The 137,399-nt window shown below is 39.8% G+C and overlaps 2 protein-coding genes, 1 long non-coding RNA gene and 1 pseudogene across 3 annotated transcripts; 2 read left to right on the top strand and 2 right to left on the bottom strand.

The window, feature by feature from the left end:
* Nucleotides 1-41,166: 41,166 nt before the first annotated feature.
* On the bottom strand, nucleotides 41,167-42,141 carry LOC110919778. The gene has a single exon (XM_022164035.1). The coding sequence runs from the start codon at nucleotides 42,139-42,141 to the stop codon at nucleotides 41,167-41,169; it is 975 nt and encodes a 324-aa protein (XP_022019727.1).
* A 7,907-nt stretch (nucleotides 42,142-50,048) lies between these two features.
* On the top strand, nucleotides 50,049-108,969 carry LOC118488258 (annotated as a pseudogene).
* Nucleotides 108,970-129,704: 20,735 nt separating this feature from the next.
* Nucleotides 129,705-130,619, bottom strand: LOC110937661. Its single transcript, XR_002590942.2, has 2 exons — nucleotides 130,225-130,619; nucleotides 129,705-130,073 (listed from the first exon to the last, which is right to left on the bottom strand). It is a non-coding gene; the product is annotated as an uncharacterized LOC110937661 (long non-coding RNA).
* A 3,566-nt stretch (nucleotides 130,620-134,185) lies between these two features.
* LOC110870975 (uncharacterized protein At4g28440) lies at nucleotides 134,186-136,916 on the top strand. The gene is made up of 2 exons (XM_022120003.2): nucleotides 134,186-134,592; nucleotides 136,427-136,916. The coding sequence occupies exons 1-2, from the start codon at nucleotides 134,298-134,300 to the stop codon at nucleotides 136,612-136,614; spliced, it is 483 nt and encodes a 160-aa protein (XP_021975695.1). The 5' UTR covers nucleotides 134,186-134,297; the 3' UTR covers nucleotides 136,615-136,916.
* The last annotated feature ends 483 nt before the right edge of the window (nucleotides 136,917-137,399 follow it).

Raw genomic sequence — 137,399 nt, forward strand, 5'->3', positions numbered from 1 at the left:
TGTTTAAACAGGTTACACACCATCTACATTAATGATTACACATTAAATCGCAAAATAGCATTTCTGTTGACTTTTTCTAAGTACGTTTGACTCGACATTCGGACTAGTTAGAGTGGGAATCAGAGGGTGCCCTTTTAGGGGTTTAAAGCCCACATGATTAACAACATATAACTATCTTTGATTCGACAACCCACTGGACCATTTGTGATTTATCGCAAAGTCAATCGTTAATTACGACGGATTGACTTTTAAGCTAAACTATGCATAAACTAAGCCACAAAAGGGTAGACACACTTACAGAAGCTTGGTGCACGACTAGGGACTATAGAAGAATGGTTGAGAGCTCTAGAAATGATCAGAAGTCAGGTTTAAGGTGTGTTTCACAATGGAACACTACCATGCCTTTTATAGTGAAAAACTTGGCTCAAGATCATTACAACTCACTCTAGGATTGCTCATGGATGATCAGCAGGTGTCCTAAGGTGCTAGGGGACATGTAGAGGGCGCCCATGCTTCAATAAATGCTTCAATGATCGTTTACAAGCTTAAACATTGAATCTGTCCAAAGTTTCTGGATCTGGGACTCGTACGCAGCCCACATTAGGATTCAGCAACTCGGACGCGGGCCGCATGAATCCTAATGTCAGAAAACGAATCAGCAGCTGGCTCGCGGCCCGCATTAAATCACCCATAACCTTAACGCGGCCCGCATTAGACCTGATTTCCAAGATTTTCAAATCTTTTGTAATGATTAACCTGACCTTTCGGTTTCGAAGGGGTAACTTTGCGATTTGGCCCTCGATTATTTACCACTAAGGGCCTCGTGCCTTTTACCCGCATTGTTAAGTCCCCGATTAGTTTAATTACTATCCGAAAAGCCTTAACTTTTATTGTTGACGCTTTTAACCCCTCTCATACGAATTTGATCATAACTTTCTCGTTTTAAAACGGAACTTCGCGAAATTTATATCGTATATTCTAGTCAGCGTATTTTACTGTTACAAAGCCTCGGGTTCATCAAAGGGTCACTCAGAGGTATAAATTTACATGTTGACACAATTAACCCCTGTAGCTTGTAATCTCTCATTTCCTTCCGCGTTTCGCTCCGTACGATCCATGATTTATTCGTTTGAAGGTACGAGCATCGTTTAGGGTTACTATACAGTATATTTACCCTTCGTTGACATTTATAACCCTCGAATTTACATGCTTTCAAGGTTTGTCAACTTTAGTCCTTTATTTATTATTTAATGTCACGTGTAAACTCATGACACGTGTTAACACATTATTGGACACAAAATTTCGAGGTGTTACATCCTCACCCCCTTAAAATAAATCTCGACCCGAGATTTACTGAAATAAATAAGGGTATTTTTCTTTCATCGTGGATTCAACCTCCCACGTGAATTCGGGACCTCTACGGGCATCCCACTTGACCTTTACAATCGGTACATGCTTCCTTCGAAGCTTCTTTACCTGTCGATCTTCAATTGACAAAGGTTTTTCCACGAATTTTAAGCTCTCATCTATATGCGCATCTGTGTGTGGTATCACCAGTGATTCATCAGCGAAGCACTTCTTTAGATTGCAGATGTGGAACACATTGTGAATTCCATTGAGCTCCTCCGGTAAGTTTAACTTATAGGCAACTGACCCGACACGTTCGATAACATCGAAAGGTCCTATGTATCTCGGGCTTAGTTTGCCTTTCTTACCGAAACGCATCACCCCCTTCCAGGGTGATACTTTAAGTAACACTTTTTCACCTACTTCGAAGTGAAAATCTTTACGCTTTGGATCTGCGTAACTCTTCTGCCTATCTCGGGCAGCTTTGAGACGGTCTCGAATCTGGACAATCTTGTCCGTCGTTTCGAAGACTATCTCCGGTCCTGATAATTGGACATCTCCAACTTCCGCCCAACAAACAGGCGATCTACACTTTCTACCGTATAATGCCTCGAAGGGCGCAGCCTTAATGCTGGTATGGTAGCTATTGTTGTAGGAGAATTCGATTAGTGGTAGGTTCTTATCCCAACTACCACCCAAATCGATAGCACATGCACGTAGCATGTCTTCCAACGTTTGAATAGTACGCTCACTCTGACCGTCTGTCTGAGGATGGTAAGCCGTACTAAAATTCAAACGTGTGCCCAAAGATTGCTGGAAGCTTTTCCAGAAATGAGACGATCTAGTATCTCTGTCGGAGATAATAGACACAGGTATGCCATGTAAGGCTACAATCTTATCAACGTATAACTGGGCTAACATGTCGGAGCTATAAGTCTCCTTGATGGGTAAGAAATGAGCTGACTTGGTCAGTCTATCAACTATAACCCATATTGTGTCATTTCCTTTCCTCGTCTTGGGTAACTTGGTAATAAAATCCATAGTTACACATTCCCACTTCCATTTGGGAAGTTTAGGCTGTTGTAGCAAGCCTGATGGCTTTTGATGTTCAGCTTTTACTCGCGCACAAGTTAAGCATTTGGCTACATAAGCGGCTACAGACTTTTTCAAGCCTATCCACCAATAATTTGCCTTTAGATCCTGATACATCTTATCAGCTCCTGGGTGAACAGAATATTTGGAACTATGGGCTTCCTAGAGGATAACATCTCGTAGTCCTCCATAAATCGGAACCCATATTCGTCCATTTAATCGTAAAATTCCGTCCTTGCTAAGAGTTAACTATTCCTCAGTTACTCCTAGCTTTTCTTTAGGATAGTTAGCTTCCAACGCAGCTTCTCTCTGTGCAGCTAACAACCTTTCAATCAAATTATTCTTCACTTCAATGCTCTTGGCATTGATTCGGATGGGTTTCACCCTTTCCTTTCTACTCAGGGCATTAGCGACTACATTCGCCTTGCCGGGATGATATCTGATTTCACAATCATAATCATTTAAAGTCTCCATCCAACGGCGTTGCCTCATGTTTAATTCCTTCTGATTAAACAGATGTTGAAGGCTCTTATGATCAGAATAGATCACAAACTTGATACCATACAGATAATGCCTCCACAGTTTTAGTGCGAACACAACGGCACCCAGCTCCAAGTCATGGGTGGTGTAATTCTTCTCATGCACCTTTAACTGTCTCGAAGCATAGGCAATAACCTTGCCTTTCTGCATGAGCACACATCCCATGCCAGTGTGTGATGCATCGCAGTAAACTACGTACTCTTCGGTACCTTCAGGTAATGTCAGCATAGGAGCGTTGCTCAACTTTTGCTTCAGAATATCAAAGGACTCTTGCTGCTTAGGGCCCCAAACAAACTTTACTTTCTTCTTGGTCAGGGAAGTTAAGGGCGCAGCAATCCTTGAAAAATTTTCAATGAAACGCCTGTAATATCCTGCTAACCCCAGGAAACTACGAATCTCTGTAGGCGTCTTTGGCTCTTGCCAATTCATGACAGCTTCTACTTTAGCGGGATCAACTTGGATACCACGTTCGCTGACAACGTGTCCTAGAAATTGGACTTCTCGTAGCCAGAATTTGCACTTGGAGAATTTGGCATAGAGTTTCTCATTATGCAGGAGTTTGAGAATACAACGAAGGTGTTTCTCATGGTCAGCTCGGTTCTTCGAGTATATAAGAATATCGTCGATGAAGACGATGACGAATTTGTCTAAGTACGGCTTGCAGACGCGATTCATGAGATCCATGAACGCAGCCGGTGCATTAGTGAGCCCAAAAGGCATCACTAGGAACTCATAGTGACCATAACGAGTCCTAAATGCGGTTTTATGTACGTCTTCATCTCTGACTTTCAGTTGATGGTAGCCTGACCTCAAATCGACCTTCAAGAAATAACTTGCCCCTTGTAACTGATCGAACAAATCGTCGATCCTCGGCAAGGGATATCTATTCTTTATCGTGACCTTATTAAGCTCGCGATAATCGATGCACAGACGCATCGATCCGTCCTTCTTCTTGACAAACAGGACAGGTGCTCCCCAGGGAGACGAACTAGGTTTGATGAAACCTTTAGCTAGCAGTTCATCCAGCTGGGTCCTCAACTCCTTCATTTCGGTTGGTGCTAACCTATAAGGTGCTCGAGAAACAGGTGCTGTTCCAGGGATGATATCGATCCTGAATTCCACTTGCCTATCTGGCGGCAAACCAGGTAGATCTTCAGGGAAAACTTCTGGATATTCTGAAATGACGGGAATGTCTTCGATCTTCGGTATAGGCTCTTCAATAATCACCTGTGCCATGTAGATGACACAACCCTTCTTTAGACATTTTGAAGCCTTGAGCATAGTCACTTGCTCAGGCAATCCATACTAGGTATCTCCCCGAATGGTAAGCAATTCACCAGACGGAGTCTTTATCACCACTTGCTTTCTGTTGCAGACGATTTGGGCCTGGTTGTGAGATAACCAGTCCATACCCAGAACTATGTCAAAACCAGCCAATTTAAAGGGAAGTAGAGATAGAGGAAAAGAGTGGTTCTTAATGGATATCACACATCCATCTAACATAGTGGAGACGGTTTCTATGGTGCCATCTGCTAGCTCTACCTCATAATTCACATTTAAGGTTTTGACAGGCATATTTAGCAATTTGCAAAATTTATGATCTACGAAAGACTTATCAGCGCCCGAATCAAAAAGTACTCTTGCAAAGATATCATTTACGAGAAAAGTACCTGTGATCACGTTATCGTCTAGCACTACTTCTTTCGCATCCATCCTGAAGACTCTCGCATTAGTCTTTTTGGCCTTTTCAGGCTTCTTGGCATTTTTAGGGCAGTTGGTTCTAATGTGCCCCTTCTCATTACAACTGTAGCAAGTTGCATCCTTTATCTTCTTGCAATCCACGGTCTTGTGGTCCTTGGATTTGCATAACCCGCAAGCAAATGACTTCGACTGAGTCTGCGAGTTTGATTCGAGTCTACACTTTCCAAAGTGATGTCTCTTGCAATTCTTGCACTTGGGCTTCTCACCAGACTGTTGCCCATCCCTCCTTGACTCCGACCCTCTCTTGTTATCACCGTTTCCACGGTGCTTCTTGCCCGACCTTCGTGAAGTATCGTCTTCACGTTTTCTCTTCTCAGCTTCTTTGTTCCTCAGCGATCTTTGTCGGACTGCATCCAGAGTGAGGGACAAAGATATGTCGGCTACAGATCTAAAGGTCGCTGGCCGATAAAACGAGCTATCCTATTTGGCTCCGGGGTTACCAGATACGGAACTAACTGGGACATTGTGTTGAAGCTCGTGAGGTAAGCTTGACAGTCAAGGTTCGTCATAACCAACGATAGAAAGTCGGTCTCGATCTTTTCAACCTCATGTTGAGGGCAGTAATTTTCTTTGATGAGAAGAAATGAATTCCTCCCATGTCATGCTGTATAGAACAGCCTTTCCCGAGGCCTGAACCAACGACCTCCACTGTAACACCTCGAATTTTTGCGTCCAATAATGTGTTAACACGTGTCATTTGATTACACGTGGCATTGATATTAAATAAAGGACTAATTTTGACAAACCTTGAAAGTATGTAAATTCGAGGGTTATAAATGTCAACAAGGGTAAATATACTGTATAGTAACCCTAAATAATGCTTGAACCTTCAAACGAATGAATCATAGATCGTACGGAAGCGAAACGCAGAAGAAAGTGAGAGATTACGAGCTACAGGGGTTAACTGTGTCAACATGTTTAATTATACCTCTGAGTGACCCTTTGACGTTCCCAAGGCTTGTAACGGTATTATACACTCACTAAAATATAATATATAAATTTTCGCGAAGTTTCGTTATGAAACGAGAAAGTTACGATCGAATTCGTAGAAGAAAGGTTAAAAGCGTCAATAATGAAAGTTAAGTCTTTCTGAATAATTAATAAACTAACCGGGGATTTAATAACGCGGGTAAATAACACGAGGTCCTTAGTTGTAATTAACCGAGGGCCAAACCGCAAAGTTACCCCTTCAAACCCGAAAGGTCAGGTAAATCATTACGAAAGATTTCGTTATTAATTACCGGATTCTGATAATCATTACAAAAGATTTTAAAAATCTGAAAAACAGGCCCCTCGCGACCCGCGTAATGTTTTGGTGTAAGTTGAGGCGGGCCGCGAGCCTCCTCTTTTACGCATCTGTTATTTAAATCCCAGGCGACCCGCATTAAACCAGCATGGAACTTCCATGCGGGCCGCGTAAAACGCCCAGATGCAGAATACTTGTAACTACATGCCTTTTGGAGCCTTTGAACGACCAACAACCAATTAATGGAGCATGGGCGCCCCCTACTCGACCCATATCACTTAGGGGCACCTGCCCATCATCCATTATCAGTTATAGGCTGTTGTGTAATGATCTTGAAGGCTTTTGAACACTATAAATAGCCACATTGGCTCATAAGTTCACCACACTTCAAACACACTCATCTCTGATCATTCTAAGGCTCCCAAGCATCCATCTCTGCTCTATAAGCAAGAAGTAACTTCTGTAAGTCGTTCACAATCAATATGGTCTTGCATTTTCATAGTTATAGCTTATAAACACAACCGTCGTAACTAACGATTGTCATTACAATAACTTGCAAATGGTTCAGTCTTATGACGAATCAAAAGTGGTTTTGAGTTGGTATTTATGTGGGTAATAAACCTCTAAAAGGGTTCCCCCTGATCGCCACTCTAACTATGTCAAATATCGAGTCAAACGCGCACTTAAAAAGTCAACAGAAAGCTATTTTAGCGATTTATGCATAATCTGTAATGTACATACTAAGAAACCTGTTTTGACACTCATAAAATATGATATTAAGTATATAAACTTGTTTGCGCTCGTTTGAATCGACCGTTTGCTATATTGACCCGGTTCGGAGCCGAATGTCGCAAAAGTTTGACTTTTGCTTTGACTTCAGTTCTGACCCGTTTTAGTGAGGTATAGATATACCTTAGGACTCTCTTAGGACCAGGTTACATGATGGTATAAACCTCTGTGATCGGTTCATGAGTTATCCGAGTCTTTTACGCATTTCCGTTAATCGCCTAAAAGTTGACCGTAACGCCAATTTGAAAATAAAACGAGTATTTCGGGCACGTGAACGGACCAGAACCTTGCTTATTAAATTATAAGCATGTCCTTAAAGTTTCACGTCAATCCGAGGTCTAGAATGAGAGTTATGCTAAATGGCGCATTTAAAGTAAACTTTAGTAATTAACGGCGCAATTAGCATAACACCTATCTAAACCAAGATTTCGTCACCAAAACTTTTACTCACTGTATTAAAATAATATTTTGGGAATTTTAAAGATTTTTAATAATTTTTACCTCGCTCATAACCTGCGGTTATGGCTACGGTTCGGTAAATACCGAATATGCCCTTTTCGGCCAAAACATGAGTTCTACAAGGTCTTTTGACCCGATTCCAGTTGCTACTGGTTCCAAATAATAAATAAAGTATTTTAAGCTTTATAAGCTGTTCGGGAAACTCAGATTTCCTGTAGAACTCGAAAAGCCCTTTAAAAGTCTTTAAAATGACCGAAAAGCCCCTACGGGGCGTAATATTAACTTAAACTCGTTACGGGCATCACGGAAGGTATCCTACTGATACCACAACCTCTTTAAGGCATATTGACTTAGGAAATAAGCGTACGACTCTCATGGTTAACCGTTTCGCCTATTGCGCGCACGGTTCGGCTTATGAAACTAGTTTTCATAAATTAGCCGATACGGGTCAAATTATATTATTTGGACCCTAAAATCCAGAGTGTGAACCATAAACCCATATAAAACAAGTCTCTGAACTTGTTGGGTCAGAATCGCACTCCATTTTCGGTTTTCGCCTTTTCACGCGATTAAACCGTATTCACATATCGGAACCAACCGGTCTAGGCTATGGCCATTATAACGACTCGTTAGGATTCTAAGAGGTTAATTAAAACCTTCGTTCCAGATTAGGAGCCCCAGTAAAAGCTATCGGTGATTTAATCCAAATTAAGGAAATATACTTGCAAAGGTAAATACTTTAACTTATTTCCCCTATATGGGCTTGGGTTACGGTATATTAATACCGCTTGATTGAGCATTATATTCTTCCATCGCTTAGGTGGATAATTAAATAATATGATTGGCTCATTTAAACAGTTTTGTTTCTTAAAAGCCTTTGGGGGGTTTAATGACCGTTGTCCCGGATATCCTTGGCATCATTTTACGAAATGGCCACGACCATCGACAGCCCGGTGTAGGCGTACACCCGGTATATATTGTCGACATTAAATTAAAAGACGTAGCCGTTGGTTTTTATACTACAGTTTTACGCAATGTGGTGTGTCTATAAATCTTTAACCCGGCACGACCCGGGCTACTGAACGCATAAAAGAACATGTAAAACGTTCACAAGATTTTAATAATTTTCCCAAGTTATAAAAGAGTTTGTGCCTTATGCATTCAAATCAATTTTAATAAACATTTTCAAATGTGTCAGTTGAATGTATTTACCAGTGTAAACTGACGTATTTTCCCCAAAAAGATTAAGTGCAGTACTATACGAAATGGGCTGGTATAGGCGTCCTAAGCATCGTACATAGTCTCGCAAACTCGATGCTGCATCTGAATGAACAATATTTATTATTTTTGATCCACTGTGGATATATTCAACTTCTGTAATACATTTGATATTACAACCAGAGGTTGAAGTTTATATATTTATCTTAAGCTTCCGCTGTGCATTATATAATTGTGTGGTTTGACTATATTGTTGCCAACATCGTCACGGTAATCCCCCACCGGGCCCACCGGTGAGACACGTGGAAATCGGGGTGTGACATCCACCAAGCCAGGGCCTCGCCCTTGAATGATTGTGAAACAAACTTTACCACGTCTCTCTCCGCACAGCCACTGATGTCCACCACGGTGTCCATCTCGTCTAGCCACGTCATGCAATCTACCGCGCCCTTCTCCCCAGTAAAGTCTCGGGGTTTGCATGATACGAAATACTTGTAGGTGCAGCCTCTGGCGCGAGATGCATCAGTATACACCTTTTCTGGACGGACACTGTTTTCATTGGATGAGTGATTATCATCGTCCTTTTTCGGCTTGGACAGGGGTTTGCTGTGAGATTTTGAGTGGGTTTTCGGCTTTGAGTGTGGTTTAGATATGGTTCTGCTCCGGGATTCAGTATACTCCTCGTATTGTCGATCCAGGGCTGCCTTAACAGCACCGTCGACCAGAGCTTTCAATTCTGCGCCCGTCAAATGAACCTGGGCGTTATCTTATTCGTCTTCTTTCGAGTGACTATTCTCCCCATTTGGATCAGCCATCGTAACTTGAATCTGCTACAGAAGATAACGAAAAGTTTTATTTAGGAGTTTATTATGGAATTGTCTTTTATGGCAATTCATTAACCATGGTAAGCAGAGACCATATCTGGTTAATTTGTTACTCACTTTTATTTAGGATTTAAACATACTTATCCTAATTACAAACAATATTGTTAGTGGCATAACAGCCTAGTCACGAGGACGTTTTTATAATATTAGCCGAGATTACAGAGAATCAAGGTATGAAGGTTTGAACCATAGTCCTTTTACCCTTTCTGACAGGGAGTCATAGACCACCACTGTCCTTTGTCTTATAAGACAATAATTATGGCCCGCAGGCACTACATCACTAATGGATGTTTAATAAGTTTGGCCCGTAGGCACTACATCACTAATGGATGTTTAATAAGTTTGGCCTGTAGGCATTACATCACTAATGGATGTTTAACAAAGGATCATCTTTATTGACGATTTAACCCATGATTTACAAATCATTAATTTGGGCTTTGGAATCCTTAAAAGGATTCTTATATAAGAATGACGCGTGCGATTTTTAACGAATCACATCTGCCATGAACGTTAACATAATTACAGAGGTTAACAGGAAATCTGAATCTTTTAATCAGGTCTTACCATCTTGGCCGGATCTTATAATGACACCTGGCTAGGTTTCACTCTTAAGATTCTTTATTTAGGCAGATTTAAATTTAAAAGGAATGATTTTTGATTTATTTCATATATAATAATAACAAAAATGAAATTTATAACATAACATTCCACAAATTTCAAATATGATTACACGCTGCCCTAAACGGGACTTTTAAATAAGTAAATACCTACACAGAGGTTTATAGAAAAACAAGCCCACGCAGGGACTAAATACAAGATAGATGTCCGCGCAGGGACTAAATGATAAGTCCACGTAGGGACTGAAATACGATAAATGTCCACACAGGGACTAAATTGTAAATAAAACAATATATAAGGAGACTAATGGTCTCGTTTCTTCCTCCCTTTTAGTAGGTTTGCTAGGCCCTTAAGAAATCCACGATTACTCTTACGTTCTTGTTCGAAGTCTCGTTCCACACGGTTTAGACGGTGGAGTATTTCTTCTTGCTCCGGTGGAGAAAAACGCGGCTGTTGTGACGATTGTTGAACCGGAGGTCTAGGAGGTATTGGATACCCATGAGCTGAGTAATCTGGTCTCCAAGATGTTCCATGGAGGGCATTGTAATTTGCCGCTACCACGTATTGATCGGCATCATAGTTATAGTTGTAGTGCGTGTGAGTCGGCTGCTCAAACGGGGTGGAGCCGCCATATGCTGGTATCGGATTGTCATATCCGAAAGGTGGCGGAGGTGGTGCAACTGGTGCAGAATTCACCTCTGCAGGGTGACCAGAAGGTTCCCCTAGTTGTGGTTCTTCTTCAGGCACTGACAGAAAGTGACTCGCACTCGAGTGGCGAGGGGTGCTGAAATGGAATTCCCCTCCTCGGGTAGACATCCGTGCGCCTGATCTTCTACGCCTTGGCGGATCTGGAATTACTGGTTGAACTGGTGGCGGTGGTGGTGGCGTAACTGCCACGAACCGCGAATCCTCAGAAGGATCCTGTTGTTGCTGTTGGTCGTGAGGCGAGAATTGATGTGAAGGTGTAAAGTACCAATTACATTGGTCAAACCTCGCCTGGTAGCTGTCAGGACCTTGATAGGGTGTTCCATGGAAGGATGACCCATCAGAGATCTCGATTGGATGATTGGGAGTACCCCTTGCAGGCTCGACGGTATCTGTATCCTCGTCCATATCCACGGCATTATCTTCAGAAAAGTGATCCTCTGGTCCTAAAGGGTTATACCCTATTGGTTCTTGAACATAATCTGCCGGGTTAAACTGTCCTACGAAGAAAGGTGAAGGATCTCCATAAGAACGGTGCAAAGCAGATCGCTGGAGAGGTATAAAGGATGGTTGAGGGTTATTGGGATTGTTTTCCGAATCTGGTCCAAAAGAATGACGGTAAGAGGGTGTCGAACTGTGCGAGGTAGAATGTCTCGCAGGTTCAAAGAGGTTTCTTCTTCGTCTCTGTGGTTCCTCACTTCTTATATTGGAAGGAGCTCGCATGTTCGAAGGTCCAGCCTCCTGATCATTGTGAGTAATGATCGTCCCTTTGCCTCTTCCTCCTCTTCCTCGTCTGATTGCTGGCGGCATATTTCCTGCTTTCAAAACTTTAAATAACAATAAACAGTAAAAAGACAAACTGGAATAACAATTCGAATTTGTCCTATGTTCTTATCTAGACTCAAGTATGTGCAATTGTGTCATTGAGATTAAACACATAAGGGATAGTGTTTAATTCACTCAATGTTGGCTCTGATACCAACCTGTCACACCCCGATTTCCACGTATCTCACCGGTGGGGCCGGTGGGGGATTACCGTGACGTAGTTGGCAACAATATAGTCAAACCACACAATATATGAATGCACAGCGGAAGCATAAAGATAATTATATTTCAACCATTGTTTGTAATATCAAATGTATTACGAATAGTCGAAAATGTATCCACAGGGGATCAAATAAATATATAAGTTTTGTTCAACAGACGAAGGCATCGTAAGGTTGCGAGACTCTTTATGATGCTAAGGAGAATATCCAGCCAATTACGCATAGTACCTGCATTTAGTCTTTTTGGGAAAATACGTCAGTTTACACTGGTAAATACATTCAACCGACACTTTTGAAAAATGTTTATTAAAATTGATTTGAATGCACACGGCACAAACTCTTTTATAACTTGGGAGAATTATTTAAATATATCATCTTGTGAACGAATTACATGTTCCTTATGCGTTCAGTAGCCCGGATCAAGTCCGGGTTAAAGATCAATAGACACACCATATCGACTATTTATGCACTGACGAGTGTACGCCTACACTCCGTGCTTAGGTCATGGCCATTTCGTAAAATGATGCCAGGGATATCCGGGACATGGTCATTAACCCCCCAAAGGCTTTTAAGTAACAAGACTGTTTAAACGAGCCGATCAAATTTATTCAATTACCCACTCAATCGCTGGAGAATTTGATGCTCGATCAAGCGGTATACTATGTACCGTAACCCAAGCCCGTATAACGGAAAATAAGTTAAAAGTATTTACCTTTACAAGTATTAATCCTTAATCGAAATAAATTGCAGATAGCTTTTACTGGTCTCCTAATCTGGAACGAAGGTTTAAATTAACCTATTAGAATTCTAACGGGTCTTTAATTTAGCCGTAGCTTAGACCGGTCAGTTTCAACGGATAGTTACGGTTTAATTACGTGAAAGGCGAAAACCGAGAATGGAATGTGATTTTTGACCCAACAAGTTTGAATACTTGTTTTATATGGGTATAATAATCACACTCTGGATTTTGGGGTCAAAACATTATGGTTTGACCCGTTTCGGCTAGTTTATGTAAACTAGTTACATAAGCCGAACCGTGCGCGCAAAAGGCGCAACGGGTAACCGTAAGAGTCCTACACTGGTTTCCTAAGTCAATATGCTTTAAAGAGGTTGTGGTATCAGTAGGATACCTTCCATAATGCCCGTAACGAGTTTAAGTTCATATTATGACCCGTAGGGGTATTTCGGTCTTTTTAAAGATTATAAAAGAGGTTTATGAGTTCTACAGGAAATCTGAGTTTCCTGAACAGTTTATAAAGTCTAAAATACTTTATTTATTATTTAAAATCAGTAGCAACTGGAATCGGGTCAAAAGACCTTGTAGAACTCAAGTTATGGCCGAAAAGGGTATATTCGGTATTTACCGAACCGTTGCCATAACCGCAGGTTATGAGCAGGTTAAAAATAATTAAAAATCTTTAAAAATCCCAAAATATTATTTTACATCAGTGGGTAAAAGGCTTGGTGTCGAAATCTGGGTTTAGATAGGCGTTATGCTAATTGCGCTATTAAATTACTAAAGTTTCCGTAATTTGCGCTATTTAGCATAACTCCTATTCTGGACCTCGGATTGACGTGAAATTTTTGGGACATGCTTAGAAATCAGTAACTAAGGTCATAGTTCTTTCACATGTCCGAAATTCTCGTTTTAAATTAAAAAGGGCGTTTCGGTCAACTTTTAAGCATTTAACGGAAATGTGTAAAAGACTCGGACAAACAACGAACCGGTCACAGAGGGTTATACCATCATGTAACCTGGTCCTAAGAGAGTCCTAAGGCATATCTAAATCAATCTTTAACGGGTCAGAACTGAAGTCAATGCAAAAGTCAAAGCTTTGCGACTTTAGGCTCCGAACCGGGTCAAAACAGTAAATGGTCGGATCAAACAAGCTTAGACTAGTTAATATACTTATTATCATGTTTTATGAGTGTTTAAACAGGTTACACACCATCCACATTACTGATTATGCATTAAATCGCAAAATAGCATTTCTGTTGACTTTTTCTAAGTACGTTTGACTCGACATTCGGACTAGTTAGAGTGGGAATCAGAGGGTTCCCTTTTAGGGGTTTAAAGCCCACATGATTTACAACATATAACTATCTTTGATTCGACAAACCACTGGACCATTTGTGATTTATCGCAAAGTCAATCGTTAATTACGACGGATTGACTTTTAAGCTAAACTATGCATAAACTAAGCCACAAAAGGGTAGACACACTTACAGAAGCTTGGTGCACGACTAGGGATGATAGAAGAATGGTTGAGAGCTCCAGAAATGATTAGAAGGCAGGTTTGAGGTGTGTTTCAGAATGGAACAATACCATGCCTTTTATAGTGAAAAACTTGCTCAAGATCATTACAACTCACTCTAGGATTGCTCATGGATGATCAGCAGGTGTCCTAAGGTGCTAGGGGACATGTAGAGGGCGCCCATGCTTCAATAAATGCTTCAATGATCGTTTACAAGCTTAAACATTGAATCTGTCCAAAGTTTCTGGATCTGGGACTCGTACGCGGCCCGCATTAGGATTCAGCAACTTGGACGCGGGCCGCATGAATCCTAATGTCAGAAAACGAATCAGCAGCTGGCTCGCGGCCCGCATTAAATCACCCATAACCTTAACGCGGCCCTCATTAGACCTGATTTCCAAGATTTTCAAATCTTTTGTAATGATTAACCTGACCTTTCGGTTTCGAAGGGGTAACTTTGCGATTTGGCCCTCGATTATTTACCACTAAGGGCCTCGTGCCTTTTACCCGCATTGTTAAGTCCCCGGTTAGTTTAATTACTATCCGAAAAGCCTTACTTTTATTGTTGACGCTTTTAACCCCTCTCATACGAATTTCATCATAACTTTCTCGTTTTAAAACGGAACTTCGCGAAATTTATATCGTATATTCTAGTGAGCGTATTTTACTGTTACAAAGCCTCGGGTTCGTCAAAGGGTCACTCAGAGGTATAAATTTACATGTTGACACAATTAGCCCCTGTAGCTTGTAATCTCTCACTTCCTTCCGCGTTTCGCTCCGTACGATCCATGATTTATTCGTTTGAAGGTACGAGCATCGTTTAGGGTTACTATACAGTATATTTACCCTTCGTTGACATTTATAACCCTCGAATTTACATGCTTTCAAGGTTTGTCAACTTTAGTCCTTTATTTATTATTTAATGTCACGTGTAAACTCATGACACGTGTCAACACATTATTGGACACAAAATTTCGAGGTGTTACACATCATCAAATGGACATCTAACTGTCATCAAATGGACATCTAACTGTCATCAAATGGACATCTAACCTGCTGCACATAAATGGTCAAAATCATCTAACCTGCTGCACATTTTGATCCTAACTGCAGTGTAATCAAACATGGTCAAAATCATCTAACATTTTGATCCATTCAATAGACATTCAAACATACATGCTGAGGGGGAAATTCAAACATACCTGCTAATCAATCTGTTGTTCTTATAACTAGGCACATTATAGGCACATCAATCTGCTGATCAAGCATATATTAATATTTGGCAAAGCACATCAATCTGCTGATCAACCTACTAACAACATTGACCTAGATCAGCTAAGTACTTGGTAACCAAGCTAACAACATACCCAAAAATCATCATTTTACACAAAGTGCATAAAGGATTCCAACAACACTAACATAAGGAACATTCTTCATTTTAGACAAAATGCATGTTTAACCTACATATACATAAAGGCTTCGATTAAGTTAAGTTAACCTACATATTACACAAAAGCTAAATAACTACTAGTCTAAACATCCGCTCAACTCTCTGGTGGATAATGGAAGTTGAGGACAGGCCTACCAAACATGGAGACCACCTGGTGGACCACCAGTGATGAGCATGATAGGCTCATCGTCATGTCAACTGTAAAAAAAACACCAAACATCACAAAATTAACATGGAAATCAGATTCAATCAAACTAATTGTTAATACCCTGTTTAACATGAGACTCAAACAGACACAAATCCGACCCTAACCCTCTTTATAACTTGATAATAACTAAAAGTGACACAAATATGACCCTGATTAACTAACATTGCGCGATTGTACCTGCCGTATGGCGGATGACATAGCGGATCAGCCAACAAAGAAGCGGCATTGTAGCGGAAGGTCTGAAGGTGGTGTCGCCGGAGGAGGTGGTGTCGCCGGAGAAGGTGTGTCGCTGGAGGTTAATCAATTGTAGGAGGAGTGGAGGATCGGTGGGAAGGTGGGGGGTAAATGTGCTTTCATATCTTACTTATAGGTGTTATATTGAATAAGCTACACAATGGTTTGGCAAAATTACCTTTTTACCCTTTTACCTTTACATTGTTATGTTGACTGTTAAGCATAATTGACGCCAGGGGGTAAATGTGCGACATAACATCAACGTTGGGGGGTAAAATATTTCGTTAGAGGGGGTCAGAGTGCCAATTGGCCTAAACCCCAGGGGGTAAAATTGCAGTTTACTCTTTTTAAAATATATTCTATGTAATCTTTTATTTTAATTAATGTGTTATTTTTATTAAATGAAATTTTAAATAGTTTAAATTCAAAAAAAAAAATTTCCACATGGTTAGCCACGTCAAGCTAAGCGACGCCCCACCACACCCCTTGTTTTTTAGTATTAGCTTGTGAATCTTATCCTCACCACGTGTCGAGCAATGTCCCCAACCCAAATCCTTCCACATCCCATAGTCTTAGAAAGCATGTTTCTCTATGAGATTAAGAAATTGATAATGAAAACAGAACATGAAAAGAAAGAGAACATCAAAGTTATATATCAAGTAATAGAAAGAGAACATCAAAGTCATATATCAAGTAATGGCTGACTAGACGTTACATACTTTAGATATAACCTTTTTTCTTCAAAGTAAACTTCATTAGAAAACACCAAACCACGAAACAAGACAGTCAAATGAGTACATTACATAATTACAAAGTTACACCACCCATTCCAAGATAAGGACCTAGCTTTGAATCTACTACTACACCACAAAAACCCAATCGATTTAATTTTATTAATGATGTCTTCCACCCGTATTTGACTATTAGAGAATTTAACACCGTTTCTAACTCGCCATATGCTTCAACAACTAATAATAACAATCTTGTGAAAGATATAACCTCAATTACGTTTCTGTTGGGAATTTGGATTAATGTGAAATTGTGAATGGATATTCATTTAGTTAAATTATAATTAGAATAAACTTCTGTTTTGCTTCCTGTGGTTTGGTCGTTTTAACAGTTTTGCCCTAATCATTTAAAAAGGGGCATTTCCCTCCTTGATCTTTTGGTTTGTTACCAGTTTGCTCCACAACTCTAACTCAGTTAAAACATTCAGTTGAAAGTAGAGGTATTTTAGTAATTTTACATATGAGTATTTAATTACTTATTACTAATTCGTAAAATCAATTTTTTATTGATAATAAAAATAAAAAAAATAAAAACATTACTATTATTAATATATGAGTAAATTACAAAAATCGTCATTTATATTGACACCAGATTGCAAACTATGTTATTTATCTTCAAGAAGTACAAAACACGTACTCGATGTTTGCAAACCCTTATACGTTATGTCATTTAACCCTAACTCCGTTGGTTTTTATGGTTAAATCTGACTAATTGGACCCCACATGAGGGTATTTTGTTCTTTTACCATAAGTACTAAAATAAATACTCACTCAATCTGCCTCAACGTTCTCTCTCTCCCTATATATATATATATATATATATATACATATATATATATATATATATATATATATATGTCTCTATGTCTCTCTCCTTCTCTCTCTCCAACCTGCCTCAACTCTCTTTTTCTACAAACTCTCTATCTCTCTACAACCTAGGGCAACACCTTTAGCGCATCACTACCACCATAGCAGCACCACCGCCATCGCACCACCACCCCCATCGTTGCACCTCCGCCATAGCACCACCACCACTATCGCATCACCTACTTCATCGCAGATCTTTAGAGAGGGTGTGTGTATTTTTAGAGAGAGAAATGGTAGGTGGGTGAGTTTTATTTATGTGTATTTATTTTAGTAATTAGGGTAAATGACCAAAATACCCTTATGCTGGGTCCACCTAGTCAGATTTAACCATGAAAACTAACTGAGATAGGGCTAAAGGACATAACGTGCAAGGGTTTGCAAACATCGAGTAGTGTAAACATAAAGGACGTTTTTTTGTAATTTACTCTTTATATATATATATACACACACACACACACAACATTATCAAACATCAGCCATATCATAAAGCATCAGCTCTCACCCTCAACCATCAACATCAGATATTGCCATCGCCACCATAATTCGCCACCGCCGCCACCACCACAACTCTCTATTTCCCTCTCTCTCTTTCTCAACGTCTCTACGGTCGCCAAAGGTTTCAGATCTGGCCACCGGAATTTATACACTAATGGGTTTTCTTTATTCTGATGAAGAAGGTGCTAGGATTTGCTCAGATCTGATTTCGTGTGAACAAGTCTTGGTTGGGTTTCGTTGAGCTCTGATTTGGTGGCTAGGTTTTGCTTAGATCTGATGAAGACGATGCTGATGAACACGAGTAGGGTTTCGTATGATGAAGATGATGTTGATGATGGTTGTAGTTTAAAGATAAAGAGAGAGAGAGAGACTATAGTTTTGTATGAAGAAGATGATGTTGATGATGGTTGTAGTTTAAAGATAGAGAGAGAGAGAGAGAGAGAGAGAGAGAGACTATTTTTTGTATGAAGAAGATGATGTTAATGGTGGTTGCAGTTTAAAGAGAGAGAGAGAGAGAGAGAGTGTGTGTGACTAGGGTTTCGTATGATGAAGATAATGTTGATGGTGGTTGCAGTTTAAAGAGAGAGAGAGAGAGAGTTAGAGAGAGACAGAGGCGGTGGTTGGTATTGGTGGTGGTGTTAGTGTTGGTGACGACGGTAGTTGTTTGTTGAAAGAAGTTGGTGGTTGGGGTTGGCGATGATAGTAGTTGGCGATGTTGGTGGTGGTGTTGTGGTGACAGAGGTGGTGGAAGCTGGTGGTGGTGAGTGTGGGTGTTTCTGTTTGAGAGAGTATGTGTGTATAAAATAAAGAAAATTGATATTTATTTTTTGTTTATGTATAATAAACAAGTTCATTGTTTATTTACGTGAAAAGACTCAAATGCTCATACTGTTATTTATTAAATTACCAAAATACCCACAAAACTAATAGACATTTTGAATGGAGTTAGAGGCGGGGAGCAAAATGGTGATAAGATAGAAAGATTAGGGAGGAAAATGCCTGTTTTTAAAATTATTGGGGCAAACCGTTAAAACGAACAAACCACGGGGAGTAAAACGGAATTTAACTCGTATAATTATTTACAAGACTTTTCATATAAGTGATAAACTCTTAGGCTATGGGGTGTGGTTCCCTCTTCCTCCAAGTTCACCTCAGCGCCAGATCACCATCCCTTCCACCTCACCATCCTCCCCCAAACATGGGGTGTGGTTCACCTTCTTCCCCCTTCTATTTTTTATATATTTTTATTTAATGTATTTTATTTATCAATAACTATTTTTTATTCGTTTAATGTATTTTAGTTATAATAAATATAATTTTTTAAGAAAATTAAAAATTGCATAAAAATTCTAGAAAATTACAAATAAAAAAATAAACACAAACTATCATCTAAAATTACACACTAAAATCATAAAATAAATATTGCCTAAACCTACTAATACCGCTACTTGTTATCAACAGGATCGACAAATGAAGTAGAAGAATATATAAAAGACATAGTGTGGTGAGATTTTTGGTATAAAAATGAGGGTTATATAGTTTTTAAAATAAAAACTATTTGATACTTTTTAATAAAAAGTAGTTGAATAACAGCTATAATTTTCAAAGATCATTAAACAATCTAATAGGGGAAGACGGGGGTGAGTCCTCGAGCTAACCGAAGAACCATCGGGGGGGAGGGGGTGTTCCCTGACGGGGTTAGCCCACACGAAAGCTCCCAGCTGACTACCCCGAGACCACACCCCATGCTCTTAAGTAGAGTTCTTATGTCAATTTATTAGTATTTATTAGAGTTTATGTCTCTAATAAAATCTTTAATTAAGTTAAACTCTTCTCCACCTCATGTCTTTTGTATGCAAAGTAGCCTATGTGTGTATGTGTCTAACTTGACGAGGCTAGCTAATTACAAGAGGAATTTTATAAAAAAAAAATAAGAAGAGTTCTTGAAGATACTTAAAGTCCCATGTGTACTTAGAGAGATAAGTTTCTCTACTCGATTCCATCACCTTCGTATCCTTGTTTTCCAGAAGTCCTAACACTGTAATTTTATCTAGTGTAACCTCGGGTGCATGACCATTTCTGGCAGTACAGGCTGCTTCGGATGTTGTACCTTGGAAGACAGCACGTCGTCTTCGGTAGAGGTGCAAAATTTGTTTTAAGGGAAACGTGTTGAACACATGCCTTAGCCATAACCGTCAACACTCGTTTGTTCTTTGTTGCAGCAAGAGAGACTACACAAAGATCTTATTGAAGACTATGCATAGGATCGTACAAGAAGATGTGATTCATACTTTTGTGGAATACTACGGTTTGAATCGCTTTGTTTACATATGTTGTATTATATATTTTATTGTGTTTAGATTTGTTCATGGTACGTGTAATATAATTTCTCAAGATGTATAAAGAGAGTATCTTTATTATTTTTATTTATATAATTTTATTACTATTGTGACACATGTCCGACAATCTTAAAACATATTTTACGTGAGATTGTTGCTACAATCCTAAAACCCTTATACTAGGGCTTATTTGGTTTATAGAATCCGCCGAAACCCGGTGGAATTGGAATTTAAATTCCAATAGTTGGCATGTATGGTTAGGTAATAGAATGACTTAGAATTAGAATTAATTCTAACTAAATCCCCATTTAGTGCAATTCAAGAATCCCTCCAACATCCAAAGGAAAGCTTAGAAATCCAATGAAATGTTGACATTTTATCAAAATACCCTCATCCTTCTCAACATTGCATCTTTCATCGTCTTCAATAAAATTCCTCTATCGTGCTTTATGGAATATTGAAGATCGAGAACCAAAATTTCTCAACCACCATGGATCTTCCATTATTCTTCTTCAAAAACTTAAAAAACAAAACTCCAAAACCAACGCTGAGCCAGGGCGGTGTAACCAGCGTTTGGAAATATGATGAAAATTTAGTAAACGAAGGGAATAGAATTCGATAGAGAGAAGATAAGTTAGTTTGGAAATATGATGAGAATGAAATGCAGTACTGGATGAATAATACCTAGATATATGCATAATTTTGTATTTTGATAAAAAAAAACTAAAATAAATAGATTAAAATAGATATAGATGCATAACTATTAGTGTGTTTAGTTTCCAGTTGTAGTTTGTAATCGACGCATATATATATATAGATATGTATGAAAAAAAGTAAAAGTCGCAATGTTCGACGTTTTTGATCAATCTGTAGATGTGATTGTTTGTATTAGATCTTATTCTGTGATTATTAATACCTGATAAATGTTTACAATTCAGATGGACAACGAAGTTAATTAGGAAAACCCAAATAATGAGAATAATGGAAACCAAATAGATAACAGTGTCATCCAACATATAGTAGCACAAGTAATTATAGATGCTATGTCTTATATTATTAAGACTGTTAAAGAAGCAGAAAATAATAAATATGCAAATGGAAGTAAACGCCAACACACCGAACCCAGCCACAGTGTGAACGATAATAACGGACCAATAATCCAAGCTCCAATTCCTAAAAGAAGAAGAACCATCAAATATGGTTGTTCTTATAAAGAATTCTTGGCCTGCAAACCAATCGAAATCTCAGGCAATGAAGGAGCCATTTCAGCCTTGCGCTGGATAGAAAAGACAGAAGCAGTCATATGAATAAGTAAATGTGCAGATGAAGATAAGATTATGTTTGCTTCTAATCTTTTCAAAAATGCAGCCTTAGAATGGTGGAATACTATTCTCTAGTCTAGGAGGAGTGACAGAGTTTATAGAATGGAATGGACTAAATTTTAAAGAAATAGTCGAAAGAAATTCTATCCTCCTCATGAAAAGGAACTAATCGCCAATAAGTTCCTAGCTCATAAAATGACTAGAATAGACTGCAAAAGTTAAACTACCATATTCTTTGAATATGCTAGAATAGTGCCAACCTTAGCCTCACCTGAGCCAGTGTTGATCTCCCGTTACATTTGGGGATTAATTAGTGAGATTAGACACGTAGTCAAGGCAACTAGGCCGCAAACCATAGAAGAAGCAGTAGAACTAGCCAACACCCTGACTGATGAATTGGTACGTACACAAGAAGAAAACCAGAGAAAGAACTTAGCTCAAAAACTTACCCAGGAATTCCGTTACGGTAATTCCAACAATGGGAAAGGAACAGGTTCTTCCTCTGCACCTTACTGCAAGACTTGTAAAAAGAAGCATTATGGAAGGTGTGCAAGGTTTTGCAATTTTTGCAAGAAGCCCGAACATAAGGAAGAAGAATGTCGATCGAAACCTAGCAATAGGATATGCTTTAATTGTGGAGAAGCTGGGCACATCAAACCAAACTGTCCGAAACTAGCTCTAGCAGCAACCAACAAAGCTAAAACAACTGAAGGACCTAAGAAGAATGCCAGAGCGTTTGTTCTAACAGCTGAAGAAGCTAAGATGATTCCAGATGTGATTGCCGATACGTTTTTAGTTAACGACATTTTTGCCAAAGTATTATTTGACTCTGGTGCAAACCAAAGTTTTATCAATACTTCTTTCTACAAACTTTTCGATCAACCTTTAACCAAACTTCGACAAGACTGTCTGGTGGAAACGGCAAACGGAGAATCCATTAAGATTAGTGAAATCTTGCAGGGAGCAAGAATAGAAATTCTGAGTCATCATTTCTTTGCTAACCTTTACCCAATGAATCTAGCCGGATTCGATGTTGTGTTAGCAATAGATTAGTTGGTAGCCAATCGTGCCAGTATTTTATGTGATCAAAAGTCAGTGCAAGTAAGTACACCAAGTGGTGAAAAGATCACAATCAAAGGAGATAAGCCAACTAGGTCGACAAAATTCATCTCTGTGACGAAAGTTGCAAGTTATGCAAGGAAATGAGGAATAGTGTATATGATTTCTATAATCATTAACACTAAAGGAAAAGAATTACAAGATATTCCTATAGTATCTAAATTCTTAGACGTTTTTCCAGAAGAGTTGCCTGGATTACCGCATGATAGAGAGGTTGAATTTAGAATTCACCTAATACCAGGGACGGCACCGATTGCCAAGGCACCATATCGATTAGCACTAACGGAGATGCAGGAACTGAAGAAACAATTGGACGAACTTCTTGACAAAGGTTTTATACAACCTAGTTCATCGCCATGGGGAGCACCAGTTTTGTTTGTTAAGAAGAAGGACGGATCGATGCGTATGTGCATTGATTACCGAGAATTGAACAAAGTCACGATTAAGAATCGGTACCCACTACCGAGAATCGATGATCTGTTCGATCAACTTCAAGGAGCTCGATTCTTTTCAAAGATCGATTTATGCTCAGGATATCATCAATTGAAAGTACAGGAAGAGGACGTTCCTTTAACTGCTTTCAGAACAAGGTACGGTCATTATGAATTTACCGTCATGCCATTTGGTTTAACCAATGCCCCAGCCGCGTTTATGGACATGATGAACAGGATATGCAAACCATACCTAGATAAATTCATAATTGTCTTTAAAGATGATATTCTAATTTACTCTAAGAGTAAATAGGAACATGTAATGCATCTGCATACACTTTTGACATTGTTGAGAAAAGAAAAGCTTTATCCTAATTTCTCAAAATGTGAATTCTGGTTACAAGAAGTGCAATTCCTTGTACATTTTGTTAATCATAAAGGAATTCATGTAGATCCTACAAAGATCGAGGCGATTACCCAATGGAAAGTCCCTTAGTCACTAACGGAAGTAAGAAGTTTTCTTGGACTGGCAGTATATTATAGACGATGTATCCAAGATTTCTCTAGGATAGCCATTCCATTAACCAAACTGACATGCAAATCAGTTGAGTTTGAATGGGAACCAAAACAGGAAGAAGCCTTTAGGATTCTTAAGCAAAGATTGACCCACGCACCCATACTCGCATTACTAGAAGGCACTGAAGACTTTATAGTCTATTGTGATGCGTCTAAGTTAGGATATGGATGTGGGGGGGGGGGGGGGTTATTGCACGGACCTCCCAGCCGCTGGAGTGATCCCACTCCACAAGCTAGCAACGTCCCAATGCTGCCTGGCGGTGAATACCCCATCCCGAACTGAGTTCGTTTCCCTCTGGGAAGAAGGTGGCAGAATACCCCCTGCCTGGACTCGAACCCGGGTCTCTATGAAGAGTAGAGGTGGGACTGGCCAACTGGCAACGTCAAAAGGTTATAGCTTATGCCTCTAGACAACTTAAGAAACATGAAGAGAATTACACAACCCATGATCTAGAATTAGGAGCCATAGTTTTTGCCCTTAAGATTTGGAGACACTATCTTTACGGAAGTAAATTTGTTGTCTTCACGGATCATAAGAGTTTAAGATATGTTTTTAGGCAAAAGGAATTAAATATGAGACAGAGACGCTGGATGGAAATTCTTAGTGATTACGATTGTGATATCCAGTATCATGCTGTAAGAGCTAATGTAGTAGCTGATGCTTTAAGTCGAAAGTATCATGAAAAGCCAAAATGAGTATGCTCTCTCAAACTAAATCTGCAGATAGATTTAAATGAGCAAATTAGAGAGGTATAGGAAACAGCATTCAAGGACGATGCTGAAGCTTTAAAATGAATGATTAAGGAATTAGAACAAGGAACAGATGGAATTTGGAAGTTCCATAAGAAAAAGGATGTGGATACCTAAACAAGGAAACCTACGCCACAGAATTCTAGAAGAAGCTCATAAGTCTAAGTATACGATACATCCAGGAAGTGATAAGATGTATCAAGATCTAAGAAAGAATTTTTGGTGGATAGGAATGAAAAAGGATATAGCAAACTATGCTGCTAAATGTCTGACATGTTCACAGGTTAAAGCTGAACATCAGAAACCCTCATGGTTATTACAGCAACTAGAAATGCCAATATGGAAATGGGAATTAATAAAAATGGACTTTGTTACCAAATTACCCAAGACACGAAAAGGTAATGATACAATCTGGGTGATTGTTGACAGATTAACCAAATCCGCTCATTTCTTACCAATGAAGGAAACTTTCAGTATGGAACAATTACCCAAGCTATCTGTAAATGAAATAGTTTCATTACATGGAATTCCTTTATCTATTGTATCTGATAGAGATAGCCGTTTTACTTCTCATTGTTGGACAAGTTTCCAAAAAGCAATGGGAACCATGTTAAACCTAAGAAAAACTTATCATCCACAAACGGACGGACCTACTAATACCGCTACTTGTTATCAACGGGATCGACAAATGAAGTAGAAGAATATATAAAAGACAGAGAGTGTGATGAGGTTTTTGGTATAAAAATGAGGGTTATATAGTTTTTAAAATAAAAAATATTTGATACTTTTTAATAAAAAGTAGTTGAATAACAACAATAATTTTCAAAGATCATTAAACAATCTAATCGGGGAAGACGGGGGTGAGTCCTCGAGCTAACCGAAGAACCATCGGCGGGGGGGGGGGGGGGGGGGGGGGGGGTGTTCCCTGACGGGGTAAGCTCACACGTCAGCTCCCAGCTGACTTCCCCGAGACCACACCCCATGGTCTTAAGTAGATTTCTTATGTCAATTTATTAGTATTTATTAGAGTTTATGTCTCTAATAAAATCATTAATTAAGTTAAACTCTTCTCCCTATAAACATATTGTAATAGAAACTTGGGTTTTATCCCATTTGTTTATTATCAAAAGTTTGGTGTTTTAACTCTTATAAAACATTTCCTAACTACGGCCCTGATGAAAGTTTTCCGCTGCCATATTAATAAACACCGATACCACTCGCTCTGCTTGCTCGCGGCACCCGCCTCCCAGAGCAGGGGGTTGGGGGCTGTGACAATTTGGGTGGAATTAAGCACATATAAGAGTAAGGGTATGTGTTTTTATTCTTCTAACATTTTATCTATATAAAGAAAATAACAAATCAAACACCTTAAATATTTATGATGGAAATAATTCTAATTCCTTCAAAATACTATTCCTTTGTAAGATTCCAATTCCTTCAAAACATTCTATGAAAAAACGCCCCCGAAGGATTTTGGGTTCACGGAAATATTTAAATTGTTTTAGAGATTGTTGCAACAATCTTGTATATATTGGGAAATTATGTGTATGGTACAACTTATGGTATTTGGATTTTAGAGATTGTGGTACAATGTGACACAAGAGGAATGTCTTACGGTTCAAACGTTTAGTTTTGAAACGATTTTGGAATCATGAAATTTTCTAATCTGTGTGTTAGATCGGATTTATAAGCACAAACTGCTATTAATATTCTGATTTGATTTTTAGAAAAGGTAGTGTATAGTTTTGCTGCAGAAAGCATTTTCATACACTCAATTTTTTAAACATATTCGAATCAGTAGGTTAACTGATTTTCATTTGTGTGTGCAACTGACTTTTCTAGACATCAGGTTGGCACGGGTGTGCCTAGACATGCATGATCGTGCCTTAGTGTGTTCTCGAAAGACATTTCGATTCATCAGAAGACTTTTGGAACATTTTCAAATTGTGTTGATTTTAAGCCATGCACGACCGTGCCTGTATATGAGCGCGAACGTGCCTCGTTACTGTACTAGGTCAACAATAACGGTTCAATTTGTCAGTTTTCCCCACGAAATCGATTGCAAAACTTTTCAAGTTTTCTTTATCCATTTTGTTTCTACTAGTACCCTAATCACTTCCATACAAGTTTTATCATGAAATCATGATGATTTATGGTCGAGATCATAGGTTTTAGTATGAACTGCGTGTGAACTATAACATGAGAAATCTGACAATTTTAGCCACTAACCATAAGCATATTATGTAAAAGACAAGTAGTGCATACCTGGAGATGAAGATTCTTGAAGAATAATAGAAGAAAATGGTGGTGTATGGTGTCAGGCCACAGACCACGAGAAAATGCAAATGGGTTCTGATTTTGACCTAGGTCAAAACAACTTTTATACCCTGCTTTCTGAGATCCGAACAGGCGCGGACGTGCTCATTATTTTTCAAAAATTGTTTTTTATTTTTAATTAATTTTCTAAAATATGTTTTTATTAATTTTATAATTGTTGTGCACGGTCGTGCCTTGGGGGTGAAGCACAGGGGTGCTTATCTGACAGTGTTTTGAATAATTTATTTTGACGAAGTTTTTGAAAATTTGAACCACCACTTCCATAATCCACGGGTTTAGTGAACTTACCTTCCTCATTTCTACACATGGTATAAGCTACTTAAAGGTGATAAATAGATTTTTGTGGATAAAAAGATTTGGAGAAATAGACTTCCCAAAAAAAAGCTAGCATTCGGTTTCGCCTTTGTTATGTTGATGATGTTATCGCGGTGGCCATCCTTTAAAGAAATCTGCAAAATAACTAAGGAACGAGCACGAGTGCTGAAAATAAAAGTGAAAATAAAAATAGATAGAAAGAAAAGGGATAGAAAATAAGACTGTTCAACAGGGCCGGCCCGAAGGGTGTGCGGGATGGGTGACGGCTCAGGGCCCAAACCTATCAGGGGCCCATTTTTTTGTTTTTGTATTAGTTTTACACTGTAAAGTTAGAATATATATGTAATGAATCGGAAAAATACCATCGTGAAGGACTTGGTTTGGTGGTTTGAAAATCACTTTAATAATAAGGAGACACGGGTTTTATTCTCGGCGTCCTCAGTTTTGCTTTTCTTTTTGTTTCTTATCTATTTATTAAATGCAAATGATATTAATTGTCTAATTTTGTCAAAGTACATCAAATGATTGGTGTTGATTCAAACGACATTAATTTATTTTCATATATTAAATTCTTTTATATATATTATTTTTAAAAATTTATATTTAAGGGGACCGTATTTTCTGTTCGCACAGGGCCTAAAGATTTTCGAACATTTTCGGAGACGACCCTGCTGTTCAATATAACAATTTAGGTTTTTCTATGGGATAAACCATATCCATTGGCAACGGCGCCAAAAACTTGATGTCGTGTGAATTAGGTATATTATTTTAGTAAAATTGAGCACACTTAAGTGCTATAATTTAATAACTTGAAAGGGCAATTATCTAGTTTTAAATTTATAAAAATGATTTTTATTTAAACTAAATACACACAATGGATAGAGAACCCATCGAGTATTGTATAGGTTTAGATAAGAACCAAGTAACATCCAAAGATATGTTTTCTTTACTCAACTATTTATTATTCTTTTGACCATCCTTATTCGTAGTTGGTCTGGTACTAAAATAGTAATATATGACTCTTAGAATAACATTTCGTAACGAATATAGCTTAATTTATAAAATGAGGAAAATGATTAAGTCTTCAATTTTATCTTTTATGAAAATTGGAAGCTGCTCCTAATATGGTTACCGACATTCCTTTAACCTTGTCACAACATATCGATAGACTGGTCTAGAAATATGTCCATAATGAACCATCTCTAGCCTTTTGACCGGTAAATGATATGCCACAACAAGATTGGTTAGTAGACCTTGCAAAACAAGCCCATCCATTCCATTTTGGATTGATATGGGTATTTTAAATTTTAAGATGGGTTAAGATGGGCCAAACAAAATTAGTCACTAGGTTATGAAGTGGTGGATAAAAAAAAAGAGTAGGTTGGGATGGGTATGAGATAAAACCCAAGCGGGTCAGGATGGGTATAAGATAAAATCACTAAACTAATTACTACTCGTAGTATCTATTCACAACTGCGATTTCACCAATCGCCGCCGAAGTACTCTTCCGTCATTCTTCGTTTAAAAATAATAAAAATAATAAAAAATAATTAAATATAAAAAATTCTAAACAATCAAAAAAATTCTAAAAAATCTGAAAAATTCTAAAAAATCAAAAAATTCTAAAAAAATTAAAATTTTCAAAAAAATAAAAAATCCAAAAGTTCTAAAAAATCCAAAATATTCTAAAAAATTCAAGAATTATAAAAATCCAAAAAACTCTAAAACTCCAAAAAATTATAAAAAACCCAAAAAATTATAAAAATTCAAAAAATTCTAAAAATAAAAAAATTCAAAAAATTAAAAAAATAATAATAAAAAATCCAAAAAATTCTAAAAAAGCCAAAAAATTCGAAAACCTCCAAAAAAATTCTAAATATCCAAAAAATTCTAAAAAATCAAAACAAAATCTAAAAAAAATTCTAAAAAATAAATAAATAAATAAAAATCTAAAAACTCAAAAAATATAAAAAAAATCCAAAAAATTCTAAAAAATAAAAAAAATAAAAAGTCAAAAAATTCTAAAAAATCCCAAAAAATCCAAAAAATTCTAAAGATTTTTTAGGATTTTTTAGAATTTTTTTATTTTTAGAGTTTTTTTTTATTTTTTAAATTTTTTTTTATTTTTAGAATATGATTTTTTTTAGTTTTTTAATTTTTTAATTTTTGGAATTTTTGTGATTTTTTTATTTTTAAGAGTTTTTTGGATTTTAAAATTTTTTTTAGATTTTTTATTTTTTTAGAATTTTTTTGACTTTTTAGAATTTTTAGAATTTTTTACAATTTTTTATTTGTTTTATTTTTTGGATTTTTTTAGAATTCTTAAGATTTTTTAGATTTTTTTTTTATTTTCTAGATTTTTTTATGATTTTTTTGACTTATTTTATTTTTTGCAATTTTTTTAATTTGTTTTATTTTAGGATTTTTTTTTAGAATTTTTATTTTATTTTATATTTTTTTTTAGAATTTCTAAGATTTTTTAGATTTTTTTTAGGAATTTTATATTTTTTAGGTAAATTGGATTTAAATAATCACAGCTTTCTCAATTTAGCTGATAATAATCCCAACTTAGTTATTGGCCGATGATAATCCGAACTGGTTAATTTTTGGCCGATAATAGTCTGCCCTTAAAAATAGCGGAGTTAAGCTTTTTTACCGAATTACAAACTGATGTTTTATGGATTTTGATCAGAACGGGGATACGAGTCGATTTAAGTAAAACTTACCTTGAAACGATGCTTCAAGCGACTTATTTTTGTTAATTAGAAATTTAAACACCCGAATTGAAGCATCGTTTTCGTCGTTTGGGGCAGTATTTCGAGGTAAATTTTACATCAATCAACTCGTATCCTCGTTCTAATCAAAAGCCCTAAACATCAATTTGTAATTCGGAAAAAAAAAACTTAACTCCGTTAAGCTATATTTAACGCAGACTATTGTCGGCCAAAAGTGGACCAGTTTGGATTATTATCGGCCAATAACTGAGTTGAGATTATTATCGGCCAAATTAAGAAAGCTGGGATTATTTAAATCCAATTTGCCTATTTTTTATTATTTTTTTTGTATTTTTGTATTTTATGTTTTTTAATTTTTTAATTAATTTTTCATTTCATCTTTACCCAAACTTATATTAACCTAAACCCATCCTAACCCAAACCCATCTTGACCCATTACCTATTCAACTTTTTTTTTTTAAATATCCATCCTGACCTATACCCATCCTAACCCAAACCTATCTTGACCTATTACCCAAACCCATCCAACTTGCCCACTTTGCCACCACTAGTTTAAAGACATCTTGGTTTTATTATCTTTGTATAACTTAATTAATTAGCGTTTTGTAATTCAAGCTTGCAATAGGGAATCAAATTAGACATCAAATTAGTTAAGTTACCAAAATAAGTAAACTAGGTCTCATTTCATTAATTGTCTTCTATTTTACCGAATTACCCTATCTCCTCATTAATTTACCTTCTTAAATTTTACCCTTCAATCGGATCTGGTGCATTACAAGAATCATTCCCAAAGGATCTTGATGCAATATTAGAAGTCTTTTATTACCTCAAGATCCGGTTCAACACTAGAAGCTTGTTACCCGAATCTGGTTTAATACCAGAAAACTCTAGTAAGATCTAGTTCAATACCAGAAGCTTACACTGGATCTGATTAAGGGTACCAGAAACCATACGTACACCTTAGTCAAGTTAATTTAAGTTAAATTAATATAGTTAAATTAAGTGGTTAAGTTAGTTTATTTTCAAAGAGGTAATGAAATCCTATCACAAAAGATAATAACTAATAATTAGTAAAAGATAAACACATTAAATAAGATAAAAAAAAAAAATACTATATTAGTAAGATTAACTAATCCAAGAGTGTGAGAACACACAGGGATTACAACCATAGAAAACACTTTTACCAATGGCGATTACCACACTTCCTGATCTTCAAGCTCTAGCACAAGTGCAAGTACGTGTGCAACAAAGTGTCTCTCAACTCTCATCTATTACATATATTTAGTGAACTAGTCTAATGATGTCTTATTCTTAATATGGATGATCAAAGGTAAGATGTTAGAATCCTAGTTTTGGAAAGGTTTCGTTCTACATAAAGGTCTTCCTTAAGGATCAATATCTCACTTCCAAGCAAAGAAGACTTATGAAGCATCATGATCATGGCATACTTGACTATTGATTAGCCAAACTCCATGGATTATCCCCACTTTCTCTTGGGGCCGTAACAAACCAGGGAACAAGAGAGCAAAGAAGGGCATGCCTCGAATGGGTGAATGAGGCCTCTATTTATCGGCTGGTCAAAGGCAGGTGAGCACGGGTGTGCCAGGGGTGGCACGGCTGTGCCTGTCCTTTTATTCATTAGAAGCTTCAAGATCTTGTTCTCTCTGTCTCCCGGTGGTACATGGGCATGCCTACTCATGCACAGTCGTGCATGGTGAGGTGTCCCGACAAGGCCAATAGCAAGTGTACTTTTGGTCTCTTGTTTTTGTGTTATTTTATTTGTCCTTGATAATGCACGGAGGCACGGGCATGCACGTCACATTTTCTTTCTTGCCCACCACACATATCTAATCTTTGCTAATTTTCCAAAAGGCGAGCTGAGGCGGTAGGCATGGTCATGCACCAAAGTGTGCATGGGGGTGCTCCCCGGAAACTTCATATTTTCCGACCGGTTTCATTGTTTTTTTGCTTATTTTTTAATCTTAGACCTTCAAATCCTACAAAAACTGAAAAGGAATGATTTATGTAGTGTTTCCTTCACAAATTGCCTCAAAAGTACTTATAAATGGGTGTGAATTAGTATTATAAATATGTATAATTGATGGTACATCAGTTTGCAAATTAACAACGGTGGTGATGGGTGACAGTGGTGGTTTGGTGATGGTGGTGATAGTGGTGGTTTGGTGATAGTGGTGTGGCGTGGTGGTGACAGTGGTTGTTTAGTGATAGTGGTAGTTTGGTGATGGAGATAGTGGTAGTTTGGTGATGGAGGTGTGGTGGTTATACAATGGTGGAGGTGGAGAATAGAGAAGAAAAAAAAGAGAGGGTGTGTGTGTATATATAAAAATGTGTATATGTATACATATTATAATTTATAATTTTATTGTTTCTTATTTGAAGGTATAAAAGAAAATTTAAAATTTAAAAACAGAAAAATAGACGAGTTAACGATACATTTTAAATGGGTTTATGATTTGGATGGTATGGCAACAAAATCGAAACATTAGATGTCCAGATACAAAAAAAAAAAAAAAAAGTTATATTGGATGTAATAGGCAAATTTGCCCTGACTTTAGGGATGATTTTGGCAATTTACACTATAATGTATTACAACAATGTATCAATATGGGGATGGGTGGGGAGGGGGGGGGGGGGGGGTTATGCTTGTCGAACTCGCAATCCAGACAAGAAGGACCTAATTAAGAGCATATAGTGCAATCATTGATCTTAGTCTTCCTACTCATTTTGGTCTTTAACAGAACATGAAGGTCCCCACATTGACCGACTTAACGATGTGAATGCATTTGTTGTCATAAAACCACATATTACTTTGTTATATCTTGATTCCTTTCAAAAAAAAAATTTTGTTATATCTTGATAGTGGTAAATTTGCACATGCTGATTGAGCAACTTACACTTCAAGAATCATACCTGGCTCATTTCATATTTGATTTTTGATTAAAATAAATCACAAGCTTGCTCTACAGCCTTCCCCCCATACATAATGCAGGGCTAAAATCTACAATTCACCTAGTAGTTGCTTTGTGAGACTCGAACGTGTACCACTTTGATAAGGATAACACACGTTCACTTGGCAAAGAGGCGATCGGTTGGCAAAAGCTAGTAACAATTGAATTCTAAGAATTTGAATTGTTAGGTCTCTTTGCTTTAGAGAGAACGCAAAGAGCAAATAAAAATGTTGAGTAGTGACAAAAGTTAAGGGAATTGAATACACAAAGTAAAGGTTGAACACATATATATTTTTCAATATTCAAAAATTCTTTTTTTAATTGAAAGACTATTACAAATGGGTCATTTGTAGCGAGAATACACATAAATAAGTGATGTGGGCTAAACAGACTATAAAAACTAACTAAATTAGACTCTCTAAGCTAGACACTAAAAAGCTTTAAACCTAGACTCGACCTAAACCACACAATCGGCAAGTGTACCGATCACTGTAGTATGACCAAGGAAGTCCGGATATCGAACCACGAGACTCTATAAATCACGTTAATTATACTCTGACAGACACGACTAGAACTTGTTTAATTATTTATTTATTTTTTTTGGGGGGGGGGGGTTATTGAAAATCTAAGGAAATCTATTTAAACTAATTATTAAACTAATTATTAAACTAATTAAACTAGAACGAACTAAGCTAATACGAAATAAGGCGAAGACTTTTTCTTATATGATGAACGAGACCACCTAGACTAGAATCCTGGATTGATTTTAAAGAATTATCGTTTAAGTTAACTGCATGATTTATGGAACCGGGATCTTATGATACTAAACCTATTAAGACACCAACTAAGCCCCTCAACCCTTCTCGAGGTTAATCCTACCGGTTATTAGATTTCCTTCCAGATGTCTAATTATTGTGTAAGTACCCTAATATTGACCTACTCTTTTCCAATTATAGATCTAGGGTAGTTTAGGTTTCTTAACTTGACTTGATAGACTAATAAACCGACGGGGCAACTAAGGCACGACTTTTTCCAAAGACTGTCTAAAGCAATTCGCCGGATAAGACCTATCAATAGCCCCGCACCTTCCAGCTATAAGGACTAGTAGAATACTAAAATCTAGCAAATCATTAACAATTACTTCTAGGGGTTATTGGCAATTCTCCCTAAAGGTCAAAAACACACAGTCAAAGACCTAGCATGAACCTATCCCGTAGCAGACAACCACCAAGATTCATACGAAGCAATTTATAATAATAAACCAAATTAAAGTACGCATGCACATCAAATCAATAGACCAAACCTTTTACTATACACAATCAACCCATAATATACACGCAATTAACGAAAAAGATTAAAACTTTAAATCAATCCATTCATCATAGTCTAGGTGGCTTAAAAGTTTAGCTGAGCATGTTAAACAAAGAAAACAAATCAAAGATGTTCAAGTAAGAATTCATGACAACGAGTTTCAAGAAAGAAATCAACAAAACAAGGAATTGGAAAACTCGAGCAAGTCTTCAATTCTTCGTCCCGAACTCGTACCGATGATTCCTATGCTTCAAAACCTTCAAAATTGCTCAAAGTATGCTCCCAAGATCGCCTTTGATTGCCTCAATTCGTCGTTAGGGTTTTGATAATGATTTCTTGGTTTTTATACTTAACCCTAGCTGCTTAACGAAGAATTGCCGTAATTTAACCCCGTCACATCGCGCGACGGGTATGCTGCATTGAGGTCGCGTAGCGCGACGGCATAAACTTCCAGAAATTATTATTTTAGTGGTGGCGGCACGCGACGAGAATGACATGTAGCCGTGGCGTAGCGCGACAACGCATTTTTCACAGAATGGTGCGTAATTTTCCCAGCTTCATCATCCCAAAACTTCAGAATTTTTTTTCTAACTCTTTTAAACTTGTTTCCTAGCCTTTAACACTTCAGTTTTTCAACGTTTTTAGCACAAACGACCTGGAAACACAAGATTTCATCAAAGTATGCACATTCTAACGAAAACAGAACTAAATATAACGGAAAACTATACAAACTGTACACGAATAAGAGATGTATTTTGCAATACATCTAATATCCCCACACTTACCCTTTTTTCGTCCTCGAAAAAGAATTATGCAACGGAATCAGAGATGAATAGTCACTAGGGTCAAAAGCATATTTATGTCTTATTAAAACCAAAGCTTGCGTTAGCCGCGATTGCGAATATATTTGTCCCTTTAAACCCAAATCCGGTCTTAAGCCCTTATCATGTGAATTTAGTTTAAGTGCGGTCAATCTACCTAGGGTCTCACGGTAGAATCTATGGTCCACCTAATCTCGCCTCAAGCTTATAGAACTAAAGGAACGATCACTGGACCAATTTCCAACCGTCTTATATCAAAACCAAGAGAATTTAAAATCACACTTTTTTCATTTTTTTTCAGAAATTTTCTTTCTTTCTTTTTTTGTTTTTTCCTTTTAATTAGCGTAGACGTTGCTTTCCTAACCAAGAGGCATTCCGGCTGTAGAGTTACTATCCCCAACTCGGATTACTTAGGCTTCGGTACTTTTTCTTTTGTTTGCAAGTTCGATTTCACACACCCTAGAGGTAATCCGGTTGTAAAGTCACTATCCCAACCCAGACTACATAGAACTGCGCTACTTTCATTCAGTTTCTAGCTCATTTTTTTTCTATTTTTTCATGATAAAAAATTCTAACAGTTTTAACTTATAACGGTGTTCCTTATACTCTTATTGGCGGTTTCAGTTTCCCATATCTCCCAGATGAAAACCCACTAGTAGACCGACAATTAAGGTATATTAACTCAAAGGGACTTAAAACCAAACTCGGGCCTATCCACATATCCCTAACTAGACACAAGCTCGATTTATTTTAAATCTCTTATTATTATTATTTGAACCCGAACAAAAATTCATCTTTTCTATCATTTTCCGCTTTTTATTTGCAAACTTCTTTATTCGAAAGACATTTTTCTAAGTTTTCAATTTTTTTTTGAATTTTTTTTTTCAATTTTAATTTTTTTTTTTGTATTTTTCATATTTATGACTCGATTATTTACATGTATCCCATCCCCACACTTAAAGATTGCATTGTTCCTAATGCAAGAACGGAAATACGACTCAACAAACTACCTAAAAACTAATAAAAACTGAAACTAAAAGCGAAAAAAATAAATAAATACAAAAATACAAGGGAAACGACTTAGCTGAATATGTGAGACTGTCAAAGTGCCAGTCGTTTCCACATAAGCCCTCCAATTCGAAACGCGCTCAGCAAACAACTCCTATTCTCGGACACGCGAACGAAAGCGGCTACTAACATCAACCTATCAGTCAACATCATAAACAAATTACCAAAACATCATAGTATATATATCATCAAGAGTACCAGTTCAAACACAACCCAAACCATCCTGCCCAACCAACCTGTTTAACGTGTATCAGTATAAGTACAAACCAACAAATGAGGATCAAAAACAACATAAAAGAAAAAATCAAACAAAAGATATAGTCGTCAGCTGCTGCTACTGCATCTTCATCTCCCCACACTAGTCTTCACCATGCTCGCTGGCACTCTCCTCACTACCCTCCTGTCGCCCACCTGCACCAGAGCTACCCTCACCAAATACACGGAATGGAGGATCCGGATCAAACCTCTCTCCAGCACCAGCCGAGCCACCCTGCTGTCTCGGCTGAAAGAAGTCTGGAATCCCCATGCTGTGCGTGCTCATCATGTACCTGAGAGCATCATCCTGCCTCTCCTGACCCAACTGAATCGACTGAATAAGATGCTCTAACCTGTCGAATCTCTGCTCCACATAGCCAGAGAGCGACTGCAAGGTGAGAGGCTCTGGTGGTGGCTGCCTGCGGGGGTACTGTTGTGCCGACAACTCATGTCGTTGTGGTGGCCGCTGTCAGTGAGTAGGGTCAATCTGAATCATCACATCCTCAGCTGGATGTCCCTCTGGCGGCTGCACCTACGGGCCCTGCCTAATCGGCTCCCAGCCGTAGAGCTCTGTATACGACACTATCCCACCTTGCTGCAACTCTTTAATCCCAAATGTCATCGTCTTGGGCCCCTCATGTAGAAATTGGGGGACATACTTGTCAAACACCCCCAAATTTTGTGCAATACGAGAAATTTAGGGGCCCATAGCCAACCCAGCCCGATGACCACCTCGACGTCCCCTGCTAAAAGAATCCGCTAACATCGTAGCTAAGTTTATCTCCCTGTTCTCTACCCGACACATGAGAATGAACAACTCGATCCAATTCGCCTTATTCTCCCCTGATTTCCGCCCCACCAATGTAGTCGACAGAATCTTCAAAACATACCTATAAACTGGGTTACGAACCGAGGTAATCAGGTTTGTAACTGTGAATGGGTGGTCGGAAATCGTCTTCCAAAAATTACGCAGCTCAGCCCCTCCAACACTGTGATCCCTATCAATCGAATATGCACCCCGTAGACTAGTCACAAATCCCGACTGCTTCACTTCCTCCTCAGTATAAAATCCCGACACAATGGCAAACCTCGCCATATTCATCTCAAAGACCTGCCTACCCAGACTAAAGGACACAGCTGTGTCATTATCAAATTTCCCTTCTTTGTGTCTCCATGTGCTGTGAAACTCCAGCACCAACTCCTCATACTGAGTCTGCGTATACTCTAATGCGTCGGTCAACTTTGGACCCAGGAGGTGCAAGACTACCTGCCTTGAACCTATTTCCTCCAACCAGGTCTAGTCTATCACCCTGTGCTGAAGCAAATCCGTATTCCTCAACTTATCATATTTCTTCCACTCAGATGTATTCGGCTCGAACTGCAGTATCGGGTGGTCGAGTCGATTAACTTTTTGTGTTGGGATGAACTCATGAGACCTTTGGTACCTAATTTTTATCAGCTTTGGATCATCAGCACCTATCTGAAGAATCGGGGTCTCCTGTGGAATCGGATCTTGCTGGGGTGTTGTCTGATCTGCACCCCTTTTTCGGGCCCTACCACTGCATGAACTGCTAGCCATGTCTGCAAAGCAGATATTTAACAAGACAAAACAAGCAAACAATCAATAATCTCAAACTATTTTTGGTATTTTTCATTTTTTTATTTTTTTGAATTTTTTGAAATTTTTTATATTTTTTTAATTTTTATAATTTTTTTCAAAAAAATTAGAATAGCCGTATAGCATTTCATTCGCGTCTAATTCTGAAAAAATAAAGTTGAAATAAAAACAAACGGGTTACCTTTTACAAATGCTAAGTGATAATTAAACTCGCCCGAATGGAGATTGAGTACGGGCGAGCCTAAATCACTTGTACGTGCAAGTAAACCCAAGACCTACTAAATACGACTCAATCTAGACTAAAAACAACTAAAAAGACCCTAACTGGGACTTACTTGGAATGTCATTTTCTTCGCAATTTCAGCTCTTCAATGGTACGATTCCTGCAAAATTACTCAAACACACGAACAAAGACACAAAAAATTACGAAAATTAACGGAAATACAAACGGTACAAACTCTACACTTGGGATTTCATCCCAAAGCGCTAAGTGGCGGCTTTTTATGGAATTTCGAGAGGAGCTTCCTCCATCTCGTTCTTGCCTATCGCTCCTCCAATGTAGTGTTTCAACCGGTGGCCATTCACCTTCCAACTTCGGCCATCCGACTCATCCATAATCTCCACCGCTCCGTACGGAAACACGTAATGAACCATATACGGTCCCGACCACTTCGACTTCAACTTCCCCGTAAACAACTTCAATCTTGAATTGTAGAGAAGTACTCTATCACCCTTGCTAAACTCTTTAACCTTTCTTAACTTCCTATCATGTGAAGCTTTCGTCTTCTCCTTAATTCCCAACGATCGAGCATAAGCCGCATCACCAAGCTCCTCAAGCTCATGGATTTGAAAGAAACGCTTCCTAGCGGCTTCGGTCATGTCAGCGTTAACGATTTTCAATGCTCAAAGTGCTCGGTGCTCTAGCTCTATGGGAAGGTGACAAGCTTTTCCATAGACGATCATAAATGGTGTAGTTCCTAAAGGCGTTTTGTAGGCGGTTCGAAACGCCCACAATGCATCGTCAAGCTTATCGGACCAATCCTTCCTATTCTTACCAACGGTTTTCTCTAGAATACATTTGATACCACAATTTGCATTCTCCACTTGACCACTCGTCTGTGGATGGTATGCGGTACACAAACGATGAGTGACTCCGTAGCGTGCAAGAAATTTTTCCATCAATGCATTGCAAAAGTGAGTGCCACGGTCACTAATTAAAGCTTTAGATGTACTGAAACGGGAAAAGAGTTTCTTAAGGAATTTCAAGACTACTCGGGCTTCATTTGTAGGGAGAGCTTGAGCCTCTACCCACTTAGACACGTAGTCAATTGCCACAAGTATATACCGGTTCCCTTTGGAGATGGGAAAGGGTCCCATGAAATCAATGCCCCAAACATCAAAAACCTACAATACTTGGATTGGGTTTTGACGCATCTCATCTTTGGCTGAGATGTTGCCGGTTCGTTGACAAGCATCACATGTTTTCACAAACTCAACGGCATCACGAAGTACGCTAGGCCAATAAAATCTACAATCAAACACCTTTTGAGCGGTGGCATATGCACCACGGTGTCCTCCCGTGAGGCCTTCATGCACATGCTTAAGGATATTCCAACCCTCCTCTCTCGACACGCACCGCCTAAGTATCCTATCTCCCCCTATTCTAAAGAGGAACGGATCATCCCACACATACTTTCTCGATTCACTAAGGAACTTCCTCCTTTGCTGTGTGGTCATTCCCCTCACAATATTGCCACTTGAAAGATAATTTGCTAAGTCACAAAACCAAGGTAATCCCTCTTTCTCGGCCTCTACAAACTCAATAGACTCGTGAGGCAATGTGTCTCTTATCTCCTCCTCACGAATCTCCTCTCTCCTAGGGTCCTCTAAACGTGATAGATGATCGGCTGTTACGTTTTCGGCCCTTTTCTTGTCTCTAATCTCGATATCAAACTCGCTAAGCAATAGAATCCACCTAATACGTCGGGGTTTGGCGTCTTTCTTTTGAAAAAGAAAACGCAACGCAGAATGGTCGGTGAAAACTATGGTCTTGGATAGCACGAGGTACGACCGGAATTTGTCGAAAGCAAAAACTACGGCTAAGAGTTCTTTCTCCGTGGTGGTGTAGTTCTCTTGAGCATCTTTCAACGTTTTGCTCGTATAGTATATGGGGTGGAAGTGCTTATCCTTTCTTTGTCCTAATACCGCTCCGACGGCATAGTCACTCGCATCGCACATGAGCTCAAATGGTAAGCTCCAGTCGGGCGAGATAAGAATAGGTGCACTCACAAGCTGTTCCTTCAAAAAGTTGAAGGCCTTAAGACACTCCTCGTCAAAGATGAAAGGAACATCTTTCTCTAGAAGATGGGTCATGGGGCGAGTGATTTTAGAGAAATCCCTAATGAAACGTCTATAAAAGCCCGCATGACCTAAAAAACTCTGAATTGACTTCACACTCGTGGGTGGAGGTAACCTACTAATGGTATCTATTTTCGCACGATCTACTTCAATACCATCCCTCGAAATCTTGTGTCCCAACACAATATCTTCCGTCACCATGAAGTGACACTTCTCCCAATTTAACATAAGCTTCGTCTCAAGCACCTCTTCAACATCCTCTCGAGATTCTTCAAACACTCATCAAAGGAGTTACCATATACCGAAAAATCATCCATGAAAACCTCCATGGAACTCTCAATCATATCCTGAAATATGGAAACCATGCACCGCTGAAAGGTAGCTGGAGTGTTACATAGCCCAAATGGCATGCGTCGGTACGCAAACGTGCCATAGGGGCATGTGAAGGTGGTCTTATCCTGATCCTCCGGGGCGATGGGGATCTGGAAGTACCCGGAAAACTCATTGAGAAAACAATAAAATTATTGACCTGCGAGATGCTCCAACATTTGATCGATGAAGGGCAATGGGAAATGGTCTTTTCGGGTGGCATCATTCAACTTTCGGTAGTCGATGCACATGCGCCAACCCGTGACCGTACGAGAAGGGATAAGCTCATTCTTCGAATTCATGACAACGGTCATCCCTCCCTTCTTAGGGACAACCTGAGTAGGACTCACCCACGGTGAATCTGAGATGGGATATATCATCCCGGCATCTAGGAGTTTTGGAACCTCCTTCTTCACAACATCTTGCATATTGGGGTTGAGCCGCCTTTGGGGTTGCACCACCGATTTGTAATCATCCTCCATGAGTATCCGGTGGGTGCAATAAGAAGGGCTTATGCCTTTGATGTCGGACAACCTCCATGCAATGGCCTCCTTGTTGGCCTTCAACACCTCCAACAACCTCAACTTCTCTTCTTCCTCCAAACTTGAACCTTGAGGAGATGATAACGGGTAGCTCAGAACCCTCCCCTAGAAAAGCATACTCTAAATGAGATGGAAGTACCTTAAGCTCTAATGGTGGGGGTTGGGTGGTGACATCACTAACGGCTAATACTTCGGGAATCAAAGCAATCCCCTCATCTTCAACTTCATCCACCAACTTCGACTCCTCTTCTACTCTCTCTCCTCCTACTAAGTCGGTACCAGTAATATACTCTAAACAATGGTCAACGCATGAGATGAACGAGTTCAAGAAATATACGGAATGACAAGGACCACTATAGTCATCGGAACCACTCGAGTGGTTCATGGAACGATCTATCTCAAAGGTGACTCTCTCCTCACCGACCCTAAGTGTTATTTTACCATCGTAAACATCTATAAGTGCTTTAGCGGTACGCAAGAATGGACGACCAGGTATGATAGGAACTCTCTCATCCGCTTCCATATCAAGAATGACGAAATCGGCGGGAAAAACAAACTTGTTGACCTTAACAAGCAAATTCTCAACTATACCCCTCGGGTATTTCACGGACCGATCGGCTAAGGATAATGTCATACGGGTAGGTAAAAGCTCGCCTAAGTCTAGCTTCTCGTAGAGAGAAAAGGGCATCAAATTGATGCTAGCACCTAGGTCGGCTAAGGCTCGAGTATTGGTATTACTACCGAATACACATGGAATAGTAAAAATACCGGGATCGGTAAGCTTCTCCGGAAGCTTATTTAGAACAACTGCTGAACACCCTCCATTTAACGGGACATTCGACAACTCCCCTAACTTCTCCTTGTTCCTAAGAAGGTCCTTTAAGAATTTCGTGTATTTAGGCATGGATTGAAGTGCCACGATGAAAGGTAAATTAATCTTCAATTGCTTGAAGATACCTAAGAACTGCCCCTATTCCTTGGAGTACTTTTGGTTCCTAAGACGTGTAGGAAAAGGGACACGCGAATGGTCTATGATTGGGGAAGGTCTAACGTATACGGGTGGTTTCTCTATTTTCTTCTCACCTTGGACTCACCGGGCTGTGCGGTACTTGCTGGGCTTAGCCTCGATTGCACTTTTCCAGGAGCCTCCATATCGATTTCTTCATCTATAATATCCTCATCTTCCTCTACTACCCTCTCTTCAACTCTCGGGTTCCCTACGGTTTTGCCACTACGAGTGGTAATGGCTTTAGCATGGGCGTTAGGGTTTGGTTGGGTGTTGCCCGCAAACTGACTAGGTAATCTCTCCTCTAGTTTCCTAGACATGTCACCTACGACCCTTTGAAGGTCTTGGAAAGAGGCTTGGTGGTTCTTAAGCATAAGGTCGTGTTCGGTAAGGATCTTTTGGGTGGTTTGTTCCTTAGCACTTAATTGGCTCATCATTGCCTCCATTCTCTCAAGGCTACCCCCTAGATCATAACTTGGACCCTGAACTGGTTGAACCTGACTACTTGACCCCCACTCCTTGACCTGCCCATTGAACCCCTTATTGAACTGCCCATTTGAACCCTCACCCAAGAATGAACCTTGACCCCTATTTGGATTTTGAGATATTTGAAAACTAGGAGGGCCATTTGAGCGAAAATTATAATTATTATTAAAATTGTTATTATTACTTCACCACCCGAATTAAAATTACTATTACCAAACCCACTAGGTAGACCTCTACCTAAACCCCCTCCCACGAAATCAACTAGCTCCTCACCAACTAACAATGGACACGCATTCGGATCGTAACCCCCTCGGCAAAACTCACACTTATCTACCGTTGCCTTAATCTCCTTGAGCTCTCTAGTCACGTTTTCCAATACAACGGCAATACTAGGATCCATAGTGATATGGTTCACCCCTCGGGCGGGTGCACTAGTAGTGGTATTTGAATTGCCACTTTGATACCGGTGATCGGCTCGCGACTGAGATTGAGATTGGGCAAATGCCTTGAAACGCTCTAAACACTCGGCAATAGTAAGAATACCTATCATATGACCCCCCGCATTCACAAAGGGCCCAATCGGAAAGACCATGTTGGGAGCAGCGAGCACAAAGGTTTTGGAATCGCTCCCAAGCAAGGTAATAAGGCTCGTCGGGCTCCATGCGGAAGGAATGAATTTGGTCACGAAGACGTGAGGCTTTAGCGGGCGGGAAATAATTGTTCAAAAAGGCTTGACGAAGGCCTGCCCAAGTGGTAAAAGTACTGGTTGGTTGAGAGTCCAACCAAGTAGCCGCACGGCCGGCTAGTGAAAAGGGAAAAAGCTGCAAGTAGGTAGCATCTTTTGGGGCTCCGTGAAGGCTAAAAGTAGCAAGTATACGAGAGAAACGGTTTATGTGAGCTGGGGCGTCCTCGTCCTCGCGGCCGTGGAACTGGATGCTATTGGTGATGGCTTGCATGGTATAAGATGGAATCTGCCATGAGTTTTCGCTAACTATTGGTGGAACGGTGATGGGTGAAGCAAGACCGGTGAAATTTTGGGTGGCTTGTTGATGGACAGTCTGTCTTGCGTTGGCCATGTGTTCTAAGTTTATGTTTTCTGTGGCGCTAGAGGTGCTAGAAGTGGGACTATCGGGTGGGGAAACCTTAGGTGATGTTTTAGGTGATTGAGGTGGGGTGGGTAACGGAGTGGAATCGAAATTAGGAAATTGAGAAGAGGATGAAATACTAACCTGCGGGCCTTGACCCAATCGAGATGATGACTCTGTGACTGGCGGCTTCGGCGGTCCGTGCGAGCGCAGATGTGGCATCCACTACAAGCAAAAACCTAAATATGAGAATAGCAAGCACTAGTCACTAAGACTCAAAATAAAAATAAAAATAAAAATAAAAATAAAAGACTCAAAACAAAACAAAACACGTAGCACGTATATGTCAATAAAGTCTATCAAATATGAACGCGATTGCCAAGAGTCCCCGGCAACGGCGCCAAAAACTTGATGTGTGCTAAACAGACTATAAAAACTAACTAAATTTGACTCTCTAAGCTAGACACTAAAAAGCTTTAAATCTAGACTCGACCTAAACCACACAATCGGCAAGTGTACCGATCACTGTAGTATAACCTAAGGAAGTCCGGATATCGAACCACGAGACTCTATAAATCAGGTTATTTAGACTCTAACAGACACTGACAGACACGTCTAGAACTTGTTTAATTTTTTTTTTTTGGGGGGGGGGGTTACTGAAATCTAAGGAAATCTATTTAAACTAATTATTAAACTAATTAAACTAGAACGAACTAAGCTAATACGAAATAAGGCGAAGACTTTTTCTTATATAATGAACGAGACCACCTAGACTAGAATCCTGGATTGATTTTAAAGAATTACCGATTAAGTTAACTGCATGATTTATGGAACCGGGATCTTATGATACTAAACCTATTAAGACACCAACTAAGCCCCTCAACCCTTCTCGAGGTGAAACTTATGGCGCTACCTAGGCTGTTAATCCTACCGGTTGTTAGACTTCCTTCTAGATGTCTAATTATTGTGTAAGTACCCTAATATTGACCTACTCTTTTCTAATTATAGATCTAGGGTAGTTTAGGTTTCTTAACTTGACTTGATAGACTAATAAACCGACGAGGCAACTAAGGCACGACTTTTTTCAAAGATTGTCTAAAGCAATTCACCGGGTAAGACCTATCAATAGCCCCACACCTTCCAGCTATAAGGACTAGTAGAATACTAAAATCTAGCAAATCACTAACAATTACTTCTAGGGGTTATTGGCCAATTCTCCCTAAAGGTCAAAAACACACAGTCAAAGACCTAGCATGAACCTATCCCGTAGCAGACAACCACCAAGATTCATACGAAGCAATTTATAATAATAAACCAAATTAAAGTACGCATGCACATCAAATCAATAGACCAAACCTTTTACTATACACAATCAACCCATAATATACACGCAATTAACGAAAAAGGTTAAAACTTTATATCAATCCATTCATCATAGTCTAGGTGGCTTAAAAATTTAGCCGAGCATGTTAAAAAAGAAAACAAATCAAAGATGTTCAAGTAAGAATTTATGACAACGAGTTTCAAGAAAGAAATCAACAAAACAAGGAATTGGAAAACCCGAGCAAGTCTTCAATTCTTCGTCCCGAACTCGTACCGATGATTCCTATGCTTCAAAACCTTAAAAATTGCTCAAAGTATGCTCCCAAAATCGCCTTTGATTGCCTTAATTCGCCGTTAGGGTTTTGATAATGATATCTTGGTTTTTATACTTAACCCTAGCTGCTTAACGAAGAATTACCGTAATTTAACCCCGTCGCGTTGCGCGACGGGTATGCTGCATTGAGGTCGCGTAGCGCGACGGCATAAACTTCCAGAAATTATTATTTTAGTGGTGGCGGCACGCGATGAGAATGACATGTAGCCGTGGCGTAGCGCGACGGCGCATTTTTCATAGAATGGTGCGTATATTTCCCAGATTCATAGTCCCAAAACTTCAGAATTTTTTTCTAACTCTTTTAAACTTGTTTCCCAGCCTCTAACACTTCAGTTTTTCAACGTTTTTAGCACAAACGACCTGGAAACACAAGATTTCATCAAAGTATGCACATTCTAACGAAAACAGAACTAAATATAACGGAAAACTATACAAACTATACACAAATAAGAGATGTATTTTGCAATACATCAATAAGTCTCTAAAAACTCACTAAGAGATAAATATCTTAATCGTTAATCAGCGCTCACGCAAATTACAATAGAAAATTCTTTCACACGTTTCACACAGATACAAGACCTAAACTATATACTACAATTTAGCAAAGGGGTTAAAACAAAACTGCAACTTTGATCCGTTGATTAGATATATTTGATAACCGACTATTCATATATGAGCTTTGAATGTACGCTGAATGAAATCCAAATGAGTATAGAATATAGATTGATACAGACATGCACACTAAGAAACCCATTTCAGTGTTTGAGATATTTATCATCAAGTTTGATGCATGTGTCTTCAGCCTTTTATTTTCTAAGTAAATCAAGTTTGATTTTGTCAAATTTGGTATATCACGGATGATCACAAAGTTTTACTCAACACAAATGTTCAGAATCAAAATACACATAAGAAACTGAAGAATCTACCACTCAAATGCTCACAAATTGATCAACTCAATGATCTGTATAACTCTCAAGACTCACACTAATCTAACAGACTCAAACAAAACAAAGTGATCAACATTATCAAAGAGCCCCAAAATCGTTTCAAAGTGAAACCCTAAGAGAGAGAATGAGACGTTTGTGTGTGTGTGTGTGAAACTTACTGAATGATACATAAACACACAAAATATCTTTTATATAGACAACCTGCGTGACCCGGATGATTCCACAAACCCTGATGGGCATTCTCTTCGCAGCTACTTAAGCGAATTCACAGCTCTGGTCCAACTTTGCTTGACCACGAGCCTATCTAATCACTTGTCAATGAGCCAACTGATCAACACCTAGGGGAGGGCCTGCCACAACGTGAACTTAGTCCATGGATGCGTTGGTTTGGCCCACCATCCCTAGGCCCACCTACATAAAACACAAAAAAACAAATAAAAGTAAAATATACAAAAGAAATTGTAACAAACTTTATATTGTTTTTTCCTATTGAATTGAAATGAGATTGTAACATTTTAACGCCCCCCACAATTCAATAGCCAAATACATCATACATGCTAAGTTTTTTACACAATTCAACATGTTGTGTTATTAACAATCCCTTTGTAAAAATGTGAGCTAGCTGACCATGTGATTTAACACCAACAGCTTATTTAACCTCATCCAGTATTTTCTCTTAAGAAAAACAAGTCCAACTCAAAATGCTTTGTTCTTTTATGGAAAGCTGGGCTTGTTGCTATAGCCAAGACAACATATTACCACAACACAAAGGTACAGGTAATTTCACTTTTACTTGTAATTCTTTAAGAACATATATAAGCCATATAGTTTCACAAGTAGCAGCAGACATTGCCATGTACTTAGCTAAATCTGAGGATCTGGAAATAGTGATATGTTTCTTGCTTTTCCAAGAAACCATAGTCTTCCCCAGAAAAACACAAAAGTCTGTAATAGATTTTATAAAATCAAGGCACTTGCCCCAAACAAGATCAGCAAAGACTTTTAATTCAAATGAATTACTCTTGTTAATCAATAATCCTTTTCCAGAAGTCTGCATTAAATACCTAAGTAGTATTAGGGCAATTTTTAAGTGACCAGAATTTGGCTTGTGCATATACTGACTTAGATAGTACACTAAGTATGATATATCAGGTTTGGTATGTGTTAAATAAACCAGTGAACATAATAAATCAGTTTACCTAATAATTTTTTATACCCAGTTTACCTAATAATATTTTGACTATATAACAAGGTGACAACATGATGTTTTTCTATAGGATTACTAACAGGTTTGCATGCAGTCAAGCCATACTCTGCTATTAATTCTAAACAATACTTTCTTTGAGACATACACATCCCATCATCACATTTAATTACCTCAATGCCTAGAAAATGCTTTAATGTTCTTAAGTCTTACATTAAAAACTTATTTTTTAAGAACTCTTTGACATTATTAATCTCAATAACACTATTGCGTGTTACAACAATATCATCAACATATACAAGTAACACAACAAATATGTCATTTTGAGTCTTAAGAAATATGGAATAATCACATTACTTTGATTAAAACCTGATGTATAAGAATTTATACATCTTTTAAACGTCAAATACGCCCCGTTTATGCGAAAACTCTTTGTATTTTCATTGATTTTGGTACTTATTTGAGTTGTTTGTGAAAATACAGGTCCGGGCTTCGGCCCGGTGATGAAACGGAAGCTTTTGGAGCAAAATAGAGCTAAAATGGTGCATTCCAGCAAACTGCCAGATATGGCACTACCGTGCCAAACAGTGGCACGACCGTGCCAAGCCTCCCGACGTCGGCACTCTCGATCAGCACTAGCACCCAGCAGCCAAATCTTCAAAATCAAGGGAAGCACGACCGTGCCAACCAGTGGCACGACCGTGCCAAGTCAATCTTAGCCTCTGATCAGCTTGTTTCCGAGAACGAGATGACTGTTACCGAGCACTGCCGGCTCGCACGTCCAGAGGATCTCCGAGCACGGTCGTGCGACCTCGGGAACATTTGAGCGCGATTTTTCCGAAAATGGTAGCTTGCTTGGTCAACACTCAAGAAAGTGGCTCTGACACTTGCCAAGCACGACCGTGCCAAAAGGTGGCATGGTAGTGCCAAACGCCCATCAGTTTAAATACGAGTTTCTAGCTCATTTGCAAGGGAGTTGGAGCATTTTGGTGACTTTTTCTCTCAAGAATCTGGTCTTGGAAGCTTGTTGGAGCCAAGAAGGAGCCTTGAAGAGGATTAAACCACTTGAAGATCTACTCAAACACCATTTAATTCTTGTCTTTAACTTGGTTAGCTTACTACATTATGAACAATTTATGTTTATTTATGCTTGATTTGGTAGTTATGAGCCTTGTAGGCTAAACATTTGCGTTGTCTAAACTATGTTGAAGCTTATGAACATGTGATAATATGGAAGTAGATGTGATGATCGTTCTTGTTAATCTTCATGTTGTCATTTGATTTTGTTCTTGGAGTTCATATGCATGCTTAAAGTTCTTGTTCTTGAATGTTTGCTCATAAGTATTTACATGTTGTGTTGGAAAGCCCATGTAGAGATTATGATTATTGAATCTTGTTAACTTGTTAGTATGATTCATAGCATGAAACTAGGAATGGTGAGTGCTAATATGATATGAACAATGATTTGAGCTTGTGTGTGAATTCTTGCATCTAGATTTGGAAAGATCAAAAGTATGTTTATATGAATTCTATAGTTTGTGTTCATGTTTGGTTGATGATTTAGGCCAAGGTTGTTAGCTAGCATGACCATGCTTGTGGTTCATATCAAGAACATAGTGATAGTGCCAACTACTTAAAACCAAGTTAGGGTGATTAGTGTGTTTCTCATATTAGTTTTCCCTAATTTGTAGAGTTAGGAGTTTTGACAAATGAATAACTCATCATCAAAGATTAACATCAACTTAGCAAGTGAGCTTAAAGGAATAATTTTTAGGTGATTAGAATGTTAATTCATTTTTAATTTTCCTAAGAATTATAAACTAGGAAGCCTTGATTGGGGACTTAGTTAAAATTGGAGCTTGCATCATCATAATCCCTTCCTCTTTGTTGTCACATGTGAATAAGTGGATACTTAGTTTAGCAACCTTTCTTAGTTATTGTTATTTGTTAGAAATTTTAGTAGTCTATTTATTTTGCATGATAAGTTAGAAAAACCAATCCAATCATTTGAAAAGGCTTTGAAGTAACAAAGGTTTAGTATCGAGACACCGCATCCACGGATTGATATCCGGTTCTTACCGATTAGCTATATTACCACCCGACGGGTACACTTGCCCTTTGTGTGTGTAGTTAGTTTCTAGGTGAAAAACCATTTTAAAACTAAATTTGTGTGAAGAAAAACTCAATTAAAAATATATATAATTCACGCACATCAAGTTTTTGGCGCCGTTGCCGGGGATGCGGTCTTCTTGAAAACGATTCGAGTTACTTATTTAGCCATTGTGAAAAGTGTACAAAGTTTTTGTCTACTTGTTTTATTTGCCTTTGCTTGATTATTTGAAAAAAAAAATGATTATTTGCTAGTTGTTTTTATTTTTTGGTATATATTTTTGTGCATTGTGCTCCTTATTCCCTACAGGTCGTGCATGTCCTCAACCCCTGCTACTGATATCGTTGAGCCTTCAGCGGAGCCGGAGCGTGATCTTCACCGGAGACTGCGGGAGCGGTTTCGCGTGGTAGCCGAGGCGATTGATACAGACGCAGCGGACGACGACACCTTCTACGAGGTTCGGGTAGACATGGCGGACGCGGAAGAGAATAGGATCTTGAATGAAATTGGAAAACCGTCACTCGATGGTTTGCCTGCGAGCATCAATGCACCGACAATCGACAATAATAATTTCGAGATCAAGGCTGGCACCATATCGATGTTGCAGAATGCGGTGCAGTTTTATGGCAAGGATCACGAGGATCCTAGTGTTCACATCGCGGGGTTTCTAGAGGTTTGTGCCACATTTAGGATTCGTGATGCATCAACGGATGCTATCCGCCTTCGGCTCTTTCCGTTTTCCTTACGGGATGGAGCCAAGGAGTGGCTTCTTTCACTTCCAGCTGGATCTATCACTACGTGGAATCAATTAGCTGAGAAGTTCCTTCAGAAATATTTCCCTCCAGAGAAAACTGTTCGGTTGAGAACCAAGATTCTGAACTTTCGTCAGGACGAGGACGAGTCCCTATACGAGGCATGGGAGCGTTTCAAAGAGCTTATGAGAAAGGTCCCACATCACGGGTTGCCCAAGTGGCAACAGTGTCAGATCTTCTACCATGGTTTGGACAGTCAGGGACAGATGATGATTGATACATACTCGGGTGGTGATATCGGCACGAAAAATGCCACCGAGGCATTTGAGATTCTTGAAAAGTGTGCCGCGAAAAACCGGACGCAACAGCCCCCGAGGGGAAAGAGTTCTCGGCAGGGAGTTCATCATGTGGACGACTACACAGCCATGACAGCACGTATGGATGCCTTGTCTTCGAAATTTGATCGAGTGATGGAAATGCACTCGAGAGGTTCTTCGAGTGGGGGAGCATATCAGGTAGGTGATTTTCCGACGGGAGAGATGTCACACGAGCATGTTGATTTCATGGGAAACCAATACCGTCCTCAAAACAATCCCTACAGCAATACTTATAATCCGGGGTGGAAGAATCATCCAAACTTTAGTTGGAAGCCCGATGCTTCTAACCAGCATCCACCCGGATTCGCTCCACGTCCCACAGCTCCGACCCATGGAGCATATGGTCCACCTCGTCCTCAGCAGCCGCCTCCTTCTAGTGATCCTAGTGTACATGATATGCTTAGTCAAATCTTAGCTGGTCAAAACACTCAAAAAGCGGAGAATGAGAAGCGTTTTAGGGAGTATGACGGTCGTTTCACGAGGCACGAGGGTGAGTTGAGAAGCCAAAAGGCTTCCATGCAGGCCATTGAGAACCAAGTTGGCCAGATTGCCAAGATGTTGTCTGAGAGACAACAGGGGGGCCTTCCGAGCAACACAGAGCCAAATCCAAATGCTACAGCAAAGGCCATCACGTTGAGAAGCGGCAAGACCGCTCAAGCCATCCCTCCGGCTGTTTCAGAAAAGCCAGTTGATGACGAGGAGGTTGATGAGGAGATTGAGGCTGAGTCTCCGGGTGAGGTGCAACAGAGGCGAGTCCCAGCAAGTACCGCACGACCCAAGGAGCCAGTGAGAGAGTATGTCCCTCCCGTTCCATATCCGGGGAGGTTGAAAAAGCAGAAAATGGAAGAACACTATGGTAAATTCCTCGAGCTTTTTAAGCAACTTCATATTAATTTACCATTTGTCGAGGCACTTGCTCAAATGCCTAAGTATGCCAAGTTTCTGAAGGATATCCTATCCAACAAAAAGAAACTTGAGGAGCTTTCGCAGGTGACCTTGAATGAGGAGTGTTCAGCGGTTCTTCAGAACAAACTACCGAAGAAGATGAATGATCCTGGGAGTTTCACTATCCCGTGTTTGATCGGTAGTTTGTCGGTCAGCAATGCGTTGGCTGATCTTGGAGCTAGCATAAACCTCATGCCATATGCGGTTTTTGCTAAGCTAGACTTGGGAGAGCCCAAGCCGACTCGTATGAGCATTCAGCTAGCCGACCGTTCAGTGAAGTACCCTCGAGGCATAGTTGAGAATATGCTGGTGAAAATCGACAAGTTTGTCTTTCCTGTCGATTTCGTGATTCTGGACATGGATGAGGATAAAAACGTTCCCCTTATCTTAGGTCGCCCATTCCTAGCCACTGCGAGAGCCTTGATTGATGTCTGCACTGGTAGACTTACTCTCAGAGTTGATGATGAGGAGGTTACCTTTGATATAGGGAAATCCATGCAACACTCACAGAGTCAGGATGATACACTCTACTTCATTGAGACTATCGATACTTATGTGAGTGATCATCTTCATGCTACATTCGAGGAGGATGTTATGGACACACAGCTGCTTGGAGGGGAGACTTTTGGTTCACCTAGTGTGGACCGAATGGTTGAGGAGGTGACCTGTCTGATAGGTCACGCATCTCCCCCGTGTCCCGAGGTATTTGAGGTTGTGGATCGCGTGACTGAGCCTAAAGCACGCCCTTCTATTGAGGATCCACCTTCGGTTGAGCTTAAGGAGCTCCCAGATCATTTGGAGTATGCTTTCTTGGAGGGTGAGACTCATCTGCCCGTTATCATTTCTGCTGGGTTGTCGAAGGAAGAAAAGGATCGATTGCTTGAAGTCCTGAAGCAGCACAAGAAGGCGATTGCTTGGAAGATTATGGATATAAAAGGGATCAATCCATCCTTTTGTACCCATAAGATCTTGATGGAGGAGGACTTTAGACCTGTAGTACAGCATCAGAGGCGTTTGAACCCCAACATGCAGGAGGTTGTGAAGAAAGAGGTCATCAAACTACTTGATGCAGGTTTGATATACCCGATCTCTGATTCACCGTGGGTTAGCCCTGTACATGTAGTCCCGAAGAAAGGAGGCATGACAGTGGTGACCAATGAGAAAAACGAGTTGATTCCTACTCGTACTGTCACCGGATGGAGAGTTTGCATTGACTACCGCAAACTCAATGATGCCACAAGGAAGGATCATTTCCCACTCCCTTTCATTGATCAGATGTTGGAGAGGTTGTCGGGAAGGATGTACTACTGCTTCCTTGATGGTTTTTCAGGATATTTTCAGATTCCCATCTCTCCTGAGGATCAGGAGAAGACGACATTCACATGTCCCTATGGCACATTCGCCTACCGGCGGATGCCCTTTGGACTGTGCAATGCCCCGGCCACATTTCAGAGATGTATGGTGGCCATTTTTCACGACATGATCGAGGACTCCATGGAGGTTTTCATGGATGATTTTTCTGTGTTTGGAAGTTCTTTTGATCAGTGTCTCGGGAATCTGAAAAGGATGTTGGCTAGATGTGAAGAAGCCAACCTTGTATTAAACTGGGAGAAATGCCACTTCATGGTAAAGGAGGGCATTGTGCTTGGGCACAAGATTTCACAGGCGGGGCTCGAGGTTGACCGAGCCAAAGTCGAGACTATTTCAAAGCTCCCGCCTCCCACATCCGTGAAATCTATTAGGAGTTTTCTGGGTCATGCAGGTTTCTACCGGCGATTCATAAAGGATTTTTCCCAAATCGCCCGTCCCATGACTCAGCTCCTCGAGAAGGATGCCCAGTTTGTTTTCTCCGATGAATGCCTTCGGGCATTTGAGTTGTTGAAGGAGAAGTTAGTGAATGCCCCGATCATGGTTGCTCCCGACTGGGAGCTGCCATTTGAGTTGATGTGTGATGCGAGTGATTTCGCAGTCGGGGCTGTCTTGGGTCAAAGGAAAGATAAACACTTTCACCCGATTTACTATGCGAGCAAGACCTTGAATGACGCTCAGGAGCACTACACCACGACAGAGAAAGAGCTCCTAGCTGTGGTCTTTGCTTTCGATAAGTTTCGGTCATATCTTGTCCTTTCCAAGACCATTGTGTACACGGATCATGCAGCTCTTCGGTATCTTTTTAGCAAGCAAGATGCTAAACCGAGACTGATACGTTGGATTTTGCTGCTGCAAGAGTTTGACATCGAAATCCGTGATAAAAAAAGGGGCTGAGAATTTAGCAGCCGATCATCTGTCTCGACTTGAGCATTCCGAGGAAAAGGAAACTCGTGGGCCTAGCATCAATGACAATTTCCCCCACGAGTTCCTCATGAGGATCGAGACTAATGATGATTCCCCATGGTTTGCTGACTTTGCAAACTACTTAGCTAGTGGCATCCTGATCAAGGGGATGACCCACCAGCAGAAGCGAAAGTTTTTTGCGGATGTCAAGCATTACTTCTGGGATGACCCTTACTTATTTAGGGTAGGAGCGGATCGGATGATCCGGCGATGCGTGTATGGTGACGAGGCGAGGGACATTTTACGCCACTGTCACGAGGGACCCACGGGAGGCCACCACGGAGCGAACAACACGGCGAGGAAAGTGTTTGATGCCGGATTCTTTTGGCCGACTATTTTCCGTGATGCCCACGATTGGGTGAGGTCCTGTGATGCTTGCCAGAGGGCGAGCAACATTTCTGCACGCCATGAGATGCCACAAAACGGCATCCAAGTTTGTGAGGTTTTTGACGTATGGGGGCTAGACTTCATGGGCCCCTTTCCGACCTCTTTTGGCAACCGCTACATCCTAGTCGCTGTTGATTACGTTTCAAAGTGGGCTGAAGCACTAGCTTTGCCCACTAACGATGCGAGGGTAGTGGTGCGGTTTTTTAAAAAGCTGTTTGCTCGCTTTGGTGCCCCGAAGGCATTGATTAGTGACCGTGGGACGCATTTCTGTAATGCGCAGCTTGAGAAAGCATTGTCCCGATATGATGTGCAACATCGATTCTCCACACCATATCATCCGCAGACGAGTGGACAGGTCGAGGTTACTAATCGGGGTATCAAGCGGATTCTGGAGAAGACGGTTAATTCTAGCCGTAAGGATTGGTCCGAGAAATTGGACGATGCACTGTGGGCTTTTCGGACAGCCTACAAGACTCCTATAGGCACCACACCGTTTAAATTGGTCTATGGGAAGTCTTGTCATTTGCCTGTTGAACTCGAGCACAAAGCATACTGGGCTTTGAAGACAGTTAATCTCGACATGGCTGCTGCGAGTGAAAACAGGTTTGTGCAGATTCACGAGGTTGAGGAGCTTCGCCACGATGCGTATGAAAGCTCCAAGCTGTACAAGGAACGTACGAAGACGCTCCATGATGCCCGCTTGAAGGACAAGAAAGAATTCCGAGTGGGCGATCGTGTGTTGTTGTACAATTCGCGTCTCAAGTTGTTTCCTGGCATGCTTAAATCTCGATGGTCGGGTCCCTACACTGTGCGGTCAGTGTTTCCTTACGGGACCGTGGAGATAGGCCATGAAGATGGCCGGTTGTTTAAAGTCAACGGGCATAGGTTAAAGGCTTATGTTGGAGGGCCCGTTGACCCGAGTGAGGAGGTTGTTACCCTCCACCCCAGGAACAAATGAATTCGGGGTGGTGAGTCTAGCTAAAGACTCGTAAATAAACTTAGCATGTTTTGTGTATATTATCTTGTTATTATTTTTGTGTGTGGTTGTCTTTTTATTTTTCAGGTTGCGGTTCGTTCTGGTCGCGAGGGATGTTAGAGCTTGTTGCCGGCTCTCAGGTATGTTAGTTCGGTTCTTTTTCTTGGTAGGAGATGCTTCGTGAGTGCCCCGGGTTCAAGGAGTTTGTCTATAAAGATGTCCATTTTCTACACCCTTAAAAAAAAAAAAAAAATTTAAATCCGAAAATTAGCACCACCATCAAAATTCTGGCACTACCAGAAAGTGTCAGCCCCTTTTGCAGCCAATAATAGAACCATCTTTGAATAAAACCAACCACCACCATAAATTCTTCATAAAGCCTTCATCTTCCTCCTTGAACCCATTCAAAGCACTCATGGATTCTTGCATCTCCTAGCTTTCTCCAAGAAATTCTTTCATTCCAACATCATTCCAGGTATGAATCCTTCCCTTTTCTAGTTAGATTCAAGTGTTTTGTTAATATGTTCTTCTTGTTCTTCATAGTTAGTTTCCTTAGGTTTTTAGGGCTTGGTCTAAATCACCCGATTCAAGCCCGTTTTAAGTGTTTTTTGTGATGATTTGAACCACAAGTGACCGATCTATAAAACCCCTAAGCAAATCTGTGAAAAAAATGGAATTTCGGGGCCGATTTGAGGCTGTCGTTTTTCTGGGTTCCGTGTCGCACGGTCGTGCTCCACCAGGGCACCGTCGTGATCTTCATAACTTCATACGGATCTTCATAAATCAGCCCAGAAATCCGACGCGCATGATAGTGCCTTCATATGGCACGGTCGTGCTCTTCATAAATTCAGTCAAATCGCCCAGAAATTCTTAACAGATTGCTAGTTCTTCATAAGTTGTTCCGGAAACCCAGGTGGCACGAGGGTGCCGTTTTACGGCACGATCGTGCTGTACGTTAAATCGCTGCAACTGTTCCCGGAGATCGGTCAGGCACGAGGGTGCCAATGGGTGGCACTACCGTGCTTCTCACAAAATTGGTTCAAATCCGAGCCGTTTACGGCCGAGCACGATGGTGCCGTGGGATGGCACGGTCGTGCTCCTGGGGAATAAAAACCCATACTTCATAAAATTCCCAGAAATCTTCATAATTTCACTGATTTGCAGGTCTCGCACGGTAGTGCCATATGGTGGCACGACCGTGCCATTTTGTCCAGTCCCGAAATTTTTGCCTGTTTGTTTTGGTTGCTGATTAATCTTGTTTCAATCTTGCAGATGGATCACCCCTACTTGCAGTTCTCAAACAATGCCAGGGAAGGTATTGTATCCCGAAGGTGGAACGATTGTGGGCCCGACGGCACCTTATCGAGCCTATGAGAAAGCTGCAATTGGTGGATTTGGACCTGCTCGGACAGGCCGAGAGGTTCGACGATCTGATGACTCCCCCGTGGTCTCGTCTCTTTGAGATCGCGGAACCGCAATATGTGGAGCTTGTTATCGAGTTTTTCGCGTCATTCCGATTCACCTTTCCATGTCCGGATGTCTACGACAAAAACTTGGTGTTAAATTCCGGTTGGGAAGGAAATGGCACCACCAGTCAATAAGTCGATTCGGGACGGTGTTGGGGTTGTATGAAGATGATGAAATTGACTCAGAACTATTTCATGGGAGCCTGCAGGATTGGGAGCCTGATGCAAACAAGGCAGCCTTTTGGGAGCAGATTACGGTGCCGGGTCGGATTTGGGACCCTCGCAGAGCCAAAGCTACATGGATACTTGACCCGCTTCATAGAGTCATCGGGCGCGCCATCTTTCATGTGATTGGTGGTCGGGGTGATAGCACAGGGAACATCACCACCCGCGACCTATTTCACCTGTACTGCATCATCTCGGGCTCAAACTGCAACTTAGCGGTCAGCATTGCAGAGTCGATATTTCGAGGCGTTGGTTCGACGCCCACGTCACGGATTTGCGGAGGAGCCTTTGCAACCAAGCTTGCAAAATTTTATCGGGTTCGGTTAGACCATCTGACCGAAGCCTGTGACTACGGCCTTCTCGACTTGCAACAGCTGAACTCGATGCATCTTACCAGGAAAGTGAACGGGATTCCGAAGCTCGTTGACCGACATGGAAGGATTTGGGACCCGCTACCTGTAGTTGAGGAGGGTGGTGATGATGGTGGTGATGATGGTGATGGCGGCGATCATGATGTGCATATGCACGATATCCCAGTTCAGGGCCAGCATGGGGGCGCTGGGGGAGCGGACCCCCACATGCAGGTTGGACATGTGATTCACGGGTTTGATAGCCCGAATTGGGATAACATGTATGGTGGCTTTGGTGGTGGAGGTTATGCACAGGGTGGCTATGGCGCCTACGGTCCTTCCGAGCCGTCATCGTTGGACCTCTGGAGGCGGATGGACGGACTGGCATTGGACCAAGAAGAAGTGAGGCGAGATGTGGGTCTCATACGCGCGGAGCAACATCGGCAGGGCAACTATTTGGAGGAGTTGCACGAGCAGCATCGACGAAGCATGGATTGGTTGTTCGGTTCGCAGCAGCATATCGCGAACTCACTCAACCATCCATACACACAGCCGCCTCCGCATTTTGCGCGTAGATCCAGGTTTGATCGCAGGGACGACACCGGTCCTTCGGGATCCGGTGGGAGGTTTTAGTCCCGCCCTCATCTCGTATTTGTATTACTATTTCGTGTTTGAGGGATGTGCCATTTTCCATCGTACGTACATCCCTCCGTTTTAGGTGTTAGTTTTTATCGCTTTATTAGTGGGTTAAATTAATAAACAAAGGCAAGGGAAGAAATGGGTTGGGTAAACTTCCTATGTGTTTGATCTTGTTTGCTACATGTGCAGCGTTGGGTTAAATGAGGTGTTGGCTTGGTGGAAGGGTTGGTAGTTCGTTGTGGATGCTCCTAGTTGCTTCATCTTGTTCCGCTTCTAGCTTCATGTTTCAGGGGAGTTTTCGTGTTCCCGCCTTCCTTTAGTTGTATTGAATTCGCAATTCTTTTGCTTATTCAATTTTTTGTTGTACATCGAGGGCGATGTACAATTCAAGTGTGGGGAGGTGGTCTATCGCTTGAGCTTTGTCGTTGTCATATATATATAAAAATAATAATAATAATAATAATAATAATAAATAAAATAAAATAACAATGCAAAGCTCTCTTTTAACAATTTTTGTAGCATATAAATCAAATCAACATAAGTATCTAAATAAGCACCAAAATTTTTGATAAATAAAATTGGGTTGACACAAAAAGGGGTTCACTCGTGTAAAAAAAAAAAAAAAAAAAAAAAAAAAAAAAAAAAAAAGACCGTTAAGTAACTTGTTTTTTGTACAAAATTGAGCATGAGAAATCAAGCGATTGACCTACTTGTTTGCCTTGCATATTTACCCAATACGCCCGTTTCCGTGAGTTATTTTTGAGCCTTATAGCTTTAGATTATTTTTGCTCATGTTTGTGCGGGCAAAGATTGAGTGAGCCGGATAACTTTTGCGATTTAGAACTTGTGTTAGGCATGCATTTCGAGGCCACAAAGCGAGAATACAAGCATAGAAGTGATTGAGGCATTAGGAAACCTTTTCATTTTAGCCATTTTCATTCACCTCCCTACTCGAATTATTCCCCTAGTTAAACCAATTTGAGCCTTTCCCGTTCGTTTCTTAAAAACCCCAAAACATTAGCCACTTAGCCAAATTAGCCTTTTATATTTTTAGCCCATTTTTGGTTGGAAGCCCGGTTCGGTTTTGATTAACTTGTAGCTTTTGTATAGTTCTTCTTAGTTGTTATATCCCTCATGTTCAAGAGTTTTTAGCTAGGTAGACGTACTTAGTTCTCTCCAAAGCATGGGTTAGTTCTTGTAAAAAAAAAAAAAAAAAAAAAAAAAAAACGAAAGAAATATAGTTGAAAGAGCCTTATCAAATGGCTTTGTTAGAGCGATTTTGGGAGCAAAAAGAAATACTTGTTGGTGAGCTCTCGGTTAGTTACTATTTAGTTGTATAGTTTTATTTTTCTTATGCTTTAAGTTAGTCAAACCGTCGGGTTACAACCGTTTTAGCCACTTTTCAAAATCCACTTCCATACCCCTAGCCCAAGCCAAGTTACAACCCAACCAAGACCTCATGATTTATGCTATATTTTTGTCTAGTGATTAGATTTGATCCTTCCACAAGCTTATGATATCGCATAGTTATCGTCTTGGCATCGAGTGTTCTAAACATACTCCATGAATTGTATGTGTTCCTATATTAAGCCGAGTGTGTGTCAACATTGTGAGGATGCTTGGTGAATTGGTAGGGATTTCTAAGATGGACCATTGCTCATAAACTTATTTTACATATCTCTTTTCGGTTGTTTCTTTATATTGAGCACTCCTTGATTGTTTTGACCCAAGTTATTTGTTTGTGCTTATGAAATGCTAGTTGAGATGATTGCCATTTAGAGAGTTTCGTTGATTTTAGTTTGCTTGAGGACAAGCAAAGTTCAAGTGTGGGGATGTTTGATGTATAAGAATTTATACATCTTTTAAACGTCAAATACGCCCCGTTTATGCGAAAACTCTTTGTATTTTCATTGATTTTGGTACTTATTTGAGTTGTTTGTGAAAATACAGGTCCGGGCTTCGGCCCGGTGATGAAACGGAAGCTTTTGGAGCAAAATAGAGCTAAAATGGTGCATTCCAGCAAACTGCCAGATATGGCACTACCGTGCCAAACAGTGGCACGACCGTGCCAAGCCTCCCGACGTCGGCACTCTCGATCAGCACTAGCACCCAGCAGCCAAATCTTCAAAATCAAGGGAAGCACGACCGTGCCAACCAGTGGCACGACCGTGCCAAGTCAATCTTAGCCTCTGATCAGCTTGTTTCCGAGAACGAGATGACTGTTACCGAGCACTACCGGCTCGCACGTCCAGAGGATCTCCGAGCACGATCGTGCGACCTCGGGAACATTTGAGCGTGATTTTTCCGAAAATGGTAGCTTGCTTGGTCAACACTCAAGAAAGTGGCTCTGACACTTGCCAAGCACGACCGTGCCAAAAGGTGGCATGGTAGTGCCAAACGCCCAGCAGTTTAAATACGAGTTTCTAGCTCATTTGCAAGGGAGTTGGAGCATTTTGGTGACTTTTTCTCTCAAGAATCTGGTCTTGGAAGCTTGTTGGAGCCAAGAAGGAGCCTTGAAGAGGATTAAACCACTTGAAGATCTACTCAAACACCATTTAATTCTTGTCTTTAACTTGGTTAGCTTACTACATTATGAACAATTTATGTTTATTTATGCTTGATTTGGTAGTTATGAGCCTTGTAGGCTAAACATTTGCGTTGTCTAAACTATGTTGAAGCTTATGAACATGTGATAATATGGAAGTAGATGTGATGATCGTTCTTGTTAATCTTCATGTTGTCATTTGATTTTGTTCTTGGAGTTCATATGCATGCTTAAAGTTCTTGTTCTTGAATGTTTGCTCATAAGTATTTACATGTTGTGTTGGAAAGCCCATGTAGAGATTATGATTATTGAATCTTGTTAACTTGTTAGTATGATTCATAGCATGAAACTAGGAATGGTGAGTGCTAATATGATATGAACAATGATTTGAGCTTGTGTGTGAATTCTTGCATCTAGATTTGGAAAGATCAAAAGTATGTTTATATGAATTCTATAGTTTGTGTTCATGTTTGGTTGATGATTTAGGCCAAGGTTGTTAGCTAGCATGACCATGCTTGTGGTTCATATCAAGAACATAGTGATAGTGCCAACTACTTAAAACCAAGTTAGGGTGATTAGTGTGTTTCTCATATTAGTTTTCCCTAATTTGTAGAGTTAGGAGTTTTGACAAATGAATAACTCATCATCAAAGATTAACATCAACTTAGCAAGTGAGCTTAAAGGAATAATTTTTAGGTGATTAGAATGTTAATTCATTTTTAATTTTCCTAAGAATTATAAACTAGGAAGCCTTGATTGGGGACTTAGTTAAAATTGGAGCTTGCATCATCATAATCCCTTCCTCTTTGTTGTCACATGTGAATAAGTGGATACTTAGTTTAGCAACCTTTCTTAGTTATTGTTATTTGTTAGAAATTTTAGTAGTCTATTTATTTTGCATGATAAGTTAGAAAAACCAATCCAATCATTTGAAAAGGCTTTGAAGTAACAAAGGTTTAGTATCGAGACACCGCATCCACGGATTGATATCCGGTTCTTACCGATTAGCTATATTACCACCCGACGGGTACACTTGCCCTTTGTGTGTGTAGTTAGTTTCTAGGTGAAAACCCATTTTAAAACTAAATTTGTGTGAAGAAAAACTCAATTAAAAATATATATAATTCACGCACATCAAAACCCAACTTTTTTAACACATACACTAATTTTTCATTCCACATTCTTGGGGCTTGTTTAAGCCCATAAAATGATTTTTTTTAACTTGCACACTTTTGATTAAGTTTCAGAATAAAACCCTTTTGGTAAGGATATATATACATCCTCATACAACTCACCCTACATAAAGCATTATTAAGGTATATTTGAAAAAGACCAACTATTTTGAACAACTAAGCTAACACACATCTAACAGTAACAAGTTTGACCACATGTGAAAATGTCTCATCAAAATTAAAACCTTCCTGTTGACTATAACCTTTAGCAACCAACCTAGCTTTAAATCTCTTTATTTCACCACTAGCCTTAAACTTAATCTTGTATCTCCATTTACAACCAACTAGACTTCTTCATTTAGGAAGATCAACAAGATCCCAAGTATTATTTCTATGTCACCTAGGGTCGTTAATAGGGTCGTTAATAGCATCTTCATAAGAAATAGGTTCTGGTTCTACAGTTTTACTAAGACTTGTAGTAAAACAATAATTTTCAATAGAAAGTTTAGAGTAATTAACTACCTTTTCCATCCCATACTTGATTTTTCCCTTTATTATAAAATCATCCAACTTTCTAGGCATAGCAAGGTTTTTAACAGCCCTACTAAGAATTGTATTTGGTTCATTTGTATCCCTAGTACCCTCATCAGAACTAGTAAGATCCATATCCCCAACCCTATTAGGATTAGCTCTAACACTTCGGGATTGCTGATTTTCAACCCTTCCTGCAAGTTCTTGGTCTACCCTTCATTGGGATTAACATTATCTAAATTGTGTTTGATTTATATGCTTTTATACAAAACAAAAAAGTTTAATGTATTTATGTTATCATTGCAAACAGTTTCAAACATATTTGAAATACCTTTTTCTTTAAAGGGAAAATTTGTTTCAAAATTTTTTACATCTCTAGAGACAAACATTGTTTTACTCTCTAAACTAAACAGTTTGTACCATTTCTTCTCATTTGAGTATTCAATGAAAACACAATTACCTGACCTCCTATTAAAGTTATCAAATTCATTTAGAATTGTACTAAATTAGAGACAACCAAATACTTTTAAATGACCTAAGAAGGTTTTAAAACCATACATCAGTTCATAAGGAGTTCTACTTGCAGCATAGAAGGAGTCTTATTGATCAAGTAAGAAGCAGTTAGCACACATTTAAGTTACATATTAAGAGGAACTTTACTTTGAAATAAAAGTGCCCTAGCAACATTAAGTAGATGCATATGTTTCCTCTCAACAATCCCATTTTGTTAAGGAGTATTGTTTAATGAACAATACCTTTAGTTTTACAAAAGTTACTCCTTTGTATGTTAATGAATTCAGTTCCAATATAAATAAACCGGTTGGTTGTGTTTTTGAAAGCTTCGGACTTGATAAAAACTCGACAAGCAAAATATTTTTGAAAAGGAAAACCGGAAAGCGTGAAAAACAAAGAAAGACTTGCATGATAGTTTTCACACTTTTACCCATTCCTTCTGTTACGTGAGCATATTTGAGCCTTGATATTGTTGTATATTTGTTCCTTTCGGATATAGGAGTGAGCCAGATGTCTTGTGTAATTTAGAACTTTTCACTAGTATGCTTGTTAAGACCATGAACTTGCGGAATTGTGTAGAAGTGATAGAGGCACTTAGATTACCCCTTTGTTGTTAGCCTTGTTCTTTGTGTTGTGTTTCCCGTAAACCCTACGTTACCCTTTAGGATTAACCATGTCGAGCTTTCCCGTTTATCTTTGTTTACCCAACATAATCGCCCACTTAGCCAAATGTAGCTTTTTTTATGTTTTAAACCTTTTGTGTTGAAACTCGGTCAAAATAATCGTTTAACTAGCGTTTGTTTTAGTTTATTGTATAATTAGTTTATTGATTAAAAAAACAGAAAATAAAACACCCTAAAATAGGGTGAAGTTGACAAAAATCGAGCAATTTTGAATGCTTAAATGTTAAAATTTCGTTGATAAGCTCGATTGCGCAATAGTCGCCTTTTTAAGGCATTTGTATGTATAGTTGTATTGTTTGTTGCTAGTTAAACGCTACTACCGAGTTTTAACCATTTCGCCACTTTAAATATCCATTTCCATACCCTTCGCCCAAGCCTAACGTTAAAACCCGTAAAGACCTCTTGATTTACACTTTTTCACATGTTAGTTGGTGGAGACGAGATCTTATGACAAGCTTATGATATTACACATTTCATTGACGAGGCATTGAGTCTTTGCACGTACACATTTTATGTATGGTTCATAAATAAAACCGAGTGTGTGTGAACATTGTGAGTTGTGTGAAGATTAACATGTTGAGTCAATAAAATGTGAAGTCACGGCTTTTTGGTTGTCGCTATATATTTGCATATGCTTGTTGGGTTTGAGTCTTTTGATGTTGTCTTTCGAAAAATCGGCTAACCGTTTATAGTTGTTTTCAATAAAATAGTGTGTAAATTATCGTTCTTGTTTAATTCTATCTTTTATTACATTTTAGTTTAGCTTGCTTGAGGACAAGCAAGGTTCAAGTGTGGGGAGATTTGATATTCGCTAATTTACACATATTTTAGTCCCCCATTTTATCCCCATTTTATGCGTTTTCGGCTGTAAAATCGTCATTCGGATACTTAATTATGTATACTTATGTTTGCAGGCCTAAAACAGCATACCGGACAAGATGATAGTGAAAACGAGGACTTTCCGGACAAAACGACGAAGCTGCGAACATTCTGTTAGAAAACTGACCTGGGCAAGTGGAACGGTCGTGCGTTCTGAGGAACGACTGTGCATCTCCGACATATCAAGACCAGCCTGGTGATGAACGACCAGTGCAACACGGCCTGCAAGGCAATCCCAGTGACGCACGGACGTGCCATATATTGCATCCCGTGCGGATCCGATGTTCAGCCAAATCCCGGTGATGAACGACCAGTGCATCAGTCCGTGCAACAAGATCCCGGAAACGCGCGGTCGTGCCATATGAAGAACGGTCATGCGAGACCGAAGACCAGTCAACTCTGCTGATGTCATTAACAATAACTCCAATAATTCAAAAAGTGAACGGTCGTGCGATCGGTGCACGACCGTGCGACATCGAAAATATATAAAAAACGAACAGAAACATTCTGTTCGTAACTCTGGAATTTTGGAGAGCAATTCAGGCGATTTTCAGGCTCCGGAGGCATTAGCTTTCGCCCTGATTCAAGCCACATTGTCCCGTTTAGCTCGTTTACTATCCGGATTCTCATTCTTACGCTTGTTTATGGTTTGAATTCTTAAGTCTTTCCATAATTTTGTTATGTTTCAAGCGTTAAGATTGATTATTATGTATTATTGTAGCCTTTGGGCAAAAACACAACAATCCGTTGCTTGATTATAGCCATTAGTATGTTAATCTTTGTTTGTAATGACATTTGGAAGTATTTTCTATGTTAATCTTTGATGATTAGTTTGCAACCTTGTTATTGATATTGATTTCTTGATTATAAGTAATTGTGTTGGATGATTGGTACTTGGTTAGTTGAGATAGTTGAAAATGAAGCTTAATTAATCATGTATTAGTAAACTTTAAACTTGGTTAACTAGTTTAGCTTTGTTAAAATGTGGGCACCATGATACTAGAAATGGTTAGTGGTTTAATAAAACGTAATTATTGTTAATCAAGAAAGCTTGCCGTCACGTAAGGACCTTAACGGGTTAAATGGTGTCGTTATGAATTCTTAATATAAATTGTTAACTTAGTTAGTAGTTTCGGCCAAAATTGCTTGCTTGGTGGATTTATATTCTAGATTTGTAAAATGAACTCGGTTGTGATTTAATCTAGTTTATGCTTGTCTCGGTGGTTGCATTGTGTTTATCGGTGTCGCTTTCCTTGTTTAAGTGAGGTTAGAAAACTCCTAACGGATGACTAACTTATTTTTAGGAGATTTTCATAGACATTTATCAATTGCACGTTAAAGAACAATTTTAGGTGGTTAAAGTGTGTTTATCGTTTTAGCCTTCCGAATGATTGTCATGTTAGGATTCCCGAAAGGGATACTAATTTTCTTAAAATGGAAAATTGACCGAATGCTTCTAGTGCCAAAACCGACTTAGTTGACATGCTTTGGTTGTGTATTAAGCAAGGCTATTTATCGATTTTAGTATTTGAATTCTACTATGTTTTATAAGTATTTGTTTATGCTTACTTTAGTTTATTAAAAATCAAACAACTTATGTTTTTACCGGTAGTTTAGTGAAAAAGGTCTAGTATTATTTCTCCGCCCATTTCCTTGGATCGATACTTGGTTCTTACCGATACTTTACTACATATATGACGGGGTACACTTGCCTATTTCGTGTGTGTTTTGATGTAAAAGTAATAATCACTTTTATAAATTTAAAACCGAATCGTGTGTAATTTCATTGTAAAAATATGTGTAGTCGCGCACACGTCTAGTTTTTGGCGCCGTTGCCGGGGATTTGGCGAGTTTTAGGAATGACCCAAGTGATACGTGGTTGTAAACCGGTGCTCGTTAATGTTTAACTTGACGTTTTTATGTAAGTTTTAGTTTCGAATAGCCTACTTTTAATCAAAAATGTGTTTTGCAGGTTTGATGGAGTTTAAGGAGCTTTACGGGTCACCGGGTCAAAAACCGGAGCACCAGGACGCGTTACGGATCAACCGGGAGTGCAAGACGAAGAAATCGGAGAATTAGGCTGGAGAGCCCGTCGCCGACGGGTCCCAAGCCGTCGGCGACGGCCTCTAAATAACCCCGTCGGCCAGATTTGCTCGTATCCAGGTGCATAACCCGTCGGCAGCATTTGACTTTTTGGGGACCCGTCGGCGACGGGTAGTAGTTTGCTAAAATGCGAAATTGGTTGAAAAAAGGGTTAAGCTCGATTTCTATTGGATGGAGAGTATTGAAGACGGGAGTTACACTTGTATTGGATTTTGAATCTTCATCTTGGAGCCTAATTCACCTACCAATTCATCTCCATTCCATCTCTACATCATCAATCACCCGAATCAAGATCAAGAACCATATCACAATCTTGATTCCAAACCCTAGCCATCAATCCATTCATCCATCCATTCATCATCATCAATCACCAACCTTCATCATTCACCAACCCTTCATTCTACAAGCTTCAAGATGACTCCATTCGCGTTCCAAACATCAGGTGATCAAGTTGCATCAACCATGAGCGGCTAATCATCTCGGTTTCACCCCGGTGTAGGTAGTTATTAATTTTAGGGTTTCAATTTGTTCTTGTTTCATCTTAGTGACAATTTGTATTTGGTTTTTGAAACTTTTGACAATAGTATTACATTTGTTACGAATTCGTGAATTGTCGAACGATGTTAAAAGTTATGACTTTGCGAAACGGTGATATGTAATTGTACGTTGTCGTTGTTAGGATTTACTTGTGTTGATTACAAAGTGTCTTTTTGTCCGTTCTTCGGGACGTTGATAGCTAGTAGCACCTAAGTCATGGTACACTAAATCCGTTAACCGAATGCATTTAAGTTGAAACTAAAACTTGTAGAAATCCTAGATTAATAACTACCGAAACCGGGTGTGATTCCTTTTTATTATTATTGTTTTAGTAATCACTTTTCTTGCAATCGTTAATTAGTAGTTGTTAATCATTCGCATCAATTCAATTAGTTAAAAATCATATCTCTCCATCAAACGAAAATACAAAAATACTTTAGCAAGCTTCATAATCGTGACACAATTGTTTAATTCATTCGAATCCACACACAAACCACATACTCTTCGTGGATCGACCCCTTACTACCACTAACACATTGTTAAGGGTAATTTGGGCTTATAAGTATTATCTTTGACTGGAGCGCGACACTTCGATCAAATTTTGGCGTCATTGCCGGGGAGTGCGTGCGCTTTGTGTTTGGATATTGTTTGAATTTTTTGTGATTAACTGTTTAAATTGTTTAGCTTTCTGTTTGTACTTGTCTTTTTCCTTGTTACGCGGGGTGTGTTACTTGTGCAGGTTACAGGTAGTGCATGCATACGCGGAACTCCGGGCGGACATCACCTCTAGTTTACGAACCGGAAATCGAAAGACTCGCAAGAAGGAACCTAGCAAGCCGGTTAGAAGCAACTCTTGCTTCTAATCAAACCAACCAAACACCACCACTCACGCTGACCATTGAAACTGATTCAATGGCGAATCAAAACTCCAATCAAAACCAGAACCACTTTCAATACCGGAGCAACTTTAATCCCGCTCAAAACACCCAACCTATACCTCAAGAACAACCGGGTGGCAACACCAACGCTAGACCACCCATTCCACCTTTCCGAAACCAAAATCCCAATAACTCTCAACGAACACCCCAACAACAAACCCTCCATCGACAAGCATCATTACCCATCAACCTTGATGATCGGAATGTCAATTCCGATCGTAGAGGTAATCGCGATCGCGGCAATCCCGCGAATGAAGACCCATTTTTCAACATCGACGACTTGAGAAATGCAATCCCCGATGATGAACCTTATATTGTTCCCGGTTATCAATCGCCGGAACATGTAAGCATTCATACAGAAAATTCGGATGATGAGGGTTACTTTGATGATCGAGTGGATGACGATGAAGATTGGGGATACATTAATAGGGGTAACGCCTACAATGCAAGGGAATATGAAGATGAAGAGTTCGGCTATCAAAATGCCAACTACGTTGGGGATGAAGAGTATGGCTACGGGAATAGAAGGAATGACGGTTACGGGAATAACCGCCAACCACGAAACAACAACCAACGGAACCGAAATGAAAGGTATTACAATAACAATAATAATGGAAACCCCAATCGGATTCCTCGTTTCGTGGGAGGTGGAAATCAAAGAGGTAATCAAGGTGGGAATCAAGTAAGGGGTGAGAGAAGGGATGAGAGGCGATATGAAAGAAGGAACGATCGAAGAGATGATAGGAGGGATAACCGAAGAATGGATGATCAAGAAGTCAATGGTCCTTATCGTCGTCAACAACCTCCACGGGGAGTAAATGACTGTTTCAGGCCGATCGTCACCGAGAACGATTCACCTATTGTTTGTGAGCGAAGGATGTTTGATTGTAAACCACATTACATCAACATACTTCCTCATTTCAATGGGAGGTCCAACGACGAGCCCTACACACATCTTGCGGAATTTTCTTCAGTTTGTAATACTATTGGGGGACACAACTTTGCTCTAGAAGAAGTCAAACTTCGCTTATTCCAATTCTCACTAAAGGATAAAGCGAAGCAATGGTTTCTTACACTTCCGGCCAATAGCATCCGCACATGGGGGGAAATGCAACAGGCGTTTTTAGATGAGTACTACTCTATGGCAAAGACCGATGATGCTCGTGATGAAATTCGGTCTTTTCGCCAACTATCAGGCGAACCGTTGCATGAAGCCTTTACCAGATTTAGGGAAATGATGCGAAGATGCCCTCATCATCAAATCGAGAAGTGGGAGTTGGTCAAGTGCTTTGTACGGGGTTTAGATGATACAACATGGAATCGTCTCGAGTCGACAAGTAATGGGACTCTCTTGAGCAATCACGAAGACGATGATTGGGAGTTTTTAGAGCGAATGAGTAAGCGGTCAAAAGAGAAAGAGTCGGCCGATAGAGCTAAAAAACACCCCGTTTCCCGATCGCTTCCCGATCTTGACTCTAAAGATCGGATTTCTACTCTAGAGCGGGAGATGGCTCGAATGAAGAAGAAGGAGGTTAACGCGGTCCAATTTGATGTGTGTGAGGAGTGTGGTTGTCACACCCCCAAAATCCACCCGCGGATGACACCCGCTTTGAGGGCGTGACTGACCAGGATCCAGCCACCAATTATACTGAATAACTAAATTGATAACAAAAGCAATACTACTAACTATGCGAGTAGCAAGCGTAGAGTTCAATGTCTTAAGTTTAGTGTAAAAAGTAGCGGAAGCATAATTAAACAGTTTTAAACAATGCTCATAAGGTAAGTCATGATAAATGCCCAACACACGGGCAGACGACCACTACACATCCCAAGCAGGTGCTCCAGTCACTGGCCACCTGCAAAGCATGCAGTAAGGGGGTCAACAATAATGCTGAGTGAGTTCACTAGTTGTCCTGTTTTAATTACCAAAAACTCGTTTCATCAGTTAATTTATCCGTTTATACATGCCATGGGGAGCTACCCCAAAAGTTAGCGACTAAACTGTTTTTCCAATACCGAACACTAGGTAACCGTTTGCGTTTCCGCAGGATGCCCCGATGTCAATGTTCTATCATCATTGATGGATGCCTGAGTACATTAGTTCACGACCGATCCCATACCATGGCACGGTGTGAGGCTGGTAAGACCTAAATAGCGCTATCAACTAATAACCCGTTCGCCTGGCACCGGCGACTAATCGGTATTATGTAGTAGGGACTTGAGTGAGAGAGTTGCGTTTAGTGCCGTTGGTTGCATTCCGTATAAACAGTAATTAACTAAAAAGGTTTCCCAATACAAGGGAAGATAAAGTAAGTTTGTTCCCAGTAACCAGGGAAGGAATGTAAATGGTATCCCCTTTACAAGGGGATAGGGTTGTTTTAGTCTCGTGTCCCAAACCACCGGGACGCATGCTTTTAAGTTGTGAACTCACCTTGGGTTGCTCGGTATGATACGTTACTTGGTTAAGTATGTTGGTCACCACGTCCTAACATGGTTACCAAGTATGGGTCAAGTCGGGTACAAGTAAACACATAGCAAACACGTATGGCAATACATATAGCAAACACGTATAACATGCGAATACACAAACAGTTGGGGTATTGGGCCTAAACAGTAACAGTTACACAAGCAGTCCAGTTAACAGATAATCCAACAAGTTCTTTGGCCCAATAACAGCCCAGTCGAGACAAAGGTGACTCGCAACCAAGGTTGCGACTCGCAACCGAGGTCTCGGTTCGTCACGTTTTGATTACGAGTCGCAACCAGAGATTACGACTCGCAACCAGCAGTTCCGACTCGCAACCGGACTCGATACACGTCGATTACGACTCGCAACCGGGAGGTCTCGACAAATCCTGCTGTGGTCTCGAGTAGCAACCAAAGGTTGCGACTCGCAACCGTGATTACGTGCACATGAAGACCTTCTAGAACCTGTCACCTTGTACGAACCAATAGAAATGCATTTTCATGAAACAAATATGTACTATCCACTAATATTGCATAAACATGTTTGTTTGTCTAATTCTCATTTCAAACGGATCAAACATAGCATATTCAAACATTCATACCATGTTCATCATATATTCATACGGTTCATACAATCCTCGATTCAAAACATAACTACAACCTATAACATGAGAATTATGAACAAGATTCTTATGACACCATCATTAAACACAATATTGCCCCATTTTATGATCATAAATCGGATGGTAACTATTATTATTATCAACATTCATCATTCAAATACAATGTCACATCTTTATTAACACCTTCACAACATGAATCATCATTATTCAAACAACATTCAAATAACACTCATCATCATACAAACCCAAAAACTATGCATAAAATCCTCTAACCAAACCCTTTTATTTTTCGGACAACATCAATGCACACTAACAAGTTATCAAGACAACATTTTATCATGAAAATCCTAAAATGACACATTATTCATGAATATACAAACCAACAACATTCTTTATCATTCAAACCAAAAAGAATACTAACCGGCTAGGCTTAAGGTGTGAGGATGAACTTCTAAACGGGTGGGTGTGTGCGTTGATCCGAGATGGAAGGCCGAGTTCCCTGTTGCCGGTTGATCCGAGAGGGAGAAGGAGATGAGAGGAGGTGATCTTGGTTGCTAGAATTCTTAGGGTTTAGTGAAGGAGAAGGAGTGAGTGAGGGAGAGTGTTTGCAAAATGGTAAAAGGTGTGAAAGGTGGTCATCCATTCGGGTTATATAGGGTTTCGAGTGGGCTAGTGTGGGTTCCGGATTGGGTTTTCTCGATCACGAGGCCCAACCGGCCCAACAAATACTGTTCACTCGAGACTAAGCGGTCTCGAGTCGGGTCTCGGGTGTATTCAAGGTTCCGGCTCCTCTCACTTATATACATACCCGCCTACATATATCTATATATATATACGTACACATAACACGATATAACAAATAATTCATCGTTTTCATTTAATAAAATACGTACACGAAACGTTACATCAAGAAAGTTTCCCGGGAAGGTCCGAAGTGTCACATTATCCCCAAGTTTTAGGAACTTTCGTCCCGAAAGTTAAGGCAGCCACTGTCAAGCTAGTGTAAGTGAAAGCGTTTCAACGGGGTGTCACATCATCCCCCCGTTAGTTTGGAATTTCGTCCCGAAATTCGTTCGTAGCTTCAGTGCTGGGGTTTTCGTTAGGGAACAACTGGGGATACTTGTGCTTCATCTGGTCTTCCCGCTCCCAGGTATACTCTGGGCCACGTCGCGAGTTCCAACGGACTCGTACAAGAGGTATCTGGCTACGTTTGAGGATTTTGATCTCTCGATCAGTGATCTCAATCGGTTCCTCAGTAAAGTGTAGCTGTTCATCAATCGTCAGTTCCTTAAAAGGGATCACAAGTGTTTCATCCGACAAACACTTCTTCAGGTTAGATACGTGGAAAACGTTGTGTACCGCACTCAGTTCTTCAGGCAGGTTCAATCTATAAGCAACCTTACCGATCTTCTCGGTAATTTCGAATGGTCCGATATAACGCGGATTAAGCTTGCCCCGTTTACCAAAGCGAACCACACCCTTCCAGGGTGAGACTTTAAGTAGAACCCGGTCACCGACCTGGAATTCCAATGGTTTCCTACGCTTATCAGCGTAGCTCTTCTGACGGTCACGAGCTGCCGCCATGCGTTGTCTGATCTGGGCAATCTTTTCCGTTGTATCTACCACCATCTCTGGGCCCGTGATTTGACTATCACCGATTTCTGCCCAGCAGAGAGGTGACCGGCATTTACGACCATACAATGCCTCAAAAGGTGCTGCCTGAATACTAGTGTGGTAGCTGTTGTTGTAAGAGAACTCTACTAGCGGTAGATGCTTCTCCCAATTCTTGCCAAAATCGATCACACACGCTCTAAGCATGTCTTCTAGAGTTTGGATGGTACGTTCGGACTGTCCATCCGTTTGCGGGTGATAAGCAGTGCTCATGTCCAAACGTGAGCCAAAGCATTTGTGCATAGCTTGCCACAATTCCGAAGTAAATCGAGCGTCTCGGTCGGAAATAATTGAGGTTGGCACTCCGTGCCTCGAAACTACTTCCTTTAAGTAAATCTCTGCCAAGGTAGAAAACTTGTCTGTTTCCTTAATAGCCAGAAAGTGCGCGGACTTGGTCAATCGATCTACTATTACCCAAATAGCATCATTTCCGCGTTGAGACCTAGGTAGCCCTGTAACAAAATCCATGGAAATTTGCTCCCATTTCCATTTCGGGATTTCTGGTTGTTGGAGTAGACCTGCTGGTTTCTGGTATTCTGTCTTGACTCTCGCGCAAGTCAAACATTTGCTGACGTATGTTGCTATGTGGGCCTTCATACCAGGCCACCAATATGTAGTCTTCAAATCGTGGTACATCTTGTCCGAACCAGGATGTACTGAGTAGCGGGACTTGTGGGCTTCGTCCATCACGAGTTCACGTAAACCTCCAAAGAGAGGAACCCAAATGCGCCCTGTTACATAGTAAGCACCATATTCTTTCTGTTCTAGTTGCTGTCTCGATCCTCGCAGGGATTCAGCCCTGATGTTTTCTGGCTTCAATGCTTCAACTTGAGCATTTCGAATCTGGGTAGGGAGGTTAGACTGGATGGTAAGTTGCAGTGCTCGCACGCGCTTTGGTATAGTGTCCTTTCGGCTGAGGGCGTCTGCCACGACATTGGCCTTGCCCGGATGGTATTTGATGGCGCATTCGTAGTCATTCAAGAGTTCGACCCATCGACGTTGTCTCATGTTCAATTCCTTTTGCCTAAAGATATGCTCGAGACTCCTGTGATCGGTGTAAATAGTGCACTTGGTACCGTACAGGTAATGTCTCCATATCTTAAGAGCAAAGATCACTGCTCCCAGTTCAAGTCATGCGTCGTGTAGTTCTTTTCATGCGTCTTGAGTTGTCGTGAGGCGTAGGCAATAACTTTCTCGCGTTGCATTAAAACGCAACCGAGTCCATGAATAGACGCATCGCAGTAAACCACAAAGTCGTCAGTGCCGTCAGGCAACGAGAGAATAGGAGCGCTACAGAGGTTATCCTTAAGTCTCTGAAAAGCAGATTCCTGTGCTTCATTCCACTTGTAGGCGACGCCTTTCTGAGTAAGAGTCGTGAGGGGTTGTGCAATCTTCGAGAATCCCTGAATGAACCTGCGGTAGTAGCCTGCCAAACCCAAGAATTGGCGAACTTCAGTGGGAGTCTTAGGCGTAGGCCAGTTCTTTATCGATTCGATCTTAGCGGGGTCGACGTGAATTCCGTTCTTATTAACTACATGGCCGAGGAAATGGACTTCTCGAAGCCAGAAGTCACATTTAGAGAATTTGGCGTACAGTTGCTCGTTGCGAAGGAGTTCCAGAATAAGGCGTAGGTGTTGTTCATGCTCCTCTTGACTTTTCGAATAAATCAGAATGTCGTCGATAAACACAATCACGAATTTATCGAGGTAAGGCTTACATACACGGTTCATAAGATCCATGAACACTGCCGGCGCGTTAGTCATTCCGAAGGGCATAACGAGAAACTCGTAGTGACCGTAACGAGTCCTGAACGCAGTCTTAGAGATGTCTTCATTACGAACTCTCAGCTGATGATAGCCTGATCGCAGGTCAATCTTTGAATAGTAGCTCGATCCTTGCAACTGATCGAATAGGTCGTCGATACGCGGGAGAGGGTAACGATTCTTGATGGTAACCTTGTTCAACTCACGATAGTCGATGCACATTCGGAATGTGCCATCCTTCTTCTTGACAAAGAGTACTAGGGCTCCCCAGGGTGATGAACTAGGACGGATAAATCCTTTATCCAATAGTTCCTGTAGTTGCGTAGCGAGTTCTTTCAGTTCTGCAGGGGCTAGACGGTACGGCGCACGAGCTATGGGTGCTGCTCCGGGAGCGAGCTCGATTTGGAATTCGACCTGACGGTGGGGAGGGAGTCCAGGTAGTTCCTCAGGAAATACCTCGGGATAGTCGCGTACTACAGGAAAATCTTCAATCCTCTTTTCCTTTTCGTGAGTATTGGTGACGAGTGCTAGGATAGCGGTGTGCCCTTTTTGCAGACACTTCTGGGCTTTTAGAAGCGAGATAATGCCTGTGACTTCTCCACCTTTGTTGCCTTGAACGATGAGGGGCTGACCAGAACGACGAGGTACACGAACTGCTTTCTCTTGACAGAGGATCTCAGCGCGATGTTTGGATAACCAATCCATACCAATGACGACGTCGAAGCTTCCAAGTTTAACAGGGAAAAGATCGATACTAAACGTGTGGCCAGACAATTCTAGGGTGCAGTCGTGGATCATGTGCGTGGCCTCGATGTTCTTACCATTAGCTATCTCGACGACGTGCTTAGAACTTAATAATGCGGGCGAGTGCTTAAGTTTCTTACTAATGCGAAGGGATACATAACTGGCATCGGCACCGGAATCAAATAACACAGAAACATAACGATCATCAAGTAGGAACTTACCCGCCACGACGTTGGGATCGTTCCTTCCCTCTCCAGCTCCAATCACGAAAGCTCTGCCCCTTGCATTCCCAGCATTGTTGTTCTGCTCAATGTTCCCAGCTCCCTGATTGTTGTTGCGATTCTGATTCAGTTCAGGGCAATCCTTTTGCATGTGCCCTGTTGCCCCGCATTTAAAACATGCTCTGTTGTTTCCCTGCTGCTGTTGCTGTTGGGGTTGTTGCTGATTCTGTCTTGCCGGGAACTGACTTCTACAATCCTTTGCTTCGTGCCCCATCTTGTGGCATCGCTGACACTGACCCTTGTTGCATGCCCCATTGTGGTGCCTGTTACACTTGTTGCACTTAGGGTAGTTTCCCCGGTAGCCACCCTGTTGCTGAGTGCCTTTGTTGTTGTCAGTTTTCCTTTGCTGAGCTGGGGCTTGAGTAGGGTTAGCATCCTTGCCCTGATTTCCATCCCACTTTCGTTTGCCATCACTAGAACTTCCTTCCGCAGCACTGATCCTTTTGGGCAACCTGCCCTCCTCCACAGCCTGGTTGGTGAGTTTGTGGGCAAGACGAACCACAGGCTGTATAGTAGGGAGGTTAGCCGAGGTTACATGGCTCCTGATCTCTGGGACTAAGCCCTTGATGTACAATTCGATCCTTCGGTACATGGGTCGGGACAAGTTTGGACAAAGAGCAGCGTAGTCGTTGGACAGTTTGGTGTAGGTCTCAATCTCTGACCCAACCATCTTGAGTTCATAGTACTCGTCCTCGAGTTTGTGGATGTCATCCCTGTGACAGTACTCTTCCTTGATCATGTCCTTGAAATCTTCCCACGCAGTAGCGTTAGCAGTCTCCAAACCAAGCATTTGAATTTGTGCTTTCCACCATGAAAGTGCGCTTCCCTCAAGAGTACCAGTAGCAAACTTCACCCAATTCGCAGGGGGACACTCGCAGACAGCGAAGACAGCTTCGACCTTCTCGATCCAGTGCAGGAGACCTATGGCACCCTCAGTGCCACTGAACGGAAGAGGCTTGCAATCCATGAAGGTCTTGAAGGTACAAACACGTGGTTGCACAGGTGCAGGCTGACCTGTTGTGAGGAGTGAAGCGAAATAGGTTTAGAGGCGTAAAGACGATGTGGCGGTAGGATCTAAACATCCTAAAACATCGAGTTTACCTATAGGGTGAGCCGCGAAAGCTGCAGCCACGGTGTTGAGCAGGTTAGTGAACTGAGCCTGAGTCATGTTGACGTTTCCTCGTCCGCGTCCACTCATTATGAATGTCTTCATAACCAGAAAACATAGTATGAGTGTGATAGCGAGAATAAGATAGAAGAGAGAAGATGTATCTATCTAATCAGGCAAACTAGTACGTATAGTAAAGCGGAAAGCATAAGACAATTAAGCAAGTAACTATGGGTCCGAGCTATGAGGTCAGATAAGTCGAGCCTTGTACTTGGAGTGCAGTGTCGTCACGAGTCACGGGTTATAGTCTGGTTTTTCTCAAAAAGATTTTTCCCCTTTTTAAAACCGAGTTCACTATAACCAATGGCTCTGATACCAATCTGTCACACCCCCAAAATCCACCCGCGGATGACACCCGCTTTGAGGGCGTGACTGACCAGGATCCAGCCACCAATTATACTGAATAACTAAATTGATAACAAAAGCAATACTACTAACTATGCGAGTAGCAAGCGTAGAGTTCAATGTCTTAAGTTTAGTGTAAAAAGTAGCGGAAGCATAATTAAACAGTTTTAAACAATGCTCATAAGGTAAGTCATGATAAATGCCCAACACACGGGCAGACGACCACTACACATCCCAAGCAGCTGCTCCAGTCACTGGCCACCTGCAAAGCATGCAGTAAGGGGGTCAACAATAATGCTGAGTGAGTTCACTAGTTGTCCTGTTTTAATTACCAAAAACTCGTTTCATCAGTTAATTTATCCGTTTATACATGCCATGGGGAGCTACCCCAAAAGTTAGCGACTAAACTGTTTTTCCAATACCGAACACTAGGTAACCGTTTGCGTTTCCGCAGGATGCCCCGATGTCAATGTTCTATCATCATTGACGGATGCCTGAGTACATTAGTTCACGACCGATCCCATACCATGGCACGGTGTGAGGCTGGTAAGACCTAAATAGCGCTATCAACTAATAACCCGTTCGCCTGGCACCGGCGACTAATCGGTATTATGTAGTAGGGACTTGAGTGATAGAGTTGCGTTTAGTGCCGTTGGTTGCATTCCGTATAAACAGTAATTAACTAAAAAGGTTTCCCAATACAAGGGAAGATAAAGTAAGTTTGTTCCCAGTAACCAGGGAAGGAATGTAAATGGTATCCCCTTTACAAGGGGATAGGGTTGTTTTAGTCTCGTGTCCCAAACCACCGGGACGCATGCTTTTAAGTTGTGAACTCACCTTGGGTTGCTCGGTATGATACGTTACTTGGTTAAGTATGTTGGTCACCACGTCCTAACATGGTTACCAAGTATGGGTCAAGTCGGGTACAAGTAAACACATAGCAAACACGTATGGCAATACATATAGCAAACACGTATAACATGCGAATACACAAACAGTTGGGGTATTGGGCCTAAACAGTAACAGTTACACAAGCAGTCCAGTTAACAGATAATCCAACAAGTTCTTTGGCCCAATAACAGCCCAGTCGAGACAAAGGTGACTCGCAACCAAGGTTGCGACTCGCAACCGAGGTCTCGGTTCGTCACGTTTTGATTACGAGTCGCAACCAGAGATTACGACTCGCAACCAGCAGTTCCGACTCGCAACCGGACTCGATACACGTCGATTACGACTCGCAACCGGGAGGTCTCGACAAATCCTGCTGTGGTCTCGAGTAGCAACCAAAGGTTGCGACTCGCAACCGTGATTACGTGCACATGAAGACCTTCTAGAACCTGTCACCTTGTACGAACCAATAGAAATGCATTTTCATGAAACAAATATGTACTATCCACTAATATTGCATAAACATGTTTGTTTGTCTAATTCTCATTTCAAACGGATCAAACATAGCATATTCAAACATTCATACCATGTTCATCATATATTCATACGGTTCATACAATCCTCGATTCAAAACATAACTACAACCTATAACATGAGAATTATGAACAAGATTCTTATGACACCATCATTAAACACAATATTGCCCCATTTTATGATCATAAATCGGATGGTAACTATTATTATTATCAACATTCATCATTCAAATACAATGTCACATCTTTATTAACACCTTCACAACATGAATCATCATTATTCAAACAACATTCAAATAACACTCATCATCATACAAACCCAAAAACTATGCATAAAATCCTCTAACCAAACCCTTATATTTTTCGGACAACATCAATGCACACTAACAAGTTATCAAGACAACATTTTATCATGAAAATCCTAAAATGACACATTATTCATGAATATACAAACCAACAACATTCTTTATCATTCAAACCAAAAAGAATACTAACCGGCTAGGCTTAAGGTGTGAGGATGAACTTCTAAACGGGTGGGTGTGTGCGTTGATCCGAGATGGAAGGCCGAGTTCCCTGTTGCCGGTTGATCCGAGAGGGAGAAGGAGATGAGAGGAGGTGATCTTGGTTGCTAGAATTCTTAGGGTTTAGTGAAGGAGAAGGAGTGAGTGAGGGAGAGTGTTTGCAAAATGGTAAAAGGTGTAAAAGGTGGTCATCCATTCGGGTTATATAGGGTTTCGAGTGGGCTAGTGTGGGTTCCGGATTGGGTTTTCTCGATCACGAGGCCCAACCGGCCCAACAAATACTGTTCACTCGAGACTAAGCGGTCTCGAGTCGGGTCTCGGGTGTATTCAAGGTTCCGGCTCCTCTCACTTATATACATACCCGCCTACATATATCTATATATATATACGTACACATAACACGATATAACAAATAATTCATCGTTTTCATTTAATAAAATACGTACACGAAACGTTACATCAAGAAAGTTTCCCGGGAAGGTCCGAAGTGTCACAGTGGTGATTTTGGGCATAAAGTGGAACAATGTCCAACGGGGCCGAGTAAATACACGGAGGAAGTCAATCAAGTGTTTGGAGATAGGAAGCAATACGACATGAACTCCAACACTTACCATCCGGGTTTGAGAAATCACCCCAATTTCCGATATGGTAACGCTTCAAATCAAATGAACCCAAATTTCCAATCGGGTAATCAAGGAGGTCAAAGCGGGTCATCATATCAAAACCGTTAAGGTGGTAACCAAGGAGGTTATCAACGAAATTACAACCAAGGGTATCAAGGTGGGTATCAAAAGAATTATAATAATCAAGGCGGTAACTGTGACAACTCGTAATTTGAACCTACTTTCTGTAACGTTACGTGCTCACGTGAACTATGTTAATTGGATGTTATGTTTTATATTATGTGAATGTGTGTATGTTTGCAACCGAACAGAATCGCACAACCCTCACCCAACCGCACAAGCCTTTTGGGCCGTAGTGCTTGTATCCGAAACTTTCAAGGCAGCCCAAGTTGGGTTCGGCCCATTTCCTTTAACCGATTAACACAAGAGGTGTTTGCACCTATCTCACATTGTTACCAAAACACACAAACCCTAAAATACTCCTCTTTCTCTCTTGTGTTGCCGTGAAACCCGACGACCGCCCCACCTCTCCGAAGATTATTCTTTGCTCGGATCAAAACCTTGTTTCTTCTTTAACCGGTTAGTATTTCTTGTTATGAATATGTTTCGGGTAATGTGTTATCATGTTGATGAGATGCGATTGATTATGTATGTGTAGTATGAAAATAATCTAAAGCATAATAGATGTTAATCGGCCACCATGTTCTATATTTGGATTGATAATGTTAGATTGAATGGTTGTTGATCGACTGATGTATGCGTGGGCTATATATATGTATGTTTTACTTGATAAATCGGCCGTATGTTGTATGCGTATGAGGTTATATGATGAAATATGATCGAACCAATAGGCTAGGGGTTGGTTATTGTTCACCGAATCAATTTAATGTTCCTGTGATCGCATGTTTGTAATTGGTCGTGTGTTTATATGTTTTGATAAACATATTTCATATGCATTTAGATGGTTTGGCTGAATAGTGTTCATATGGTTTGATTAGAGTTCATGAGAAGTTGATTGAAATATACTTGTTTGATCGATTTAGGGTCTAGATGGAAACTGTTAATTGTGATTGATTGTTTATGGTAAATTTGGAAATCATTCAATTATTGTAACCGATTGCATAGAATTCGGAAATTAAAAACCAATCACACAAGTTGGTCGATCGCACAAGAATGAACACACGAGTCCAATCGCACAAGACTCTTAGTCGCATAAGATCAGATTGTATAATATCCGATCTGATCGCACAATAAGTTCAGCCGCACAAGAGATCCTCAGTCGCACATGAACTGTTGGATCGCACAAGTTGAGCTGTTTGTTAACTGTTGGGCCGGGTGCATATTTGGGCTGGGCTAGTGGATCGCACAACATAAAGACTAGTCGCACAAGTCTTGGGCTGGTAGTTAACTGGGCCTTAGACACTATTGGATCGCACAAGGGTATTCGGGTCGCACAAGACATGTGGGCCTGGACGCCTGGGCCGCACCACTCAATGTTTATTATGGTTGGACTGTTATGTGATACGTGTAGATAGACTTGCATCTTAGTTCATATGACTTGAAATGTGAAGCTTGTAATATGAATCTGTGAACATGCGAAACACCTGATATGTGTTACTGGATGAATTACATGGAGTACTATGCGATAATTATGTGATAGTATAGCATATGTTACTGCTGGATGTCATGAACGACTGTTATAATTCAAATGATGATATGTGCACACTACTTGTGAATGTGGAATACGTAATACATGTATATACAGAACTGACTGTCCTTGGTAATCACATTAGGATTGGGTTGATTAATGTGGAACAAGTAACTTTACATACCGAGCAATCACAGGTGAGTTCATTGCATTTTCTCAAGCATGCGTCCCGGTGGTTTGGGACAACTGGTAAACATTTGAAAGGGAAACATTGGGTAAACAACTTAATCGGTTTTGGTTATTGCCTGGAGGGCAATGGGGATAATTAGTTGATAGCGCTATTAGGTGGGAAACCTCACACCGGGCCGTAAGGACGGGCGTGAACTAATTATCTGGATAGGGCTATGGTTGTTAGAGGCACACTCCTCGGATACATATGGGCACACTCCTTAGGGTATCTAACGATGGCAACATAGCAAACAAGGGGTACCCACTTCACGGATACACATGGGCACACTCCCTAGGGTATCTAACATGAGCAAACAGTCGTTAAGGGGTAACCACTCCCCGGATACACATGGGCACACTCCCTAGGGTATCTAACATGAGCAACATCGTAACGCAACATTGAATCGCATTAACGTACATCTGGTAACTCAACACGTTAACAAAACCTTGAACTCACCAGCGTAGTCTGACACACTTGTTTGCATGCTTGTAGGTCATTAATGTTTGGAACATGGACTTGCTATCTGGTAGTGCTGGAGTGGTCATGGATCGAGACTCTTGGATTCACTTATAAACGATACATTGATTTTGATTATTATTATGAAACGATTGCTAAACGATTACATGCTTCCGCTACACAACTTTTGAGAATTGATAACATGTTGACATCTTATTTTAGTAATTAATGTCATGACCTATTTAAATATTTATTATTGGTTCAATGTGATTGGTGGCTCGAACTCTGATGCGTAACACGCCTCGCGGGGTTTCCGCAGGTGGAATTTTGGGGGTGTTACAGTTGGTATCAGAGCCACTGGTTATAGTGAACTAGGTTTTAAAACGTTTTTGTAAAACCAGACTATAACCGAACACCTTCGAAAATCGATCATGACACTCAGCTCCAGATTGCAAGGTTCGTCTTTCGTATACTCATTGTACTACATAACTAGTGGACACTTACATACGACATTGCATGTTAGTGCACGTTAAACACGATAGTATGAACTTACGTATCCCTAGCACGTGTTATATGACTGATAGGGTGGTAACTCCCTAAACATTCGTGACTTATGTTATGTGATGCTCTTTGTTTGGGGGAACCATTCGACATGAGTTAGGAGGAGCTGAGGTGAGCATGCAAATCACAATATTATTGTGGGTGCACACATAATAATAGTGTGGGGTGCATGCGAGTCCCAGTGAGGCCTAACAAGTGAAGGAGGGGTTCCGCTCTGTTAATTGATTCGTATAAAACGTAACGAACTAATAGGAGTCATAACAGTGATCGTCTCCTACTCAAATGTGACTTTCTCACCTCTCTTTGAATCCTGTTGAAATCACGATGCTATCGAGTATTACTTGAACGTCCCCTTGAACGCCTAGCGAACTAAGTAGGATGCTAGGTGCTTGTACGAACGTCCCTGAGTGGATGTTGCAGCGTCCATGATTGGTTTATATCCCTTTTCATTCCCCCTCACTCCTCTTTGTTGTTGGAACTCAATATACTCACATCTCAGACCCTGAAGGGCGGTCACACCTGCAACACTCTGGAAACCTACCGTGTTTTACCCAATCAACTTGTAAGAGCGATGGGCATAAGGGTAAAATATAGTACTCTACCGACTTCAGCATTTGAACGACTCCAATTATTGACAATGAACATCAACGACTTGACTCCAAACGAATCCTTAATTCTAGTTAGCAACTTATGGGAGCCGACTTTTATGAACCAACCGAAACGTAAACGATGACAATCGACCAGGATGTGGACTGTGTAACTTCCAACACAACGAGTAGCACCGTGGAACTTAGCGCGAAATATGAAGAGATGGACATCGTTGGTGAAGGATCGTAGAGTCCTGTTTCGAGCAACAACATTAGAAGCAACAACTATCGTGACATCAAGGTACTTGTAATGGTAGCTTACAGTATGGAAATGAAGGTGCCTACGACATGTAATGGCAGTTGACAATTCAAGACGACAACAACCAAGGGAGCGATGACAGTATGATAGAAATCCGTGTGATTGTAACAATAACACCTACAGTGGTGCTCGCGAAAGGGTATTTAGGATTGACGTGGGCGACGACAGGACCATAACAACATGGTAGCTGGGATGGATAACGAATCGCTTCGGCTCGATTCCGTTTAACCCTGATGCTTCTTGAAACCAAACCTGTTATGAAACCGGCTGATGGCAGGTCAGCGGAAACCGCATATGTTAGTTGGGATGCAAACTCGATATTGCGGGGGACAGACATTCGACACCGGTGTTACCTCTACTATCCTTGGCAGTTATGGCGCGATAGTTAGTGTTGGTGGGTTAGTAGGACATATCGCCCGGACGTACCCTGTGAGAAGAAATTTAGCGTCACTATATGCTCTAAAGTACCAGAGTGGTGAGAAGATCAGCATCATGTCAGTAATGACAGCCTCGAAAGCGCCTATAGAAGGAGGACCTCACTGTATTAGCAACTATACCTAATGATCAGACTAAGTAAGATAGGATCAAGGACCCACCGATTATTGTGACTCATCTCAAGGTGCAATTGGAGGAGCTTTCAGGTCTACTACCACAACTATTAGTCAGAAACTCAGTGATCTCACGATTAGAGGGAGTTCCGAATACTCATACTCCTACCGCCTTACACCAGAAGGGTTGGAAGAACCGTGTAATCTACTACGAGAACTGTTGCATAAGAGTTTGTTGGACCTAATTCTCACTTTGGGAAGCCCCAGTTATACCCGTGAAGATAAGCCTTTTTGTGTGTACGTACCAATTATCGAGCACCTATCGAGACGACAGTTGAGAACCGTTTGCCGCGGCCATGTATCGAAACCCGATCGACTAGTTATAAGAGACGAGCTTTCATCCAAGGATTAACTTACAAGCGCGTTGTTATCAGATGGGAACCCAAGGGGAGAAAGTTCTTAAAGAAGCTTACCAGACGCAATTCGACCATACAACTTTGCACTCCAAGACCTTTAGAGCGATCATCACACCAGCAGCCTCATAGACCATGTGAACCGACCGTGCCATTAGGTGACATTTTGAACCCTTTTCAGGGAGAAAGCAACTACATGGACAACTTTTTGGGAAGTCCTGATGGAGGAGCCACATCACGCGAAGTCTTGATAGATGTAGCTTCTGAAATTCGAGAGGTACCTTTTGGGTAATGTAATCAACAGAGGGGGAATGCACGTGAATCTCGCTAAGACCCGTTTTCTTTGGAAACTGATCGACACTAAAATTCCTTCGAGGATACAACGATTTCTTGGTTCCGCTTGATTTATCACAGGAATTTCGAAGGTCGCATAGCTTAGATCCCTTTAGCACAGCGGGGTGCCGTGTTCACGAAAGACAGAACATGAGGACGTCTCTTCAGCTTTCGAATCCTAATTCAGTAAGGTACTGAGCCTCATTTTTACCCAAGGGCGTGGGTAATATAGTGGTATATCATTATGTTTTGAATCAGAGTCCTAGTTACACGACGACGCAACACGAGAGAGTAACGACTTACGAAGAACTGCATGACACACAATTAGTGGTGGAAACCGTGGTCTTTGGAGTTACACGGAGGCATTACTTGGACGGTACCAAATGCGTTACTAGACCGATCACAAGGGCCTTCCGTGTACTCTGGTTTCGAAAGAGCTAAATCAGTAAATGGCATCATTGGATGGAACTTCTGAGTGGACTACGACTGTGGGACATGAACGTGTATGGACTTTGCAGCTCGCCATTGACTCTAACCCACCTGACCCAACTCGTTCTGTACAAACTAGGGAACTAACGGGAGAAAATTTTCAAGTTGAGTCCATGCGGGGCATGGAAGAGCAACCTTGGTGAAACGAACGATATTCATTAACTCATAGGACGACTATAAATCTCATTTCACAGCAACGGTAGGGAAGTTGTGGTTAGCAAAACACACCGGCTTCGAAAATTCTATTCAATTGGATTTTAAAGAAAGATGTGTGGACATGTAAATCTTGTACTGATGATTGGGCATGAAAACCCGCCTAACAACGTATGGGTATGACTTTTGACTTTGGGAAAAGTTAAGGCGAAGTATAAGGAAACTGGCGATACCCATGTGGAAGATGTGAGCAGACTGCTATGAATGCTGCCACTAGTCTATTTACAACTCGAAATGGAAACACAAACAGTAACAATCGTTGATCGCTGAATGTGACCAGCACACCTCCTTGCAGTCAAGGGAACTGATGAGTCTTCTCAGCTTGTGAAGATTTCTCTGGAAGAGACGGATTATAGGCATGAGGACAATCGAACAAAGTGACGAACCATCTGAGCACACGACGGCATGTTGTAAGTATGTGCATAACTGACTTTAGTAGCACGTTTGGGGAGGACACTTATCTTGGGGAGAAGCTCTAATGCAGCTGCACCATGATGGTATGCATACAGCCCATGCTGGGGCATAACCTGGACAGTAACTCTAATCTCCTTGTTGGACTAACGTAGTTGGCGACGTAATCGCAGGTCCAGGACCTGAGCTCAAAACTCTCGAACATTGCTTAGATTGGAAATTGTTTGATGGCAGCACATGAGCGCTAGGAAAGCTGATTAGCTTAGGAAACACTGGGAGTTTGTTGTAGGCAAACGTGTCATATCAAAAGCATCACCCTGGGGGGTGCGGTATACTATAGGAAACATGGCCAACTTACTTTACGACGCGTGAGACATTCGGATTACTGGAACAAACGGTGACTTGGCTCACAAACTCAGGCTAATTGATGAAACGGGATAACTATCGTAATGGTATGTATGCCTTAGGTTTAAGGCAGTGGTTGCCTGATGAAACCCTGGTGATACCCTTACCGGAATTTGAGGTCATCGGATCAGTTGTATATATCAGGGAATCTATCGAAAACATGGGCTAAGAAGTCAAGGTTCGCTAGCATGAGTCTCATGACAATCGTGAGGGCTTGTTAAACTCTAATACGTGGACTGAAGTTCACATAGGAACGGAAGGATATGTTAAAACTTCAATGTTCTCAATTGTTCAAGGTATTGAACCAACTCTTGATATCACTGGTGAATTTCGGGACGAAATTTCTTTCAAGTTGGGGAGGATGTGACACCCCAGGAAAAACCAGCAAACGATATAACTTACCTAGCTTTCTCAGTGAGTGCGTACCAAATTTCGGGACGAAATTTCTTTTTAGTTGGGGATACTGTGACAACTCGTAATTTGAACCTACTTTCTGTAACGTTACGTGCTCACGTGAACTATGTTAATTGGATGTTATGTTTTATATTATGTGAATGTGTGTATGTTTGCAACCGAACAGAATCGCACAACCCTCACCCAACCGCACAAGCCTTTTGGGCCGTAGTGCTTGTATCCGAAACTTTCAAGGCAGCCCAAGTTGGGTTCGGCCCATTTCCTTTAACCGATTAACACAAGAGGTGTTTGCACCTATCTCACATTGTTACCAAAACACACAAACCCTAAAATACTCCTCTTTCTCTCTTGTGTTGCCGTGAAACCCGACGACCGCCCCACCTCTCCGAAGATTATTCTTTGCTCGGATCAAAACCTTGTTTCTTCTTTAACCGGTTAGTATTTCTTGTTATGAATATGTTTCGGGTAATGTGTTATCATGTTGATGAGATGCGATTGATTATGTATGTGTAGTATGAAAATAATCTAAAGCATAATAGATGTTAATCGGCCACCATGTTCTATATTTGGATTGATAATGTTAGATTGAATGGTTGTTGATCGACTGATGTATGCGTGGGCTATATATATGTATGTTTTACTTGATAAATCGGCCGTATGTTGTATGCGTATGAGGTTATATGATGAAATATGATCGAACCAATAGGCTAGGGGTTGGTTATTGTTCACCGAATCAATTTAATGTTCCTGTGATCGCATGTTTGTAATTGGCCGTGTGTTTATATGTTTTGATAAACATATTTCATATGCATTTAGATGGTTTGGCTGAATAGTGTTCATATGGTTTGATTAGAGTTCATGAGAAGTTGATTGAAATATACTTGTTTGATCGATTTAGGGTCTAGATGGAAACTGTTAATTGTGATTGATTGTTTATGGTAAATTTGGAAATCATTCAATTATTGTAACCGATTGCATAGAATTCGGAAATTAAAAACCAATCACACAAGTTGGTCGATCGCACAAGAATGAACACACGAGTCCAATCGCACAAGACTCTTAGTCGCATAAGATCAGATTGTATAATATCCGATCTGATCGCACAATAAGTTCAGCCGCACAAGAGATCCTCAGTCGCACATGAACTGTTGGATCGCACAAGTTGAGCTGTTTGTTAACTGTTGGGCCGGGTGCATATTTGGGCTGGGCTAGTGGATCGCACAACATAAAGACTAGTCGCACAAGTCTTGGGCTGGTAGTTAACTGGGCCTTAGACACTATTGGATCGCACAAGGGTATTCGGGTCGCACAAGACATGTGGGCCTGGACGCCTGGGCCGCACCACTCAATGTTTATTATGGTTGGACTGTTATGTGATACGTGTAGATAGACTTGCATCTTAGTTCATATGACTTGAAATGTGAAGCTTGTAATATATCTGTGAACATGCGAAACACCTGATATGTGTTACTGGATGAATTACATGGAGTACTATGCGATAATTATGTGATAGTATAGCATATGTTACTGCTGGATGTCATTGACGACTGTTATAATTCAAATGATGATATGTGCACACTACTTGTGAATGTGGAATACGTAATACATGTATATACAAAACTGACTGTCCTTGGTAATCACATTAGGATTGGGTTGATTAATGTGGAACAAGTAACTTTACATACCGAGCAATCACAGGTGAGTTCATTGCATTTTCTCAAGCATGCGTCCCGGTGGTTTGGGACAACTGGTAAACATTTGGAAGGGAAACATTGGGTAAACAACTTAATCGGTTTTGGTTATTGCCTGGAGGGCAATGGGGGTAATTGGTTGATAGCGCTATTAGGTGGGAAACCTCACACCGGGCCGTAAGGACGGGCGTGAACTAATTATCTGGATAGGGCTATGGTTGTTAGAGGCACACTCCTCGGATACATATGGGCACACTCCTTAGGGTATCTAACGATGGCAACATAGCAAACAAGGGGTACCCACTCCCCGGATACACATGGGCACACTCCCTAGGGTATCTAACATGAGCAAACAGTCGTTAAGGGGTAACCACTCCCCGGATACACATGGGCACACTCCCTAGGGTATCTAACATGAGCAACATCGTAACGCAACATTGAATCGCATTAACGTACATCTGGTAACTCAACACGTTAACAAAACCTTGAACTCACCAGCGTAGTCTGACACACTTGTTTGCATGCTTGTAGGTCATTATCGTTTGGAACATGGACTTGCTATCTGGTAGTGCTGGAGTGGTCATGGATCGAGACTCTTGGATTCACTTATAAACGATACATTGATTTTGATTATTATTATGAAACGATTGCTAAACGATTACATGCTTCCGCTACACAACTTTTGAGAATTGATAACATGTTGACATCTTATTTTAGTAATTAATGTCATGACCTATTTAAATATTTATTATTGGTTCAATGTGATTGGTGGCTCGAACTCTGATGCGTAACACGCCTCGCGGGGTTTCCGCAGGTGGAATTTTGGGGGTGTTACAGTAACGGAAGCGGGTCGAATAATCAAACCGGAGGCGATGACTTGAGTGCCAAGATGGATGCTTTGCTGAATATGCAAAAGGAATCTCAAAGCAACATAAAAGAGACTCACAATGATGTCAAAGAGATGAAGAAGATAAACGAGATTCGAGATAAAGCACATGAGGTATTGGCGAAACAAGTGGGCCAACTAGCGGAAGAAGTGGCCCAAATAAAGGGAAGCATGGGGAAGCTTCCAAGTGACACCACGGTGAACCCTAAGCATTAAGGGTCGAGCTCGAGAAACACACGTGAGGTACATTTAAATGAAATTTCTTTACGTAGTGGTCGAGTCATAGATAATGGTGTCAAACCACCATCACCCCAATTTGTTGAAGGGGTGGTGGAAGATGCGAGTGAAGATGAGCGTGCGGATGGTCAAACGGGTCAAAATGATTTGAAAAAGAAAAACAACCCACCCGTTGGGACCATCCCCGTCCCCAAGGCTAAGGAAAAGGGTGTGGAGGCTAATACCGCCCCTTATCCCGAAGCATTGAAGGGACCCATGAAAAAAGTTGTAAACAAAAGAGGTCCGCAACAAGAAGAGTTGTTGGAAATTTTCAAACAAGTCAAAATCAATTTACCTCTTTTGGATGCAATTAAACAAGTATCGTCGTATGCTAAGTACTTGAAAGATTTGTGTACCCAAAAACGCACTCACAAATTTCCAAAAAAAATAGATTTAACTGAAAATGTGAGTTCGATTCTTTCGGGTGCACTTCCACCCAAGCTTCAAGATCCGGGTGCGCCTATTATTTCAATTCAAGTAGGTGATTTTAAAATCAACCGGGCACTTCTAGATCTTGGTGCTAGTGTAAGCATTCTACCGGGTAGTTTGTATGACCAATATGAGTTTGGTCCACTTCAATCGTCAAACACCACCGTGGTGTTAGCCGATTTGATACCCAAACTACCCCGTGGAATTGTTTCGGATGTGATAGTGAAAATCGAGGATTTTTACTATCCGGTGGACTTTCTAGTACTTGATTATGTGGCCAAGGACCCAACCAAACAACCTACGGTGATTTTGGGTCGACCGTTCTTAGCAACTGCAAATGCTCAAATTGATTGCAGAACAGGAACGGTTGACATGACATTTGGAAACCGAAGGTTGAGGTTGCATGTGTTTTTCCGGACTTATGAGCCCTCCAGTTGATGATGAATGCTATATAGCAGACATTGTTGACACGTGTATACCTCTTTGCGACACAGTCGTTTATGGGGAAAACACAATGGAGGATTGTTATATGTTTGACAGGTCACAGGTGGAGATGGAGCAAAGCATGGACGAGGAAGTAAGGAGTTTGGAGGTGCTTGCGGTTAGGGAAGGAAAACCGACATGGATGCACCAAGTTGAAAGCTTACCGGAGAGCATTGACACTAAATTGAAGCCGTCATTAGTAGAGCCTCCGGAAGTTGAGTTGAAATCATTGCCAAAGCATCTCAAGTATGCTTATGTTGGAGAAGGCAATACCCTCCCGGTTATTATTGCATCGAATTTAACCGTGGAGCAAGAGAGAAAGTTGATGGAGGTGTTGGTCACAAATCGGGCGGCGATTGGATGGACCATTGCGGATTTGAAGGGTATTAGTCCTTCGGTGGTGATGCACAAAATCATCACGGAATAGAATGTGACTCCCGTTCGAGATGCACAAAGGCGGTTAAATCCGAACATGCGGGAGGTCGTGAAGAAAGAAGTGTTGAAGTGGCTTGATGCGGGTATCATTTACCCGATCTCGGATAGCCAATGGGTGAGCCCAACTCAGACGGTTCCCAAGAAAGCTGGTATACAAGTCGTCAAAAATGACGCAGGTGAAGAGGTAGCCACCCGGCCGGTAACCGGGTGGCGAATTTGTATTGATTATAGGAAGTTGAATAGCGCAACTTCCAAAGATCATTTTCCTTTACCTTTCATAGATCAAATAGTTGAGAAATTGTCGGGGCAAAAATTTTATTGCTTCTTAGATGGTTATTCTGGTTATAATCAAATTGCCATCCATCCGGAAGATCAATCAAAGACTACGTTTACATGTCCCTACGGTACCTTCGCATTTAGGCGAATGCCGTTTGGATTATGTAATGCTCCCGCCACCTTCCAAAGGTGCATGATGAGTATCTTCTCCGATATGGTGGGAAAGTCTTTGGAAATCTTCATGGATGATTTCTCAATTTTTGGATCATCCTTTGAGACTTGTTTGGACCAACTAGATAAGGTGTTAAAAAGATGTGTTGAAACTAGTTTGGTCTTAAGTTGGGAAAAGAGCCATTTTATGGTTCAAGAGGGAATTGTGTTGGGACACGTGGTGTCAAGTCGTGGGATAGAGGTTGATCGTGCTAAGGTACAAGTCATATCTACTTTACCATATCCCACGACTGTTAAAGGTGTTAGGTCGTTTTTAGGTCATGCGGGGTTTTATAGGCGGTTTATTAAAGGTTTTAGTGACATAACAAAGCCCTTATGTAATTTGTTGCTAAAATACCAACCGTTTGATTTCAATGAAAATTGCCAAAATGCTTTTAACAATTTGAAAGAGAAATTAGTGGAGGCCCCAATCTTGCAATCGCCAAATTGGTCTTTACCTTTTGAAATAATGTGCGATGCAAGTGATTATGCGGTGGAGGCCGTGTTGGGACAACGGGTTGACAAGAAACCCGTTGCCATATACTACGCAAGTAAGACTCTTTCGGATGCACAGTTGAACTACACCACCACTGAAAAAGAGCTACTTGCGGTGGTATATGCATTGGATAAATTTCAGTCTTATATATGGGGTAGTAAAGTGATTATTTACTCTGATCACACTGCAGTTAGGTACCTCATGGAGAAGAAAGATGCAAAGCCGAGGTTAATCCGATGGGTGTTGTTGCTCCAAGAGTTTGATTTGGAGATACGGGACAAGAAGGGTATTGAGAATGTGGTAGCGGACCACTTGTCCCGCTTGATGGTTGAAGAGGATCCGAAAGCCTTAGAAATCAATGTGTCTTTTCCAGATGAGCATATAATGAAATTAGATAAATTGCCATGGTATGCTAACATTGTCAATTATCTTGTTACAGGTGATATGCCGGCACATTGGGATAGACGGAAAAGGCAACACTTCATGTCCCAAATCAAATACTATCGGTTGGAAGAACCGCATTTGTGGAAGGAGTGTGCGGATCAAGTTATAAGAAGATGCATTGATGACGAAGAGATTCCAAGTGTCTTGCAACATCTACACTCATTTGCATGTGGTGGTCACTTTAGTGGTCACAAAACGGGTCACAAAGTGTTGAATAGTGGCCTTTATTGGCCTACTATTTTCAAAGATGCAAATGAGTTTGCCAAAAATTGCATAGAGTGTCAAAAATTAGGGGGTATATCAAAAAGGGATGAGATGCCCATGCAACCAATCCTTGTAGTCGATGTTTTCGATGTATGGGGTATTGATTTCATGGTCCCATTCCCCAATTCCTATGGCAATTTGTATATCTTGGTGGCCGTTGACTATGTGTCAAAATGGGTCGAAGCAATAGCCACCAAGATAAACGACCATTCCGTAGTATGTAATTTTGTCCAAACCAATATTTTCTCAAGGTTTGGGATTCCTCGTGTCATTATAAGTGACGGAGGATCCCATTTTAAAAATTTTCGGTTTGGAAAACTTCTAAAGCGGTTTGGTGTTGACCATAGGATTGCCACCCCCTATCACCCGCAAACAAGCGGGCAAGTTGAGGTGTCAAATAGGCAAATCAAAGAGATTTTGCAAAAGACCGTGCGGGCGGACCGTAAGGATTGGTCAATTAAATTGAACGATGCTTTATGGGCCTACCGGACGGCACATAAGACACCCATAGGCACTACACCTTACCGGTTGGTCTACGGTAAAAACTGCCATTTACCGGTTGAACTCGTGCACAAATCGTTATGGGCTATTAAAGAGGTTAATGTGTAATATGATGGTGCAGGTAAAGAACGGAAGCTCAAATTATGTGAGTTGGAGGAGCTACGGGAGATGGCATATGAATGCGCGTCTAAGTACAAGGATGGGATGAAAAGAGTGCATGATGCCAAGTTGAGAAAGAAAGAGTTTGAAGTGGGTCAAAAGGTGTGGCTCTACAATTCGAAGCTCAAACTCTTTCCCGGAAAGCTCCGAAGCAAATGGATGGGACCCTATGTTGTCACCCGGGTCGGACAATTGGGTGATGTTACTATCGAGGACCCGAAGGACGGGGTACGGCAAACGGTAAATGGTCATCGGCTAAAACCGTTTCTCGAGGGTAACGAGAAAGTGGATGAAAACAAGGAATCGGTAAGCTTCGTGGTAAGTTTCCCGGTTTACGACGTCGAATGAAAAGGACCGGTAACACTTTGTGTAAAGTTATGTACAATCTTTTAATTGTTTGTGTGCTTCGAGGATAATCGTTTCCAATTCCTACTAATCCTTCTTGATTGTGTGAAGTCCAGACATTACAAACGGGTCATGAAGATACAAGGTATGTTTTTAGACTTGTTTATGTGTATTGAGGACAATACACGATTTTTTTGGGGGGTGGTAGGGCCGTTAACGGTGTTCATGTTTAAAAATTTTAACTCAAAAAAAAAATCACAAAAAGATTTTTAATAATTTTTAGGAATTTTTATTGTACATAGTCCCTTTATTAAAAGTTAATAAAATTCCTTCTATTTTTTCGAAAAAAAAAATAATAATTTGAAAAATTAAAAAATTGGCAAACCACAACCCATCGGCGACGGGGTGGTGCCCGTCCCGGACGGGGTCCGCAATTGACCCGTCGGCACTTCTTCCCTGTATCCAGTTGTTTAAGCCGTCGGAGCCAAGCCCGTTTTCCCTTGCCCGTCGGCGACGGGTTACCGTTTTGCTTCCGAGGCTGATTCGTTCCAACACTCTTAAAAACGATTCAAACTTCTCCAAACCTCATTACAACATATCCTAACTTCGGTTTTGACCACATAATTGCCCCACATTCCTTACCTACTGCTTAGAACCTCACAAATCCCCTGCTCTCTCTCTCTCTCTCCTTACCTACATATCTTCATCTTCCTCATCTTTACCCCAAAACCCTAGAAACTTTCATGCTACCATAACTTTCTCAAATCTTCATCAAATCTTCTGATTTTTGGGTCTATCTTGCGTGATTTTTCAAGAGGAACAAAACCCCCCCAACACGGTTTTCATCAATTCTTGCTATTTTGCGAGATTTATGGGCGTGTACTTAGGGTTTTCTGAACCGGTGTTCATCAATCTACTTGTTTCACACTTTTTCACAGTTTTTCTTGTTCTAATAACACAAAGGTATGGATTCTCTTTAAATTTATGCTTGATTTTCAGATATATAGTGTTTTTCTTCCGAAATTTTAAACTTGTTAGTTTAAGAGTAGGTTGTTTAAACAATGTGTGTTGATCTAGCATGATTTTAAGTATGATTAGTTGTTATGAATGGAATTTGAGCACGTTGTAACTATAGTGAAGTAATTACACTTGTTATACACATGGTTGAACATGAAGGTGATGTTGAATGCATTGTCGGAATTATAAGAATTTGTAAGTGCAACAATGAAAGTGATAAGTAGATGATAAAATTGGCGACTTTGGAAGTTTAAAAGGGCAATTTTACTTTCACTTGTTAGTTTTTCAACATCACACCTCATGTTCAAAGTTTGGGAGTTTAATGAAGGTTGAGTTTGCATTGATGTTTGCTTGTTTGTGATTGTAGTTATGGCGGGTGGCAAGAGACAAAAGACTACAGGCCAAGCTTCATCATCCGGGGTTGGTTCTTCTTCTGGTTTAATACCGAAGAAGTGGGAGCAACTAAGCTCCGTAGAGGAGAACGATGCAAGATTATACAGGCAGGATTGGGAGTGGGTGAAGTTTAGGGATAGCCAAAGCGCTAGAATTTGGGATGATGAGAAAAACAAACCGTTGTCCGGTTATCAAGACAGGAAGTTAGAGGCTAAGTTGTGGAAGTGGAAGATGGTGAACGGTGTGAACACTTCAGTTCCAACAAGGGTAATATGTGAAAGGGTGGTGAACGTAGAAGAATTTCGTCAGATCGGGATTGTGCAGATGTTTGAACGTCTAGGATGGGAAAGTGTCCTTGATTGGTGTGAAGATAATACCTCCAGGATATACTTAGCGGAAGTATGTGAATGGTTATCTACCTTGAAGTTCGTGAACAAGAATGAATCTCCATCACAGTGGAAGTTGGTGGGAAAGACTACTCGAGGGAACATGACAATGTCCTTCGAGACAATGAATTGTATTGCTCGTTTCAACTCCTTGGGAGTACAAGCATATGATTATCCATCCATCGAACATTTTTTGGATAATCATTTGAACAACGACGATGCCGAGCAACTGTTAGATGTTATCTTACCGTTCAACAAAGGGGGAGAATTGAAAAGAAAGCAAATGTCGCTTGAGGGAAAGATTCTTCAAGGGATTTCTGTTGAGAACATCTTGGCGAGGTTTGGTCATCGTGGAGGTGTTAGAGTGAGTGACTGTAGGGTGGTGCACGCCTTGCTTTATGGAACCCAAACATTGTCGTGGAGACATATAGTGATGATGAACACGTGGGCTACTAGGGAGTCGTCCCAAAGGCGTTTTATTCCGTACGCACGCCTCATTAGCGCCATGATTGTGCAACAAAATTGCTTACCCACGGAATCACTATGGGTTCCTAAGCCGTTGGAGGAATTTAACATGGCGTACATGAGGAAGAATTGGAAGATAGAAGTTAAGTTCTCGGGAAACAAGTACGTTGTGACCGATGATTTGGGCAACAAGTTTGAAATCCGTACTTCTGGAGCACCACCAGCATCGGAAGAAGATGAAGAAATGGGGGACGAATAGGAGGAAGTTGAACCCTCCGGTGCACAAAGACCAAGGCAACGATACATGCGGCCATATAGGGAAATTAACGCGGATGTGGCGGGTTTTGTGACCATGAGACGGGTACCCTCCTACAAAAATTTCGATCAGGGGCAGCAAGAGATATATGACAATGTCTCTGCTTGCATAGGTGAAGGACGGGAATACAATCGAAGAAGGGAAACTTGGGAGGGGTCCTATGGATCCTCAATGCAAGGGTATTGGGCAGCTCAAGAAGCCCATTGGGAAAGAATGAACAAGTTTGTGGAAGAGCAAGAACTGTTCCAAGCAATGCAAAGATCACACATGGAACAGTTGGCAAAGATGCAGGAGGATTAGGCTGCCCAAAGACGGGCATGGGAAGAAGCAGCGGCAGCGCGTCAATAGGAAGAAAGAGAATTGAACCGACGCCGTTGGAGTGCCTTGTACGTCTCTCAACAAATGGCGATTAATAACGCCAAAGTGCTCCATGATCAGGAGCGGCACCAAAGAGACTACCAAGCCGGCCTCCCATATGCCGAGCACTCGGGGTGGACCAATTACCCCGACTTTCCTCACCCACAAGGCCCATCCGACCCGACTCCACATTGGCCCGAAGCGGTAGGGTCTAGCTTTATCCCGATCCCGTACCAACCGCCGCCTCAAGGGGAGCAAAGTCCCCTCGATAACTATAGGGAGATGTTCGAGGCCCTCACTGGTTATCCATACCAACCCAACCCGCCAATGGATCCAAACGAGCGATATCAACGGTAGAGGTATGGTATATTTTATGTTGTTGTTGTTGTATATTTTGTTCCGTTATTTCTTGTCGTTTTTATTTAATTTATGTCTAGTTAAATGAACTTTGTGGGTGTGTTCCCTATATAACCCTCACGAGACCTCTCGTCCTCCCAAGCTATTGGGGGGTTTAAAAGGGCTTGTTGCATAAGCTAAATGCAACCGTGATTCCTACGAAAGTGAGTTAGGTTTGTTGTTGTTGTAAAATTTTTTTCCACAAAAAATCAAAGTAAAATAATGCATGACTTGGTAATATGTTCATAAAAAGGGTAGAACTACGTACTAACAAATTTTGATGGTTGTGAGAAGCATGCTTCTACACAAGGATTACAATTTGTAGGTACAACATGTTTGCGGGACAACCATTTTTATGAAGAGACGAAGGACATGAGCATCAAGCGATAAAAATCAGGTGCTTGTGTTTCTTTTTACTTTGATTGTTAGTTAGGAATAAGTGGATTGTAATGTGTATTTTAATTTCCGGGGTGAAAAGTTGGGAAGGTTAGTAGTGTCACATCCCTTGTGCATTCTTAAAACTCTAGTTCTTACACATTGAGGACAATATGTACTTCAAGTGTGGGGATGGGGGAGTAGTAAAAATTTTCGATTTTTACCCATGCATTTAAACACTACACATTGAGGACAATGTTTGCCTCAAGTGTGGGGATGGGGGAAAATTTCAAAAATTTTTCAAAAATGTCTTGTTTTAAAAGCAATCTTAAAAGCACAAGTAACCAAGTCAACGAGGGATGTCACAACCCATTTGGTCTTTTGTCATGGTCAAGTTCAAATTAATAAGCATAACGGGTATTTAGCGGGTGGTTATTTTGGAATAATTCGCCTAAGGAACTAGCAATTTATGCATATCACATATCATACCCTTATACGTGAGGTTTGAGCCACTTTTATATCATAGACTTACATTTACATGTTTCTTTATTTGAGTGGACCGTTAGTCGCGTATTGTAGAACTTGCAACTTTTGATACGTTTGAGACTATAGACCAAATACAAGCACGAGAATGATTAAGGCATTAGGTAAACCTTTTCTCTTAAAACCATTTTTCTATCCTTACCCGAACAAATTCCCTAGTCGCCCATTTTGAGCCTAAACCTTTCGTTTGACCACTCTATAGCCCATAACCCTTAAACTTTTTTTTTAAACCCGTGTGATGAAAATTCGATTATAGGAGCTTAAGTTTGTATAGTTGTTATGATTCATAAAAAAAATAAAATAAAAAAATAAAAAAAATGTTGAGAAAAAGATTGAAAAAGCTCTGAGAAAAAATACAAAAAGAAGTGTTAGTAGTTGTTGAATAAAAGGCTTAAGTTGTTGCCTTGTAGTGATGTTTATAGTTTACTTTTGCTTAGAATAGTCTTTCGTAATAAAAATAAAATTTTCATCACTTTAGCCACTTTAAAAATATCCTATTTCCTACCCTTAGCCTAGCCCCGTTACAACCTTTCAAAGACCTTTTGACTTGTGCTTAGTATTTGTGTTCGGTGGTGGAGAATGATTGAGTTGCAAGCCTATGCGGGTACGTGTTCTAATCGGTTTTGAGCGATTAATTGTTGAAGTGCTAATACATTATACACGTCAGCCAATTTTAAGCCGAGTGGAGAGCACATTGTGAGGGATATGCATGAGTTGTTAGTTTTACGGGCAGGTTAATCTTGGATAACCATTAGTATATGTGATTATTCACTTAACCGATAAATATGTGAAATTTGTAAAGAGTTTGAACTTTTGTATGACAATAGACCTTAACCTCTGTCTCGGGAATGGGATGTGTATTCGTTGTTCAACCCACGTGAAAGTGAAAAACAGATTTGCTTGAGGGCAAGCAAAAGACAAGTGTGGGGATGTGATACGTGGTTGTAAACCGGTGCTCGTTATTGTTTAACTTGACGTTTTAACGTAAGTTTTAGTTTCGAATAGCCTACTTTTAATCAAAAATGTGTTTTGCAGGTTTGATGGAGTTTAAGGATCTTTTCGGGAGCTTTACGGGTCACCGAGTCGAAAACCGGAGCACCAGGACGCGTTACGGATCAACCGGGAGTGCAAGACGAAGAAATCGGAGAATTAGGCTGGAGAGCCCGTCGCCGACAGGTCCCAAGCCGTCGGCGACGGCCTCTAAATAACCCCGTCGGCCAGATTTGCTCGTATCCAGGTGCATAACCCGTCGGCAGCATTTGACTTTTTGGGGACCCGTCGGCGACGGGGTCAGGCCCGTCGGCGACGGGTAGTAGTTTGCTAAAACGCGAAATTGGTTGAAAAAAGGGTTAAGCTCGATTTCTATTGGATGGAGAGTATTGAAGACGAGAGTTACACTTGTATTGGATTTTGAATCTTCATCTTGGAGCCTAATTCACCTACCAATTCATCTCCATTCCATCTCTACATCATCAATCACCCGAATCAAGATCAAGAACCCTATCACAATCTTGATTCCAAACCCTAGCCATCAATCCATTCATCCATCCATTCATCATCATCAATCACCAACCTTCATCATTCACCAACCCTTCATCCTACAAGCTTCAAGATGACTCCATTCGCGTTCCAAACATCCGGTGATCAAGTTGCATCAACCATGAGCGGCTAATCATCTCGGTTTCACCCCGGTGTAGGTAGTTGTTAATTTTAGGGTTTCAATTTGTTCTTGTTTCATCTTAGTGACAATTTGTATTAGGTTTTTGAAACTTTTGACAATAGTATTACATTTGTTACGAATTCGTGAATTGTCGAACGATGTTAAAAGTTATGACTTTGCGAAACGGTGATATGTAATTGTACGTTGTCGTTGTTAGGATTTACTTGTGTTGATTACAAAGTGTCTTTTTGTCCGTTCTTCGGGACGTTGATAGCTAGTAGCACCTAAGTCACGGTACACTAAATCCGTTAACCGAATGCATTTGAGTTGAAACTAAAACTTGTAGAAATCCTAGATTAATAACTACCGAAACCGGGTGTGATTCCTTTTTATTATTATTGTTCTAGTAATCACTTTTCTTGCAATCGTTAATTAGTAGTTGTTAATCATTCGCATCAATTCAATTAGTTAGAAATCATATCTCTCCATCAAACAAAAAAAATACTTTAGCAAGCTTCATAATCGTGACACAATTGTTTAATTCATTCGAATCCACACACAAACCACATACTCTTCGTGGATCGACCCCTTACTACCACTAACACATTGTTAAGGGTAATTTGGGCTTATAAGTATTATCTTTGACTGGAGCGCGACACTTCAATCAAATTTTGGCGTCGTTGCCGGGGAGTGCGTGCGCTTTGTGTTTGGATATTGTTTGAATTTTTTGTGATTAACTGTTTAAATTGTTTAGCTTTCTGTTTGTACTTGTCTTTTTCCTTGTTACGCGGGGTGTGTTACTTGTGCAGGTTACAGGTAGTGCATGCATACGCGGAACTCCGGGCGGACATCACCTCTAGTTTACGAACCGGAAATCGAAAGACTCGCAAGAAGGAACCTAGCAAGCCGGTTAGAAGCAACTCTTGCTTCTAATCAAACCAACCAAACACCACCACTCACGCTGACCATTGAAACTGATTCAATGGCGAATCAAAACTCCAATCAAAACCAGAACCACTTTCAATACCGGAGCAACTTTAATCCCGCTCAAAACACCCAACCTATACCTCAAGAATAACCGGGTGGCAACACCAACGCTAGACCACCCATTCCACCTTTCCGAAACCAAAATCCCAATAACTCTCAACGAACACCCCAACAACAAACCCTCCATCGACAAGCATCATTACCCATCAACCTTGATGATCGGAATGTCAATTCCGATCGTAGAGGTAATCGCGATCGCGGCAATCCCGCGAATGAAGACCCATTTTTCAACATCGACGACTTGAGAAATGCAATCCCCGATGATGAACCTTATAGTGTTCCCGGTTATCAATCGCCGGAACATGTAAGCATTCATACAGAAAATTCGGATGATGAGGGTTACTTTGATGATCGAGTGGATGACGATGAAGATTGGGGATACATTAATAGGGGTAACGCCTACAATGCAAGGGAATATGAAGATGAAGAGTTCGACTATCAAAATGCCAACTACGTTGGGGATGAAGAGTATGGCTACGGGAATAGAAGGAATGACGGTTACGGGAATAACCGCCAACCACGAAACAACAACCAACGGAACCGAAATGAAAGGTATTACAATAACAATAATAATGGAAACCCCAATCGGATTCCTCGTTTCGTGGGAGGTGGAAATCAAAGAGGTAATCAAGGTGGGAATCAAGTAAGGGGTGAGAGAAGGGATGAGAGGCGAGATGAAAGAAGGAACGATCGAAGAGATGATAGGAGGGATAACCGAAGAATGGATGATCAAGAAGTCAATGGTCCTTATCGTCGACAACAACCTCCACGGGGAGTAAATGACCGTTTCAGGCCGATCGTCACCGAGAACGATTCACCTATTGTTTGTGAGCGAAGGATGTTTGATTGTAAACCACATTACATCAACATACTTCCTCATTTCAATGGGAGGTCCAACGACGAGCCCTACACACATCTTGCGGAATTTTCTTCAGTTTGTAATACTATTGGGGGACACAACTTTGCTCTAGAAGAAGTCAAACTTCGCTTATTCCAATTCTCACTAAAGGATAAAGCGAAGCAATGGTTTCTTACACTTCCGGCCAATAGCATCCGCACATGGGGGAAATGCAACAGGCGTTTTTAGATGAGTACTACTCTATGGCAAAGACCGATGATGCTCGTGATGAAATTCGGTCTTTTCGCCAACTATCAGGCGAACCGTTGCATGAAGCCTTTACCAGATTTAGGGAAATGATGCGAAGATGCCCTCATCATCAAATCGAGAAGTGGGAGTTGGTCAAGTGCTTTGTACGGGGTTTAGATGATACAACATGGAATCGTCTCGAGTCGACAAGTAATGGGACTCTCTTGAGCAATCACGAAGACGATGATTGGGAGTTTTTAGAGCGGATGAGTAAGCGGTCAAAAGAGAAAGAGTCGGCCGATAGAGCTAAAAAACACCCCGTTTCCCGATCGCTTCCCGATCTTGACTCTGAAGATCGGATTTCTACTCTAGAGCGGGAGATGGCTCGAATGAAGAAGAAGGAGGTTAACGCGGTCCAATTTGATGTGTGTGAGGAGTGTGGTGATATTGGGCATAAAGTGGAACAATGTCCAACGGGGCCGAGTAACTACACGGAGGAAGTCAATCAAGTGTATGGAGATAGGAAGCAATACGACATGAACTCCAACACTTACCATCTGGGTTTGAGAAATCACCCCAATTTCCGATATGGTAACGCTTCAAATCAAATGAACCCAAATTTCCAATCGGGTAATCAAGGAGGTCAAAGTGGGTCATCATATCAAACCGTCAAGGTGGTAACCAAGGAGGTTATCAACGAAATTACAACCAAGGGTATCAAGGTGGGTATCAAAAGAATTATAATAATCAAGGCGGTAACTGAAGCGGGTCGAATAATCAAACCGGAGGCGATGACTTGAGTGCCAAGATGGATGCTTTGCTGAACATGCAGAAGGAATCTCAAAGCAACATAAAAGAGACTCACAATGATGTCAAGGAGATGAAGAAGATAAACGAGATTCGAGATAAAGCACATGAGGCATTGGCGAAACAAGTGGGCCAACTAGTGGAAGAAGTGGCTCAAATAAAGGGAAGCATGGGGAAGCTTCCAAGTGATACCACGGTGAACCCTAAGCATCAAGGGTCAGCAGTTCCAGCAATACAACCAACCTTACCAGCAGCGTCCATATTCGTACCAGAATCAGGGCACTGGGAGTAGCTCCCAGCAGCAGGCCCCTCAGTCTAGTTCCAAGCTGGAGGATATGATGGCTCAGCTTCTTTCTAGCTAACGAGGGAGAAATGAGGAGTCAGAAAGCCTCGATTCAGAATATCGAGAATCAGGTTGGTCAGCTGGCACAGATGATGTCCAAAAGGCCCCCAGGTGGTCTTCCGGGTAATACAGAACCAAACCCAGGCGGGCATGTGAATGCGATCATGACCAGGAGTGGAAAGACTACCGGACCCGTCATATCGGACTCATCACCGATCACTGGAGCGGTCCCGACTGACACACCGGACGAGGTGCAAGCCAGGCTACGCCCAGCAAGTACAGCACAAGTCCAGGAGTCGGTCAAAGATTACACTCCACCAGTACCTTATCCAGGCAGGCTGAAGAAACAGAAGAACGAAGAGCAATACGGTAAGTTCCTTGAGTTGTTTAAGCAACTACACATTAATATACCGTTTGTTTAAGCCTTGGCCCAGATGCCAAAGTATGCGAAATTCCTAAAGGATATCCTCTCGAATAAACAGAAGCTCGAGGATATATCATGTGTGGTGATGAATGAAACTTGTTCCGCCGTTCTGCAAAACCGTCTGCCCACGAAAATGGGAGATCCGGGTAGTTTTACGCTCCCGTGTTTGATTGGAAACATGTCTGTCAGCCATGCATTGGCTGACTTGGGAGCAAGTATCAACCTTATGCCATATAAGGTTTTTACTAAGCTGGATCTGGGTGAGCCGTCACCCACTAGAATGAGCATTCGGTTGGCAGACCGCTCAATAAAGTATCCGCGAGGATTTGTGGAAAACATGCTTGTAAAAATCGATAAATTTGTTTTCCTCGTGGACTTTGTTATCCTTGACATGGACGAAGATTCAAGAGTGCCTTTAATACTTGGACGCCCGTTCCTCAATACAGCGAGGACGATTGTTGATGTGGCAGCTGGCCAAATCACGCTCCGAGTAAATGACGAGCATGTGACATTTGATATTAAAAGATCAATGCAGCATCGGCAAAGTCACGATGACATGCTTTACTATGTCGACATTGTCGACGCATGTGTGTGCTCTCATTTTCAAGGCATTGTTGATGAGATTGATTCGGACACACGTCTGTCGTGTGGGGACCTGATTGGCATTATGCAGGAGGGCCATGATTTCGAGCAGCCAGTCTATCAGATTGGTGATGATGGTTCCTAGAGTCCGGGGAGGTTTCTAGAAATTGGCCATGTAAAAGAAGAGGAAGCAAAACCTTCGGTTGAAGATCTGACGCCTTTGGAGTTGAAAGAACTCCCACCACATCTCGAGTATGCATTTCTGGACGAGGAGCATCGCTTACCGGTCATAATTTCGGCATCATTGGAAAAGGATGAGAAAAATCAGCTTCTCGAGGTTCTGAGACTTCATAAGAGAGCCATTGCATGGAAAATCATGGATAATAAGGGCATCAATCCTTCTTTTTGTACTCACAAGATTCTGTTGGAAGACGAGTACAAACCCTGTGCACAGCATCAGAGGCGTTTAAATCCGAATATGCAAGACGTGGTGAAGAAGGAAGTGATTAAGTTGTTGGATGTCGGAATGATTTATCCTATTTCTGACTCTGCGTGGGTGAGTCCGGTGCAGGTTGTACCTAAGAAAGGTGGTATGACTGTAGTTTCAAATGATAGGAATGAGCTAATTCCTACCCGTACCGTCACTGGGTGGCGAGTTTGCATTGATTACCGCAAACTTAACGATGCTACTCGCAAGGATCACTTCCCGCTTCCATTCATCGAACAGATGTTGGAACGTCTGTCGGGGAAGTTGTATTACTGTTTCTTGGACGGGTTCTCTGGATACTTCCAAATTCCTATTGCTCCTGAGGATCAGGAGAAGACTACCTTTACCTGCCCCTTCGGCACATTCGCCTACCGGCGGATGCCTTTTGGGCTGTGTAATGCACCAGCGACCTTCCAGAGATGCATGGTTGCAATTTTTCATGATATGATCGAGGATTCTATGGAGGTTTTCATGGATGACTTTTCGGTATTTGGGGACTCCTTCGATCATTGTTTGGTAAATTTGAAGAAAATGTTGAAAAGGTGCGAGGAGATGAATCCGGTCCTGAATTGGGAAAAATGCCACTTCATGGTGAAAGAGGGCATAGTTCTGGGACATAAGATTTCTCATGTTGGTATGGAGGTCGATCCAGCTAAAGTTGACATTATTTCCCGACTTCCGCCTCCCACCTCTGTGAGAGCGATACAGAGCTTTCTTGGTCATGCGGGGTTTTATAGGCGATTTATCAAGGATTTTTCAAAGATCGCTAGGCCCATGACCCGTTTGTTGGATAAAGACGCTCCGTTCATATTTGGAGATGATTGCTTGAGAGCCTTTGACCTTCTCAAGCAAAAGTTGATTGAGGCCCCTATTTTAGTTGCACCAGACTGGAGTCTGCCGTTTGAAATTATGTGCGACGCGAGTGATTACGCTATAGGGGCCGTTCTTGGACAAAAGAGAGAAAAGCACTTTCACCCGATCTATTATGCGAGCAAGACTCTTCACGACGCTCAGGAGCATTATACCACGACAGAAAAAGAGCTCTTGGCGGTCGTTTTCGCATTTGACAAATTTAGATCGTACTTGGTGCTTTCAAAAACCGTTGTGTATACTGATCACGCAGCCATCAGATATCTCTTCAGCAAACAGGACGCTAAACCACATCTGATCAAGTGGATCTTGTTGCTGCAGGAGTTCGATATTGAAATTCAAGATAAAAAGGGTGCGTTGAATGTAGCGGCTGACCATCTATCTCGGTTAGAGCATGGAGACATCATGGACGCGCATTGGGATTCCATAAATGACAACTTCCCACATGAGTCTTTGATGAGTGTTGAGATATGCGATGAATCACCATGGTTCGCCGACTTTGCGAACTACCTTGCTTGCGGGATTCTGATTAAAGGGTTGACTCACCAGCAAAAGAGGAAATTCTTTTCGGATGTCAAGCACTACATTTGGGATGACCCTTACTTGTTTCGGGTTGGTGCTGATCAGGTGATCAGGAGATGTGTTTCTGGGAAAGAGGCGACAGATATTCTGCGCCATTGTCACGAGGGACCTACCGGAGGCCACCATGGAGCCAACTTTACCGCCAAGAAGGTGTTGGATTCCGGGTTTTATTGGTCGACTATATTTCGTGATGCGCAGAGTTGGGTTAGAGCGTGCGATGCCTGCCAGAGGGCAGCAAACATATTTGCACGTGATGAAATGCCTCAGAACTAGATTCAAGTTTGTGAAGTCATTGATATCTGGGGGATAGACTTCATGGGATCATTTCCCCCCTCATGAGGTAATAAGTACATCCTGGTCGCAGTTGACTATGTATCCAAGTGGGCGGAGGCACAGGCCTTACCCACCAATGATGCCAAGGTGGTCGTGAGATTCTTAAAGAGCTTATTTACCCGGTTTGGCGCTCCGAAAGCGCTTATTAGTGACAGAGGGACGCATTTTTGCAATACTCAGCTCGAGAGAGCTTTGTCCCGTCATGGTGTGCATCACCGTTTATCCACGCCCTATCATCCACAGACAAGCGGGCAGGTGGAAGTCACGAACCGGGGGCTGAAGAGAATCCTTGAGCGGTCAGTAGGTCCAAACCGCAAGGATTGGTCAGATAAGCTTGATGAAGCGTTGTGGGCTTTCCGTACGGCTTACAAGACGCCTATTGGGACTACTCCCTTTAGGCTTGTTTACGGAAAAGCATGCCATTTACCGGTGGAGTTGGAGCATAAAGCGATGTGGGCTCTAAAAACCGCAAATCTGGACCTAAAAACCGGAGGTGAAGCCCGGTTTCTCCAGATTCATGAATTGGAAGAGTTACGACAACGCGCTTATGAAAGCTCCGTGTTGTACAAAGAGCGCACGAAGAGATTGCACGATAAACGCTTGAAGGACCACAAAGAATTCCAAGCGGGCGATCTTGTTCTTCTTTACAACTCGCGGTTGCGTTTATTTCTCGGGAAGCTACATTCACGTTGGACAGGACCATACACAGTTAAAGAGGTATTTCCGTATGGGACTGTTGCAATAAAGAACGCGGACGGCGTTATTTTCAAGGTAAATGGGCATCGCTTGAAGTTGTACGTTGCCGGACCGATAGAGTCGGCGGTGGAGGTCATCGAGCTCCAAACCCCGCACACATCATAAGTGTGGGGAGGAGAGAGTCTACGCTACTGACTCACGGATCAAAAATGTAGCAAGAGCGTCGAAAGCGCTTTAGGGGTGGTATCGTCTTTTTATGTGTTTTTCTAGTTTTAGCGTAATTTAGGAGTGTTTGGTAGTTTCCGTTAGTTTGTACAGTTTTTATATGTGCCGAGTGAAGGGTCTAGGTGGGAATATTGTTAAAACATGTTGCGGATGGTAAAAATGGTGAAAAACGGCAAAAACGGCTGCTGAAACTGCATTCTGCAGTAAACAGACACATCTGCAGCTGTTGCACGACCGTGCGTTTGCGGGCTGGCCGGAACGATGAGTCGCACCCCAGGTGCATCTCCGACAACAGCACGCAGGGTTTGAAAATTGTCGCTATCGCACGCCCGTGCGAGCTGTCGCACGACCGTGCGACACATCAAGGGGCAGTTTGGTCATTTGGCGATATAAATACCCCCATCTGCAGCCATTCCCCTCATTCGCGAACCCTAACTGCTGCTGACCGTTCCAGAGCGATTTCGCCTTAAATCGCACGGTTTCACACAACTCTTCGCACGGTACGTTCCTTCTTGTAGATTTTCCGTTTCTTCGCTTTCTAGGTTAGATTCATCCGATTCTTCAAGGATTCTCTAGGGTTCTCTTCATAAACAAATCGAAACCCTAGCCCTTGTAAGAATCTTGTATATCGTGAACATCCGGTGGATTTTCTGACCCCTGTCTGTGTAAAAATTTGTTGATTTTCGGAGAAATCTGACTGTTCAAAGATCAGGGGTCGGGTTCTGCAAAAACGCTGTCGCATGGTCGTTCCTTGGATGGAACGGTCGTGCCATTCCGGCTGTTCTTGATATTTGTTGTTGGTCTCGGTAATGCACGGTTGTGCCGTTGGTCGCACGCCGTGCAGATCTGACATATTTGGGCCATTTCTGCTTGTTCTCGGCGACGCACGACCGTGCGTCTCGTCGCACGTCCGTGCCACAGGCCCAGATCAGAAAGACAGAATCTTCATAATTAGGTGTTCTGCTGTTTTTGAGTGAAATTTTTCCTGTTCCCTCTGTTCTAATGATATTCCTCATGCAGATGAATCATCCCTTCTTGCAGTTTGACCCCAATGATGAGCGAGAGGCTCTTTGTATCCCAAGACGTGACGCCTTATGGAGAAGGCGAGGGCAATTTGGCGTCCCCCGGAGGTTGGATTGGGACGTTATGAGGGATCTAAATCAGTTTGAAAGACTTGAAAACATGATTAGTATCCCACTTGCGTGCTTAGTAGCTATCGACCGACCCATCTATCTTGAGCTAACAATAGAGTTTTTCTCCACATATGCCTACGAAAAACCAATTGCTCATAGAAGGCCAAAATTCCGCTACAAGGAGCGAATAACTTTTAGGTTGGGTGGACGTTGGCACACTTGGTCAGTAGGTCGATTGGGTAGGAGGCTTGGTATCTACACAACTGAAGACATGGATTCCGAGTTCTTCATGGAGCAGTTTACCTTTCCGACTGATGAAGCATGGGCTGCATTCTGGGCTGAAAATGCTATTGGTGACCCTTACGACCCGAGAATGTCTAAGGCTTCACGGTTGAAAGACCCTTTGGTTCGAGTGATGCATCATATATTCAGCCATACCATCTGCGGCCGCATGGACAGTTTAGGGAACTGTCCAACACCGGATTTGATATTTCTTTATGCGCTGGTTGATGGAGTACACATCAACTTAGCCGCAAGGATGGCTGAATATTTTGTGAAAAGCTCAGGGGGAACGCCCAACAGTCAGATTCATGGCGGTCAATATGTGACCGAAATTGCTTACAACCTAGGGTTGATGACTGATGAGGTGCTTGAGAGTCTCACTCATGTGACCGATGGTGTTTATGTTGATAATCGGTCATTGAAGGCAATGGGGTTGATTGTTGAGTTGGATCGGGGGGATAGATTGAGGGGTCTAAACAACGAGGTCTGGGACCCGTTACCTCCACCTGAGGAGGAAGATGAGGATGTATAAATGGGGGAGTAGCATGCAGTTCAGCAGCATGAGCAGCACCAACCACACACACCACCACATTCACCACAGCACCATGATTACCATCGGCATCAGGAGTGGCCAGAGTTTTAACAGCAGTTCCAACAGATGCGAGTTACGCAGGAGCAGCATGGGACTTATATCGACCAGATTAGGACTAGTCAGGACCAGATCAGGGCTAGTCAGGATCAGCTCAGGGCCACTCAGGATCAGCTTAGGGCCACTCAGGATCAGCTTAGGTATAACCAGGACAGTTTGTACCAGGGGGTGAGTGCTGGATATTCATACTTATTCGGGGAGATGCATCATGCATATCCCGACTACTTTCAGCACCCCCCCACAGTTCCCACCGTGGAACCCACCTACCTGGTTATGGTGATGCGGGCCCGTCCTTCACAAGAGATGATGATGGTGATGACGAGTAGGAGATGGTGGTGTTGTTCGTTGATGGTTATTATTATTTCAGTACTTTATATTTCGGGTGTTCATTTTGCGTAGTATTTCAAACACCCCCGGATTGTATTTTATTTTCGAACACTTTACTTTATGTCTTGTCTTTGTTGGGATTTCTAGTATTTCTATTTATGTACATTATGGTTTATTTATGTTTATTCTGTTTCTGCTCTGTTTTGGTGTACATATGACATACTTGCAGATTTTGGCTATCAAGTCTTTTGACCGGAGCACATGACAGACACAGCTTTGGAAGTCTCGTTTCATCAGATATCATCTTGAGGGGAGTACTATTATCCTTTTTCTCTATATTTCGGGTTTCGCATTGGGGACAATGCGAAGTTCAAGTGTGGGGAGGGGGTTAACTTTGTTAACTTTGTTTGTCCTCTAAAAAACAAAAAAAAAAACCCAGAAAAAATCATCCAAAAATATCCGTTTTCTGAATATATTTTAGTAAATAAACTGGTTGGTTGTGTTTTTAAAAGCTTCGGACTTGATAAAAACTCGACAAGCAAAATATTTTTGAAAAGGAAAACCGGAATGCGTGACAAACAAAGAAAGACTTGCATGATAGTTTTCACACTTTTACCCATTCCTTCTGTTACGTGAGCATATTTGAGCCTTGATATTGTTGTATATTTGTTCCTTTCGGATATAGGAGTGAGCCAGATGTCTTGTGTAATTTTGAACTTGTCACTAGTATGCTTGTTAAGACCATGAACTTGCGGAATTGTGTAGAAGTGATAGAGGCACTTAGATTACCCCTTTGTTGTTAGCCTTGTTCTTTGTGTTGTGTTTCCCGTAAACCCTACGTTACCCTTTAGGATTAACCATTTCGAGCTTTCCCGTTTATCTTTGTTTACCCAACATAATCGCCCACTTAGCCAAATGTAGCCTTTTTTATGTTTTAAACCTTTTGTGTTGAAACTCGGTCAAAATAATCGTTTAACTAGCGTTTGTTTTAGTTTATTGTATAATTAGTTTATTGATTTAAAAAACAAAAAATAAAACACCCTAAAATAGGGTGAAGTTGACAAAAATCGAGCAATTTTGAATGCTTAAATGTTAAAATTTCGTTGATAAGCTCGATTGCGCAATAGTCGCCTTTTTAAGGCATTTTTATGTATAGTTGTATTGTTTGTTGCTAGTTAAACGCTACTACCGAGTTTTAACCATTTCGCCACTTTAAATATCCATTTCCATACCCTTCGCCCAAGCCTAACGTTAAAACCCGTAAAGACCTCTTGATTTACACTTTTTCACATGTTAGTTGGTGGAGACGAGATCTTATGACAAGCTTATGATATTACACATTTCATTGACGAGGCATTGAGTGTTTGCACGTACACATTTTATGTATGGTTCATAAATAAAACCGAGTGTGTGTGAACATTGTGAGTTGTGTGAAGATTAACATGTTGAGTCAATAAAATGTGAAGTCACGGCTTTTTGGTTGTCGCTATATATTTGCATATGCTTGTTGGGTTTGAGTCTTTTGATGTTGTCTTTCGAAAAACCAGCTAACCGTTTATAGTTGTTTTCAATAAAATAGTGTGTAAATTATCGTTCTTGTTTGATTCTATCTTTTATTACATTTTAGTTTAGCTTGCTTGAGGACAAGCAAGGTTCAAGTGTGGGGAGATTTGATATTCGCTAATTTACACATATTTTAATCCCCCATTTTATGCGTTTTCGGCCGTAAAATCGTCATTCGGATACTTAATTATGTATACTTATGTTTACAGGCCTAAAACAGCATACCGGACAAGATGATAGTGAAAACGAGGACTTTCCGGACAAAACGACGAAGCTGCGAACATTCTGTTAGAAAACTGACCTGGGCAAGTGGAACGGTCGTGCGTTCTGAGGAACAACCGTGCATCTCCGACATATCAAGACCAGCCCGGTGATGAACGACCAGTGCAACACGGCGTGCAAGGCAATCCCGGTGACGCACGGACGTGCCATATATTGCACCCCGTGCGGATCCGATGTTCAGCCAAATCCCGGTGATGAACAACCAGTGCATCAGTCCGTGCAACAAGATCCCGGAAACGCACGGTCGTGCCATACGAAGAACGGTCGTGCAAGACCGAAGACCAGTCAACTTTGCTGATGTCATGAACAGTAACTCCAATAATTCAAAAAGTGAACGGTCGTGCGATCGGTGCACGACCGTGCGACATCGAAAATATATAAAAAACGAACAGAAACATTCTGTTCGTAACTCTGGAATTTTGGAGAGCAATTCAGGCGATTTTCAGGCTCCGGGGGCATTAGCTTTCGCCCGGATTCAAGCCACATTGTCCCGTTTAGCTCGTTTACCATCCGGATTCTCATTCTTATGCTTGTTTATGGTTTGAATTCTTAAGTCTTTCCATAATTTTGTTATGTTTCAAGCGTTAAGATTGATTATTATGTATTATTGTAGCCTTTGGGCAAAAACACAACAATCCCTTGCTTGATTATAGCCATTAGTATGTTAATCTTTGTTTGTAATGACATTTGGAAGTATTTTCTATGTTAATCTTTGATGATTAGTTTGCAACCTTGTTATTGATATTGATTTCTTGATTATAAGTAATTGTGTTGGATGATTGGTACTTGGTTAGTTGAGATAGTTGAAAAATGAAGCTTAATTAATCATGTATTAGTAAACTTTAAACTTGGTTAACTAGTTTAGCTTTGTTAAAATGTGGGCACCATGATACTAGAAATGGTTAGTGGTTTAATAAAATGTAATTATTGTTAATCAAGAAAGCTTGCCGTCACGTAAGGACCTTAACGGGTTAAATGGTGTCGTTATGAATTCTTAATATAAATTGTTAACTTAGTTAGTAGTTTCGGCCAAAATTGCTTGCTTGGTGGATTTATATTCTAGATTTGTAAAATGAACTCGGTTGTGATTTAATCTAGTTTATGCTTGTCTCGGTGGTTGCATTTTGTTTATCGGTGTCGCTTTCCTTGTTTAAGTGAGGTTAGAAAACTCCTAACGGATGACTAACTTATTTTTAGGAGATTTTCATAGACATTTATCAATTACACGTTAAAGAACAATTTTAGGTGGTTAAAGTGTGTTTATCGTTTTAGCCTTCCGAATGATTGTCATGTTAGGATTCCCGAAAGGGATACTAATTGTCTTAAAATGGAAAATTGACCGAATGCTTCTAGTGCCAAAACCGACTTAGTTGACATGCTTTGGTTGTGTATTAAGCAAGGCTATTTATCTATTTTAGTATTTGAATTCTACTATGTTTTATAAGTATTTGTTTATGCTTACTTTAGTTTATTAAAAATCAAACAACTTATGTTTTTACCGGTAGTTTAGTGAAAAAGGTCTAGTATTATTTCTCCGCCCATTTCCTTGGATCGATACTTGGTTCTTACCGATACTTTACTACATATATGACAGGGTACACTTGCCTCTTTCGTGTGTGTTTTGATGTAAAAGTAATAATCACTTTTATAAATTTAAAACCGAATCGTGTGTAATTTCATTGTAAAAATATGTGTAGTCGCGCACACGTCAGGACCCTATAAGGACCCTACACATCTAGATGTATAATATCTCTTAATTTAGTAGTTTTATGATCACTAAGAGGAAATGACTTTGTACGTTGTTTGGCCTTGTGACAAATATCAAAAGGACCATACTCTGGGGCATGTTTAACTTTCAATGTATCTTTTAACAAATCAAGAACATGATTAGAAGGATGTCCAAGTCTAGCAGGCCATAATTATAAATTTTCTAAACTATTAAAACACATTTGATTTACACTACAAGCACCACCATGAACATACAGACCATCAAGTTGTTTACCAGTCCTCAAGACTCTCTTTATTACTAGGTCCTAAATATAACACTGATTTTCATCAAAACTCACGTACAATTTATTATCCTTTACAAGTTTATATACAGACATGAGATTCACAGAATATTCAGCTACCATAAACACATCATGTAAAACAACTTTTTCTGTTAATTTCAAAGTGCCAATTTTAGTTACAAAAGCATTGGTTCCGTTAGGATGTTTAACTTGAATTTTAAACTCAGAGACATCTATAAAATCAGTTAAATCAGCTTCAAACATTACTATATTTTGATTAGCATCTAAACCTATTATCTGTCGTGACCCGTTAACAGACCCAGTATTGTTTACAAAACAGAACACATTTTTTACTAAACATATTAGCAAAATATGGAACAAACACATTACCAAATACATTGTAGCTTTGTGTATTGTCTCTAGTTTTATCATTAAACAAACTTAACAGTTATTAATAACTTGACCAGGGGTTAATGTAATAACGGGAACAGATGTAGAACAAGATTCATTGGAATTATTAATACAAACACTACAGGATGATGTTTTCTTATTACCATTTTTTGGTTTCGTCCAAGAAGGTTAACCAACTAACTCAAAACATTTGTGTATACTATGTCATGTTTTATCACAGTGGCTACATTTTAAATTTTGATTAGAGTTCTTATTACTCTTTGTTTTATTATCAGTACTTTGATTGAATTTAAAAACAAACCCACCACTACTTGTGTTTTATGAGATTCTTCCATAGACCGACAACAAGCAGTGGCGAAGCTTGAGATTTCTGACCAGGGGGTCGAAAACATATACACCCAAAAAATTCTATAAAACCGGGGGGTCGAAAACGTATATACCCAAAAAATTCTATACGAAAACTACATACTATTCACTACTAAGCGAAAAGTTCAGGGGGTCGGCCGCCCCCTCCTACCCCCACTATGATGCGCCACTGACAACAAGAGCCTCTTTAACACTAGTAAGAGTCTCTTTTGTTAACAAGTTAGTTCTTACAGATTGATACACATTGTCTAACTCCATCAAGAGTTGGACAATTTGATCAAGTTGATTCCACATAATATTCAATTTGTGATAATATTCAGACACAGTCATACCACTTTGAGTAAATGAATATATTTTTTGATGTAAGTAAAAAACAACTGAACCATCTATTTTATCATAAGTTTCTTTTAGATCTTTCAAATATTAGAAACAAATTTTGGAATATATTTTTCCCAAGTATAATTCTTTTGAAATAGAGTTTAAAATCCATGTTAATACAACATAGTTGTATCTATCTCACTGATTAGCAAAAACTTCATCTTCCACTGATTTAATACAAGAACAACCTAAAAACCCTATTTTGTTTTTAACCCTAAAGCAAAAACTTTATCTTCCACTGATTTAATACAAGAACAACCTAAAAACCCTATTTTGTTTTTAACCCTAAAAGTAAATAACATTATAGTTATCAGTACCTTTAGTTCAATACTAGTTATGGTAAAATTAGTAGAGTCACTTACATGTAAGTAAAGTGGATTACTAGAATCCAATTTACTGATCAAAGTAACAGCAAGGGGGATCATCCCCTCCTTCGCCATTAGACATTTTTACTCATACCAAATAACATAACCACAACAAATATAAATCAAGAACCAGACAATCACAACAAGCACACAAAAGCAAAGCTACGTCAGGGGCACTACGTCTGGTTCATCACTCCAAAGGTGCCAAACTAGGTCTTAACGCAGGAGCCTTACCTAGTTTCTAAACACAGATCAAGCACACACAAGATCTAAAAGAAACAATATACAAAAAAAACAATCAATATGCAACACATAAAATAGGGAATGACTCTCCCTGTACCCCAGTCAACAATCTTGTATCCCTAACCTGACTAGATATGCCTAATGCAAGAAATAAAAAATTGTGAGATATTAATCAAGGAACAATCTCACTCCTTTGCAAAACCTAGCTAGGGTTTCTCCGGTTCTTGTCCACAAATTACAACCTTCACTTAGGGTTGCAAATCAGAAATAAAGAACAATAGCTTCCAAACAACAATAGTTCTTGAGATCTCCTATTCAGCTCCAAACCCTACGTTAGGGTTTCACTACCGTACCAGCCACAACTTCAAAGATCCATCCAAAAAACTTATTGCGCATATTTTTATCCCAAGAAACCCTAACACCCCAGATTTATTGAGATCACCAAAAAACTACCACGAAACCCTAATTTCTAAAAAACAACGAAAGCAAGAACTAAAGCACCTTGTGCTTTGATACCATGTCAAATTTAGTATATCAGAGATGCTCACAAAGTTTTACTCCACACAAATATTCAGAATCAAAATACACACAAGAAACTGAAGAATCTACCACTCTCAAATTTGTAATTGTTAATCGAGGCTCAAGCAAATTGAAATAGAAAATTCTTTCACACATTTTACACACATACAAGACGTAAACTACATATTACAATTTAGCAGAGGGTTAGAACAAAATTGCAACTTTTATCACTTGATTAGATATGTTGGATAACCAGTTTTTCAATATTTAGCGAGAGATATAAATATGAGCTTTGAATCTGTACCTTGAATGAAATCTGCAAGTGAATATAGAATATAGATTAATACAGACATGCACACTAAACGACCCATAAAGTTGATATAGACATGCCCCCATAAAATTTTGGTAAAGCACTGCGATTGGGGATGACCAAATGGTACCGGGTACTGAAACTGAACTTGTACTGGATGTACCATACCGAATAATTTTCGGTACCGAATTTTTGTCTTTTTCAGGATTAGTACTTTCATTTGGTACGATATTGATATTTTTGGTTTGGTTTACCTTCAACTACTGTAGTACCATACCGAGCACTTTCGGTACTGGTACCCAGTTTTGGCGATTTTCAAGATGGGTACTTTCGATAACGATACCGAACTCATCCATAACCCCGATTGCCCTTCATGAAAAAAATCTTAGGTCGGCCACTACCTATAAGCCAACTGAAGCATTAGGTAATTGACCAACGCACGAACACGTTCATTATCTTCGATTTTATTTATTTATGTATGTTCGCTTATGTTCATTCATTTGCATTCTAAACCTTTAGAATATCAGGAACGAACATAAATGCACACGAACACAAAAAAAAATTGATGAATGAAAACGAACAAGACAATTCATTAAATTGAGTGTCCTTTCATTGGTTAAAGTTAAGCTAACAAACACAGAAAAAGTTTGTTCGTATTTGTTGGATTTGTTTACATGTCTAAGTAGAGTAAAGACAAACGAACCTGAAATTCGACGATTAAACCCAAAACATTCGGGACAATTGTTTTGGATATGACACTAGATATCACATTAGTTTAAAAAAAAATATTCACAAGTATGGAACATGTATGATATTAGGTGTAGCATACACGATTATCCAAAACAATGGGTAAATTTTGACAAACTTTCTTTTGACCATATAATTATAACAAACTAATAGATATACATGACATCCGGCAAAGTAATATAATTATTTAAATACCTAATAGTAATAATGAACAAGAGCAATCTGATGTTGAACCACGGGTGTGTGACTAGTATTACCAATAATCATAACAGAAAACACGAAGGAAAAGCACATAACAACACGTAATTCTAATGGATTGCAGAACAGGATACCATTGTCTTCTGAGGGGAATTTTTTGTATCTTCATCAACATGCAACTCTTTTCATCGTATTTTCCTTCCAACTTCTTGCTAATTATTTTGGTTTAATTATTATTAAAAAAAAAGGAAAAGCGCGTGACAACGTTGGTGAAATTCGGAGAAAGTGGGTGTTAGGATAAGGGGCGGCGTTATAATTTAAGAAAAGCCCCACCATTTATAAGACAACACGTGTAAGTAATCAAGTGGGGGACAAAAGAGAGGCCTGTTGGACTTTAGTCTGCTCCGACAAGTCCGCCCAAGGTTTAGCATCTCCACTTCAATACTTTTTTTATTTTTTCTAATGTACTTCATTTTAGTTTTTTAAAAACCTTTTTACAAAATATAGCGTCTACAAGTATGGATTTGGATTACAAAAAGATCAAATCAAAATGTGAGTGAATACATGAGACACTAGTTCCAGTGTTCTCACAGCCGGATAGGACCGGCTGATTCGATCAGGGTTTGGCAAGGTAAACAATCCGGTTCTGTATTATTTATTCAGTGTTGAAAAGACTTGCGGAGTTGCAAACACCAATCCAACGGAGAAGATTCGTAGAAGATAGAGCGAATTTAGGATGACAGAGAAGAAATTGAATTTGGTTACCTGTAGTCTCACTTTTGTTACCATCTCTCTTATCTTTTCGTTTGTTAGAGCTAAAGTAAATAAAATCTAATTAGTAAATACAATCCAAAGTCACGCTTGCTTTCTTTTCTGAATTTATAAATTATTAAATCATTTATATTTTTGTTCATTGTGCGTTGAATTGAAATATCAAAACTACGTTATAAATTGTATTTTACTTACATATTTTTACTTAATTTAGATCTTTAATAATAAAATAAACCAATAAGAATTTGAATTATGAGACGAAATTGTTCGTAAAAATGTAATTTGGTGGATATGAGACGAAATTGTTCGTAAAATGTAATCTGGTGGATTTCATCGAATATAAAAAGAAAAATATATTACAACTCTCTGGTTCCTTAATCCGGTTCAACCGTTCCAACTGTTTCCACCAGTGGACTACTAAGACGACCGATTTAATGTCTGGTCCGGTTTAAAAACATTGAATACTATCTGACTGTAAAAAAAATGCACTCGTAGAATTCATGTGTATTGAATTTCTGACTATAAAAAAATGCAACTCAATTACATATATTTTTGCTATCCATATAATTGTATTGATTTAACACACTTTTTATGATGTTATATCCCCCTCAATCTTTCACTATGTTCGTATAATCTAAAAGTATTAATGATCATTTTGGAACATCCAAAAAAACTCACAAACTTATCTCTTATCTAGGGCTGTAAACGAACTGAACGTTCAGCGAACAGTTCGTGAACCGTTCGGCGGGAAGTTCGTTTATGTTCGTTCGTTTAATAAACGAACGAACACGAACAAGGAATTTCGTTCGATTAGTTAAATGAACGAACATGAACAAAGATCTCGTTCGTTCAATTGTGTTCGTGAACGTTCGGTAAAGTGTTCGTGAACGTGTTCATGAACATTCGTTCATTTGCGTTCGTTTATGTTCGCATGTTTGTGTTTTAATGAAAGATTTTTGTACTTTCATATATTTTATCTATATTTTTTATATTATTAAACTTATATTTATTTTATTACCCTAAGAATTAAACTTGGAAAACCCTGTTTCACCTTGTTTATGCACCATTTCCCTTTCATTTCTTATTATTAACATTGACGAATACGACCGACCTCCGTTCCACAATTAGGAATTCACGTTCTAGTGCTACTCTCTGGGTCATCCACCTTTATCCTTCGTCGCATTCGTCAAATTTATTTGTGTTCGTGAACCGTTTGTAAACACGCTTATTTCCTTAATAAACGAACACGAACATAAAATCTCGTTCGGTAACTGTTCATGAACCGTTCGTGAACACATTTATTTCCTTAACGAACGAACACGAACAAGGCCTTGTTCGTGTTCGTTCGATTAGTTTAGAGCCCAACTCGTATCCTTAGACTATCTTTTTTCACTAGGTCTATAATGGACCGAAAACACAATTAGGTTTGACTAAACCATATGGGAGTGACGAGTTTGTTTAATGTTGTTGCATTCTTAAAAATAGACATCAACATGTCTCAAACACTATGGATATGACAATCTTTTCTTGAGAATATTGGGTGCTCCACATGGCTCAACACTTTATTTGGTATCTATGTTCAAGATTTCAATAAGGGGCACTAATATTTCCTACCATGTTCTTCGGTCAGCACTAGCAATAGCAAATAATACTAAAGATTCCCATTAAAACGATATAATTTATCCAATTAGTAGTTTTAATGTATAATAAGACAGTATAAGATCCACTTGGATATTATTTTTATTATATATGCTCCCAAATTGACATATAAATATTAAAAAAGTAGATATATAAAGATTATGCATCGCAATATCCTAACAGATGCACAAGTGTCCTTGAATTGTTAAACAAATGGTACTTTTTTATTTTATTTTTTAATTACAAAGGACAATTATATGTTTGATAAAATGATAAAAAGGAAGCTTTTTATTGGATATCATTGAAAATATAATAAAATAAATATAGTGGAAAAGATTATGGTGGGCATGACCAAGTCTTATTTTTTGATGACTTAAGTATTTAATATTGTTTAAAAATAATTATGGTATAATTGATTGGTTTGATTTGCCATAATAACTAATATAAATAATTATGGTATAATTGATTGGTTTGATTTGCCATAATAACTAATATAATGAGTATTAGTTACAACTATAGAATATCTTCTATAAAATATTAAATAATAATATGAATTAAAATGGACTTTACTAATATCTCAAAAAGCTGTCCTTTGTAGAAAGAATAATAAATAACATAGTATGAAAAATTATCGAAGTTTGTAAGACCAAGGAGTATGGGGCTTATCCCGGGCCGTCCCCCCCTTTTGGCCGTCGCACACCGCCCCTCAAAGGCCCGTCTCGGCACTTCCGTCGGAAAAGAGACGTTGGAGATGGGGCGATTTTTTTGAATTGGTGGGCCCCCCCTAACGGTAACTTTCAACATTTATAAAAAAAAAAAAAAATTCACCCCACCACTATAAATTAAACCACTTTTCACCCCACTTTTTTACCAAATACTTCCACTTTTCTCCCAATTTTATAAAAAATCCTCTCCCAACTTTAAAAAAATTATGGATCCCTACAACCCAAATAATCCCAACTCAAGTTCACACCCGTTTTCGTCACCCGGCTACACACCCGTAATGGACAACTCTTTTGCGGGTTACCAACAAATGCCCAACGCTTTCAACCAACGAAACCAATACCCGTTCAACCCAATGCAAATGCAACAACCTAACATGTCGTTCAACCAAATGCCATATCAAATGCAGCAACTAATGCAAAACCCGCTACATATGCCATATCAACCACCACCACAAGCACATCCAACACAAATCAAGGAACAAGATGATGACGTAGAGGTTGTGCCAAAAACGCAACCTGAACCTTTAAATGTAACTTTAGGTTTTTTTAAGTGTGTTTTTTTTATTTAAATGTAACTTTAGGTTGTTGTTTTTTTTAGGTTTTATTTAAATGTAACTTTTTTATTTTTATTTACTTTGTTTTCATTAATTAATTAAATCAAATAAATAATAATAAAAAAATAGAGGAGGAGCATCCACCACACCCTTGGGTAGTCTCCAAGAGGATGCTCCTCCACCAATGCTTATGTGGCGCCTATGTGACGGATAGTCTCTTTGGAGACTATCCACCTCATACCCCATGGTCTAAGTGAAGTAGTGTGTTTGTTATATTCATGCAATAACTATAGTATGGAAAGCAACAAAATGATGCGGTTGATTACGAGAAAAGCCTTTGATCCTTGGGGATTTCCGACATAAAATCTCGGGAGGTAACAATAGTCACACTGGCTCTTGTTTTTTGTTATCGAATATGAAAGAAAATACAACTCGAGAACAAGTAATGATCATTGCTAGGTGTTACAATGTGAATGTGCAGTGAACTCGTGAAGTAGTGGAGTAGTGGTATTGTGTCCTACGACGATCATTATTGCTTCATTACATAGAAATGTACCTACAAAAAACAGATGATTTCTGGAAGCCAAAACATGCTAAGAAGATCAAAAAATAAGCAGCAGATGATACACACTCCTCCCAAGATAATGAATCTTGAACACTAATCAGAACATCTGTTGAAGAGTGCAAAGATCTGTTTAAAGCTTGGAACATCTGTTGAAGAAGAGGAAACCTCTGTTTGATGGCCAAAGCCCTGTTGAAGACAAGAACTGATCATGAAGACCAAACATTTGTTCTGGCCAAACAGATGTTTGATGCAAGTCAACAGCGGTTTAAAGAACAACGATTAGATCAATGTAAAGTAAAATGTTTAGAACATATGTTTTATATGATAGATCAGATTTGTAATAGTACAATGTTTAGAACAGATGTTTTATGTAATAGATCAGATTTTAGATTTCCGCAGATGTTTGCTAACTTCTATGGAATCTTTTCTGTTAGGAATGTTAGATGTCACTATTAGGGTGACGTCGGCTGATTGCAAATAGACCTTTCGTACTTGTATAAATAGATCTCATGTGTTAGAGATCTATTTTGTCACTTTACAATCATTCCTTTTGTATGAACAGATTTTCGAGTCATCAGGCCTGGGGGGTTTGTAGAATCATTGCTATAATTTGTAACCCTTTTATTATTAATGCAAAACAGTTTTCATATAACTTTCCATTCTTGTATGCTCATATAATTCCACATTTCCATTTATATTTTGTATTACATCCATGATTATCCATCTAAAGCATACAAGTTAAACTCAAATCCTAACAATTGTTATCAGAGCTTGGTCACATTAAACTTGATTTCACAATCAGTTTAATATCAAAAGATCAGCTCACAAATTGATTACCAACTGTTCATTGTATCAAATGTCAGAGTTTAAAGTATCAAATTCAAAAAATTTTTGTACATACTTTGTTTTTCACAAAGAAAAGAAATGGCATAAAACGGTCACTATTCCCATAATTCTGGTTTCAGTAACAAACCTCCAATGCTTGTCAGAGCTAATTCAATATTTGGTAACGTCGAATGGTTCATTTGCTAGCTTAAGAGAACATTGGATATTGGAGATCTGTTACATTCAGGTCATATGTTCCGACGGTACCAGGCACATAAAATCTGAATGTTCAAGAGCCAAAGAAGCCATAAAACTACTCTGAGATGGATTTACAAAGGTTTGAGATAGATGTAAAAGCATTCAGTTACATTACTACAGCTCTACCAAACGAAATCTATGCTAACCTATTACATTGTAATAGTGCAAAAGAGTTACGGGATGCTCTAAAAGAAAATTTCAGTAAAACAGGGGATGTGATTAAAAGCACTCACAAAACCCTCAACCAATAGGATGAGATCACAGGTTATGAGGATAATAAACTCAACGAAACATTGACTAATGGTGAAAATTAGAATGTTGACATTGAGGGTGTAGTCAATCAATTACATACACTTATTTGTAAAAAGGTTGATAGAAATGGTGCAAAAAATATGATCCCTGGAATTCTACTGAATGTGACTATGATTGTGCATTAATGGCTGCCACTAGAGGAAAAACTACACACCTAGATAGCCTATGGTATGTGGATAGTAGTGGCTCCAGACATATGACATGGTGTAAAGCCCTTTTGACAAACTTCTTTGCACATGGAGGAGGTGATATATCTTTTGGCAATGATTCAAAAGGTAAAGTGTTGGGTTCGGGAACAGTTCAAGTTGGTAAGCTAAAATTTAAAAATGTCAGTCTTACTGATAATCTAAAATTCAATCTACTCAGTGTTTTACAAATGAATGACAAAGGCTATGGTTCATTCTATATAAAGAAAACTTGTAAAATTGTTGGACCAGAAGTAGTTAAAGGGATTGATAAAATTATAGCTGACAGCTCTGCACAACTTGTTGGTCACAGAAGTGGCAATATTTATGTAGTGGACATGTTAAAAGATAATCCTATGTCAAATATATGTCTATTTTCTGTTGCCTCAACAAAGGAAACAAAATTATGGCATAGAAGGTTGGGACATGTTAATTTACAAACTATTAACCCTCTTTTAAAACAAAATCATGTTAGAGGTCTCCCAACCAAAGAATTTAAAAGTGATGAACATTGTATTTCTTGTTTAAAAGGAAAGCAACATAAACGTTCACACAAATCAACTGATGAATCCAAAATAACCAAGTGTTTACAAATGTTGCACATGGACTTTTTAACTCTTTAAAAGTCATGAGTCTTAGAAAGAAGAGATATCGTCTTGTTATAGTTGATGAGTCTTCAAGGTTTACATGGACTTACTTTTTGCACTCTATAGATGAGACTGCATGAATATTGAAGGACTTTGTCATCAAAGTTGTAAACCAATATGATCTACCGGTAAAAGTCTTCAAGAGTGACAATGGAACATAATTCAAAATTAAGGAGTTAGATGAGTTATGTATGTCAAAGGGAATTGTGAGAGAATTATGTAATCCAAGAACACCTGAACAAAATGGGGTGATTGAAAGGAAAAATAGAATCCTAATTGAAGCTGCAAGAACTATGCTTGCAGATTCTGACATTCCATTGTCCTTTTGCGTAGAAGCCATCAATATTGCTTGCTATATTCAAAATAGCGCTTTAATTAACCCCAGACATCAAAAAACTGTCTATGAAATTTATTCAGTATCAAACTACTAATCTCATTTTTCAAAGTCTTTGGTTGCCCATGCTTTATTTTAAATTTATAAGATTCAATTTCAAAATTTGCAGCTAAAATTGACTCTGGATATTTCTTAGGATACTTCTCTACAGCCAAGGCCTACAAAGTGTTTTACACTAGGACCATGACTATAAAAAAGACTCTGAATGTAAAGTTCAATGAACTTTCTTCTTTGAAAATCCCTACAAATCTAACAAAATTGTTTGATCTTGACAAATTTAAGTTTGAAGATGTTACTGCCAAGTCTATTGTTGATACATGTAACTCAAAAGTTGCGCAACAGGATTACAGATTTGACATCAAAATGCCTTTCCAATATAAAGTCTCTTCTGGTCCATAAAGTTCCTCAGCTCAAAGTTCATGTCAAACAAGATCAAATATCATTTAATAGGAGGTTATTTATAGCAGTTATGTATTCCTACTTTTTTTTGTAATTTCAAATATCATTTAAAAATTAATTTATAGCAACATAAAGTGATTGACAATTTTTTTTATATTTCCTTCATTCCAAGACAGTTTCGTAATCATACACAAGTGTATAAATTGATTTGTTTCATACATATTGTTGTTTTATGTGTTCCACCTATTTTACACATATGTATAGTGCATGCTTTGGGTAGGCATGTAGTTTTTGTGTTTATCGTTGATACACATGTGTACACTTTTTTGATTTTAATTAATTTCGTAATTTTATATAAATCTACTAGTGTACATGCATTGTATACTATATGTTGTTAATATACATATATGTAACCGTTTCTGAATATAATACACAGATGTATAAAAGCTTGTACGCATGTGTATTTTGTATAAGCTGATAGTTTGCGAGACTGTACACATGTGTATAAACTAACATCTGTGTATCTTGTTTAAACTGATACTAGCGAGACTGTACACATGTGTATAAACTAACAATTGTGTATCTTGTATAAACGGAAACTAGCAGGATTTTATAGATTTTGATTATATTGTTTAAACAATGCAATTTACAAATGATGAAAATACCCCAATGTCATTTCTTTTAAAAGGAATTTATAAATTATAATTACAATCTTGCCATTGATAAAAAAACTCTAGAGTTTCTAAATGAATTGCCAGGATTTATTCACTTGGTTCACAAATACACTAGTATTCAGTCTAGAACCCCACCCTATATATATATATATATATATATATATATATATATATATATATATATATAGGGAGCGGTTAACGTACATTACGAGTAATCGTACTTAACGTACGGCACAATCCTGACCGTCAGATCAACTTATCACGCATAGATAATTAATCACGCATGTATCAACTTATCACGCATGGGCACTTATCACACATTGATAATTAATCACGCACGTTATAATCTCGAAAAAACAACATGCGTGACTTTTCCTTATACCATGCGTGATTACCATCATCATTATCATCTTCAAAACTCCAACCTGGTTTCAGCAATGGACATGAACGTCGAACTATCCGCATTCGATTTCATCAGGCAACCCCTATTCGATGAAATCGAAACCACGTCTCCTCCACCTCTATTTCCAAATTCGACTTTCGAACAGAGTATGCAGAAACATCGTTATATTTTGATCATCGTTCCGTAGAACAGAGTACGGTTATATATAACAGAGTAAAAAAATTCAAAATTCATCGTTGATTTTGATCATATTTGAGTTTATAAACGTGCGTAATTTTCAAATGAACGTGCGTAATTTGGTCGCGTACGTGATGTACGTTAAGGCGTAATGTACATTACACTTTCTCTCTCTCTCTCTCTCTCTCTATATATATATATATATATATATATATATATATATATATATATATATATATATATATAGGGTAGGGCTAGGTAGAAAACCCTAGAAAACCCAACCTCCCGACTTTCTTTTTTTTTTTTTGAAAAAAATAACACATGTAATATACATGTTTTTAAGAGTTTTGAGCAAAAAAAATCAAAAAAGCGCCGAGTGTTTTTTTTTTTAAAAAAAAATAAACAAGTTTCAGCACTTTTTTGTCTAACACATGTTAGTGATGAAAGTTGCTGAAACTTGTTTTATATATATATGAGGTTATATATAGGAGGGTTCAATTGAAAACCACTAGTTAGAGTGAAAACTCAAAAAATAACTAAAAAGCCTAAAAACATACCAAATTATTTTTTTACAATTTTTTATTAAAAATCGCTACATTTTATATATATAAAAAAACTTTTTTTCAAAAAAAAATTGTTGTGCACATGTGCAATAATACACATGTGTAGTACACATATAATGCACATGTGCAGTACAAGGTTTTTTTTTTTTTTTGAAAGAAAGTTTTTTTATATATAAAAAGTAGTGAAAATTTGTAAAAAAAATGGTATGTTTTTTAGACTTTTTTAGTTAGTTTTCGGGTTTTCATTCTAACTAGTGGTTTTTAATTGAACCTTCCCCTATATATATATATATATATATATATATATATATATATATAGGGGAGAACGGTGAGAACGCATCCTGGCCCAACACGTTTCACGCGGCATAAAGAAGGGCGGAGGGGCTTTTTTGTCCTTTTATCTCTGCTTTTCCAGTCCCGCTTTTCCCTATATTGTTTTATTTTTTGGGGTTTAAGATTTTTGGCGTTAACCAAATTCAATAATTAATGGCGTCTAATGGTTTCATTGTATTAACATTTTGGCGTTTATGGCGTTTTTTCAAATCGTATGCCATTGGAACTCCAGGGGGGCCAGGAAATCTATCTGAATGACGTTTTTTCAAGGCGTTTTAAACAAGATGGCCCATTGTTCTATTATTTTTTATATACATTTTGGCGTTTGTGGTATCTTGGCGTTTTACAATTGTAAGATTATATTACAACCACAGGGGAAAAAATAGAAGCGAAGAAAATAAATTAAAAATCATAATCGGATCTCTCTTCACAATTTTCACTGTCATCAGCCTCTCTCTTCTTTAATAGTACAAGAACAGTCACCAAATATATGGCGTTTTATGTAAAACTTAACAAACCCATCGGTTTGATTATTTTGTCTGCTCGTCTGTTGAAGTGGCTTTTTGTGGATGTTTGGGTACATAGATCTATGACGTGTGGGTGGGTTTTTCACTTTTTCTTCATCTTGATCTTCATCTTTATAATCATCCCACTCTTCAGTGTCATTGATCTCTTTTCCTCATCTAAGCCTTATTCAAGAACGAAGAACACAAAATGACATTTGATTATCATCAGCATCTTTTTCTTGAAGATTTGTCCATCTCATGCAGCAAAATCTTTCTGAGTTACTCATCTCAGCTAACAATCCATTCAGTGAAACTTCACGAAGAACAATACTGAATATCCAAGATAGCATATTAGCCATCTTTGAATTTTTTTAATTTTTTGGCGTTTTAAAGTGAGTGGTATTTAGTAGTATTTGGCGTTTGTTTTTTTGGTTTGATTAAATGGAAGTTGCTGAGAGTTATTATTTTATAGGATTTCTTTTGGCGGCGTAGGTTAGGCGGTGCATTATTATCATAGAGTATTCGTCGTTTCAGTTACTGTTTGTAATTATCGTTTTTTATAAGCTTTTTTCTCTGAAGTCTGTAACACGTCCCGTCTTTCAAGTTTGGCGTTTTAGATTTTAATATAATAAATTTTCCGTCGCTTCATTTTTACTGTTTTGTAGTTACTGTTTATAGTTACATTTTGAAGTTTGATTTTTATTTTTTTTATTTTTTGGGTTTTTTATAATACTTTTCCAAAGTAATTTTATTATAGTTTGGGATTTTTTTGGGGCGTTTTATGGCATGATAGCGTTTTAACAAGCATTTTGGCTGTTTGGCGTTATTATTATATATGGCGTTTTATTATATAACAATCAACTGAAAAAGAAAATTAAAAAAAAACGAATATATAAACAATTGATCTTCGAAATCTTCATTGTCACCAGTCTCTTTCTTCTTTGTTGAATCATCTTAACTGGCTGGTTCGACTTTCGTATGATTCATTTTGTTTTTTTTTTTCAAGTAGTTTTTTTGTGGCTGTTTGGAAGCACAAAGTCTGACATCAGCATCTTTTTCTTGGAGATTTGTCCATCTCATGCAGCAAAATGTTATTGAGTTTAGACCCTTCAGCCAACAATCTTGAATTTTCCAATGAACGATGTTTGATTTTTTAATTTTGGCGTTTTACCGATAAAAAGAATGCCACCAAATAAAAGCAGCTTCAACCTCAAAATTTGATCATGCTAAAATCAATAATGTTTAGTTGTATGAGATGGACAACATTGTTAATCCTCGGTTAAGAAAGATAACTGACAACGTTGTCCACCCCATACAGCTAAACTTTATTGACAACAAACCTCAATAATGTTTTTGTATGTTTTGGCGTTATAAATTAGATGGAAGTTGAGGATAAGTCAATAAGATATTACTCAATGAAATGGACAATATCTTTCCTTACTTAAGGATTTTGTTCATTACATTTAGCGAAAGCTTACAGACAACCAAACTGAATTTCAAAAAACGTTTTGGTTTAGAAGATATTTGATGTTTGGGTTTTTTGGCGTTTCTAAGACGAATGATATATATTAAATATGGCGTTTGGGGTTTTGTGTGTGTTTTTAATTGAAGGTCTGAGATGTTGTATATATAGGATTTTTTGGCGGTTTTTTAGGCGGGATTTTATTATAATTAAGTTTGGCGTTTTATATCTAATGGCGTTTTTAGTTAGAATGGCGTGTGATTTTTGTTTGGCGTTTTATTTTCATGAGATGGCGTTTTGTGTGGAGAAGTCAAAAGACCCTTTTACCCTTAATGAAGCGCGTCCACGTAATAAAATTGATGTTATTTACGAAAACGTCACTGCGTCAATCTAGTCCATAGATTGTTTTGATCTGACGATCCTTAAGCCTTCTCACCGTTCTCACACTTTCTACCGTTTTTTTAAATCCCGACCCTATATATATATATATATACACACACACACATACATATGTCTTTCAATTAGACGCAAAGCAATTTCTTATTATTACTCATAAGACCCCCTCTAGTGGGGCGTGATGTTTGGTTTTTTTCTCCCATAACGCCCTGAACACCACGACGGGCGGCGTTATGGGGGCTTTTTTGGTGGGTGGTGCCATGCATATAGCGGCGCTATGTGTGTTTGGTTTTTAAACTTTGACCAATCAAAAATAGTTAAGGGTTTTTATAATTAATTAAAAAATTGAAAATTAATAATTAGGTAATGATGGGTATGGACTTTATGACTACGGCCTTAAGTGACATAATGCCCCCATAAAACCCCTGTGTGACGTGGCACGACACGTGTCGCATAATACCCATAAAAGGGCGTTATGACTACGGATGGCCTAAGCGACATAATGGCGGTATTAGCCTACTAAGGATCTTCCACAGTTCAATACATAAATATTGCCTTTATAGTATATAGATACAATTTTAGGTAACAAGTGTTTTGACCTTAATCTAGTATAAAAGATAAATTTGTCCCCTTATCAATTCTTTCCGGAATATAGTGCTCCTTAATTTCTAATTCCTTTTTTTGTGTGTAACCCTCTTCAAGGTCAAATTGGAAAATTTTCAAAAGTGATTTTGAATTCAAACTAGGTTAGAATTGGTAAAATAGATTCGAATTCGGGTTGCTTTAATCAGGCCGAATTAGTAATAAAAAAAAACATTGATTTGATGCGAGTTGGTTCAAATATAAGACTTTATTTTTAAATATACAAAAAAAAAAAAAAAAAAAAAAAAAAACAGTAATGCTACATTGAATTCAAATTTAATATTTATGACGGTTCAGTTTATAACTCATAAATTTTGTAACTTGATTTAAAAGCTGATAATGCTCATTTTCAACATGCATCGTGATCCCTTACATCAACCGTTATCTCCAAATTTGCTTTTTTTTTCACGATTTAACACATGATGTTCGCCCATATGAATGGGAAAACAACTGAATCAAGAACACAAGGAATTGGAGAATAACCCGAATCCTTTCTTTCTATTAATCAAAACCAAAACTGGATATAAACTACAATGAAACTTCTAATCTATTTATACTAAACAACTTGGAAAACAAGTTAGTTACCTTCGGAAACTAAAATCTATCAAATCTTTTTTTGGACTAACCCAAATTGAATTGGGCCTTCGTTAATCCTACGATCACTTACTTTCACATCCGCTTTTTCGCTCATAAATGAGCTTGCATTAGCTTGACCTTTCTTTGAATTTGGATCTAGACTTTCTTTCTTTTCACCATAAAGGTTGTTAGGATTAGAACATATGTTAAGTTTAATAATGTACATTTTGTTCTGGCTTCTTTGAACCTTCATCAAGAGCTTCCCTGTTTGATCATAAATCATCAAAACTCCATTAGTTATCTCATTCTTAAAACATCTTTCATCCGGTTGACCCAAACTTAAAATTTTGTTGCTTAGCTTGGGTGTATAGAACACATCGCAAAAAAAAATAATAAAAAATAAAAAAAATCTCACCATTCTTACATTGCACACTCATGTTCCTTTTTCCTTCAATATTTACAAATTATCCATCACCAAAGAAAAACTTGGGTCGGTACTCTTTCACTGAAACTGGTGAAGAACTCTTTCTTTCCTGTCATGTGGTTACTATCTCCACATACGTAGGCGCCACTTCACCATGGGTAGAGGACTATCCTCTTGAGGACTATCCAAGGGTGTGGAGGATAGTCCTAAATATGAAAATGGTGGCCCACATTAAAATAAAAACAAATAAATCTCTCTCACTCTCTCTCTATGGTGGCTCACATCAAAACATCCAACCAATCACAGACCTCGTCCCGAACGTCTGAAATCCGACGCTGGCGACGCGACGGTGGGAGGGGGCGGTGTGCGATGGAGGGGGACGAGCTTTGTGGGGGGGGGGGGGGGGGTTCCTTAAAACTTGTTAAATTTATAATATTGATGTGGAGAAATGTTCCACTCCTATATATACACATCATCAAGATCCTTGTATTACGAGAGCTGGGGTTGGGTGAACAAGATGAGTAGGATGGAGGGCACAGCTATATTTATTGATTTTTTATATAATTTTCTAAGAGTTAATGTTAAAATGACCAGAATATTGATGTGGAGAAATGTTCCACTCTTAGCTGGTTGGTTTCCTTAAACTTGTTAAATTTATAATATTGATGTGGAGAAATGTTCCACTCCTATATATACACATCATCAAGATCCTTGTATTACGAGAGCTGGGGTTGGGTGAACAAGATGAGTAGGATGGAGGGCCCAGCTATATTTATTGATTTTTTATATAATTTTTTAAGAGTTAATGTTAAAATGACCAGAATACCCTTACGTGACATGCACGTGGGGTGTGTTAACTAAGAAATCTAACAAATGTTAGTGACAAGGATTACACGAGTTTCAAAATTGCAACCACTAAGATCACCTATGTAATTTTTTAAGTTTATGAACTAACTTTACAAAAATTGCAAACCACAGGGACCAACTAGGCATTTAACTTTCATGGAAATGTTTAACACTTTTTAAAAAAAGTCACCTTAAATGTCACACCCCCAAAATACCACCCATGGAAACCCTGTTAGGCGTGTGACGTACCAATAACGAGCCACTAATCATGTTGAACTCATAACAAGTTTTCAAATCAAATTGCCACTTATTAGTGAAATGTACCAACAATAAGTTTAATGAAAATCCAACAAGTTCAGCGGAAGCAATAAATAAATCAGAGTTTAAATGTTTCAAGCAAATAAGTAATGTTAATGATCACGTCATGTGCATCCAATCTGTCCGACCCATGACCACTCAAGCTACACCAGACAACAAGTTCCAATCCAAGACATCTAACGACCTGCGAGCATGCAACAAGTGTATCAGACAACGCTGGTGAGTTCATAGTTTTACGAAAACGTTAGTTACCAAGTGTTTAGTTCCGTTCATTGATTTCAATGTTGATAATACCTCAGATACAAGACGGCTCCTGATTTATTTTGCCCTTTCCCCAATGCTCCTATCAAAGCATTGGTCATGACTAGGTCATTAGTTCACACTCGTCCTCCCCGGTACGGGGTGAGGGTGCCAAACCTAAGTAGCGCTACCAACTAATACACTGTTACCTCTCAGGTAACAAACAACAAGGAGGGACTTTAAAGGTAATAGGACGAGTATATTATCCAATATTCCAGATTTACCACAAGACGTATTCCTCTCAGGAATACCAAATTGATTTACCCATAACCCATCCCTCTCAGGGACACCCAATGACTGTCCCAACCACCGGGACGCATGCTCAAGAGAAATGAACTCACCTTAGATTGCTCGGTATGACATGTTACCCATTCCAAGTTGGTCAACCAAACCCTACCGTGGTTACCAAAGATAATCAGTTTCATATGCACATTGATCACGTATTTTTTCATACACATTGCACACATAGCGTACAAGTAATACACACGTCATTATGCAAGTCGTAACAAGTCATCGTATAGTACAACAACCCCTAACACCATGTAGCATAGATTCAAGTTATATACAAGTTCTCATCACAAGTTCATGCTTCACGAGACGTTTAGAAGTTACTCATCGTTCATAAAAGTGTGCAACTCAATCAAGTTAATGGCCCACTCCATAGTGTGCGACCCAGTTGCAATCTGGACCCATATGTGTACTCGGCCCAACCAAATATAAAAACCCAATGGACTGTGCTATTAGATGTAAGTGTGCGATCTATGTCATTCGAGGCCTAGCCCAACTACATGTGTGATCCCCTTTTTTACTACCTCCCGGCCCAAAACTACTAACCTATTATAAATGTGCAGCCCAGTTAAGTTTGTACAGCCCATTACCCTCGTAAGCAACCAACCAGCCCAACCGAATCACTCGGCACTGGGCTACTTTATACCTGGGCCCAGTCCACTTGTCTATGCGGCTGCGCTCTCCCATCCCGAACCCGTTGCAGCCCAAGAAGACTGGTCGGCCCAATCGTGCACTTCAGCCCAAAGTGTGTAACGCACGACTACGGCCCAAGTGTTTTTAATCCGTTTTGTGTTCGTAGGCCAGCAACTCATGTGCGATCCTATACCCACATCCCGGCCCATTCTAGTTGTTATTATTAGATACATAAACAATCCATAACCCTAAACCATGTTGTAACAGTTCTAGCATCAACAATCACATACCCTCAATTTGGTTATTACCATCTATCACAAACTCAATGCATGATCATCACTATTATTTATCATTCAATTTCAACATTCCATTAGCACAAACATCTCTAAGTAAGAAACTTTTGTTCACTGTAAGACGGTCACAACCACCAACCCAGATTCATCGTTTTCTATCATGTTGTTATATTTATTAATTCTAATATATACTCAAACCCTAGCCTATGTTTTAGACATCCTAATTTAATTTCGGTATCCTTGTTAACTGTTATTATCACATCTAATTTAATGCCATGTTCATGAATACATCACCCTAATCCTCACATAAATACCACATGTCATCATACAAGCATTTATTCAACAAAGGAACACCATGTAATCATACATACATATCAATGACACTTTTTCATACAACCATTCATAGCCAAACAAGATTACAATCTTTAATATTATACTTACCAGGATATTTGATTCGAAGGGGAGGGGAGAGGCTGATCGTCTAAAAGGATAGGGTGATTGCACTAGGGTTTTGCTATTCCTTTATGTGTACGTATACCCCTACCTCCCTAATATGCAAATAAGTAACTCATATCAGTGGGCCGCAGCCAAACTTGAATGTGGGCCGAATTGGGTAAGAGTGATAATTGGTGAAAATAAGATGCAACTAAGGAGATGTATGCGTGTGTGTACTTATGTTAACAATATAGCCGACCCAACATATTTGGGTCTACAAAATCATTTGGGTTCGGGCTGGGCTTCAGGGAGTGTAGGCCGAGGTAATTGTGTGCGGCCCAGTCATAATAATTTTGACACAAATGATGGCCCAATAACACACTCAAGCATAACCCAACACGTTTACATTTAGCAACTAATCGTAGCAAGCATGTGAAAGAGAAACGACGAGGAATCAGGATTACAAGACTAACCTTGGAAGTTCGGGTTGTCACATCATCCCCAACTTGAAAGAAATTTCGTCACGAAATTTGATAAGCGGTCAAAGAGGAAATGAAGTGATGAGTAAATTAGGATAACTGTAGATTTTCCCGGGTACCACATTAAATATATTTTACAAAAGAAAAAGAAACCCTTAAACTTATACGGTTAACGACTCAACCTATTTATTTAACAAGTTGATAAGAGGTTAACATGTTTATCAACACAACACGATTTTTATCTCCGTATTGAACAAAACCAGAGCCTAAAGTAAACAACTGAAAACCATAGGGTAATCTTTTGCCACATTCCAAATCTCAAAGCACCGACGACCAAACATAAAACAACCCCCAAACAACACAACAAAAGGTGGTTGTTCACTTGTTGTCACATAACATATACATCTTCACCATTCTAGGGTTAGGGGTTTATCAATTGGGGGACAAACCACTTTCAATCTCTTCATTTCAGATGGCGACTGTCAACGACACAACATCTGCCGACACAGACAACAACCAACAACCGCCACCAACAACAACGGTAGTGAAGCGGAAGCCGGTGTTCGTCAAGGTAGGTGACCTCAAACCTGGAACCAACGGCCACACGCTCGCCGTCAAGGTCTTGTCTTCCACCACGGTTTTGGACAAGAAACCCCGTAATACGTCGTCGTTTAGTAGCCGTCCTGGTGCTGCTAACACTCGTATTGCTGAGTGTCTTATTGGGGATGAAACTGGCACTATTTTGTTCACTGCTCGTAACGATCAAGGTCTATTTAACCCTTCTTTTATATATATACATATACTGGTTTTTGATGTGTTAATTTGTTTGTTATGTTCTGAGAATTAGGGTTATCAGTTTGTGTGTTTTGAACTTTGTTATCTTTTGTTGTATGTTTGGGCGGATTTGATTAGGGCTGTAAGCGAACCGAATCAAACTAGATGTTGTTTGTGTTTCTTAGTTAAGTTTTTACCGGACGGATGAGCAGATTATAAGCGCGTAAGAGATCGTATTTGTTTGTTAAGGAAACTATTTCGTTTGAGTTTGTTTGTTCGTTGATTTAGATAACAAATGTAACTGGACACAAATGGGCGTGTTACTTTGAAAAATGAAAATAAACATTTTTAATCTCTTGCGTTAGACATAAATCATAATCACCGAAAGCGTAGTTATCAAAAGCCCAAGGTGCACTCAAGGCGTATAAGCCGGGCTTTGGCACCTAGGTACTAAAAAACGTGGGATTTTTTAAGCTAGACACATAGTATAAAATACTATTTTAGGCTAATGATTAGGGATGATCGATCAACCACACTAAAAGAGAAGGTATAGTGTATCAAGCCTAAAATCATGTTTAGGCTGTTTTAGGTTAATTAGGTTTTTTTTTCACCTTTTTTGGCCGGAAATTGGCTGGATTATCACCTTAATTTGCGCCTGAGCGCCTAGAAGGTGGGCTTTTAAGTCACAGCGCACATTGTGCGCTGGGCTGTGTTTCTGCGCTTATGCTTGCGCTTTTGACAACTATGAGTCTCTTGGTTTTAAAATGCGGGATGCGCTCCAATGCGTTTTGATCCCAAAAGCCGATGCACAATGCTTGATGCGTGCGCATCACGTATGCAAGGTGTTTGTTATTTAAAAAATATTTGTAGATAATATTTCAACTTGTTAACTTTAAACACTAAAAGTTTAGAGATTAAAATAAATATATACACCAAATTAGCTCTAGCACCATGAAAGAAGTTCAATATAACCAAATTAGCTCTAGCACTATGCAAAAAGTACATGTAATCTATGTAGGAATTCATTTAACAACTTCATCAGCTCATTGTACAAGCTTGTTAAGCACATTCTACAAGCTCATTGTACATTTTTTTACTCTATAATGGTCGATTTCAGAAAAATGCGCGCATCGGGGCGCATCATGCGAGCGCATCAGGAGCACATTATGCGATTTAGGGCGCATTTTAAAACCATGATGAGTCCCAAAATAAATATAATGTTCTTGACATAATTATTTGAAAATACTTCGACATGGTAATCATCAAAAACATGGCTATCCCAAAATAATGTCTTAAAGAGTAATCGTGGAACGTGGAAGCCAGTGTGAGGAAGGAAAGGGGGAAGTGGCACCTAAATGACATGAGGACCAAGATATAGGGTTTCTAGTTTAAAAAATATAAAGAAAATTTAGTAACCGAACATAAACAAACATGAATGAAAACGAACACAATGGAACAAAAAGGACATGGGTCCACACTCGTTTGTTTAGTTTATCGGACGAATTTTCTTGTTAATGTTGAATCATTTATTAAATGAATGAACGTAAACGAACCTTTTGCCGAACGGTTCACGAACAGTTTGCTGAATGTTCTGTTCATTTACATTACAATCCTATATGTGATATTTGGCTTTCTATTGTTGATTATAAAGGATTTGTTTCAACTTTAATTCATTATTATTTGTGAGCTTGCAGATTTTTAGCAAATTGCAGGGTGTTTGAGAAGATGATATGTTATACTTTCTCTTTAGTGTGGTTAATTATTCTTCTAATTAGCATATACTTTACGTTGATTTTGATGCTAATGATGATTAAACGTGTAATACAGTTGACTTGATGAAGGCTGGAACAACTGTGATCATCCGAAATGCAAAGATTGATATGTTCAAAGGGTCGATGAGGCTAGCGGTTGATAAGTGGGGTCGAATTGAGGTCACTGAACCTGCAAGTTTCACTGTGAAGGAAGATAACAACTTGTCTCTCGTTGAGTACGAGTTGGTTAACGTTGCTGAGTGATGACTTTTTATCTGATATGCCGGCGAGGTAAAAATTTTATGTGACTTGTGGGGTTGCGGTATACTACTACTTGGAGAAGGTCAATTTAGTCTTTTGCTTGTTGATATTATTTAACGTGTAATAGAACTAAGTCTAGTGGCCTTCTAGGTGGTTTAACTTTGTAAAAAGATTTATCTTTTGAATTATCTTGATTCCTCGCCGGGCTTTGTGGTTACATTTGATTATCAGATTGTTTTAATTATTAGTGGTTTGTAAAAGATTGTCGTTTAACGTGTTCTATGTGTCGGGCTCTACTTTGTGAATGTATCCTTCATGTTAAGGTTTAAATGTTCACATGAATGAGGTGTGTTTATTTATGAATTGAGGTTAGGATTCTAACCCTCATGTGACTGTAAGGGGCCACTTTTCAATGTTCATGAATCTTTCATTTGATTTAACTTTTTGTTAGGTATTTGCCAATTCACATATCACAGAGTTTCTAAAACTGTTTGCATATGATGATCATGTTCTTAAAGAAATCTTCATGGTCATGGAATCAAAATTCCAATTGAATCTATCTAGTATAGACCAAACTGCATAATGTGGAGTGTATAATTCCTAAATTGTGGAGAAAATGTTAATGGTAGTTATTTTCTGGGATGGGTTCGATTAAGGGGGTTTTTCCAGGTTTACTGGGTTTTCTCTTGAATTGATGTATAAGCATTATTGCCTAGTGAAGATAGATATGATCGGGTGGCTCTGTTGGTAATATGATGATACACCAGTGTACGTCATTGATCCAAATT

Source organism: Helianthus annuus, chromosome 16 (assembly GCF_002127325.2).
Source record: "Helianthus annuus cultivar XRQ/B chromosome 16, HanXRQr2.0-SUNRISE, whole genome shotgun sequence".
In the NCBI taxonomy this organism is placed as follows: domain Eukaryota; kingdom Viridiplantae; phylum Streptophyta; class Magnoliopsida; order Asterales; family Asteraceae; genus Helianthus; species Helianthus annuus.

Coding starts and splice junctions, on each gene's coding strand:
- LOC110919778 (XM_022164035.1), bottom strand. CDS start 42,141: ATGCCTAAATACACGAAATTCTTAAAGGACCTTCTTAGGAACAAGGAG.
- LOC110870975 (XM_022120003.2), top strand. CDS start 134,298: ATGGCGACTGTCAACGACACAACATCTGCCGACACAGACAACAACCAA. Junction 134,593..136,426: donor CACTGCTCGTAACGATCAAG/GTCTATTTAACC, acceptor CGTGTAATACAG/TTGACTTGATGAAGGCTGGA.